The sequence below is a fragment of the Schistocerca piceifrons genome, chromosome 8 (assembly GCF_021461385.2).
Source record: "Schistocerca piceifrons isolate TAMUIC-IGC-003096 chromosome 8, iqSchPice1.1, whole genome shotgun sequence".
Classification (NCBI taxonomy): domain Eukaryota; kingdom Metazoa; phylum Arthropoda; class Insecta; order Orthoptera; family Acrididae; genus Schistocerca; species Schistocerca piceifrons.
In genome coordinates, this window is record NC_060145.1 from 315,946,796 (window position 1) to 316,086,097 (window position 139,302).

Sequence of the window (139,302 nt, forward strand, 5' to 3'; positions counted from 1 at the left end):
GTGATGTAATGTTTGATTGGAGACTCATAAACACATAATGGTCATAGCGAAACCGATTATAAAGTGTATGATAATGAGTATCAACTTGTACAAAAGTTTGACAGCATTATGCTTTCAGACGTATTGAATTCTGTGACAAATAAAAGTTGATTATTCATTTCTTTTTATTGTCTTTATTGGTTTGAGTAATGACTCCAATGATCTGTAAAATTTCATTTGTCAACGTGATTGGAGTAAATGTAACAATTCAATTCCAAAGTAAGTGAGAAACACTGTGAATTAAAAGTTTCTTCACAGAACATTAGAAAATGAGACTCTTTGTATCTGTAATGCTTTATTTCACCAGTGACTCAAACCAGATAGTCAAAAATACATGTACATAATAAGAAAAAATCATTGGGCGCACTGAAGCTGAGATTTGGAGAACAGTAGCAACAGAACATCTCTGCGATATGTCGCAGCCGACTGTCAACCAGAGTATTTAACCATAAGCGCAGAAATTGTATGAATCGGAAGCTTGTTTTGGAAAGACCCGTGTTTGTACGCAGCACAAATTTTGTACATAGTTTACGAGGCGTACATTATTGTTTCCTGTTTTTGTTGTAATATTAATCTCTGATCCTGACAGAAAGTAGACGACTTGGATGATGTGGACCGCCCACACTTTGACAGAAGCGGATGCGTGAGCACAGCAACATATACCGCATATTTATATCAAGAATACTCACTGTTTGAACGATGTAAGTACATAGTAGGTCTAATTTCGCATATATTAACGTGATGTGTACCGTGACAATAAACTTCAATCATTTGTTTCAGGTTTACGCTGGGACTATCAAAGTTTTTGATTTTAATGTTAGTGGTTAGTAGTTTGGCACAAGATTATTACGAACTTCTAGGTGTAACAAAAAGCGCAAATGACAAAGAAATAAGAAAAGCCTTTAAAAAACTAGCTGTAAAAATGCACCCCGATAAAAACAAGGTGAGGATAAGCGACTGTCATTAAAATATATACCAATATGATTAGTTGTTGGTGACTTCAAACTTTCTTTTTCTGTTAGGGGGATCCAGATGCTCATGCGAATTTTGTGAAACTCACAAAAGCATATGAAGTTCTAAAAGACCAGGAGTCCCGAAAGAAATACGATCTGTTTGGAGAAGATGGTGTAAAAACAACCGGACAGCAAACATATCACTCCTGGAGTTATTACCGGGATAATTTTGGCATATATGACGACGACCCCCAGATTATAACACTGAACGGTGCCGATTTCGGTGAGTTACATTTTGGAATGCATTATGTTTGTTCAGTCAATGTAACGGCCCATTCAATGACAGGAACAGACAAACATAATAATAAATCTTTGAAAACCTAACAATACTTTGTTTAGAAGAAACAAACTTGGAGAGAGATAGGGAGAATGGCTATTGCTGACAACATAAGATTTGTCATATTTGTAAATATTGAGAGTACCCAGTTCGTAAATTAAATTGGAACTGTTATGTCCACTTTGGTTTGTGGTGTTTTGTTTTTAAAAATTTATTTTTCGCACTTTCTGTTAAAATAACCTTGTCCATAATTATTATATTGCTGCACATTTATTTATTTAGCCATCCATGGACATTTTAAAATGTATGGATGTTGTCAGTTGTGTACATTCATATATTTATACAGTTTGTTGTTACATGTAGTTAAACATTGTGATATATAAGTTATTTACAATCATTTTTGCTCCTTATCAAAATATTGTGAAACAAAAGCTATTTACAATCATTTTGTACTAAGGAATTCACGTATAGTGTAAAAGCGGTGTTCCTGCAAAAACAATTTAAGATTTTTCCTAAAGTGGTACATGTTATCTGCTTTTATTTTCTGCGGCAGTTTTATACAGTTTTACACCTTCATACAAGAGGCTAATTTGAGTCTTATGTTTATTCTTCCTGTCTAGGTGAAGGCAGTGACTTGTTCTTGTACTATAGTTATGAAAACTGCTATTTGTGCTATAATTTTCTATATTTTTCTTGATGTACACTATTGTTTGGAATATAAACCCAATGTGCCCCTGTGCCATTTTCTGTAACACTTCAGCATTTGTATCTCCAGTAGTGTTTGTGCAGGGGTCTGTTGCAATACTGAAGGGATGGTGATACTTTATTTTGTATTTAACTTTTGCGAAAAATTCACGTACACAGTAGTACATGGGAAAGTCCAAATGTAGAAATCTGTACAGGTTTCCAGTGGTACATTGAGAATGAAAAAGCATAATTTTGTTAATATATGGAACAGATAAGCATTAGATACTTGTTTCCATCATAGAGCTCTAAAGCGCAGACGTGTAATAAGTGCAGAGATAAATGTTAGATTAAGTCCCTTATAATAATAATAAATAATTAATAATAATAAAGCAACGCACTAAAAATTGTACACCACTTGTGTACGCAAAACAGAAATAATGTTTGTTGTTGTCATTGTGGTGGTGATCTGCTTACTGTTTTCATCTCTTGGGCTCACTCTATGGTTTTTACGCGTCACACTTCCCCCCATTAGTAAAAGGAACAATGGTTACACAATCTACCCATCTAATCTTCAGCATTCTTCTGTAGCACCACAATTAAAAAATCTTATGTTCTCTTCTTTTCTAAACTTTCATCATCCATGTTTCACTTCCGTACATGGCTACACTCCAGACGAACACGTAAACCTATATTTTAAATTATTAAAATTCTCAGAAATTTCTTCTTCAAATTGAGGCCAATTTTAGACACTAGCAGGCTTCTTGTGTTCAGAAATGCCATCTTTGCCTGTGCTTAACTGCTTTTGATGCTCTTGCTTACCTGTCATGTTATTTTGCTTCTGATGTAGCAAAATTCCTTAAATTCTTCTACTTTGTGGTTCTCAATTTTTGTGTTAAGTTTATTGCTAATCTTATTTTTGCTTCTCCTTGTTGTTTTCATCTTTTTTTCAATTTACCCTCAATCCATACTCTGCAGACTACTTGTTCCACTCAGTATGCCCTGTAATTCTTTTTCACTTTCGTTGAGAATAGCTATGTTATCAGTAAATCTTATCATTTGTATCCCTCCACCCCGAATGTTATTCCCATTTCTGAAATTCTTTTATATCTGTCATTTTGACTTAAATGTAGAGATTGAACAGTAGTGCTGGAAGACTGCATCTCTGTCTTCTCACACCCTTTTACTGCAAGCACTTCATTCTTGCTTTTCCATTCTTACTATTCCTTCTTGGTTCTTACACATGCTGTATATTTTTTCCCTATAGTTTGTGAGAATGTTTAATGTCCTGCATCATCATGCATTGTCGACCACTTTTTCCTGGGTAACAAATCATATGAACAAATAATTTTTCGTAAGTCTTGTATCCATTATCAAGCTAGACATCATAAATGCCTCTTCTAAAGCCAAAGCGATAGCCATCAAGCATATCCTCAGTCTTCTTTTCCCTTTTTGTATACGTTATTCTTGTCGGCATGCTGTAGGCATGAGCCGTTAAGCTCAGTGTTTGATAGTTCTCACACTTATATGCCTTTACCACTTTCAGAATGGTGTGGACAATATTTTTCTAAAAGTCTGGTGGTATGTTTTCAGACTAATAGACTCTTGAATACTTGTTTGTGTGGCGTTTTCCGCAATGATTTTTAAAATTTTGAAGGAATTTTGTGTATGATTTTTGCCTTATTTGATTGCAAGTCTTTCAAAGCTCTGTTAAACTCTGACTTTAATATTGAATTCTCTGTTTTCCTTGGCTTCCATGCACTTCGTATATATTTAATTCCTAATTGACGTACCTTGCTGTATTGTCTTCTTTTACTGAACATTCTTCTTTCTTTAATTGTTCTTCTGCTGTATGTGGTTTCTTTGAAGTGACTTTCGGTAAAAGTTTGGAATAGGGCCAGTGACGAACTTTTGTGTTTCATCTAGGAATGTCGTCAGCACTTGTTGGAGGTATGATGGAAACAAAAGAATGTGTATCAGCTGTTTCTGTTACCTGCCAATGAAAGAGGAACAGGCAGATGACATGTTTCAAAGTAATACATTCGGAAGAAAGGGTGAAACATTGCTGTAAATGAAGGTTATAAATTTAGCTGCTCCTTTTTTGAGTCGTAGCTGCTCAAACTGTACTGGTATCTGCAAACCAAGAACTGAATCACAACTCATATGTTTGAAAAAGCAGGGAAATATTTCTCTCTTCTGCATTGCTACGCAGTCAATCTGTGCAGAGACACTGAGTAATTGGGTCAATGTTTTTAATTAAATCATGGGAGAAGGTAGGTGGATCACTGTACTTTTAGTTAAATCATGGGAGAAGGTAGATGGATCAATGTTTATTAATATATTGAACACGTGACTCTATTATTAAATAAAATTGAACCACTTACCTTCTCCCATGGTTCAGTTAAAAAACATTGATCTACTTGCCCGGTGTGCTCGTGCAGATTGATTGCATAGTCATTTCACCACCACATTTGATACATTTTCATATATCTCTAATTAATTCATGAGTGCCAATGGACAACATCACTATGCAGAACTAAATCACTTAAATAAGTCCACTTTATAGCACTCACTGCCATGATCACAAAATATTTCTCGTAAAACTCGCTCATACACTGAAAAACAGCAAACAAGACAAAGGTTTCAATTACATCACTAAAAATACATTGTCTGTCTTCTCACCTGTCATTATTTCTGTCAATGAATCATCCAACTGCATTACAAGAACTGACAACATATGAACAGTATATAAGCGCCGACGTGACTGCTGCTGGCTCTGATCCAGACTTTAGCTGTGACCTACCTCGCATCTATGTTTGTCTGTCTAACTTCATTGATTGTCCTGATTAAAGGTGTCCATTTGTGTTTAACTGAAATGTCTATTGTGATACTCATTATCGCACTAACTACACCTGTAGAGAATGTCGCACACACCTCATTGTTCCTCACTTCTGTCTGCATTGATACTCGATTTCGAAATCTGTGCCTTACCTTGATGTAATTCAGCTGGAATCTTCCTGTATCTCCTGGTCTTTTCCTAGTATACCTCATTCTTTTGTGATTTTAGAACAGTGTTTTAGCTATTAGTAGGTGAAATTTATTACAGAACTCAATTAGTCTTTCTCCTCATTGATTCCTACCACCTATCACATTTTCTCTTGTAACCCTGGCTTCTGTTCTTTCTGCAACAACTGTGTTCCAGCTACCCATGGTTATTAGATTTTCATCTGCCTTAACATACCAAATTACAAGTTCAATATCCTCGTATACTTTTTCTCTCTCTTTGTCTTCTGCATGTGACACAGGCTTATGTATCTGAAGTATTCGTGTTGGAATTGGTATGCACTACTTTCCTATTCATGATGAGTCCTACACCCATTCTATCATTTTCTGCTGCTTTTGATATTATCCTATATTCGTCTGATCAGAAATCCTAAAACTTCACTGACTGCCACTACATTTAGATTGAGCTTGTGCATTTCAGTTTCCATTTTCTAGCTTCTGTACCACTTTGATTTCTGACTTTTCGTGCTCCAATTTGTACAATGTGACTCTTGTGTTGGTTATGTAATCTTTTTGTCATGATTTCCTCCCCCTTGCCATCCCCTCCTGGAGATCAGAATGGAGGACTAATCTGGAATCATTCGCTAATAGAGAGATCATCGTGATACTCTTCAAGTTTCAAGCCACATGTCATGTGGATATCCATTGTGTGTCTTCAATGGAGTGGTTTCCATTGCTTCCTTCACCCCCGTGCCATTGACTATTGTTAATTCTTCCATTTTTAGGACTGTTTCCAATCCCAGGGGTAAGAAAATACCTCAAACATATGTTTGATACACTACCACTCTGTCCTTCCTCGCAACTCCAGTTCCCAAGTGCTATCATTCATCATCAGAGATGAGAGCTCTGCTTGCAGCTCATTCCAATGATACACAGTCAAATACTAGAGTCAAGAGACAAGCGTGAGACAGTGCTCATTTCCTTTTATATTCTGGCACAGAGAAATACCAATTGTCCTTCGTTGTGACTCATGCAACTAAACACCTCGTTGGCATTAGGAGATGAAACTTGTTCCTCTGTGTATTCTACTATTACTTGTTGACTACTTGTAGAGACAGCTATAGAACTTGTTCTTTATTAATAGGCAGAAAACTCAAGGTAATAACTTTTGCTGGATGCTTAGTGGAAAATCAGTTGCCTCGCTCGACATACTTCACTGCAGGATCATCGAACTGTCACTTTATAGTGATGGCTCCTAATGATTCGGCTGCTTCCCGGTGTAGTGACTGTGACTGCTGAGACTGCCCCCGACTGCTTTTTTTGAGGGTTGGAACTTTAATAATGGCAACTATTTGTTTACAGTTCGTACAAAATATATACATGTTTCAGAGTAGTCACCAGTATTGTGTATAATCCGTTGCCAGTGATGTGGAAGTCGTAGGATACTCTTAGCAGTGCCAGTTGTGTTGATAGTTTGAGTGGCGCTGTCTATTGCTTGATGAATTTGTAGCAGTTCAGAAGCGAATGCCATGAAGTGTTTCCTACAGTTTAGAAATGGAGTTGAACTTACAAGGGTTTAAGTCAGGGGTTATAGCACTTTAGCAGCCCCATCAGTCAAACAAATCAGTAACAGCTTGCACTGTACATGTTTGAGCATTGTCCTGCAGAATGATGGCCAGGTCCTGCAGAAAGTGTCATCACTTTTGTGCCTATGCTGTTCATTTTTGGAACACAACCTACAACCTGCTTAGCTTAAAATGGGCTAACAGGACTCTGCCCCAAATTGCAAATGGAAGCTATTTTAATCTACCTATCTGTCTATAAAAAAGACAGTAAATTGGAATTAGCCATTGTGTTTCCAACATAAAATGCATGGGAAAACTGTAGAAGACATTGTCAGCCTCTGCCTTACATATTAATTGTTGTCAGTGTGTGATTTCTGGAGATATCATTCCACTATTGACAATGTGGGCCTATTTGAGGTAATTATAATATGGACTCTGGTGTGGGAAGTATCTAACAGGCACTTTCTTTTATCTGGAGAAATCTCTATACTGTTTTACAAATGATATTCCACAGATATTATCCAAAGTCCTTACTTTCTCCCTACTTTAGGTAAGATATTGGCCATGTCCTTTGTGATTACATTGATCATGTATCCCACAGTGTTTCTTTCAAAGTATGATGCTACTACAGAAAATGTACACCAGGTGCAGATGACATTAAACAGAGTGGAGGAGCTGGTATTGAAAACTACCATCTGGGAACTATTAACTTGGCTTGTGGACTCCCCAGATCTGATTTCTAGCAGTCAGCAGACTTCATGCTGTAGTGATTTGCTGATGTATGTTTCCAATTGTGCAGCGTACTATTAGCTATTGTTGAATGCATTGTTGTCTACTTGGTTGGTGAGCTGTACTGTTGCTGTCTGTGTGTGTGTGTGTTTTTTTTTATTTTTTTTTTAAAAAAAAGAGTGGTGATGCAGATGCTATCCCATTATAGGCGTTACATTCTACTCCAGTTCAGAAAAGGAAAATGGTTATCAGGAGGATGTGGACGCTCGAAACACAGGTTTATATTACCTGCACTCAATAATTACAGTAGGCCTACATGGAAGCAGAGCTTGTTACCCCTTCAGGAGGCAAAATTGTAGTACTACTGATACACACATAAAAGTAGTTGTTGTAAGCGTGTAAGTGCCATATAGTATATTGTATGTTCTGGTACATGACCCTGAATGAACGACACAGTAAATAAAATGGCTCTTTCTAAACTTATTGCACAGATACTCATTCCTTCTTTGTGGGAACTTCAATGCATTTAATATGCTAGACAACTTTGCCACCATGTACTCAACAGCTGAAGCTGTTGAGAGCCTTGGGCCTAGAGAAGCTGTATGGCCCCTGAACGTGGGGTAGAACATGCAACAGCATTTCTGTAGGGTCGTTCTCCAACAGAGATTTTTTTTTTTTTTGCCCCCCCCCCCCCCCCCCCCCCCCCCCCCCCCCGACATTTTGCACTCTCAGTACTGGGCAGAGTTAGTGATATTCAGACAAGTGGTATTTTCATTTCTTAAAAGTGTTTTATGAATGATCTAACATTTTTACTTTGCTTTCTTCAGCTACTGACCCCTGTTAAAATCATTATGTTTCATAAACAGTATTAGAGAGTAACCATGTAACCCACATCACTATTTTGTCCATATTACTATTTTTGAGAGAGTCATATTCTATATATGAAGTTACTAAAAATATCCTTGAAAATATTGGCACACACTGAAGTGACAAAAGTCATGGGATAATAGGCAGATAGATAATGGTAGTATTGCATACACAAGATACAAAAGAGCAGTGCATTGGCGGCGCTATCATTTGTACCCAGGTGATTCATGTGAAAAGGTTTCTGACATGATTATGGCCACACGACAGGAATTAGCATGCTTTTGATGTGCAGTGATAGTTGGAGCTAGATGCACGGGACATTCCATTTCGGAAATTCTTAGGGAATTCAATATTCCAAATCCACAGTGTCATGAGTATGCCAAGAATATCAAATGTCAAGCATTACCTCTCACCACAGGAAATGCAGTCGCCAAGAGCCTCCCCTTAATGACCGAGAGCAGCGGTGTTTGCATCAAGTTTCAGTGCTAACAGACAAGCAAAACTGTATTGAATAACCACAGAAATCAATGTGGGGTATACGATGAACATATCCATTTGGACAGTGTAGTGCAATTCGGCATTAATGGGGTATGGCAACAGATGAACAATGTGAATGCCTTTGCTAACAGCATGACATTGCCTGCAGTGAGTCTCCTGGGCTCATGACCATGTCAGTTGTACCCTAGATGACAGGAAAACCATGTCTTGGTCGGATGAGTCCCGATTTCAGTTGGTAAGAGCTGATGGTAGGTTTCGAGTGTAGCACCAAGGTGCTGTGGAAGCTGGCGGTGGCTGCCTACTGGTGTGGGTTGTGTTTACATGGGCTAGATTGGGCCTTCACCAGCTGAACTGTTCATTGACAGGGAATATTTGTTTGCCTACTTGCAAACTATTTGCAGCCATTCCAGGACTTCAAATTCCCAAACAACTATGGAATTTATATGGATAACAATGCACCATGTCACCAGACCAAACTTGTTCATATTTAGTTTAAAGAACATTCTGGACAATTCGAGCAAACGATTTGGCTACTAATCAAACATTTGTGGGACATAACTGAGAGGTCAGTTCTTGCACAAAATCCTGCACCAGCAACACTTCGCAATTATGGTTGGCTATAAAGACAGCATGGGTCTTCTAACGAATTGTTGAGTCCAAGTCACACTGAGTTGCTGCACTACACCAGGCAAAAGGAGGTACGACACAGTATTAGGAGGTATTCCATGACTTTTGTCACCTCATCATATTTCTACAGGGTGACACAGAAACATGGGAACATTTCCACAATCCAATAAAACTAGAAGTGATGAAGGAAAGTAATTGCATTGATAGTAATTGAAACCTTCCAAATTTGCCATTTATGAAACATTGATGGCATTTATCATTTTTAAAAAAATTATGTCCTTTAGATGGTGTCCTGTACGAATGAATTTGTGAACTCTGCTGGTGAGATTCCTCATTGACTGCTGCAACATCGCAGCTGGATACTGTGAATTGCATCCCAGACTCTCTGTTTTAACTCATCCAGAGTTCTTGATCGAGTCGTGTAGACTTTGCTCTTGAGGTAGCCCCACGAGAAAAAATCACAAACAGATAAACCTGACACTCAAGGGGGCCAGGGAATGTTACCGAATCGTGAGATCACATAATTGCCAAACAATTCTCGCACATATGCCATTGATTGCTGTGCAGTGTGTGATGTCGCTCTGTCCCGTTGAAACCAGGCTTCTTGAATGTTTCGAAAGTTGTTCAGTGCAGGTGTAACGAAGTTCGTAACATCTCCACGTAACGATAGACATTGACAGTTATTTTGTTTCCCAGTTCATTTGCGAAAAAGTGCAGTCCGATAATCACATGTTATGAAACACCACACCACGCCATACTGTCACTTTAATAGCATGTAAAGGGCACTGATGAACGTTATTGGGATTTGTTTGCCCAGTTATGGTAGTTCTGTTTATTCACATAACCTGTGAGATGCAAATGTGCCTCATCTGACATCCACAACTTGTTTATAAATTCATGGTCATTGTTTATTTTTGTTACCATTTGTTAACAGAATCCTAATCGTAACCAGTAATTGTTGTCCTTAAATTGTTGCACCATCTGTAGTTTGTACAGACGAAATTTTAAATAGAGGTGAGTTCTGCGAACACTCTCCTGTGACATTCCAACCACTGCTACTTGCTTATGAATTGAATGCCGTGTGCTCCGTAAGACATTGCATTGCGTACAACAACAATGTTCGCTGGAGAATTCACACATCTTGGTCATCCTGTTGGTTTCTTTTTGAGGGCAGAGCCAATCTTTTCAAAGTTTTTAATCTAACATATTATCATGTGTTTTGACGGAACACCTTCATGACTTCCTAAATCATAAAAACGTCAAAACTCCCTCTGTGCTGCTACCAAACTATCATTTTTTTATAATACATTTTTATGGCTAACACATCCTCTTGTCCATTCCAATCATCCATGATTACTGAAATGGCGGAAACTAACTTTCAGAATTCATAGTGCTGCCTCCTGCCTATGGCTGCCACTATTTATTTCACACATTCTTGTTATTCTGTGTCACCTTGTATAATGTGGTTCTTACATAGAATAATGTAGTTTCCTTGCATATTAGAGCTTGAAACAATATTTTCTTACTTAAAATGTGTAAGATTGTCAACAAAACGCAGATATGAAATTATTTGAGAAAACTATTTGTCTCATTACTTGGGGACAGAAATTGAATGCCATCACAGAGTTAGTATTCCAGTGATTGCAATTGCCACCAATCTTGAAGTGAAGTGTAACTGTGGAAAAGGACTTCCTGAAAAATATTTTAAGGGGACCTAGACCTCATGGCCTGTAGTTTTACTAGTGTTTTGAAGTTTAGCAACTCAAAAACTTTAATAGATACTGGAATGAAACTTTAACCACATAGTATGTCGTGACCTCTGTGTGAAAAAAATTTAAAAACTGGAATACATAGTGGAATGAATTTTAACTTTTATCTTATGTACTGAATTACTTGTAATTTTTATTCTAGGTGGAAACAGTAAACCGGGATATGTAGCAATTTGTTGTTTTCCGTACTTTAAAAAGGGAGGAAGGAAGGAAGATTGGGTTTAATGTCCTGTCAACATTGAGGAGATGGAGCATGAGATTGGATTGTGTCAAGGATAGGGAAGGAAATCAGCTTTGCCCTTTCAGAGGAACCATCCCATCATTTGCCTGGAACTGTTTAGGCAAATCATAGAAAATCTAAACGTGGATGGCCAGAAGAGAGTTTGAACCATCATCCTCCCAAATGTGAATCCAGTGTGCTAATCACCGCGCCACCTCGTTCGTTGTATTAAAAAAATTAGAAGTCCACTTTTTCTCCTAATAGTTTAAGGACATATGAAAGGCTCCAGTTTAAAATATTCAATAAATTGTTGACTAATATAGATCACTGTGTTGGCAAGCATTATAATTTTTTTTTTTTTTTGTAGCTTTAGAATTGGATGAGATAATGATACCTAAGTATGCAAAAACATTGATTATGGGAAACTGAAGCTGAAGATTTGCATGTCATTTTCCTGTCAGTGATAACATATCAAAACATTGCAACTCCATAATCTTGTTGATGCTGAGTACCTTTATCATTTTTTTCTAGTTTCCTTTATTTCCCTTGTTATTCTGGCCTCCTTTGTTATACTTTCAGCAGCTTTACCAGCTTCCACTTGTTGTAGCCCACTTTTCATGTTGTCCTCAATTTGTATGTCTAATCTGCCCGTTGTTTTTAATTTACTTGTTACTCCACCACTAAAACATATTATGGTGTCCATCACACCAAAATGAAAAGCTGACATGCCAACAAAAAGAGTTTTTGACAAGCATTCCCTATTCCAATTATTGAAACATGCATTCAGATTTTGTATTTTGCCATGTAAAATTTTTTTCCAGGAATTTAGAATCTGAAAGATCATTGTAGACTGTCTTTAGTTCTACTGTAACATTTTCTTGTATGGAGTGTACATGTGTGTGTTTTTGTCCATTCCTTCACACCTATGATACATGTGGCATGAAGTGTTTCCTTTTGGGTAGAGTCTGTGCAGTGGATCGTCCCCAGTGGCTAGTGTGTGAAACAGAATTGCTTAAATTGCTTTTCTCATCAGACTGACATTTTTGCTGTTTCTTCCTATGGCTAGGCTGCAACATTCTGTTTGGTTTTCTATTTCTAGTTTGGTGAGTGTGCCTTGTCCACCAATTGTTTTATCATCAGAGAGATTCTTTCCTGTCATGTTGTTGTAAAAGTTTCCTGTGTTAACCTGAATTCTCTTCTGCATATACCTTATACATTTCATTCCATTTTTTAAATTTCTATTTCACCGTATGCTTTAGCAGCCACAACACTACTGAAACCTTTAGAGTCACCATCACCAATGTGTGACTGAATCGCACACTATGTATAGCAATTGCTCTACAAAAAGTAGAGACTGCCTCCTTGCGTTCTGTACCACCACTGAAATAATCAAATTTTTTGTCACACTTATTTTCATTTTCCATGTTGGCACAACCTTGGGAGTGTTTTGTCAGACATTCGTAGTCCAGCACCTTGCCTGTGTCTACAGAGGTAAATGTGACAATTCCATTGTGCGATGCATGGCCTCTCTTCTGCCAGGAATCGTCCAGTACAGCAAATGTATCGGTAGACTGACAAATATCTAGGTTCTTTTGCTGCACTCTGCATAGATGCTTCACTGACTTCTGTTAGGGCATTATGTAAACGTTTATAATACCTCTCAAATTTGACAGATGGTGTTGGTGGTGAAGATCCATCATGGCACAGAATAACTGGACTTCACTTTGCATTGAGATGACAAAAGTCATTGGATAGCAATATACGCATATACAAATGGTACCAGTATTGCATACATAAGGTATAAAAGAGCAGTGCATTGCCAGATCTGTCATGTGTACTTAATGATTCACGCGAAAAGGTTTCTGATGTGATTATGACAGCACGACAGGAATTAAACTTTTAATGTAGAATTATAGTTGGAATTAGATGCATTATTATAGAATCCAAGATTCATAGTGTCAAAAATGTGACTAGAATACCAAATTCGAGCATTACCTCTCAACTACAGACAACACTGTGGCCAAAGGCCTTGACTTAATGACCACGAGCAGCAGCATTTGTGTAGTGTTGTCAGTGCCAATAGACAAGCAGCATTGCATGAAATAACTGCAGAAATCAGTGTGGGATGTGTGACAAACGTATTCATTAGGACACTGTGATGAAATTTGGTGTCAGTGGGCTGTGGCAGCAGACGACCGACATGAGTGCCTTTGTTGACAGATGAAGTCACCTGCATTGTCTCTCTTGGGCCCATGATGATATTGATTGGATCCTAGATGACTGTGAAACCATAACATGGTCAGATGCATCCCGAATTCAGCTGGTAAGAGCTGATGGTAGGGTTAGAGTGGGGCACAGACCCTACAAGGCCAGGAACCCAAGTTGTCAATAAGGCACTGTGTTGTCAATAAGGCACTGTGCAATCTAGTGGTCACTCCATAACGGTGCGGGCTGTGTTTACATGGAATGGACTGAGTCGCCAGGTGCGGTGATTATGTTCAACTGCAGTCATATTCCCAAACAACGATGTCATGTTACCAAGCCACAACTGTTTGCAATTGGTTTGAAAAACATTCTGGACAGTTCGAGCAAATAATCTGGTCACCTAGATTGCCTGACATGAATTCCATTGAACATTCATCGGACTTAATCAGGAGGTCAATTTGTGCATGACATCCTGCACTGGCAACACTTTCACAATTATGGAAGGCTGTAGAAGCAGTATGCCTCAATATTTCTGCAGGGGACGTCCAACAACTTGTTGAGTCCACGCCATGTTGAGTTGCTGCAGTACTCCAGGAAAAAGGAAGTCCAGCACAATATGAGGAGGTATCTCATGACTTTTGTCACCTTAGTGTGTTTTGCGCATGTTACAGGAGGTATCATTGTACATTTTGTTACTTTACACACTTGACATTCCACTATAACCTCTTCTCTTACTTGTTTTCTCATAAAATGTAAGGGATATTTCACTGTTAGAGTATTTACATTTAGCAACAGAAAAAAGTCATTTTGAAAGCTTGCATTTACTAATTAAAATTTAACCATTATTATCACTGTTTACAACACCAACTTTACATTTCCGGTAGGATTTTTCAACTTTTGTTTTAAAGCACAGCCTGGCAAACTTGTAGGCCTCACCTCAGTTCAGTGTGGCATAACAATTTCTTCATTTTTTCAATTTTCAATACCACATTTGTGTTGATAGTCATAAAATTTATGAGTGCAATTAAACTTCTTCATTTCTGGCATTGTACAATGTAAAATGGTTAAAATATTCAGTCGCAACAAGTAGTTTTCAACATGAGCACAAGTGAGACACACAAGTAAAATAATCTACTTTTATCAATGAAAGATGGGTTGAAATAAATCCTTGCTCATAGTACAGTAAATATGTTCTTCAAGATTATTACACAAACGAGCTGCTGTAGAAATGCATATAAACTTACTGGCTTGGGTAGCTCAGGCGGTAGAGCACTTGCCCGCAAAAGATGGAGATCCCGAGTTCAAGTCTCAGTCTGGCACACAGTTTTAATCTTCCAGGAAGTTTCATATCAGTGCACACTCTGCTGCAGAGTGAAAATTTCATTCTGGAATGCATTTAAACGCGAAAATGAAAAGGTACTATACATAAAGTATATATTTTTAGAAATGTGAAGAAACACCAAATGTTATTAAATTAAAAAAAAAAATCCATTTTTTGGATCCTCGTAACCTCCAGGTCCCCATTAGTTAGTGTCAAGAAACTCAGTATTGAATGAAGTTTCAGTACATTTTAGGCTTGTTTGTTATACATAATGAATTATTTTTACCTTCAGTTTTCTAATATTTTTTGGTTAGAAAAACATTATTACATTTCTACTAGACTCACAGGAACAATGTTCATGGGGTCTTTCTTTGCATTGTGTTTATAGATGAATGTCGTAGTTGCACTCTAAACACTAACGTCCCCAACTGCAAAAGACTGTGTGTACAGACATTCATCATTGTCTCCAGCATCATATGATGAATTGCTTTCATTCAGTGAAAAGAATAAAATAATTTTCAATACTACAGCTTTAGCAAAGCCTAACAGAAATACTTATTCAGAATATTTTCTAAATAGTAGTAATGCTGTATTTTCAAACACATCACTTTCTCTCGAATCAAAGCTCGATTTTCCAGTGTCGTGTTGAATTTAAGTACCAAAATGTCACACTTCTGCAATACCAGTGGCATGAAGTCTCTCCTCACACTACATGTGAATGCAAGAAAGTCCTTATTGGTACCCAAGGCCATCAAAACAGGAAACTATGGATTATATTGAATACATACAGGTTGTAAAAGTACTCAGGCTTTGTACTGAGAATATTTAACCACTTAGGCAACTCCACAGGATCCTCCATGGGAATAATTGTTCAGAAATTCTTTGCAGGCACAAGAGTTACTTTACGCCTCCAGAACACTGTGCATGTTTCTTTTTTTCTTTTTTTTTTTTCAAAAAGTGTGCTGGAGATCAGATCAGACAAGGCTGGGGTTGTAGGGTTGAGGAAGAAGTGTCTGGATTAAGATCTTCACAAGAAATCCTTGCATTTGGTTGTCATTTGGTCAGATGGGTTGTTGTGATAGAACTAAATATCACAGGGCCACACCTTTTGTTCATTAATTCTAGATTACTTCAAAATGTTTAGAAAACCAGCCTCCAACATATCTCTGCAGTTTTTGTTTACCATCTTAAAGTGCAACTCTGGTGATGTAGCAAAGGCCACTCCATTTTTCACTCGCACCCTTTGGTCTTTATTGTTATGTTCCATTTAGGCCTGCATTAGATCACATAGTTCTTAATTGTGGCAAGCTTGCCACTCACTATTCAGACATCCTGGGTCCTTTCACTCTAGTCTCTGGACACATTTACCTCTGTTATGGACCAGAGAGAATATGAAGTTCTGTTGATCATTCTGCACTGATCTGTTGTGAATGTTGTGGTCACTTAGTAGTTGATCAGTTTCTTTCCTAACCAGTCATGTCCATTTGACATAAGTCGCTTTCCCTCCATAGACAGAACTGAAGATAGTTGATTTGAGTCTTCAGTTATCCATCCTGACCATATAGCTCTAGAAAATTAACCTCCTCTTTTCCTATTGCTGCTGTAAGGCACTCAGTGGGTCAGTGGAGTTCCTTGTTGTGTCTGATCTTGCATACATCATCGTGTTTGATAAAACCGATGACCTTTCTTACATTCTTTCTGTCTTTTGCTTGTATTTTCCAGATTTGTACCTTTCTAACCATATTCGTGCATTCTGATTCGCAGACTATGTAAGATCTTGGTATGGTACTGTAGTGTCAGAGTTTTGTTTTGAGGGAAAGGGATTTAGGGCTTTAAATGTTACTAGAGAATCATATGCATTCTCCAGTTTGATGCATCTATTGTTCATGTCGAGATCTGCATTGATTTTTGGGGTTATTCATTCTCTGAGGGATCTGAAGGAGTTAATCTCTATTAAAGTGTTACCCAGTGAGCTCACGTTGTGTTTCTCTGAAGTTTGACATGTACTCTATCTTGTTGATGACAATCTTCAAGCAAACTTTAGCTTCTGCGTGGTTGATGGAGGAGAGTTGGTAGGTAGCTTTTTCTGTAGTGGGTGCCGGAAGTGTCATGTCATCTGCGAATGTTAGGCAATTGGCTACTAATTTGTCTTTATTGTCAATTCTCAATCCAAATTATCCTTAAAGTGTCTTAATCTATTCATGAATAACTTTGTCCAACAGGTTTTGTCAGTTCTGGATTCTAATTCATCTATAAGTGTCTTTGTATATTCATGTACATCTTTTGCAGGTAGTTGAAGAGAATTGGGGACAGGCCATCTCCCTGTCTAACACCAGTTCTGATTTCAAAGTTCATTGACAGTTCTCCTCTGAATTTTACTTTGGATGTCATACAGACAAGTGCCACTTTCACAAGTTGTCTAAGCCCAGTTTGATCAGTATCTGGAAGAGGGAGTGTCTAAGAGTTGTAGACCTTTTGGAAATTGACTAAGGTTGCTGCATAAGGTGAGGCTGTTTTAGTGTGTGAGGATGGTTTTAAAGTTCAGTGTCTGTTCTACATATACTGGGTGCTCCTTGATCCCTATGCAGGAGTGCAGTTGATCCTCCATTCTTGTGAGCAGCGTCATGGGAAAGATCTTGCAGGTCACTTAATAGGATGGAGATTCCCCTGTAGTTTTCTAGGTCTTACCATTCTGCCTTCATGTTGTGGAGTAGGCGGGTGATAGCAGAGGCACAGTAATTTGGAAGCATTTCTGTCTCTGATACCTCAACTATGGTGTTGTGAATGCTCTGGATTGATTGACTGATTATTATGTTGAAGTGTGTTTACAGTGTTGGCTGTTTTTGTGCGACATGTAGATGTTGCACTTACAGTGTCAGATATTACTATATTGCAGTAAGAACAGCTGGAATGCAGATTTATTTACAAAACAAACACAAGAGGAAACAGAATCTTATTGGCTATATGCATGTAACTTGTGATTGGCCATCATAACTTGTCATGATTCATCATGCCATTTCCAACTTCTACACATCACGCAAAGAGTGCCGACACATTTTTAACCTTCTTGCATTGTATGGCAAGGGTTTGTACATGACTGCTCTGTCTCTGATTCAAATTAGTACAGTCTCACTTTGTCAAAAGTTGTGAGGCTGAATAATAAATTTTGACCCATGTTGGAACTTTAATGTCCAGCCATTTGCTCTATGGTTCAACTATTTATTAAAATAGCATGCCAATATAGGAAAATAGCGGTATTTACAGTGCATAAAAGAGTTGACAGACTTACAAAATTCTTGTTACTCTCAAAGGAAATAATGTTTAAAAAGTGCTATAAAAGCCAGAAATGTTATTGAGATATGTTGTTCGAAGGCATATACACATGCTATATGTTAATAAAACATGGAAATTGATGTGGTTTGCAGAGTATTTGTCATTGTGGCACGTGGGTAAGAGGCAAGTTCCACGATGCACAATTAATTTTAACAATCAGAAAGCTTAAACTGGACCAGCAAATGACACTTTGTTTAATTTTGCTCTTTGATGATGTAAAATAAGTTATTTTTCTAATTTTGTAGCAGAAATCAGAAAATTGCCCATGAAAGTGAGAGCAAATTCCCATTACAGCCCTAGCTGTTACACTTGGGTGGAGAAATATTTTGAAGTGATAGAGTTGTGTGTGATTGGCTTCTTATATGTGTGGCAAATAACATTAAAATTGTGTTATTTAGGTGGCAGAAAAATGTACTGTTACTAACAGAAGCCACATAAAAAAATAATTGTTCTGTTTATCATGTATCCTTAATCAATATAAATGTATTACAGAGTTCTGGTATGTGTGTAATACATTCTTATGCTACTGTTGAAAATCTTCCTGTAGCAAATGTTCACTTCCTGCATTGTGTGTTTTCTTAAATAAAGAACTTACCCTTTTTCTCAATTTTTAATTTTATTATACACTGAAGAGCCAAGGAGACTGGTACAGTTGCCTAACATCTTTTAGAGCCCCCTTGAGCACGCAGAACTGCCGCAACACGACATGGCATGGACTCGACTAATGTCTGAAGTAGTGCTGGAGGGAATTGACACCATGAATCCTGCAGGGCTGTCCATAAATCCCTAACAATATGAGGGGGTAGAGATCTCTGCTGAACAGCACATTGCAAGGCATCAGAGATAAGCTCAATAATGTTCATGTCTGGGGAGTTTGTTGGCCGGGGGGGGAAGTGTTTAAACCCGGAAGTGTGTTCCTGGAGCCACTCTGTACCAATTGTGGGCATGTTGCATTGACCTGCTGGAATTGCCCATGTCTTACGGAATACACAATGGACATGAATGGATACCGGTGATCAGACAGGATGCTTAAGCACATGTCACCTGTCAGAATCATATTTAGACATGCCCCACACCATTACAGAGCCTCCATCAACTTGAACAGTCCCCTGCTGACAATCAGGGTCCATAGATTCATGAGGTTGTCTCCATACCCATACACATCCATCTGCTCAATACAATTTGAAACGAGACTCATCCGACCAGGCAACTTGTTTCCTGTCTTCAACAGTCCAGTGTTGGTGTTGATGGGCCCAGATGAGTCGTAAAGCTTTGTGTCGGGCAGTCATTAAGGGTACAGAAGTGGGTATTTGGCTCAGTCATTCAAATGACAGTTGATGATGTTTTGTTGAATGGTTCACACGCTGGCTCTTGTTGATGGCCCAGCATTGAAATCTACAGCAGTTGACAGAAGGGCTGCACTTCTGTCACGTTGAACGATTCTCTTCAGTCTTTGCTGGTCCCGTTCTTGCAGGATCTTTTTTCTGGCTGCAGTGATGTCAGAGATTTGATGTTTTACTGGATTCCTGATATTCGTGGTACACTAATGAAGTAGTCATATGGAAGAATCCACACTTTGTCCCATCGCTCATGTGCTGACTATAACACCATGTTCACCCTCACTTAAATCTTGATACCATGCCATTGTAGCAGCAGTAACCAATCTAACCACTGCACTACACACTTGTCTTATATAGGCATTGCCAAACACAGCACTGTATTCTGCTTGTTTACATATCTCTGTATTTGAATATGCATGCTTTTACCAGTTTTTGTGGTGCTTCAATGTATTTTTAGATAGTGTTATGTTTATTCAGTACGGCCTAGAAGTATATTTTGTGTGACATGACTGCTCTTGTATTAACTAACAAACAGAAAAAACTAACAAATGAACACCATCCGAGCAGGTCGTGAAGCCCCAATGGTACCGACTGGCCATTGTGTCATCCTCAGCAGTTAGGCATTACTGGATGCAGATATGGAAGGGAATGTGGTCAGCACATCACTCTCCCAACAGTTGTCAGTTTTGTGACCGGTGTTGCTATGTCTCAATCAAATAGCTTCTCAATTGCGCTCACATGGGCAGAGTGCATCACGCCTGCCAACAGCACTTAGCAGACACAGATGATGACCCACCCAAGTGGTAGCCAAGCCTGACAGGAACTGGTGTTACTACTGCAGCCAGGCCATTGGCTACTAATAAACTGAAGCTTTCTTAACACAATTTCCTTGTATAAAAAACATCAGTGTCATTCACTCAGAAATGCTGAACATACAATGTAATGTATGTTGTGAAAATATGGTTTCACCATTCACACAAATACTGGAATATTTGCATTAGTGACTGCTGCTTTGGACAGCATCTCAATTGTCCATGAAGTTTTTGGTACCAGAATTTTAATTGTCTCTTAAGTAACATTCACACCTTGGCTGTTTCGGAAAGAATGCACTAAATTTCACTGAACCAACATTCTTGATGCCTAGTGTCTAAACCGAGCGAGGTGGCGCGGTGGTTAAACACTGGACTCGCATTCGGGAGGACGACAATTCAATCCCGCGTCCGGCCATCCTGATTTAGGTTTTCCGTGATTTCCCTGAATCGCTCCAGGCAAATGCCGGGATGGTTCCTTTCAAAGGGCATGGCCGACTTCCTCCCCGTCCTTCCCTAATCCGATGAGACCAATGACCTCGCTGTCTGGTCTCCTTCCCCAAAAACAACAACAACCTAGTGTCTAAATTATATTGTAATGTGCAAAGAAAAAAATTACTTTCTGTACACCTGAAGGCCGAGTTGAGTCCTCCAACACAGTGGTAAGATGTGGATTGTACGCTCCCTAAATCACAATCATCCCTAGCATGTACAACTCTAAGCACCGTGCCTGCCGTATCTACCATATATATTTTTTGGGATATTCCAGCCAACAAAGCCATATGACATTTACATTTACCTCTGCTTTAACCCAACAAACTATCCTAACCAGCTGACCGAACAATGTGGCCCATTTTTAAGGCACTGCACTTGTGTTCAGGAGGCACAGGATTCAGACTCTTGACTTTCACGATTTAGATTTTACATTGTTTTCCTTAACCAATGTAGTTGAATGGTGGGACGATTCCTTTGCAAATGGTGTGTCATATTTCCTTCTCTAGCCTTGTCCAATCCTAGTTTTGTTTCTCTTATGCTGCCCTTATATATATTTCTTTCTTTCAGCCTTCCCTTCTGTACTACCTTTTGCTTGCTTCTTCTGCTGAATTTTTACAATTTCTCCTTTCATCAGTTACATTCAGTATCTTGTATGTCATACAAGCATTTCCACCGGGCCTTGTCTTTGTGCTATTTGATCCACTGCTGCCTTCATAATTTTGTCTTGTAAACCTAACCATTCATCTTATATTGTGTTCATTTCCACTACTTCAGTCAGGTGTTGCCCAGTGCTCATTTCAAAACTCTAAATAAGTGTTAGCAATGGTTAAATTGTCTCCTGTGCAAAATTCTACCAGACTGCTCCCCTTTTCATTTCTACCAAAAGTCTTCATTCTCCTACTGTTAATCCTCCTCACCCTTCTCACTTTATAAATTTCAGTCCCCCATAACAATTTTTGTCTCCATTAGTGCTATGGATAATTTCTTCTATTTCATTATACATACTTTCATTCTCTTCATTATTTTCAGTGCTACTAGGCATATTATCTAGCACTTCAGTTTTCTGATATAATTTTTTGGTTAGAAAACATTATTACATTCCTACTGCACTCACAGGAACAATGTTTGAGGAACCTTTCTTTGCATTGTGTTTATAGACGAATGTCGTAGTTGCACTCTAAACACTAACTTCCCCAACTGCAAAAGACTTTGTGTACAGACATTCACCATTGTCTTGAGCATCATATGATGAATTGCTTTCATTCAGTGAAACCTTCTGTGGTTCTTTCAAATTATACAGATCCCATCTCCTATTATTCTGTACTTTCTTCAGTTTTAGTCTGCAAGTCATAAAAAATAAATTACAGTCAGCCAGGACAGCTCCACAGGAAATGTTTTGCAGTTTAAAATCTGTGGGAGACACTTTCACCTCTGAAATGTTTTACCCAGGAAGATGCCGTCATTCTTCAATCCTACGGTAGAGCTGCTGGTCCTTGGAGAAATGTAATGGCTGTAGTTTCTCTTTGTTTTAAGCCAGTCACAGTACCTGTATAGTAGGACCATGTTGGCTGTTGCTTCAAGGCCAGCTCAATAATCTAGATTATTGTCCGTAAAACTATTGAAAATGCTGCTGCTGCTCTTCAGGTATCGTTTGTTAATTTGTGTCATTGAGCCACATATGGCATCAAAGTATGGGAAGGAATTGAGGGTCATCTGACTATATTAAAAACAACATAATATGTCCTGTACATTGGTCTTGGGACACACTATAAATTACACACACAATCAATGTCTAGAACAACTGCAGTTGAAAAGTTGTAAGTCATAATATCTTATACATTTAATGTAACTTCTCTAAAACATTTACTTACTGAAGTACATTGACTGCAATGTCTTAATTAACAGGTGTAATGTGCAGTTCTCTATCTCATCTCTTGCCAAAGCCTAAGTGATTTCATGGTAGCAAACAGTACATCAGATAAGGAATTGTTTGTGTACTTACTGTAATTTTTGCAATATTTAACAAATAACTGGTGAAAATAAGAATTGTTAAACATTATTGTTTCACTTTTGAAATCTGGTGATGCAGCATCATGGTTGACATTGGTCTTGCGTTGACAAGGAACAGGCTTTGAGAAATTGAACAGCTGATGTGGTATCTTGTCCTTGTCCTGTCTACGCTTATGCTACAATCTAATGACTTTGTTCTCGACAGAAAATTTAATCCAGCACTCCCTTTCTATGTTTAAAATGCTTTTCCTTAAACTTCCCAGCCATGCCCTCTAACTTTTGTGTGCGTTAGAGAGTATGGGCTTTCATATTTTGCATTTATATTCTTCTAAAGTGCATAAACGTCTTTATATATGGACACATAATGACCTTAATGTAAACCACTGATGTAGGTTCATTTATGGCAGTTTTCTTAATAAAATTACACTGCCAAGATTATTTTGTCAACGGTGTTGCAAATATCTCTTTCTGCAAACAATGGATTCGTGGTCAGTTTGTTGTGCTGTATGTGTTTGATCTGAATGTCAGGTGGCTGGACTACAATCGGGTACAACCTATTTATACGCTCTTCATTACTTGTTTATTGTAATTTGTTGTCAGTCCTCATGCTGAATCTGTAGTCCATCAAAGAGTTTACTTTGAACGGGCAACACTTCAAATGAAATTTCAAACCATTATTTATCTTGCTGCCATATTGCCAAGTAAAATTGTCAAGTTAGTTAGTGTTGTTAGTGTTGAACATTCTTATTGTCAAGTTAGTTAGTGTTGTTAGTGTTGAACATTCTTATTGTCGTATCTGAAACCCAACTGTCCCCATTGATATTTATCAATGCTTGTAAGTAGCCAATGGTCTGGGTTTCATTGTAATTCCATATACAGTAACTTGTTGAAGTTTTAATGCTTGTCTACATAAAGTGACCTTCCTTTTTTATGAAACTTCCTAATTGTGTCAAGGTCCTTACCTTTAAAAGAAAACAAAAGTAAGTTTCACATACTGTAAATGTAGTAGTGATTTTGCTTGAAAAACACTGATTTTTCCCCTGTGCCCATCTATGTAGTTTGCTATTAATGTGAGTAAAACGTTATTGTACTCTTTTAAAGATCTCTTTCAACAATTTTTTTAATATGACCAAAAAAGATCAACATTTTCCATGAAGGAAGCAATTTGTTTGAATTTTTACTTCACTTATTAACTTCATGAAATACAATTTTCTCGTGTTCTTCATCTGGAAAACTTTTCTCTGTTCTTTGCAGAGGAAAGTGTTCTTGGGTCAGATGCTCTCTGGTTCATAAACTTCTACTCTCCGATGTGCTCCCATTGTCATACTTTGGCTCCTGTGTGGCGTCGGCTGGCACAAGAACTTGAGGGTGTTGTTCGGTTTGGTGCTGTCAACTGTGAAGAGGAATGGGTTCTTTGTCGTCAAGAACAGATTCATTCATATCCTTCACTGTTCCTGTACCCAATGGTGAGCAGACAAAAATAACATGGGAATTGGTTTTATACTGTTTTTTGGAATTTGTTAGTGTGTGTCATTCTTGCGTGTGATAAATCTGTTGCCAATATGTTGTTACAAACAAAATGATACCTTTTGACAGTGTTAAATATATATATTCAATTGGATAACTGCATAGCATTATTATGAAAAATTACTTTCTTGAAAATCCATGGACTTAGTAAATTAATCTCTCTTACGTACTCTGAAAGCAGTTGTAATTTTGTATAGTTTTATGCAATTTATAGTTCATATAACTTGTATAGACACAACGTTTGACTGTAGAATTGAGTATACAGTTCAGAGTATCCATGTTTACACCATTTGGAGAAGAGAGGTTTTCTTTTTGGTGTTAAAGTGATAGAGAGATGACAGCTTTTTTACTGGAAAGATATGAATTACTGTAGAAATAACTCTCATGTTTGGAGAATCATCTATCATATTTAATTGGTCATGAAAATCAAATAAGACAGGCTACATAAAATGCTTTTATTCATAAAAAATGTACAGTCAATGAAGTTTTTGTCACTTCCTTTAAAGGATAACCCCATTTGAATGGAAAAATATTCTTGATGACACACGGTTCGAGTTGTTCCAGAATGTTTCCGCAAGTTTTGTTGCTGATTGTGCACATAATTTCGACAACTCCTTATCATATTGCTTATGTAATTGTTCACGTGTTATATAGGGCAGCGTGTACCACAAGTTAGGCAGCTGTGGAGGCTAACAATGTATGTTAAAGGTCCCAGTCCAGCACACAGTTTTAATCTGCCACAAAGCTTCAATGTATGTTTTAAATCTTACAAGTATTTTCATAACTTTTAGAAATCACAAATTTTCAGGACTGACTGTATGGGGTTTGTAATCTGTGTTGGCCTATGAGAAATTATTTTATATTTTTCAGTCTGAATTAAAAACATGGCATATAAGCAGTTCACTTTTATATATAATTATTGAGTAATTTGCATAAGAGTCATGGTGACTAGACTTCCTTCAGTTGGGAAATTGGAGTATTTTTGTGGAGGACAATCAGTCGAGTCACTATGAGATTACTATATATATTGAACAGATGTCATTGTGCAATGGCGCAAGGTACTTTGTGTAACACTGCCATTTCTCCCTTTTCCTGTTCATCACAAATGGTTGAAGAATGATTGCACGTAAACCTCCATGTGAACTCGAAACTCCTTTAATTTTTGTTCTATACAAAAAGATATCCAAAACTGCTTTAGTAATATCTGAATAATTAATACAGTTACCTTCCGGAGATTATCCAGAATTTCCTTCTACTGTGTGCAGCTTGTGTACTTTGTGTGAAAGTTTCAGTTATCTACATTAACATCTGTTCTCCTAACACCGAGAGAGGTGGAAGGAGTATATAGAGGGTCTATACAAGGGCGATGTACTTGGGGACAATATTATGGAAATGGAAGAGGATGTAGATGAAGATGAAATGGGAGATATGATTATGCGTGAAGAGTTTGACAGGGCACTGAAAGACCTAAGTCGAAACAAGACCCCGGAAGTAGACAACATTCCATTAGAACTAATGACAGCCTTGGCAGAGCCAGTCCTGACAAAACTCTTCCATCTGTTGAGCAAAATGTATGAGACAGTCGAAATACCCTCAGACTTCAAGAAGAATATAATGATTCCAATCCCAAAGAAAGCAGGCGTTGACAGATGTGAAAATTACTGAAGTATCAGTTTAATAAGTCATGGCTGCAAAATACTAATGCAAATTCCTCACAGACGAATGGAAAAACTGGTAGATGCTGACCTCGGGGAAGATCAGTTTGGATTCTGTAGAAATGTTGGAACACGTGAGGCAATACTGATCCTACTGCTTATCTTAGAAGCCAGATTAAGAAAAGGCAAACCTACGTTTCTAGCATTTGTAGACTTAGAGAAAGCTTTTGACAATGTTGACCGGAATACTCTCTTTCAAATTCTGAATGTGGCAGGGGTAAAATACAGGGAGCAAAAGGCTATTTACAGTTTGTACAGAAAGCAGATGGCAGTTATGAGAGTCGAGGGACATGAAAGGGAAGCAGTGGTTGGGAAATGAGTGAAACACGGTTGTAGCCTCTCCTCGATGTTATTCAACCTGTATATTGAGCAAGCAGTAAAGGAAACAAAAGAAAAATTTGGCGTAGGTATTAAAATCCATGGAGAAGAAATAAAAACCTTTAGGTTTGCCAATGACATTGTAATTCTGTCAGAGACAGTAAAGGACTTGGAAGAACAGTTGAACGGAATGCACAGTGTCTTCAAAGGAGGATATAAGATGAACATCAACAAAAGCAAAATGAGGATAATGGAATGTAGTCGAATTAACTCAGGTGATGCTGAGGGAATTGTTGTTGTTGTGGTCTTCAGTCCTGAGACTGGTTTGATGCAGCTCTCCATGCTACTCTATCCTGTGCAAGCTTCTTCATCTCCCAGTACCTACTGCAGCCTACATCCTTCTGAATCTGCTTAGTGTATTCATCTCTTGGTCTCGCTCTACGATTTTTACCCTCCACACTGCCCTCCAGTACTAAATTGGTGATCCCTTGATGCCTCAGAACATGTCCTACCAACCGGTCTCTTCTTCTAGTCAAGTTGTGCCACAAACTCCTCTTCTCCCCAATTCTATTCAACACCTCCTCATTAGTTATGTGATCTACCCATCTAACCTTCAGCATTCTTCTGTTGCACCACATTTCGAAAGCTTCTATTCTCTTCTTGTCTAAGCTATTTATCGTCCACGTTTCACTTCCATACATGGCTACACTCCATACAAATACTTTCAGAAATGACTTCCTGACACTTAAATCAATACTCGATGTTAACAAATTTCTCTTCTTCAGAAACGCTTTCCTTGCCATTGCCAGTCTACATTTTATATCCTCTCTACTTCGACCATCATCAGTTATTTTGCTCCCCAAATAGCAAAACTCCTTTACTACTTTTAAGTGTCTCATTTCCTAATCTAACTCCCTCAACATCACCCGACTTAATTCGACTACATTCCATTATCCTCGTTTTGCTTTTGTTGATGTTCATCTTATATCCTCCTTTCAAGACACTGTCCATTTCATTCAACTGCTCTTCCAAGTCCTTTGCTGTCTCTGACAGAATTAAAATGTCATCGGCGAACCTCAAAGTTTTTATTTCTTCTCCATGGATTTTAATACCTACCCCAAATTTTTCTTTTGTTTCCTTTACTGCTTGCTCAATATACAGTTTGAATAACACCGGGGAGAGGCTACAACCCTGTCTCACTCCCTTCCCGACCACTGCTTCCCTTTCATGTCCCTCGACTCTTATTTATAACTGCCATCTGCTTTCTGTACAAATTGTAAATAGCCTTTCGCTCCCTGTATTTTACCCCTGCCACTTTCAGAATTTGAAAGAGAGTATTCCAGTCAACATTGTCAAAAGTTTTCTCTTAAGTCTACAAATGCTAGAAACGTGGGTTTGCCATTCCTTAGTCTTTCTTCTAAGATAAGTCGTAGGGTCAGTATTGCCTCACGTGTTCCAACATTTCTACGGAATCCAAACTGATCTTCCCCGAGGTCGGCTTCTACCAATTTTTCCATTCGTCCGTAAACAATTCGTGTTAGTATTTTGCAGCTGTGACTTATTAAACTGATAGTTCAGTAATTTTCACATCTGTCAACACTTATAATTAGGAAATGAGACACTGGAAGTACTAAAGTAGTTTTGCTATTTGGGGAGCAAGGTAACTGATGATGGTCGAAGTAGAGAGGATATAAAATGTAGACCGGCAATGGCAAGGAAAGCATTTTTGAAGAAGAGAAATTTTTTTAACATCGAGTATAGATTTAAGTGTCAGGAAGTTGTTTCTGAAAGTATTTGTATGGAGTGTAGCCATGTATGGAAGTGAAACATGGACGATAAATAATCTAGACAAGAAGAGAATAGAAGCTTTTGAAATGTGGTGCTACAGAAGAATGCTGAAGATTAGTTGGGTAGATCACATAACTAATGAGGAGGTATTGCATAGAATTGGGGAGAAGAGGATTTTGTGACACAACTTAACTAGAAGAAGGGATCGGTTGGTAGGACATGTTCTGAGGCATCAAGGGATCACCAATTTAGTATTGGAGGACAGCGTGAAGGGTAAAAATCGTAGAGGGAGACCAAGAGATGAATACACAAAGCAGATTTAGAAAGATGTAGGCTGCAGTAGGTACTGGGAGATGAAGCAGCTTGTACAGGATAGAGTAGCATAGAGAGCTGCATCAAACCAGTCTCAGGACTGTAGACGACAACAACAACAACAACTTCTAACACCGAGGTAGCAGCCGAGTTAATATGTAAACAGCCTGTTAGAACATTGATTTCTAGCGATTTATGTGAGAGATGTTAATATTGTGAAAAGGCATATTTTTGATGATATGTATTATGGAATATTTTAAAGCCTGTATTATGGAATATTTTAAAGCCTGACATATGCTGAAGCAAAATCTTTTGAAGTGCCAATTGAAAATGGCCCAAAGGCCGAAATTGCAATTGTGAAATAAATAACTTCTATAGTCAACAGGTAATATGATGTCCTTTTAAAAAAATTTACATGACTTTGAACCCCAACCATGGGAAGTTAACTACTTTCAAGAATATTTTAATTTAAAGTTCTAAGTTTAATTTTTTTGTGTAATTGCCAATTTGCTATTGTAATTTTTCATTTATTTTATTAATTCTGGAGTTGTATTACCCTGCTATGTTAATTAGCAACACCAGTTATCTAAACATTCTTAAAATTGATTACTGAATAATGTTTTAGTTAGCTGAATCAAAGTTTGAAGATCAATGAATTTAATTTTTTGTGATCTTGTGTGTTTGGGCATCATTAAAGTTTTTAAATTATAGTAAAGAAAGTAATGTAAGTATGATAGAAATTGAACAAAAATACTGAAATCTGATACTTTACTCCAAACCATAGGGAATTTTTGAAATTTAGGCTTAAAAACAGTCCCCCAATCATATAAGTATAAGCTGATATCTTTAATGTGGGGGGTGATTAGGTATTTAAAAGATCAGAGTGTCATTAGAGTTATCTTCACTCATAATCACGTGATATTGCGCTAAAGTACAGGTTTAGTAATTTATGTGAGTATCAAAAATTGAAATGATTTCTTAAGTGTCAAATTTCAACCAGATATGTGTGTGAAACCTGAAAATAAGAATGAATAGTACCGCATTATATATCAAAGTTGGAAGAAATGTTGTTGATAACCATGTAGATTTCAGTGAATGAGTTAGCAAGTGTCAAAATGTGTGACATAAATGGTTGTATCTTTTGATTACATTGACTTGGAATTAACAGTCGGACAGTGAGATGGGGAGCAAAGTGATCCTGTAAGGATTCCGTTTTTATCTATTGAGGTACAGAGCCCTAAAAAGTGATACTTATGCATAATCTTTGTATAAAGTTCATTTGTGCTAGTTAAGTGGTAAAAAGGTAGAACACAGAACTCTTCATTAGATCTTGGTAGTTTCACTTTTGAATTGAAATAGAAGTTGTTGATTGACAGTTATCTGCAAAAATTTTGTGGGGAATTCTACAGTAACAGAGCTAGTTGTAGGAGTTATTTAGCTGAAGCATATGGATGTTATCAACTTTTTGTGGCTTGTGTTACACACACAAATTAGGAGCAGGAGTAAGCTGAGATACTCTCAATAAATTCTATAAATTATCCAGGCTTGTAAATCTTCCAACTATTTTTCTTAAATTACATTTAGTGATGTCAGTCGGTTGTTATCTCTAAACAAAGTTTCCCACCCATATTCAAACTAAGATAAATGGAGATTACATAACATCCCATGCAAAAAGTGTTGGGATCTTAAATGTGAACCAAAAAATAAAATCATGTTTCTACCCCACCTCCATCCTGTCTTTACCTCCATTGAGTAAAGCTGAAACTGTTTTTATAAGTGATTTCTTCATTGTCTCAGAGAGAAAGATATGTTGGTGATCGTGAGATGCCACAACTAAAAGAGTTTATACTGAAGAGACTGCAAGTCGAAATTATTAAGATTGATGGTGATACTTGGAAGATTTTGTCAAATCCAGATGACCAGTACCAGGGCATTCCGTGGGTTCTATTCTTGCTTGATGGAACATCAGACATTGAACAAGAGGAAGTAAGGCTCATAGTAGCTGCCATGTTGGTAAGTGTAGCTATACATTCCATCATTTTCATGTGACTTTAACAAAATCATTATTTTTGCTTAGTGATGATATGTGGTGTACAGTCAGTCATCATTTGTCTACTTAGTGTGATTTCGTGTTATGCATGCATACTATTCTGTGACTACAAAAGCCTTAAATTAAGTAGACCACTAAATTCTATTTAAGGTACTGAGATATGATAGCATTTGTAACATTTTTATTGCATAAAACAGAAAGCAGAGGGTCTCATTGACAGCCAGTGTTACAGGAAAAAAACTTGAATCACTGTGGGGCTACATAACATGTGGGACCCAATAATGTATAGTCCAAATCTTAACTGATGTAAATGATCTTAGAGCGACTTACAGTTTTGAACCATCCTATGTTTGCTAATCAAAGTTCCAAAGTCAACCTTACCATTGTAATGCACCTCTTTCTCCGGGGGACAAATATTAATTATTATCAGTAGTAGTAGATTAAGCTACAAATTATCATTTTAAACCTGTGTGGTCTCCCTGGTGCGCCTAGTCGACCACAAGTCCCCGTCACGCTGTTCACTCTAACAACAGAGTACATACAGGATTGAAGACATGGAGAAAGAAAGGTATCATCACAATTTGAATTTAGAGTAGTATAACTTTCTTACCTTTATTGGTCGTTGTTGCACGCTCGTGGTCTAGTGATGAATTTCGCCATCCGCTGCTTGTAAAATCAGTTTGAGGTCCAGGGTGTGTATTCTGCTGCATAAGAACTGACACACATTTAAACTTCCAACTTTTATTTTGTAAATGCTGATCGTGATGATATTCAATAATTTTCAATGTAACAGCTTTTCCAATACATCATTTCGTTCCCTCTATCCTTGACCTTCTCAAAGCAAGCATATTACAAGACATCTCAACACCAACTGGCCATTGTCTCTACACCCGCCAACAACCGGCTCCTTTTCACGGAGCTTACAAACTGTGCAGTACTGCCAACCTTGGTTGTGTATCGATATTTTACACATCGCACGTATACATATATGAAAAACGTAGTATGAAAAATGAAAAGTCTTTATAATATAGTTCTGTGGCAATATACCTCACAGTTGTCCTCATATTAACAGTTTTGTAATATTTCAGTTTTTGTTTACATAGTTAAAGTTCACTTGCTCCTTCAAGTTGATTGACGGCACCTCACACCTTGCCAGCCGGTGGTATCGGTATGTGGCAATTGGTTCCTGTAGAAATTTATAACCTCTAAGAACCTAAGCAGCTCTTGGTAGTTGTTGAGAGGTGGGAGGAGGTGAATCTCTTCAGTTTTCTCAGAGGTAGGACATAACCCAGACACCTCAACGTGGTGTCCACAAAGTTCACACGGGGTTGCTGAAGTTGGCAGTTGTCACGCAGGTGGTTGTTATGGTCTTGCTCATTTTGCGAAAAGAAAAACAACTTCGCCTGTTATGATAGGTGACTGTTGTATGACAGAGCCCTAATTGGCATTCAGGGTACTAGAGGGGGTGGGGGAGGTCACAACCTGGTCATTCTGGCCATCGTTGGGTAGTTCATGGCAGTGTGGAACCTCGGGGCAGCTCGGTCAAGATCGTACAAAATCGTTTTTGGTGCAGGTATACTGGGCACTGACCGCAACGTTGTGCTGTTGATTGTTAATTAGAATGCAGTGTTGTGATTATGCATGTGTTCTATCTGTGAGTTTAAACTCCGGAGGTGCTTCCTCGTGCACTATAATTGCTGTTCTGGATGTTCTCTGTCAATTTTAGGAGCCAAAGTGGCCTTAGCGTAGAATCAGGCAGTACCGTTGGATCACTTACAACTCGCAGGCAGCACCAGAGTGAAGACGGTGTGCTTTTGCTCAACATAGTCTCATTGATGATGAGCTGTAGCTGCTGTTCAGTTATTGTAGCAGCTGTTCAGTTGTTGTAGCAGTAGTGCCTTGGCAGTTTCGCATTTGTGAGAAACTGGAACATCTGAGAGCAAGTTGCTAATAAGGCTTGCACTGTCTTCTAGGTGGCTAAGAAGAATGGCAAACTTCTCGTTGTCTCCAATGATGCCACTAGCTTACGTCAAACACTTGGTGAGGGCAAACCACATCATAGGAGAATTCGTGCAGTCGAGGGCAAACCACATCACGGGAGAATTCGTGCAGAACAACTATAGTTTCAGACGGTGGTGGATGGTATGATGGCCATCAGTGGTTTGGTTGTAAGGCACCATCATGAGGTGGGCAGGGCATGGTGTGGCAGGTGTGGAAGTGTCGATGCCCAAGACAGGCAGGAAATGTGACACAACGTAGGGAGGCGCATGACGAGCCAATTCCTGTCATGGTGCGGGTGGTATCGACGTCACATGGCAATGTGTGTATAGAACTCTGGTGGCTGTTCAAAGAACGGCTGCGCATTTTGAGGGAAGTTCCAGGTCCGATGCAGTAGGTATGACTTTCCTAATGTTAGATGTCTGAGGCAGTGGAAAATATAGATGAGAGTGCGCTTGAGGTCAAGGCACCGTAAATTAGAAGGTAAGTGTGGTCCTTTTATTATCCAGCGACACAGTCAGTGGGTTGTATGAATAAAAATGAGAACATTCTCCAGAGTTGATACTCAGAGCAAAAGAACATTCTCAAAGAAAGTTTCAGTTTCGTATGAACAAAAACTAGGAAGCATAATCTCTGACCCAGGAGTACTTTCTCTCTACCTCCTCCCCTTACTGAGTAAGTTCTCAGCAAAGAGATTAAAATCTAACATATTTGGTTCTTAGTTTGTTTCGTTTGCGTGTGTTTTGTGATACCGAAAGTTTTTCTCACGTTATTTCTGTGCCAAAATGGAAGATTCAGAATTAGCCTTGTGAACATTATTAAAGATTATCCAGTAATCATCGGTATGTTGTGCAAAACAAAACAGGCTATTATCACATTGGGGATTTTTGTTTGGGCAAGCCTTATTTTATTTTGCAGAATTTGGAAATGCCTTTTTACCTGTCCAAAGCACCATTCAATTATCACCCTTTCCTTAGAGTGAAGTCTGTTGTACGCCCTCTCATTGGGTGTTTCGAGATTTTGAAATGGTGTCATTAACCACGTTGCAATGCCATATCCTTCATCTCCTAAAATTAGGGCGTTGCACTGGTTCTCTCACAATATACGACACACATTTGAGTTTCTCCATATCCTAGCATCATGTACAGACCCAGGCCATGAAGCATCAACACTTGTAAACATTTCACTGTTATCACATGTCCCTGCACGTTTATAGGTTCATTAATGTTTCTTGAAATCGGATCGACAACTGTGTTTTTCTGTTAACCTGTTGCAGAACATATGAAAACGTTAGTGATACTGTAGTCTGGTGCATTCCCAAGTCTTCTCCTACACCAATCCGAAAGCCTGGATCCGATAAATAGCACAAAAATGTTTTCATTTTGCATTCATTGGAAAGGGTGCCTCCTCCTCTTTCGTGATTTTCCGGAAGAAAGTAATTTGCCAGCCAATTAATGTTTTCACTGTTAAATCTATACAAACTTCTACGGTTCCTTTCTTCTGTGTTCTTGCGTACTACGTATATCTTTTTTTGCCTTTCAAAAAAGATAAATTCTGCCATTTTCACTAAAAACACTTGGTAACGCTTAACTACAACACAACTTACTCAGCTCGAAGTATGGTACGGAGTTCACTCACAAAAACAGAGAATGTTCTCCGCTTGTGAGAAACTTCTCTGGTTTCATTCATACGAAATAGGAGAATATTCTGTGCTTTGAGCAACTTCCCCCACCCTTCAACCCACACTGAGAACATACTCAGGTGAAGTATATTCTCAGACTGGCTTTATTCATGCCAATCAGGGAACTGTCTTCAAACTTCTGAGTGTAAAATATATTCTCCGTTTTAATCATATTACTCAGTATCTCGTGGAGTTCATGTGGACATGCACTCATTCATGACGCGACCGACATGGCCGTGAAGTCACTAGAACTGGAAGGCAGTGATATCTGGCCTTGCCGAGGTGAGCTCATGAAAAACATGTTCTCAGAGTCCATAGTTAGTTTTGGTGCTGGGTGTGGGTAATGCACATGCGAAACATGGTGCTGAAACGGAAGCCAGTCGGTTGTGATGCCTGGCATGGTTGGTGCAACTGGGATATGAGGACATCATAGTCTGACTTGTGGAATTCGCGTTTAGTCACAATGGTTAGAACTGGATTTGGAAAATCGGAATGCATTGGTACTAAAAGATGATGCAAATTTTGATCCTGCGGTCTGCTGGCAGGTGGGTGATGAAGCAGAGTGATGGAATAATGTGGTGCAGGCCATTGTTGATAAATTGTAATGGCACTTTGGAAGGTGTCTGCACAGTTCAGGTCATTAAAGCAAGTGTCATAACACTCATAATAACTAGCACTGGAACACACAATGTTTTGTCCTATGTGCAAAGGTCGAAGTCACAGAGATTAACGTTTGTTATGGAGGCTGGCAGCCATTGTTTATTATGATTCTCTGCATCACTTTTGTCTAAAGTACCAGCAAGAGATTGAGTTGATGTCAAAAATATGTTAAACCTGTAATGTTTATTGTGAAGTCACTTGGTAAATTTGACATAGTTCACTACTTGACATAGACGGCGATGTGAAGTTTTGTCTGATGATGAGGAGGTTGCTCGGAAGATGTGATGAAAAATGAAGGCATTGTTGCTGTGTCATTTTGCATTGTAGTGCCGTCCAAGCCTTGGTGGATATTTAGTGATTTTGTGCGTGGAATGTTTGTGGCATTCACGAGCACTTGTTGAGATATGTTGTCAGTATTGCTGAATAAATAGTGATGTTGTACCATCTGTAATGGCAGCAGTCTTGACGGCGTAACTGATACAGCAGATTTTTGAGTTAACGGCAAAATCGTGGTGTGACGCAGAAATTTGGGGTCACCGCTATGGGGGAATATTGTACCTCCGGGGGTATTGTACCAGAAGTGTGATAGCAGAATAGTGGCATGCCATAGAAATATGATTTCCTCACTATTTATTACGTAGCACTATGTACATAACACCTGTAATTGTTACAAGCTTACACATCATACTAACTTTCCTTGCCTTCTTGGGCAGTCCTTTTCTCCAGTTAGAGATGTTATGCCACTACAACGTAAATACAAGATTGTTGGTTCATTCTGCATATTTTTACTCCCTGTTGTCTTATGGAATTCTCTGCTAGGCCAACACACCGTAACTAAATGAAGTATATATTCAGCACAAGCTAGAAGAATGAAAATTATGTAAATTGAATATTCACTCATCTTATACAAGGTGTTCGGAAATTCCTGTTAACAACTTCCAGGATTTGTAGAGGGGGGTGAGTACATAATATTTGGAATAGGAACCATGTGGAAATGTACCGTCTCTGTGCTGTAGCTGTTTGAAGACATGTTTGCTAGATAGGTCTTCAACAGGATAGTCGTGGTGGGGACTGGTTATGTTGAATCAGATGATGTCATTCGATGTCCATTCTACCTCTCTGACATGGTTCGAGCCTCATTCATCTGTCAGTGCGTGTTAGCATGTGATTCAGTACACATTTGCAGAATACACCAACATGATCCTGCCGAATGGTGAAGTTCACAGTAATGGAAGAGCTGCATGTTGCCTTTATCAAGATCGTTCTCAACATCTGACTCCATCACATACTCTTTTCCCCTCACAGTCAGCAGGAGTGCCTGTGGTACTCCAAGGAGATGCCGCACACCCAAGTTACAAAGGGTGTTCAAAAAGTTTTCCACAGTTGTCTCTAATTTTTTTATTTTTTGCAGGAGGAGAATGTAATCTTTTGTGAACATACTTGGAACATTTCGCTATACATTGAGCCTACTCAATGTAGCCTCCACCAGCTGTGACACATTTGGCCCAAAGTTCTTTCCAAGATGTAAAGGCACTTCGGTAAAATTCTGGGCATTGACTTTTACACCATCACTTGACCCAGGAAATAAGGTCTTTCTCACTATCAAATGTTTTACTGTGCAGGTGGGCCTTCAGACAAACAAAGAGGTAAAAATCAGACGGAGCAAAGTCTGGGCTGTAGGGAGAATGAGAAACAATTTTCCAACCCATTTTCCTGATTTTCTCCTGCGTCATAAGGGTTGTATGGGGTTTGGCATTCCCATGGTGTAGTCTGATGAGCTGACCCTGAAGCTGTGGCCTGTGGGCCTTGATGGCTCATCCCAACTTGTCCAATGACAAACAGTAATGGTCCTGGTCAATTGTGGAGTCATGTTCCAAAAAGTCAATGAAAATGACACCACACTGATCCCAGATGGAGCAAACCATCACCTTTCAGCCTGCTGTTCGTGAAAGTCTTGGTTTCTTCTTCCAATAGGAAACCCGATGATATAGGTTTGTTTTACAAAAATTATTGATGTAGGGACGTAAATGGTGTGGCAAAGTGTGTCTGTGTCAGACTAAAACTCATCAATCCATCCTAGGATTTTTTGTCACTATCACTCATTTCGTCTCTGGCAATAACTTATTAATGTCAAGTTGTGGAATGGTTCAGAGTCCACATTAAACTGTAGCTTCCCCTCTATATTGAGTAAGTCAGTTCAAATGTTGTAGAAAGATAAGCACTGTATTATTTAGACTAACCTTTGAGGTTGAAGAGAACTTTAATTTACTAAGAGGCAAATGACAGCTTTTAATACAATAATGTAACTGAGGAAGCAAAAGCTTCTTTCATATCAGTATTTTTCCATCTTAGGTTAAATTTATTTGGCACCAGCAAAAATATTTTTAAACAGGAGAGTGATAATCTATTGTTAATACCATGTAGAAGTTGAGCTTTTAAAGAGTTGTTTGTCTTTAGTTAATGTACATTCTGGGTCTTTGGACATCTTTGAAAGTTCTTGATAACATCTATGGAACGCAATGAATGATGTGAGAAATGCAGGGTGTATCAAAAAGAATCATCCATATACAATGAATTTTGTTTTTTGATGAACAGGAAACTCAAAAAGTATTCAGTATACCCCCTTGAGATGCACAGCATATATCAGTGCGGTATTAAAATTGTTCCCAAACTGCAGGGAGCATGCTTGAGTTACAGCTTCCACAGCTGCTGTTAAGCAATGTCTCAGTTCATTCATTGTTGTTGGTAATGGAGGCACAGAAACAGTCTTTTTTATAAACCCCCACAAGAAATAATCACATACAGTTAGGTCCGGTCACCAAGGAGGCCAGTAATGTAATGCTGAATCATTTGGTCCAGTGCGACCAATCCATCATTCAGTAATCCTTTGATTTAAAAATTCCTGCCCTTCCAAATGCCAGTGTGGTGTGGTGCCCCATCCTGTTGGTAAATGAATTCGTTCAAATCAGTCTCCAACTGTGTGAAAAGACAGTTCTCAACTTATCGAGATATGCGCTTCCTGTAACAGTGTTCTCAGCAAAGGAGAATGAAACTACACAAAACGCATTAAATTTTAGAGAGTTCCTCTCTTGTTGTACAACTTCATGTGGTTGTTCCATACCCCATATTCTCACATTATGATTATTCACCTTTCTATTTAAAAATGGTATATTGCCTCGTCACTAAACATTAAGCATGGAAGAACACTGTCTTCCTCGATATTGCCAAAAACGAAATTACAGAACTCTACACCTTGTTGTTTGTCAGTTTCATGAAGAGCTTGCAGCAGCTGAATTTTGTATGGGTTCATGTGTAAATGTTAACGCAACATACACCAGACAGACATTGGGGGCATGTTGATCTGTCGAACTGCATGGCAAATGGATTTCTGTGGACTCCTTGTGAAATATGGAGGATGCATTCAACTTCTGCATCAGACACTTGGGGACAATCCTGTGATTTGCCTTTACACAAATAACTTGTTTCTCGGAATTGTTCATGCCATCATCTAATGGTTTGTGCTGTAAGAGGAATGACACCATACCTAGTACAAGAGTCTTACTGAACAGTTATTACTCCCCCACAATGCACAAAACGTAGACCGCAGAACACTTTCTGTTGTCCCAACATAATTTTTACTAGAACCAAAGTGGGTACACACTGTTGCTACCTATCATGAACCATGTGAAGCTCGAGAGTTTGCTCTTTCCAACAGTACGTTGTTAATGCACAGGGTTGCCACAAATTCTGGTAATCAGGAATTTTAAACGTGTCAAGGAAATCTGGAAAAAAAAAAAAAAAAAAAAAAAAAAAAAAAAAAAAAAAAAAAAAGACTGGAAAAATCTCGTTTTTGTCTCAGTAGGTGAAATCATTTGTTTACTGTGATGTCATGCATCATCGCTGGCTGGGGGCAGCTGAGTTCGTGCACCGCTTCCCTACTCCCTCATTCTTACTGCTTCTTGCCTTTTTACCACTCCCCTCAGCCTGTAGTCTGTGCTGCCAACACTTCGTGCTGCTAGCCTAGCAGCTGCCAATGAGACTCACGGAGGTGTGAGGAGTTGTTTGTTTGGATCTGATTCTCGGAGACTGTTGGCACAGCAGTCGGAGACAGGTAATGTGTGCATGAGTTGTGTCTGAGTGATTGTGTGAATGTGTTTGTGCTCTCATTTTCTGACAAAGACTGTGGCCAAAAATTTAGTTGTGAGAGTGTGATTGTCTTTTCCGTGTGCCTGTCTGCAGCTCAGCAATCATCTAGACCATGAGTTTCTACCTATCCTCATTAGTATTGATTCTCAGGGTATTTGCGCAAAGTTATCTGTTGTGTCGATTAATCATCACAATTTACATTAGATCAGAATCAATTCAATTTTTGTTCCATAGACCCAAAAAATGAGATGATTTTCATGGGTGTGGAAAATGTCAAAAAATATAACATAAAAAAGTATAAAACATTTGAATATAATACTTAATGCCGTGATCACTTGTCAGGAGATTGTCAAAATAGGTGAATACATTACAGTAAACTGTAACTGCTAATATTTGAAGAATTAATACAATTAATAAAATGTTGTCGTGCTCTTTTAATAAATTTATTATACACAAAATATCTAATCTTGACTGTTGTGACCGGGTGCTGTCAAAACTGAAATCTAACGGGCATTTTTACTTACCGTATTTACTTGAATCTAAGCCGCACTCTAATCTAAGCCGCACCTGAAAAATGAGACTCGAAATCAAGGAAAAAAAATTTTCCTGAATGTAAGCCGCACCTGAAGTTTGAGACTTGAAATCCAAGGGGAGAGAAAAGTTTCAGGCCCCACCTTCAAATCGAAACAAAGTTGGTCCATTGTAATATGAGAAACAATTTAGGTCGGATGAATGACGATACAGCTACAGTAGTTTGGTTCGAGTCATAAGTTTAGCAGTTAAGCTTTACCAGGTAGCCATTGCTATGCGTCAGGCGCTCCGTCCATATTTATACGGGTACCCTTCCTTTTTCACTTGATTGCTGCTCACGGCATGGCTTGCTTTTGTGCACACTACTGCCGCTTACAATTAAAAAAAAAAAGAGAGAGAGAGGAATCGTCTCATTGGCGAAACAATGGCAAGAACTGCTATTTGTTGTTACTTACACTACAGCTGTCTTTGATAATGATCAACAAGAATCAAATAATAGACTGCGTATGATAGAAGATGTTCTGAACGAGAGTTTAGCGAAAATTTTTCTCCGTTTGAAAATCTTTGCAGATGCCTCTTTAGTACCTTACACTCTGCACAGAAATTAGTCATCTTAGATTTAAAAATCTAGTCAACTGCTGTGCTTCATTTCTGACTGTATCACTATTAGGCATAAGAATAATACGAATATAAACATGATATGATATGTATATTCTTCCGCGTTTGCTGTTGTCTCACTCTAGTTCCATAGTGTATTAGACGGACAGGATTTAAATGAGATAGCAGCAAACATGAAAGAATACGTGGAAAAATGTTTCTATTCGTATTATTCTTGTGGCGAAGAGAATACTGCATGTGATTCACAATTCATAAAAGTTTCTATTAGCAACCATCTCTTCTCACAGGTAGGAAAAAATTCAGAACGTAGAGTTGGCCATATTGACAAACATCCCAAACAGTCTTGTGAGTCGGATTTTCGTAGGACATTCAAATGCTGCTACATTCGAAGATGAACAATACGGAATTTGTATTTACTTCGTTGGATAATGTATAAAAATGCAATGGTTGAAACTCAGGGCAGAGAAAAAAAGCTCGTCTTCCACCTTTGTTTTAAAATTTATTTACTGACGCAGATGGTTTTGCACCAATATTTATCTTTGTGCCTGCAAAGCATGCCTGTGTAGTGCTACATATATTCGATGGCAGAAGTTAGTTGTGTCGCCACCTACCAACATTTTTCAGACCTTCCGCTTACTTTGCACTCGATTCTAAGCCGCAGGCAGTTTTTTGGATTACAAAAACCGGAAAAAAAGTGCGGCTTAGATTAGAGTAAATACGGTAAGCTGGTCTTACAGTCTCTGTTAAGATATTCATCTATATAGCGGAAGGAGTTACCTATCAAAAAATCTTCCAAACTTTGTTTAAACTGTGCTTTATCTGAAACCAGGTTTTTAATGGTTGCTGGCAGTTTATTGAAAATGTATGGTCCTGAATATTGGACCCCTTTTTGGACCAAGGCAAGTGATTTTAGGTCTTCATGTAGATTTTTCTTATTCCTAGTATTGATACTATGTGTTGAGCTATTGGTTGTAAATAGAGATATGTTACTTGCAACACATTTCATTAAGGAATAAATATACTGAGAAGCAGTGGGTAGAATACAAAGTTCCTTGAACAGATTTCTACATGATGCTCTTGAATTTACGCCACAAATGATTCTTGTTACATGCTTTTGCATGCTAAAAACTTTTGCTCGGTTTGACTAGTCACCTCAGAATATGATCCTGTATGACATAATAGAATGAAAGTAAGCAAAGTATGCAAGATTTTTTATATTTATATCCCCTACACCTAACATCATTCTCATTGCAAATACAGACTTTTTTAGGCACTTCAAATTCTGTGGTATGCCTTTCCCAACTGAATTTATTATCAAGTTGTAATCCCAGAAATTTAACACTGTCAGCCTCTTCGATCTGCATGTCTTCACATGTTATAATGCTGAAAGGAAATCTCTTACCAGTTCTGAACTGCATATTGTGAGTCTTTTCAAAGTTTAATGATAGTGAATTAACTTTAAACCATTTATTAATGTCACTGAAAAATTGATTAGCAGCTGTTTCTTAATCTGTACTTGACTTGCTACTTATTTCAATGTTTGTATCATCTGCAAACAAAACAAACTTAGCATCTGGCAATGTGACCAACGAGACGTAATTAATCTACACAAGAAGAAGTAACAGACCCAAGATGGTACTTTGAGGAACACTACATGTAATTAATTTCCTGTCAGATGAAGACTGACTGCTTACTGCACAGTTATTTCACAGTGACACCCTTTGTTTCCTTTTAGATAAGACTCAAACCGTTTTGCAGCACTGTCGGTGACACCATAATATTTAATTTACTTAGGAGTTGCTGTGGTTCAACAGTCAAAGGCTTTTGACAGGTCACAGAAAATGTCAGTATTCTCTGATTTATTATCTAATGAATTAAGTACATTTTCAGTGTAAATGTAAACAGCTTTCTCTATATCAAAACCATTAAGAAACCCAGACTGTGACTTGGGCAATATATTATTTGCAGTCAGATGCTTAAGGAGACACTTGAACACAACCTTTCCAAATATTTTTGAAAAAGCTGGCAAAAGTGAAATTGATCAATAGTTTTATGGTATCTCTTTATCCCCCTTCCTGTAGAGAGGCTTAACTTAAGCATATTTTAGCCAGTCTGGAAATGTTCCACTGATAAGAGATTGATTACACAAATAACTTAAGATAAACAACTCGCATGAGCACTCTTTGATTAACTTTGTTGATATGTTATCATACCCACTAGAATATTTAGATTTTAAGGATTTTATGATGGATGCTACTTGTTTGGGAGACATGAGTGTTGTTTCCATTTTACTGAAGTTCTTTTTAAAGACTGGTCTGATACTCCATTGCACTGTTTACTGAACCTGATAACCCCAAGCTTCAGTAACAGAAATAAGGTACTTGTTTAAGAGGTTTTCGGAAGGATGACGGTTCAATCCCGCGTCCAGCCATCCTGATTTATGTTTTCCATGATTTCCCTAAATCGCTCCAGGCAAATGCCGGGATGGTTCCTTTGAAAGGGCACGGCCGACTTCCTTTCCCATCCTTCCCTAATCCTATGAGACCGATAACCTCACTGTTTGGTCTCTTCCCACAAACAACCAACCAATCAACACAGCATGCACTTGTTACCAATGCCTCATTTATTTTTAGAGCTGTCTGTCCCTCTTCCCTTTTGGCCCCACTTTGTCTCTGTCTGCACTGTATCCCATACAGATTTTTTTTATTATTTTGTTGCCTGATGTGATTAACTTTTTCTCATAATAAAGCTGCTTCGTTTTCTGGTTTACTTGCTTCAATATTTTGCAGTATTCTTCGTAATGCATCACAATGCTAACATCAGAGCTGTTCCTAGATAGTAGATACAGTCTCCTTTTTGTCCCATGTGATATCCTTATTTCTTGTGTAGTCCATGATTTATTTTTTGACTTCTGTGTGATTTGAGCTACCTTTAGAGAAAAACAGTTTTCAAAAGTAGAAGTAGCTTTATTAATGGATGCTTTGTATTTTCCATTTGAGTCAGAAGTATTGTAAACATCTTTGCAGTCAATGTCTTCATGCAGTTTCCTGAATTTCACAGTTTTTGACTGATTTATTACCCCCCTGTACTCAGATTTAATAGATTTTTTTATCCTGACAAGTTTCAACATTTAACACAAGATGTGACATGTCGTGATCAGATAGCCCATTTGCTATTGGTTTTGTGATATGACTCTTTTCGCTTAATTTGTCTACAAAGATATTATCAACAGCAGTCTCAGAGCATTTACATATTATGGTTGCATAGTTCACAGTACAAACTAAATTGAATGACAGAGTTACTGATTGCAATAATTTTTCACCAATGGAGCTTTTCATTTTTTTTTTTTTTTTTTTTTTTTTACTGTGAGATGGAACAACAGAGCCTCCAGATTCTTTATGAAGAAGTTAAAATTTCCTGAAGGTGATATGTATGTGCTTACTATTACAAACAACTTATTTTGAAATACACTACTGATGCACAGGCTTCTAACTGCTGCTGTGAGCAAAATTTATTAACATCAATATTCTTGAAATCAAAACAGTTTCTGACAAATGTGGAAACTCCTCCTTTTTCCATATTGTCTCTACAGAAGGAAGAAGCTAACTTGAATCCTGTAACATTTAACATATCTATCACTTGATGTTCAGAGAGGCAGATTATATCAGTTGGTTTGCTGAACTCTAATTCTTCAACACAAATAAGCAACTCATAAAGCTTATCCCTTAGTCCTCAGATATTCTGATGCAATAAGGATAACTGATTTTGTACACTTGCTGAATTAAAACTGGATGAATGTAATTGTCCTGTCAATTTTTGGGTATCTCTAGTTTCAGTCAGAGGCTGTCTGCATGAATGATGTTCATTAAAATTTGCTTTCTGACTGCCTTTTTTATCAGTGTGAATGTCATGTTCAGCCTGTCTCTGAACATCTTTAGTTTCTGCCCTCCCTACCCCAAAAAACTGCTGTTCTGTCCCTTGTAAAAACTTGTGATAGTGCCCACATTAAGTTATTTACTATTAGCCAAGACAGTCTTCCCCTTCCCTTTCCTGTTGAGGTGAAGGCCATATAGTCCTACCTACAAATAGTCAACAGAAACCACACCGATATGAGACCCCATACATGATCCAAGCAACCTTTCCACTTCTAAATTGACTCTCCTAACAGAAGAGTTTAAATGTGGACCATCACGGTGCCTCAAGATACAAGGCCAACAACAGTAAGTTTCATTGATGAAGCTATCTTTACCAGGTCACTCTAAATTGAATAATTAGGGCTCCTGTCTTATGCTGTCCCCCCCCCCCCCCCCCCTCCCTCCATCCCCACCCACCCACTATTACCTACCACAGTGTCTTCCTTTGTGAAGTCTTTGCAAAGTGAACCTACATTCTCTAGAATCTGAACCAGACTTGCACTAGGTTTAAAAAAACTTGAGTTGTGGTAACCTGACCCTAGTTCATCCTGCAACAATTGGCCAACACCTCTACCATGTGAACTATTTAATGGCAAAAATTTCTTCTTCACAAATTTTCTGGCTTCTTACTTTTCAAACACTTTCTGAAAGTTTGTTGTGTCCTATTTACTCCTACATCTGTTTGTGGCTCATCAGTTTCCAACTGTGACAACAGATCAAATCTGTTTTCGACATTCACAACAACACTGTCTGAGAAAGTTCTATTTTTACTTCTTCTATAACCTGTTGTCACTTCCCACCTCTTTTTTCCCTTCTCCCCTCTTAACTAGCCTCATTTCATCAGCATGGTGTCTGTGACATGTGAATAGCTGGTCACACAAATAAATTTCTGTAACAGGCCAAAACAGCAGCCCATTTCTGAGGGTATCTCTAACAGATTGGGCCTCTCTAACAGATTGGGCCTACCCATCTGAAGCCCATCGTTTCTTACTAATGTACAAGTGCTGGCCGTCGTATCTAGTCTCAAAGATCTGCCCGCAAACCCGGTCTGTTTGTGTGTGGCGTAATGCGGCAGATTTTTGCAGTTTATCCATGGACCCAGGACTCTGGTGCTTCTTGGCACGTCATAGGCTGTGGGTGATGGATTTCAGGAATTGTGATTACATCACTGCAAGTACATTGTACAGTGTGGCGTTTTGTAGACATTTTATTTATTCTAGTACATTTTGGCACTTCGAAAGTAGTTCATATATTATAAAGTATGGGCGATAAGAAGAAGAAAATTGTGGCAGTCACAGGCAGTCTGTGTGCTATGTTCTCACATATTTCTTGAAAGAAAAACCACACAATACCTGTGAAATAATACATAACACAATGAATAATATCTGATAGTAACAAACATAGTAGAACCAATGTTTTATTGGTGGTCACCTATAGTGTTCATTTATACAACTCTTTCCTGCCTTATACACTTCTTTCAAGAGACCTACTTTTTTCTGAGGTTGTTTCGAAGGTATTTTAAATCTGTCTTGTGACTCCAACAAGTGCATATTCTTCTCACCAAATGTGTTTTGTTTTATTGAAATAAAATAACATCAGTAATCTTAAAGAAGCGCACATACCATCTGGCTTGCTTTCTCCATCTAAAAACAGTTCATTACAAAAGATGCGGATTTTTAGTACTTAAGATTTTTGCTCACGTGTTTACAAAATACAGAAGTCCTTACATTTTTTTGACAACTTATGTCTTTACATACTCTTGAGATCTTAAAATTTATCAGGGAAAAATGCTAAAACTTGTCTGGAAATCGGAGATATCAGGGAATTTCACTTGGAGAAACTTGTGGCAACCCTAATATCTCAAACAACTTGGTTTTTTAAAATCAGGTAATATTTTTTTATACACCCTGTATATTAGGAAGGAGATAAGAAACACTTTAATCATTTTCTTACCATCTTGAAGCATGGTATTAGTTTTTGACCATTTATTCTGGAGAGTTCAAACTCACTAATCATTCACACTGTGTGCTTCTGCAGTTAACTAACTGTAATTGTTTTATTACTTAATTAAAATAAACCTTGACTGAGTGTTATGAAGGTTCTGCAAATATTTCCTGAATAAGGAGCTTAAAATTTCAGCATTCCAGCACATTCATAAATATCGCATTCATAAATATTGTAAGAGTTAGTTTCCCATTTCCTATCTCCTGCATAATATTTCACACTCTTGACCGCTTTTTTCATTTCACTACCATCCATTTCTCCCTCCCTGTGTGTGTTCGATTTTTTTGTTCTTGTACCCGGTGTCTGGGAAGTAAGGATATATTTGAATTTTGCACCGTTTTGTCATATGATGATTGGCAGCCGTGGTTTTTTCATATTTGTTATCTGTGATGCTTCCCAGTAGTAGCCTGATAGCTTTTGTGTGTTGTGCATTGTTCTTTGATGTTTATTTTCATCATGGAGCAGATGACAACTGAGCGTATCCAAATGCTAAAAAGTTATTACAAAAACAATGGAAGTCCCATGGCAACCACTTGTGAATTGTGTGTGACACTTGGACGAATGCTGCTCCAACCGAATCATCATTTTGGAAGTTAATGCAGAAGTTTGAGGTCATGGGCTCTGTTTCAAATATTAAGAAAATGGGACAGGCTCATTCTGTTCAATCTCTCCTCTCTCTCTCTCTCTCTCTTTCTCTCTCTCTCTCTCTCTCTCTCTCTCTCTCTCTCTCTCTCTCTCTCACACACACACACACACACACACACACACACACAAAATGCTGTTGTGTGTGACAATGTAACTGTAAGCCCCAGAAAATTGGTTCACCAACAAGCTGAAAAATTGAATTTATCACCAAGTCACTGCATGAAATCCTTTCAAAAGATCTGAACATGCATGCTTTTGAGATTCAACATACACAAGAGTTGAACCTTGCAGATAATGGAAGAGAGACATCGATTTGCTCAACTCACAACTATGTGGTGTGGGTTCTGGGCAGGAGGAGTGAGTGGCCCATACTTTATTGAAAATGATGAGGCAGCTGCCAGCACTGTGAATGGAAACCATTTACCAAAACATACTTTTTGATTGGTTTTACCCTCTTATTGGTGAAAATGATTTTTGGTTTCAACAATGTGGTGCAACATATCACACTTCATGTGAAACAGTTGCTCTACTGAATGAAAAGTTTCCTCAAAAAATTATCTCTTTGCATGGCAAAAGGAATGGCCTGCCAAGCTCTTGTGATCTTATGCCTTGTGACTTTTTTTGTGGGCGATTTGTGGAATCAAAAGCAGTACATGAACAAACTGCAAACAATACACCAATTGAAGGATGAAATTAAAAGGATTACTAATGGCATCCCACTAGGTGTTTGTGAATGTGTCATCAAGAACTTCAATTAATGCATCGCATCAAGAACTTCAATTAACACGTTGCATGTAGAATGTCAAACACATTGCTCGTTGCTGTGTGCCCTTGGGTGATCGTATGGAGGATATCATTTTTCAAACATAAATGGGAGATGTTACTTAATGTGTTTGTAAAAAATTTAAATTTTCAATACTTTCAATGAAATTTGTGTGTTCTATAGCACTTTAATATTCATCCCTACTTTCTGTACACCCTTTATAACCCTTTAGAATCTCTCTCTCTCTCTCTCTCTCTCTCTCTCTCTCTCTCTCTCTCTCTCTCTCGCACACACTCTTGCTCACATACATGCGCGCGCGCGCGTACACACACACACACACACACACACACACACACACACACACACACACACACACAGTGGTGTATCCACATATGTACTAAGAGTTTTAAATTCTATTTGTAGAGTAAGATGTGACATTAAGCTATAAATTACTTGTGTATAAATGAGAATATTATACATGAGTATTACTTATAGAATGTGTATTTCGTAGGAAGGCTTGGCTCTTGTTGGAGAGGTGAACTGTGTGGTGAGTCATGCATTGTGCCAGGAAGTTTCTGGTGGCCGAACACATCCTATTGGCTTAATTATCTTTTGGAAGAACAAAGACTCATTGTACCCGCTTGACACAGTGACTTCAGCAAAAGATATTACTGAACAGGTGCTTTCATTTCTCCCACATGCCACAGAATTTGATGCTGAGACATTTGAGGTGAGTAGTTTTTAAATCCCTGGTATGTAATGCAAAATTTGTGCAATATTAAGTGCTTAATACTGAGTCAATCCATATAAAATCAACAGATTTTTTAAAACTTTTGCCATGATGCTCCAGATTTTTTTTCTCTCTTCACCGTAGCCATATAGTTAACAAATGCTGCAAACTGTAACAGCCATTGACCATGCCAATGCATTCATTTTTGCTTTTGAAGTATGAAAAAATTGTGAAATTTTCCAAGTGTTTTGAGGAATAAATTTCAGTATTGCTCCAAAAGCATTGACACTATGGAGTTCACTCTGGTATCATTTTAAAGCTCTTGAACTGTGCTTTGATATAATATCAAAACAACGTTACTGAGAGATCAATTTAAACTTTGAAAAATAAAATATTTTTTCTAAATTTGAAAAATTCTCATTATCATTTGTTTGCTCTTGATAAAATTTGAAGATAGAGAAAGGTGGGTTGAAAGGAGAATTAATTTTCAAATATGAGGGTATTTCGGAAAGTAAAGATACACCGTACACCAGAGAAACAGAAGAGTTTTGGCGAGCAAGTTGGCAGTACTGGTGTTAATCTTGAACCGTTAGCTTTCTTCTCGCGGTCGTTTAGCAGTTGAACATTGCTTCTGGTTGGAGTAGGTCGTGTTTAAAATGGCTGCGCCAATTCAGAATCCCGCCAAATGCGAAATGCTCTCCGTCATAAGTTTTCTTCATGCAAAAGGTCAGTGACCAGCGGATATTCAAAAAGAAATTGTTTCTGTTTATGGGAACATTGTGAATCGACAAAATGTAACGAAATGGTGTTGTCATTTCTCTGAAGGTACGACCAATGTTCATGACAAACAAAGAACAGGTCGGCCATCTGTGATCTCTGATGCCCTTCTTTGGAGAACGGAGGAAGCAATTCGTGCGAATAGGTGTCTCACATTAAAAGAATTGCATCAGATCATACCGGACGTGTAAATGACAACTCTTTATGATGTTGTGACTGTCAAGTTAGGGTACAGGAAATTGTGTGCGCGCTGGGTTCCAAAACTGTTAACGGAACCATTCATCAATTGTTGAAATAGCTGGAGTCGGTCAAAACTCCATGAGTCTAAATTGAAAGCTAAAGACAAAGTCACAGAAAATTAAAAATAATATTAGCTTTTGTAATCAAGCATTTATTCATCTGATGAGAGAGAAAAGTGATTGAAGAAAGTGAAACTAATGAGAGACAAATTGAGGAAGTTTCCAAAAACTAAGTTGAAAGAGATGCAGTGACGCAGACATAATTTCACTTTAGATTTGTCTGTTGCCCTGCTCTATCAAGTCGTACTTGCACTGGGGCCCATTTGACTTTTAACTAATCTCAAATTGGTTTCACTTTCTCTTTTGCAGGATAACATACTTCTGTTTCTAGAAGGTACTGTATCTATTTTGTGGCACTCTGTGTGTGTGTCTGTCATTATTGCTATAAGCTGATTAAGAAATTAAAAAAATTGACTGTACTTCCAACGAGTCAGCTATTTTATTTGTTGTAATTCATAATGTTGAATAATTTTTGCTGGATATAGTAATATAGGAATACTGGAACACTTCTAATTATCATGTTTGTCATCCTGTTTTGCAACAACTAAAAATACATTTAGAACTCAAAGTTTGAGAATATTATAAACATATATGAAAAAGGTTTCTGTGCACATAATGCAACAAGTCATTCCAGTAACTGCTTTTCACAGCCCTGATTATTTCCATGACTATCAGAGTAACTTGAACATGTAGTTGTGTGTTTGAGTTTTGTGTCACTCTGTGGTAGGATGATGAACCTTCATTTAAGCAATTTTGTACTTAACTGCATTTGTACTTATTTCCAGTGTGGTTACCTCAGATTTACATTAAAAGCAGGTTTCATAGTTAATGATTACAGATAAAATCCTGTTTGTTGACTGGCTTGTGTGTCATGCAGACAGTCACAATAACCATTGTTCTCGTCTCAAATATTGTCATGTAGGTATCGTAAATGTAATTTGAAACTATTAAATTCTACCTTCCAAGAATTTTTAATACATTTTGTTTGCAGGTTAAAAATTTGTGTCTTCTTTTGATAAAATTTAAAATGACTGAAATGAGTTAATATTCTTACCAAAGAACAACAATTTTTTTTCAACAGGATATGCGTACGCAACTCCGTTTAGATCCAGAGGCACCATTCTGGTTGGTACACTTTTATGCAGGGGTCGAAGATGTAAAGCAGTCATTAGACTTGAAAAGATTGCCCGCGCTTGTTGGGGACATAAAACTTGGCAGGTTCCACTGTGGAAGGGCTGTAGACGCTTGCCGTGCACTACCAGTGTCTCGATATCCACTGTTTGCACTGTTCAAGCCTGGCGGTGGTCATGAAGTGCATCATGGTCGTGAGACAGCATACGATATAGCAACATTTGCCAGACACAGTCGTGCAGCTCCCTACATGCGATCGATAACGCCCGAAGAGTTCCTTCAGCAGACTCAAGGTACACAACACCTAGGAAGTAGAGTTTAAGTGGTATGCTAAACACTTAAACAATGAGGATATGTGTAAGAGTATTTAAATTTAGCTTCAGCTCTTGACTTTTCCATTTTGTGAGTCATGTTCTAGTTGCTCGTCATTGAGTACCCTGTACTCTGATAAGGTATGCTCTCTGGTCATGAGTAACAGAAATTTTAAGACTTTGCACAAATATTGTGTGTGTGTGTGTGTGTGTGTGTGTGTGTGTTTGGGGATGCGCACGTTTGACGTAAAAAAACTATACCACAGTATCAGACACTCGTTTTTTGTCTACGTTGTACATATTGCAGCTTGATAACAGGGGCGACTGACAACTCATACTCAACCCAGAGAACAATTATTGTTTGTTTGGTATGAAGCTTGGAATATTTTTTCTTGTTTGTGAGTAAAATCATGAGGCCCCTGCGGGTTCGGGGGTAAGAATAGGCCTGCGGTATTCCTGCCTGTCATAAGAGGCGACTAAAAGGAGTCTTAATCGTTTCGGCCTTCTGTGATGGTCCCCTCTTGGGTTTGACCTACTTTTTTTTCCAAATTTCCATTGTTAGTGCGTGCCATTTGGGGAAAGATGCCTTACATGATGTTTTCTATTGGTCCATCATGCACCACCATCTTGCATGTTACCTATTGTCGTGTGGCGGGATTTACACCCAACGTCTTCTGGGTTGCCTCCTTTTCGCCTTGTGCGCAATCCCATTCTTAGCGCCCACAACAACTGTGGACCCTTTCAACACCTAAAATCCAGCACGGTAGCCAGTCCGTTGTGGTGGGGTCGTCATGTACCCTCTTGGTGGTAACCCCCTGACCACGCAGGGATCGCACTACAGATGCCAGAGCTGTTTCCTCCCCATGCATGCCAAGGAGTATGTGCCCATCTTGTCTGGGGCACGGGGACTCCGGGCAACGGGATATCGGCCAGGTACCCGTTGCTTTGGCTGGGTGGCACCCTTGGGGAGAGCCCTCGTTCGGAGTAGGTGGCATCTGGGTGGATGTGGCGCAATGAAGCGCAATAAATCACACCAAGCTGGTGGTCGCACGGCCACCCGCGTCTCTAAGCGAGGTAGAGTAGACTTTGATGGTGCGCAATATGACCCTCAGTCGTTCCCCTCGTTGGCTGCGCCATGGGAGGGACGCCGATCTAGTGCCAAGCGGGAGCCTTACGTACCGCCATACCTTGTCTGCAGCAGGACTGATGGTGACTCCTCTCTGTTTTTTGTGGAACACCTGGAGGATAAGTTTGGGGAAGTGGCGGGGTTGTCTAAAATGAGGAATGGGTCCATCCTCCTCAAGACGTCCTCCCAAGCCCAGTCACGAGCGTTGCTCTTGTGTGATAAGCTGGGTGACGTCCCTGTTACCGTCACTCCCCACAGTAGCTTAAATATGGTCCAGGGGATTATTTACCATCGTGACCTCTTGTTGCAATCCGATGACGAGCTGAGAGCCGACTTAGAACGACGTGGTGTACATTTTGTCCGTTGTGTACATAGAGGACCCAGGACTAACAGGGTGGCCACCGGTGCCTTTATCTTGGCCTTTGAGGGTGATGTCTTGCCCGAGAAGGTCAAGGTGATGGTTTACCGTTGCGACGTCAAGCCATACGTCCCTCCCCCGATGCGGTGCTTCCAGTGCTGGAAGTTTGGGCACATGTCCTCCCGTTGCCCATCCAGCGCTTCATGTCGAGATTGCGGACGCCCCTCTCATCCCGATTCTCCATGTGTGCCTCCGCCTGTATGTGTCAACTGTGGGGAGCACCACTCTCCATGCTCGCCGGATTGCCCCGTTCTTCATATGGAGCGGAAGATAATGGAATTTAAGACCCTGGACCGGTTTACTTATCGAGAGGCAAAACTGAAATATGAAAGGTTGTATCCTGCTTCCGTTCGAACATCTTATGCTGCAGCCACGTTATCGTCGCCCACGTGAGCGACGGTTGTCACCTCATCTGTGCCGCCTTCAGTGGGCCCTCGGGGCCGTGCATCTCTGTCTGCCCCCCTCGTGTCTGGGGGCAAGCCTTCCTCTGTTGCCCCCTTAGCAGTTGGGGGCAAACCCTCTTCTGTCGCTCCCCCCACGCTTACTTCGGGAGCGACATCTCCTCCAAAACCGGGGGGCTCGATCCCTCCCCCTCCTTCTCCTCCGGCGTTGCCTCTGCCGGTTCCTCTCTCACGGAAGGGGTCCCTCAGGGCTCTCCCTTCCTCCATTTCTTCTCCTACCCAGCCGGATGTCAGCCAGTGGCTGAAGGTTCCGCCACCTGCTGGTCGTAGGGCTTCTGCGTCGTCGTCAGCCTCCGACGCTCCTTCAGAGAAGCTCTCACAGCCCTCTCACCCTAAGGGCCGACGTGAGAAGAAGGAACGGAATGTGTCCAAGAAGAAGGACGTTCCGGCGGTTTCAGTACGAGGTGGAGATCCTTGCCTCTGCCGCGGATCTCGCCCTCACGGAACCCTTGGGGGCCTTTCCTATGGACTCAGCTGACTCTCCCCCGGTGGTGGCAGTTGGCTCTGAGGCGCTGTCTGCCTCTTAGTCGCATTCATGCCCTCCCAGTCCCTTCTTGCTTCCATTCTCCAGTGGAATTGCGGCGGTTATTTCCGCCACCTGCCTGAGCTCCAGATGCTTCTGAGTGTTTCCCCTGTTCTCTGCATTGCTCTGCAGGAAACTTGGTTTCCGGCAATGCGGACCCCCGCCCCTCGCGGTTATCAGGGATACTATAAGAACCGCGCTGCCTGTCAACGAGCGTCAGGTGGGGTTTGCCTCTTTGTTCACCACTCTGTCTGTAGCTCACCAGTACCCCTTCTGACGCCTTTAGAGGCAGTCGCTGCCAGGGTTGAGCTCTCGCCGGCTATTACTGTTTGCTCTGTTTACATTCCTCCGGATGGGGAGCTCCCCCGCCATGTCTTGGCTGCGCTGCTGGCTCAACTCCCGCCACCTTTGCTGCTTCTGGGCGATTTCAGTGCCCACAACCCTCTCTGGGGTGGGACTGTCTCTGATGACCGCGGTCGGGCCGTGGAGCATGTGTTGGCTCAGCTCAACCTTAGCCTCTTGAACACCGGTGCTCCCACGCATTTCAGTGTGGCCCATGGCTCGTTCTCGGCCATCGATCTCTCTCTTTGCAGCCCTGGACTTGTCCCATCCCTCCACTGGAGAGTGCATCCTGACCTGTGTGGTAGTGACCATTTTCCCATCTATTTGTCACTGCCCCAGTGTCATTCTTCTGGGCGCCTGCCCCGCTGGGCTCTCCACAGGGCTGACTGGCCGGCTTTTACTTCTGCTGCAACCATTGAGTCTCCCCCACAGGGTGACATTGACGAGGTGGTCCGTGTATTAACCATGTCCATCATTTCAGCGGCCGAGGCTGCCATCCCCCGTTCTTCTGGCATCCCTCGGAGGAAGGCTGTACCCTGGTGGTCGCTGGAGATTGCTGAGGCTATTTGCGACCGTCGGCGGGCTCTCCAGCGTCATAGGCGGCACCCGTCTCTCGAGACCCTCATCGCCTTTAAGAGGCTCCGTGCCTTGGCCCGTCGTCTTATTGCACGGCGTAAGCAGGAGTGCTGGGAGAGGTATGTCTCATCCTTGGGCTCTCATGTCTCCCACTCGCTCATGTGGTCCTGGATCCAGCGGATTTATGGATACCAGACCCCTATGGGTGTCCCTGGGCTCTCCTTGGAGGGCGCTGTCTGCACGGACGCTGCCGCCATTGCTGAACAGCTTGCCGCGCACTTTGCTAAGAGCTCTGCGTCTGCATCTTATCCCCCCGCCTTTCGCTCTCTAAAGGAGCGAGCCGAGCGGACGCCGTTCTCATTCCACACGCTTCGTTCTGAAAAATACAATGCTCCTTTCAGCGAGAGGGAATTCCTCGCTGCCCTCGGCGATTGCCCTGATACAGCACCAGGACCAGACTGCATCCACGCGCAGATGCTGAAGCATCTCTCCAGGGACTGCCAGAGACACATTCTCGCGATATTTAACCACATTTGGAGCGAAGGTGTGTTCCCGTCGCAATGGCGAGAGGGTGTTATTGTCCCTATCTTGAAGCCTGGTGCGGACCCACTGGCGGTGGACAGCTCTCGTCCCATTACCCTCACCAACGTTTTGTGCAAATTGCTCGAACGTATGGTGGGGCAGCGTTTGTGTTGGATTCTTGAGTCGCGCGGTCTCCTCGCTCCATCCCAGGGTGGCTTCCGTCGGGGCCGGTCTGCTGCGGACAATTTGGTGCGGCTGGAATCTGCTATTCGTATGGCCTTTGCCCGGCGTCAGCATCTCGTTGCTGTATTTTTTGATCTGCGGAAGGCGTATGACACCACATGGAGGCATCACATCCTTGCCACGTTGCATGCGTGGGGTCTTCGTGGTCGGCTCCCGGCTTTTCTTCAAACCTTTCTATTGCGCCGCTCTTTCTGGGTGCAAGTCGGTGCCGCCTCTAGTTCATCTTATACACAGGAAAATGGGGTCCCGCAGGGCTCGGTGTTGAGCGTCTTCTTATTTCTAGTGGCCATTAATGGTCTGGCTGCAGCCGTGGGGTCGTCGGTGTCTCCTTCTTTGTATGCTGACGACTTCTGCATCTCCTTTAGCTCCACGACTACGGGAGTCGCCGAACGCAGGCTGCAAGTAGCCGTTCGCAAGGCAGCATCATGGGCTCTGACTCATGGTTTTCAGTTCTCTGCAGCCAAGACTCGAGTTATGCACTACTGCAGGCGTCGGACGGTCCACCCTCATCCTGAACTTTACCTCGACGGCCACCTGCCTGAAGTGGTGGACACTTGTCGCTTCTTAGGACTCGTGTTCGATGCCTGGCTCACATGGGTTCCTAATATTACTCAGCTGAAGCAAAAATGCTGGCGGCACCTCAACGCCCTCCGCTGCCTCAGCCACACATCTTGGGGTGCGGATCGCTGCACGCTGTTGCGATTGACAGAGCCCTTGTCCAGTCCAGGCTTGATTATGGGAGCCTGGCCTATGGGTCTGCATCACCCTCAGTGTTGAAGTTGTTAGACCCCATACACCACTGTGGGGTTCGGCTTGCCACTGGTGCTTTTCGTACGAGCCCCGTGGATAGTCTACTGGTGGAGGCCGGGGTTCCCCCGCTGTGGATTCACCGCCATCGACTGCTCGCCGACTATGCTGTCCACGTGCATTGCTCGCCGAGCCATCCCAATCGTTGCCTGCTTTTCCCTGCCATGGTCCTCCATCTGCCCGAACGGCGACCTCGGTCTGGGCTTCTCATAGCTGTCCGCGTCCAGTCCCTGCTGTCGGAACTGGGGTCATTCCCTCTTCTGCCTCCTTTCCGGGTCCGTGCACCTACGCCTCCTTGGTGTTTGCCCCAGCCGTCCGTCCGTCTGGACTTGGCACAGGGTCCCAAGGACTCGGTTCCACCTGTGGCCCTCCGTCGCCGTTTTCTTGCGCTCCTCGCCTCATTTTCGGACTGTGAGACTGTCTACACTGATGGTTCCCTGGTTGATGGTCGCACTTCCTACGCTTTTGCTCACGCTGCCCATGTTGAGCAGCGCTCTTTGCCGGCTGGCTGCAGTATTTTTATTGCAGAGCTGGTGGCCATATTGCGCGCTCTTGAGCATATGCGTTTCTGCTCAGGTACGTCCATCATCATCTGTAGTGACTCCCTGAGCAGCCTCCAGGCCATCGACCGCTGCTATCCCTCTTCTCCTCTGGTGTCCTCTATTCAGGAGTCTGTTTCCGCCATTGCCCGTTCTGATCGTTCGGTGGTCTTGGTTTGGACGCCAGGTCATGTTGGCATCCCGGGGAACGAACGTGTTGACAGGCTGGCCAAAGGGGCGATCGACGCCCCAGCTTTGGAGATCGGTGTCCCGGCTCGCGATCAGCAGCTGGTGTTGCGCCGTAAGGTGCTTGGGATGTGGTCTGCTGAGTGGCGAGGCATGACAGCCCCAAATAAACTGCGGGCTGTCAAGGAGACGACCAATGTGTGGTGCTCGTCCCTGCGGGCTTCTCGCAGGGACTCTGTCATCCTGTGTCGGCTCCGCATCGGCCATACCTACCTGACGCATGGCCATCTTTTGCGTCAGGAGGATCCCCCCCTGTGTCGGTGTGGGTCCCGGCTGACGGTCGCCCACCTCTTGTTAGGGTGTCCCCGACTGCGCACCCTCCGGCAGTCTTTTAATCTCCCGGGCACTTTGCCTTTGGTTTTATGTGACAATGCCTCCATGGCTGACGACGTTTTACATTTTATGCGTGGCAGTCCTTTTTATGGTTCCATTTAGAGAGGTCCTGCACCTTTCCCTTTCTGTGTCTCTTGTCCTCGTGTCTCTCATATTTGGTTGCAGATTTTAGTGTGTAGTCGGTTGGTTGACTCTTTCCCTTTTTTTTTTTTTTTTGTTCTTGTGGTCAGTCAACCAGTTTCCAGCCATCTTCTTTTCTTCTGTTTCTTTCTGTCTGGTGTTCGTCTGTACTCTTCTTGTCTGCAGTGTTCATTGCTGCTTCTGTGTTCTTTTCGTGCCTGGGGGGGGAGTCTCCTTCCCCTTGGGGTTTTACCTGCTCCGCGGATTTATGTCTCGCCTGTTTTTTTGGAATGGGGGACTGATGACCTTCGCTGTTTAGTCCCCGTTAACCATCCCAACAACCACCACTAAAATCATGACTCTGTGTAAAGTCTCACACATACCCACAGCAGGACTGCACATTAAAAAAGATACATTATTTCTTTTTTACTTTATTTGTAAATTTTGATTGGGTATATTGCTTGGTGGCATTAGTGTTATGATAGTATATCAAAAAACACAGCGACATTTCTAATAAATAAACTGAGGTTTTTATTTTTATTTGTTTTTATTTTTTATTCTTATACACTTGAATACAGTTGTGGTTGAGATGGGTTTGAAACTGAAGGAAGATGTACTCCTTTCATTACAAATCACAACTGCAACTGGCAACACAGTGCCCATGAAATGCAGGTATCTTGGTTTCATTTCTGACTTGGCACATAGTTTTAACATGTCAGATATAATCCACTTAGAGTAGAAACAATTTCATCTCAGTCAAGATGTTTTTATCATAATTTTAACATTGAAAAAGAGACAGTGTCTCTGGAAAAGTAAAGATGACTAACAATTTCCCCAAACTATTCTTCACATTGAAAGAGGGATAATGCATATAATAATACTATAGTCCAATCTACAAACAGCAGAGATTCGCACAGTTCGAGTCTTGGGTAGGGACGACATTGTTAATTGGTCCAAGCAACAACTGCGCTACATGCATACATACGCTTTGTGCTTGATGCATGTGTGTATCTTGCAAATTATGTCTCACTTGCTTGTGTAGAAATTATCATTTATCACCACCATCAGTAATATTGCACAACAAATGGAATAAAAATTCGTGCTGCAATCACATTTAATGTTCTCTTTGGTTACGACACTGTTAGCTGCAACAGGCAGAAGATGTACTTTATTAGTGTTGTACGTTTTAACAATATTGACTGAGATAAACTCATGCTGCAATGTTCTTCTTAGACATGCCAGTGTAGAAGTTGGCACAGAAACAGCTAAGAGAAAAATCCATGCAATTTGCATGTTTGTTTATATATAAAAGCCAACTTCAGAATTTTCCTTTGCATGGGGAGACCGCATATAAAGATTCGTGCGGTGACTTGAAATTCTAGACTCACATATTTACTGTCCGTGCCACTTTGGCATAATCTATCATTAACTGTATCAATATTCATTTGTGTTGTGATATATTGTGAAATTTTGAACATTTGCGAGTGCCGCAGTAAACTTCTGTTGTCATCATCAGTTGCAAACATAAAGTTATTTGTGCTCTTTTAAAATTTTTAGAGCAGTAGGCCCATGCTCATTCAAAACAAACTGTTCTCTGATTTCATTGTATAACTACATGAAAAATAGATTGTTTCTGAGAATTTTCAGACACTTATAAAACTGTATTTTTATTAGTTACCAATACAAGTATTTTGGATACGTATCTTATTTCGTAGCAAATCAGTGTTTTTGGTTCACAGTTACTGCCAAAGAACAGATCATCCCTAAATTTCATTGTATATCAATGCAAATAAACAAGTATTTGAGAATTTTCAGAAGCTACCATTGTCCTCTGCATTTTCTGAATGGTAGTAAATCGGTGTTTGTTATTTAGTTACTGCAGCAGATATTCTGACATATTGTGTTACATCTAGTTTTCCCTTAAAGAGGAGTAGCGCTGTATATTACCTACATTTATCATATAATAACTCTGTTTTTATGTTTGCTAAGAACTATAATTAACCTCAAATAGTTTTACGAAGCTAGTAATTTTTAGCACAGGTTTTTTTGTTACCTTAATAGAAACCTCGTTTTGTGTATTTGCGCTAATTCTGATAGGGAAGTAGGAACCTTGTAACTCAACAGATTAAAAGATAATCAGTGGACTTAATTTAAAGTTATTTGTTCACTGTCCTGTAATACATTGCACCAGCTAAAATGCAGCCCCACTGAGAATGCTATTCCCAAACACAGAATTCATTCTTTCCTTCAGTCCCTATACCAGTTCCAAACTGAACAATTCATTGCCCTCACCCACCTAATCCATCACCTACACATCAACTCAGCCAATGAACACACCCGTCAACTCCTATCCTTAATAAAAGTCCTCAATCTTTCATCTCCCGCATCCACACCGACTGTTCAAAGCATCCTCCTACAGGCCAAGCGCAAATTAGAACAGCATGCCACCCTCCACCTCAAAAAATTATCCAATCTCCTGGTTTCCCACCTCCGGAAAGGCAACTCACTCTCCCTTCACAACCTTTCCAGCAAACCTCAACCTCCTCTCATTGCACACAAACCCAGTCTCTCCCATCTACTCAATCTCCCACTTCCAGCGCCACTCCCTCCAAAACCTCAAAATTCCAATCAACGCAATCTGGAACCACAACACCCCAATTCAGTAGTTAACCTTTCCTCCAAACCTCTCTCCCAATCCGAAACCTCTGTCCTATCCAAAGGCCTCACCTTCAGCCCCACTCCCAGATTCAACCAAACAGCCCTCGTCAAAGATTTACTGTCCTACACTCGTACTCTCTGCTGGAAATATCACTTTGCCACGAAGAAAAATGATCCTAATCCTACTCTTAATGATCCACTCCCAAAGACACTATCCAAATTGAACCCTGCCTGGAACAGTTCCGTCCTCCGTCACAACGGGACCCACCTCCTCTTCCTCAAAATCACCCTCTCCAAACCTTCCAGGAATTTCTGACTTCCAGCCTTGCTTCTCAATCCTTCTTAAAAAACCTTAATCCTACTCCCAACATCACCACTGCTGAAGCCCAGGCTATCCGTGATCTGAAGGCTGACCGATCCATCGTCATTCTTCCGGCGGACAAGGGTTCCACGACCATGGTACTTGATCGTCGGGAGTATGTTGCTGAGGGACTGCGTCAGCTTTCAGACAACACCACATACAAAGTTTGCCAAGGTAATCCCATTCCTGATGTCCAAGGAATCCTCAGAACCTTAGGCCCCCTGCAAAACCTTTCACCTGACTCCATCAACCTTCTGACCCCACCGACACCCCGCACCCTTACCTTCTACCTTCTTCCTAAAATTCACAAACCCAATCATCCCGGCCGCCCCATTGTAGCTGGTTACCAAGCCCCCACAGAACGTATCTCTGCCTACGTATATCAACACCTTCAACCCATTACATGCAGTCTCCCATCCTTCATCAAAGACACCAACCACTTTCTCGAACGCCTGGAATCCTTACCCAATCTATTACCCCCGGAAACCATCCTTGTAACCATTGATGCCACTTCCTTATACACAAATATTCCGCACATCCAGGGCCTCGCTGCGATGGAGCACTTCCTTTCACGCCGATCACCTGCCACCCTACCTAAAACCTCTTTCCTCATTACCTTAGCCAGCTTCATCCTGACCCACAACTTCTTCACTTTTGAAGGCCAGACATACCAACAATTAAAGGGAACAGCCGTGGGTACCAGGATGGGCCCCTTGTATGCCAACCTATTCATGGGTCGCTTAGAGGAAGCCTTCTTGGTTACCCAGGCTGCCAACCCAGAGTTTGGTACAGATTTATTGATGACATCTTCATGATCTGGACTCACAGTGAAGAAGAACTCCAGAATTTCCTCTCCAACCTCAACTCCTTTGGTTCCATCAGATTCACCTGGTCCTACTCCAAATCCCATGCCACTTTCCTTGACGTTGACCTCCATCTGTCCAATGGCCAGCTTCACACGTCCGTCCACATTAAACCCACCAACAAGCAACAGTACCTCCATTATGACAGCTGCCACCCATTCCACATCAAACGGTCCCTTCCCTACAGCCTAGGTCTTCGTGGCAAATGAATCTGCTCCAGTCCGGAATCCCTAAACCATTACACCAACAACCTGAAAACAGCTTTCACATCCCGCAACTACCCTCCCGACCTGGTACAGAAGCAAATAACCAGAGCCACTTCCTCGTCTCCTCAAACCCAGAACCTCCCACAGAAGAAACCCAAAAGTGCCCCACTTGTTACAGGATACTTTCCAGGACTGGATCAGATTCTGAATGTGGCTCTCGAGCAGGGATACGACTTCCTCAAATCTTGCCCTGAAATGAGATCCATCCTTCATGAAATCCTCCCCACTCCACCAAGAGTGTCTTTCCGCCGTCCACCTAACCTTCGTAACCTCTTAGTTCATCCCTATGAAATCCCCAAACCACCTTCCCTACCCTCTGGCTCCTACCCTTGTAACCGTCCCCGGTGTAAAACCTGTCCCATGCACCCTCCCACCACCACCTACTCCAGTCCTGTAACCCGGAAGGTGTATACGATCAAAGGCAGAGCCACGTGTGAAAGCACCCACGTGATATACCAACTGACCTGCCTACACTGTGACGCATTCTATGTGGGAATGACCAGCAACAAACTGTCCATTCGCATGGATGGACACAGGCAGACAGTGTTTGTTGGTAATGAGGATCACCCTGTGGCTAAACATGCCTTGGTGCACGGCCAGCACATCTTGGCACAGTGTTACACCGTCCGGGTTATCTGGATACTTCCCACTAACACCAACCTGTCAGAACTCCAGAGATGGGAACTTTCCCTTCAGTATATCCTCTCTTCTCGTTATCCGCCAGGCCTCAACCTCCGCTGATTTAAAGTTGCCGCCGCTCATACCTCACCTGTCTTTCAACAACATCTTTGCCTCTTTACTTCCGCCTCGACTGACATCTCTGCCCAAACTCTTTGCCTTTATAAATGTCTGCTTGTGTCTGTGTATGTGTGGATGGATATTTGTGTGTGTGCGAGTGTATACCTGTCCTTTTTTCCCCCTAAGGTAAGTCTTTCCGCTCCCGGGATTGGAATGACTCCTTACCGTCTCCCTTAAAACCCACATCCTTTCGTCTTTCCCTCTCCTTCCCTCTTTCCTGACGAAGCAACCATTGGCTGCGAAAGCTAGAATTTTGTGTGTATGTATGTGTTTGTTTGTGTTTCTATCGACCGGCCAGCGCTTTCGTAGGTAAGTCGCATCATCTTTGTTTTTAAATATATTTTTCCCACATGGAATGTTTCCCTCTATTATGTATATAAAAAACTGCGGTCCCTGGCAGCTGAAGTGAGCTGGCCTCAGCTGCCAGAGACTGCATTCGTGTGTGTGCGTGCATGCGTGCGTGTGTGTGTGTGTCGTCTATTTTCGACAAAGGTCTTGTCAGCTGGAAGCTTATTTTCCAACAATCTTCCTGTTGTGCCTATCTGCGACTCAGCATCCCCATTATATGGCGAGTAGCAACTTTCCTTTTCATAATATTGTTGTATTCTTCTTTAGTCCTTCTTAGTTAATGTCCAAGATTCACTTCCTTGTGTTAGAATATGGATAGCAACTCCTTTGAAAAGTTTTAGCATTGTGTCTTTCCTTGTGTTTTCGCCAAATATTCTGTGTATTAGGCCAAATGTCACATGGAACTTATTTAATTTATATAGGTTAATACCATCTTTTGTGACTCCAGTAACAGTTTGGTGAATAAGACATATTACAGATGCAGAAGATGGAGTTAACCTATAATAGCTGTATAAATGTGACTATAGGAAAAGAAGACTGCATGAAACTATTTTATTAGTGACAGTCCTTCTGTCACCACCTAACAGCTGAAAATGTGACACCTGTTCATTTTATTGTTCATCTTGTACAATTTTGGAGTGTACTGGAAATTTCCCTTTGAAAACTCTTACTGTAAATTATTTACTGGAATTTTTAGATATGGTGATTATTACATATTTGATTTGGATGATGTATTGCAAACTGTAGATCATTTTCTAAGACCCGGACAATTATTTGGTTATTGGCAAAGAACAGAGTATAGAGTATTTATGTGTGTGTCTACTAATATTAATCTGAAATACGAAACTTCCTGTCGGATTAAAACTGTGTGCTGGACCGAGACTCGAACTCGGGACCTTTGCCTTTCGTGCGCAAGTGCTCTACCATCTGAGCTACCCAAGCACAACACAGGCCCCATTCTCACAGCTTCATTTCTGCCAGTACCTGGTCTCATTCTGGAAATCTGAAATATCATTTAACTTCCCATTTCCATTGTCTAACAACATCGTCTAAATAAATACTGAATATACAGTTGTAAGTGAAAGACTACCTCCTTGTTGCACTTCTCAGTTGACCTTTATTGCTCTTTCGCTGTACTTATAATTTCTGTGTGCTGATACAAAGTCTTCATGTCTTGTGTTAAAAGTCTCAGAGTGACTCTTTTCCCGATGACATTCTGAAGCTTACTCCTTTTCATGCTATCAAAAGCCTTTTCATAATCTATGAATGTGACAAGAGTTGCCATGTTGTATTATTGCCTTTTTCCATTGTCTTACAGTAGCAGCAGTATCACAACAAGATCATCCCTTTCCAAAGTCATTTTGTTCCTCCATTAGAAGGAAGTCAACAATGTTCTCCATTCTGTTGTTAATAATTATTGAATAGAGTTTGTAAGAAGCATTTAGAAGGCTTATTCCTCTATAGTTCTCACAGACATTTATTCTTCCTTTATACAGGGTTATTACAAATGATTGAAGTGATTTCATAGCTCTAAAATAGCTTTATTATTTGAGATATTTTCACAATGCTTTGCACACACATACAAAAACTCAACAAGTTTTTTTAGGCATTCACAAATGTTCGATATGTGCCCCTTTAGTGATTCGGCAGACATCAAGCCGATAATCAAGTTACTCCCACACTCGGCGCAGCATGTCCCCATCAATGAGTTCGAAAGCATCGTTGATGCGAGCTCGCAGTTCTGGCACGTTTCTTGGTAGAGGAGGTTTAAACACTGAATCTTTCACATAACCCCACAGAAAGAAATCACATGGGGTTCAGTCGGGAGAGCGTGGAGGTCTTGACATGAATTGTTGATCATGATCTCCGCCACGACTGATCCATCGGTTTTCCAATCTCCTGTTTAAGAAATACTTCTGCTTTAGCCTTTTCCGTAAGATTTTCCAAACCGTCGGCTGTGGTACGTTTAGCTCCCTGCTTGTTTTATTCGTCAACTTCCGCGGCTACGCGTGAAACTTACCCGCACGCGTTCAACCGTTTCTTCGCTCACTGCAGGCCGACCCGTTGATTTCCCCTTACAGAGGCATCCAGAAGCTTTAAACTGCACATACCATCGCCGAATGGAGTTAGCAGTTGGTCGATCTTTGTTGAACTTTGTCCCGAAGTGTCGTTGCACTGTTATGGCTGACTGATGTGAGTGCATTTCAAGCACGACATACTCTTTCTCGGCTCCTGTTGCCATTTTGTCTCACTGCGCTCTCGAGCGCTCTGGCGGCAGAAACCTGAAGTGCGGCTTCAGTCGAACAAAACTTTGAGTTTTTCTACGTATCTGTAGTGTGTCGTGACCATATGTCAATGAATGGAGCTACAGTGAATTTATGAAATCGCTTCAATCATTTGTAATAGCCCTGTATATAGGGAAGTACGATCTTTGCTATCATCCACAATTCAGGTACCATCCTCATTTTCCACCATTCATTTGAGAGGTGTAAGACCCTCTTTTGTAACATTTATTTCTCCGAAGGTAGGGAGTTCCACATTGATTCCATCAGATCCTGCAGCTTTCCTGTTTTCATCTGTTTCAGAGCTTCCTATATCTCATCAAGTGTGATGTCATCATCTTGATGACCAGGTTGGATCACTCCATCCTCAGAATAGATATGATGTTGTATAACTTCTGTGTTGGTAATTAATAACTGGAATTGGCCACAACTGTCAAATTATATAAGATTAGCCATCCAGAGACATTAATGGCAGTATAACCCCACACATCTGTGAACAATCCAGTTACCAAACTGAGTTTCATGGGAAAAATCCTAAGGACACTTATCAAAACTCATGTTTGATTGATTCTTGAATGGTGGTCATCGTCTTTGGACATTACCAAGTTGTATTTATGGAAGACAGAGAAAACTGAAGGAATTGCTGTCTGGTTCTCATGGCTTTTTAATTTTATATAGTGTATATTCCAAGAAAAGTATAAAAAAAATATTTATTTTTTTCCGACATACTGTACATCGTGCATTATCGTCACAATTGTGAAATTAGAAATAATGTGGAGGTGAACTAACAGTCTTTTCTCTCACTTGCCATCAGTAAACAAAGTTGTAACTGTGAAAAATGGTAGTGATAGACTAAGGTATCCCTCACCACAGTATTCATCTTACAGAATACAGTTATAAATGCACATTGGTACTGCAGCTCAAAATAACATGCATGTGTTATAAAGAAATTCATGTATAAGGTAGAGCAACATGGTTATATTTATAATAACCTTAACATTTGTTTTATTTTTATTTTTCTACAAATAAATAAATTTGTGACTGCACTTATGTTTAGTCATATTATCATTTTACAGAAGGTGGTTCCTTTTTTGTCGACTTCTTTGCACCATGGTGTCCACCTTGCTTACGCTTGCTGCCAGAGCTCCGAAAGGCTAGTGGTACATTGGGTGGCAGTGTAACTTTTGCAACTCTGGATTGCTCTCAGCACGCAGCTTTTTGCCGTCAACAGTCCGTACGCTCCTATCCGACTACAGTGTTGTACAACCATACTGGCACGCATCCACATTTCTTCCATGGGAGGACAGCAAGTGATCTGGTTGACTTCATAAGAGATGTGCTGCATCCAGTAGGTAAGTCTATCTTGTCCTGTTTCATTCACTCATCTGGAGTTTTACTGTGGTGTACTGATGTGTAGACTAGTTGATACTTTTTCTTAGCAGATGAAATTTATAATCATAGTGTATTTAAGAAAGGTTTTGCTTAGCAGTTGCATGAATAAGTACATCTGAAATTTAGGTCGCTATGATGCTTGTTGAGTGTCTAGGCAAATGACTGCTGCAATTCACGTAAATAAATTGTAATGTATCGACAATCTTAAACTCAAAGGTTGGTTTGACCGTCATAATACTTACTACCCATGGCCTTTTATGTTGTGGTTTGCCTTCTCCATAAATTAGAACTTTCTCACCCAGTCTGTTTTAGGATGACAAACCCGCAGTTTAGTAGTAAATCTGAACTACAGTGCAAATGTACTTTTTTTGGCACAAAGTATTAACATGTAAAAATTTGTAGCAGCAAGTAATGGGAACTCTGTGTTGGAATACCAACAATATAAGCAAAATATAGTTACTCACCATAAAGATGACGTGTTCAGTTGCAGGCAGCCACAATGTAAAGACAGTTATGCACTTAACTTTCAGTCTAAGCGTTCTTCAGAAAAGAAAATGCGAACACACACACACACACACACACACACACACACACACACACACACACATTCACACACATTCACACAACCAAGCACACACCTCACACTCACATAATCATCGCCTCTGGCAGCTTGGACTGGTATGCAACTGTCACGTGGAGTGGAATCAACAATCTGGAAGGAGCAAGAAAAGGGAAAGGATAGCAGGGTATGGGGTAGGGGGAGAGAAGAGCACTGTCTGGCATAGGGTACAGTGACTAGACTGCTAACAGGTGCAGAATCTGGAGGCTGCGGGAGAGAAAGATGGGGAGGGGTGAGAGGGCAGAAGCATGGAGTGAAAAAGGAGAGGAGCAGGGGATGGGAAAGATGGGGATGGGTGGTCCATTGGCAGAGGGGTACACACAAAGAGAGTGAAAGGATGAGAATAGGGAGGAGGTGAAAGTATACAAGGTATGGAAACCGTTGGGTGGAAGGTGTGTGGACAGTTGATTACCATAGGTTGAGGCCAGGATAATTTTGGAAGCAGAGAATGTGTTGTAAGGATAACTCCCATCTGTGCAGTTTAGAAAAGCTGGTGGTGGAGGGAAGGATCCAGATGGCTCGAGTAGTGAAGCAGCCACTTAAATCAAGTGTATTATGTTCACCTGCATGTTGTGCCACAGGCTTGTCTACTTTACTCTTGGCCACAGTTTGTTGTGGCCATTCATCCTGGTGGACAGCTGATTGGTAGGAATACCAATATAAAAAGCTGTGCAGTGATTGCAGCAGAGCTGGTATGTGACATGGATGCTTTCACAGGTGGCTCAGCCTCTGACAGGGTAGGATAAGCCTGTGACAGGACTGGAATAAGAAGTTCTGGGTGGGTGGATTGGGCAGGTATTGTACCTGTATCTTCCACAGGGATGTGATCCCTGTGGCAAGGGGCTACTATTGGGAGTAGCATAGGCATGGACTATGATGTGGAGACTGGGTGGGTGACAGAACACCACTTTACGAGGGATAGGAAGAATCTTAGGTAGGATGTCCCTCATCTCATGGCATGATGGCATGATGATAGGTAATCGAAGCACTGACGAAGGAGGTGATTCAGTTGTTCCAGTCAGAGGTGGTATTGGGTATCGAAGGGGCCCTCCTTTGTGGTTGGTTCTTTGGGAATGGTGGGAGGACTGGGGTTGTGAGGGAAAATGGCATGAGAGATCTGTCTGGGGACTAGTTTTGTGCCTGTCTGTGAAGCCCTTGGTGAGATACCCACAGTCAGCATACTTTGCAAAAGTGTTCTTGTCATTGCAGATACACCATCCCCAGGTGGCAAGGCTCTAACAGAGGGATTTTTTGGTGTGAAATGGATGACAGATGTTGAAATGCAGGTACTTCTGGGGTTGGTGAGTTTAATGTGGACAAAGGTGTGGATGGAGCCATGAGAGAGAAAGTGGTCAACGTCCAGAAAGATGGCACGCTGGTTTGAAGTGTCCTGTTGGCACCAGTGGTGAAGCAGTCATTGCAGAGGACTGTGTTGTATTGAGTAGTGTGTCCCACCACTAGGCAGGATACTCTGCTCTTGGCCACAGTTTTTTGGCAGTAGCCATTCAATTGTTTGGACAGCCTATGGGTGGTCATGCCCACAAAAATGGCTGTGCAAAATTTGCGTTGGAGGTGGTATGTGATGCAACTGCTTCCAGAGAGATTCCAACTTCTGATAGGATAGAATTTGTCTGTGATGAATCTTGAATAAGATGTGCTGGTAGGAGCATTGGACAGGGCTTGCACCCAGGTCTTCCACAAGGAATGAGACTCATAGGGAAAGGGGTTGGGAGTAGGTGGTGCATAAAGATAGACAATGATATTCTATAGACTGGGTGGGCAACAGAATATCACTTTGGAAATTATGGAAGAATTGTGAGTGGAATGTTTCTTATTTCTGGGCATGACGATAAATACACTCCTGGAAATGGAAAAAAGAACACATTGACACCGGTGTGTCAGACCCACCATACTTGCTCCAGACACTGCGAGAGGGCTGTACAAGCAATGATCACACGCACGGCACAGCGGACACACCAGGAACCGCGGTGTTGGCTGTCGAATGGCGCTAGCTGCGCAGCATTTGTGCACCGCCGCCGTCAGTGTCAGCCAGTTTGCCGTGGCATACGGAGCTCCATCGCAGTCTTTAACACTGGTAGCATGCCGCGACAGGGTGGACGTGAACCGTATGTGCAGTTGACGGACTTTGAGCGAGGGCGTATAGTGGGCATGCGGGAGGCCGGGTGGACGTACCGCCGAATTGCTCAACACGTGGGGCGTGAGGTCTCCACAGTACATCGATGTTGTCGCCAGTGGTCGGCGGAAGGTGCACGTGCCCGTCGACCTGGGACCGGACCGCAGCGACGCACAGATGCACGCCAAGACCGTAGGATCCTACGCAGTGCCGTAGGGGACCGCACCGCCACTTCCCAGCAAATTAGGGACACTGTTGCTCCTGGGGTATCGGCGAGGACCATTCGCAACCGTCTCCATGAAGCTGGGCTACGGTCCCGCACACCGTTAGGCCTTCTTCCGCTCACGCCCCAACATCGTGCAGCCCGCCTCCAGTGGTGTCGCGACAGGCGTGAATGGAGGGACGAATGGAGACGTGTCGTCTTCAGCGATGAGAGTCGCTTCTGCCTTGGTGCCAATGATGGTCGTATGCGTGTTTGGCGCCGTGCAGGTGAGCGCCACAATCAGGACTGCATACGACTGAGGCACACAGGGCCAACACCCGGCATCATGGTGTGGGGAGCGATCTCCTACACTGGCCGTACACCACTGGTGATCGTCGAGGGGACACTGAATAGTGCACGGTACATCCAAACCGTCATCGAACCCATCGTTCTACCATTCCTAGACCGGCAAGGGAACTTGCTGTTCCAACAGGACAATGCACGTCCGCATGTATCCCGTGCCACCCAACGTGCTCTAGAAGGTGTAAGTCAACTACCCTGGCCAGCAAGATCTCCGGATCTGTCCCCCATTGAGCATGTTTGGGACTGGATGAAGCGTCGTCTCACGCGGTCTGCACGTCCAGCACGAACGCTGGTCCAACTGAGGCGCCAGGTGGAAATGGCATGGCAAGCCGTTCCACAGGACTACATCCAGCATCTCTACGATCGTCTCCATGGGAGAACAGCAACCTGCATTGCTGCGAAAGGTGGATATACACTGTACTAGTGCCGACATTGTGCATGCTCTGTTGCCTGTGTTTATGTGCGTGTGGTTCTGTCAGTGTGATCATGTGATGTATCTGACCCCAGGAATGTGTCAATAAAGTTTCCCCTTCCTGGGACAATGAATTCACGGTGCTATTATTTCAATTTCCAGGAGTGTAGTTTAAGCCCTGATGTAGGATAGAGTTCAGTTGTTCTAGTCCATGGCAGTGCTGGATAATGTGCAAGGGCACTCTTTTGCAGCTAGTACAAGGTAGTGGCCAGAGTATTAGGTATGTTCGGATATGGCGTAATACTGAGGAATGTCGTACTAAAGGATGATGATGGCAGTGGAAATCAATTATTACATCAACTTCGTCAAATTACTAGTGTATTAGGAAATGAGTATCTCAGTGGACAAAACCTGAAATACTGATTGCCATCAAATTTCAGATGTTACTTATTGGCTTGTTAATGTTATAAGTAGAGCAGAAGAGAGGAATTATCTGTTGTGGAGAAATTGCAGGTAATGTTGAGAGTAGGTGTAGACCATGTACATCATGTGTCCTATTTGTAACGTAGTTCTAAAAAAAAACATAATGCTATATTACTACATGACAATCCTTGAATGTCATGTGTATTTGTCTTTCTGATGTTTTCTAGTTCATTGTATCACAGAATTTAGCTTGGGTCTGTGGTATACTTCATAATCCAGTTATGGTGGTCACCCTGGTGTCCTAAAGTTTAATTGGGAAAATAGGAAAGAATAGAGGTGAACTATTACTTTAAATGCCTTTTAAAGTTCTATAATGAAAGTGCTGGTGGAAATAAAGCTGTGAGGGTAAGTCATGAGTTTTGCTTGGAAAACTCAGTTGATAGATTACTTGCCCATAAAAGGCAAAGGTCCCAGGTTCGAATACCAGTCCGGCACACAATTTTAATCTGACAGGAAGTTTCAGATCAGCGCGCACACACACACACACACACACACACACACACACACACACACACACACACACACACACACACACCAGAGAAAATATTCCCCATATATCCTTGTTTTGAATAGGCACAACATTCAAAGACAAGAAATGGAAAAGCATTCGATCTGTATTGTTTCTGTTTTATTTTAACTTTATTTACGTTGAGATTATAGTCTATTGGTAAAATTTACAATATAAGCTAAAAGTATAGCATTTGAATATGCAAAAAATGGAAAGGCCAGATTGGAATATACAGTGTTGTGAAAAGAATAGATTCCTATTCACTGTAAGATAATCCTTTGAACAGCAGCCAGGCACAATGAAAATAATGTTACACATTGAGCCTTCAGTCAGAGTCTTCTTCAGAACAGAAAATGCACACACATTCACACGAGCAAGCACATCTCATGCACACATGACTGCTTTCTCCCGCTACTGTATTCAGAAGCTGTGTACGAGGTAGCAGGAATGCTTAATTTGGTGAAAGGCTTTCAAAATGGGGAATTGCTAGGGGAAACGGCTATTTCATGTCAGCTAACACCTCTGCAGAAAATGAAATTATTTGAGGAGTGGCCAATCGTGACAGTGTTGCCCAACACACTAAATTTTAGCAAAGTGTTGCAACTTGCAGGGTGTGAATTTAGCCTTTTCTTAGCTTTTATTGTTGGCCTTGATAGTCTGCAGAGCCTGTCAGGCTCTGGCTTTTTCTCTGACTATGACACATAAATAGAAAGAGCTGTGCTACATTGAAAACTTCATCCAAATATGCATTGCCATGAGCTGTGTTGGTGTAGCTGTTGGCTTCATTGGTTGGCATGATGTAGGTCACCAGTTGAAACCTCATCACCAGCAGTTATTTCTCATTTAATATTTATCATTTCTGGAAGGTTCTCAAGATTTCTTATGTTTGTAATGTGTGTATGTTCTGGAATATTCAATGTTTGTGTAAATAGTTGCAGTCTCTGCCCAGTAGTTCGGTTCTGTTTTGGCTGTACATTGGTATCCATAATAAATGGGCTGTCAGTGTTGTATTTCATTGATCACCGTGCTTTCGGATTTGGGCTTGATCTGCATATATGACAGTTTTTTGTGGAGATGCCTGGTACTTCAGAAACATTTACATCACTGTGGCTCCAACTGGGCAACATGCAAGTTGTCACATACATGGACAGGAACCAAAATACAAGCAGTACACTGTTCCTTTGGTCCTTGTACCCAGGTGGCCAGTGGATTCCAAAACAGCAGTAAGTCAGCTGTACATCAGCCACCCATCAGTGTTTCCTGGAGATGTTGGTCACGACCTAACAGAATGGCTGAAAGGATTCGACTAAGTCGCTAGAGAACAAAGAAGAGAAGATCAGTAGCAGCGATAAATTTAAGGCCAAACTGAAAAAAAAAAAAAAAAAAAAAAAACTTTTTGCAACAATTGGCGGCAAGTCGGAAGAATAATTGAAGGACAAGGATCAGTGTCTTGGAGAAACAACAAAAGTCTACAGACAGAATGTTTTGGCCCTATTCCAAATTTTTAATTCAAATATAACAGAAGCTAACAAAATCTCACACTTGATGAAAGAGGTCACAGCAGAAGTGTCTTGGAGAAACAACAAAAGTCTACAGACAGAATGTTTTGGCCCTATTCCAAATTTTTAATTCAAATATAACAGAAGCTGACAAAATCTCACACTTGATGAAAGAGGTCACAGCAGACATGTAAAAGAATGTCACAAGAGTGGTAAAGAATGTCACAACAAATGAGAAATTCATTGAGTGGTTCCAACACAGGAAGGAAATGCGACAGAAAAGAGTCTGACAAAAGAGGTTTGACTGACTCCTGAATGTGGTTCTTACAACAGTTGTAGAGGATCACCATGAACTTGTGTCTTGTACACCAGGCTGTTAGAGAAGAGGCACAGCATTTTATGGCACCCAGAACTGTCAGACAAAGCGAGCAAGTGATAGCAGCCGTGAATGTCAATCCTGTACATTGGGAGGTAATAGAAAATGTTGACGAAGAGGTGTATCCACATTTAGCACCAATCTCCACCACCAGTCAAATGCACCTGCAAGAATGGTCTTGGCCATTTCAGCATTAAGCTATGACTGTCAAATGACAACCTAGTACATGTCCAACACAGGTAAGACCAGTTCCTCTGCCAGGTATAATGCCATGCACAGGACAGACATTTGGAGGGCAGAGCACTACACACCGTTATAATTCCACTGTGGGTGCCCTGGACATGTTGTACGCTACCATAGGGAGAGAAAACAACTAGTTCACCACAAGATGTCAACCAGTGTAGCAATTGTATTCTTGCCAGTTAATTGCAGATGATTGTAGTCAACCTGTAGAGTGAAGTCGTTCATAATCTGGATGAGGTCACTTCCCAACTTGCCATAGCCGTTCCCCATTGTCATACAGAGGTACCAGCCACTCTCCTAGCTGCTGCAAATAGGAAATATGTCCAACCCACAGGAACATGCGTAGCAAGAATAACTATAAATGACAAAACACAGACCTTTGAATTTTGTGGTTTTATCAGACTGTACTCGTGATGATGTGATGTAGGACTTCTTGCAGACAGCACAAGCAGTCATAGACTGTGGAAGATCAAAGCTCCAGATTGACAAAGCTATTTAAACAAGCACATGTAGAAGAGATTGCTCTCGTCGGTTGTTTTCCATCGAAGACAGTTATTCCACCATCATCAATGAGACAAGTTCTAGTCATCAGTCTAGATGCGTAGTTAAACTGTGAAGCTTTTGTCGATTGCAAAAAGTTTATCAGGGTCACAAAAGAAATCTACATTTCAGTGACTAATCAAGGGGGTTGTATGTGCTCAAGGATGACTTTGGATCACTAATTGTCATGAGCAGCCACAACTTATCCCTGAAGGTATGTGTTTAGGGACAATCAAACCAGTCCAGGAGGGGCAGCTTAATACTGTCAACAAAGAACTGTACTTTACTACCACTACAGATAACACAGCGGAGGAAGCTACTATTGAATTGCCAATAGGATCAAAGCTGACTGAGAAACAATGTTGGAAAATGTTAGCTGTTCTGTGCCAATTTCTGGATGATTTGAATTCTGGAGTGGAGAAAGGACAGACCAAGTGACCCATGCTGAAATACTTGATCAGCATAGGTATCATGTGCCAATTAACCATCTGTTATATGGAGTATTGCTGGTTGAGTGACTTGTAGTCCAAGAGGAAGTGGGAAGATGCTGCAAGATGATGTCACTGAGAAGATGCTGCCAGATGATGTCACTGAACCTTCAGTGTGTTTCTGGTACTCTCAAGTGGTCTTACAAAGGAGAAGGATGACACATGGTGTTTCTGTATTGATTATCAATGACTGAGAAAAACCCCAAAAAAGAAAGATATCGATCCCTTAGTGTGGATTGACTGCAACAGACTGCTTGAGAGGATCAAAATGTTTGTCAATGCTGGACATGGAGACAGATTACTGGCAAACACAATGTTGATGAAACTGGTAGGAAAAAACTGCATCCCTAATTCCTGATGGCTTCTGAGAGCTCAAAGTTATGTCATTTGGACTATTTAACATTTTGGCCACTTTCAAGCACATGATGCACAACCTGCTAGACACCATAAATGGACCCTGCTAGACACCATAAATGGACAACATGTCTTTGCTATCTGGATGACATTGTTTTCTATTAATAATAATAATAATAATAATAATAATAATAATAATAATAATAATGAAGAATGACTAAGCCATCTGACAACAGCATTGAGGTGTGTTCAGACTGCATTACTCTGACTGAATCCGATAAGCGTGTCTTCGCCTCCCAAGAAATAAAAATAATAGGCCACCTATTAAGTGTTGATGGCACCCATCCTGATCTAGAGAACCATAGGAGCAGTCACAGGGTTTCCAATCCTCAGCATGTTCGTAATGTGCTCATACTGTTGACAATTCATAAAGGACTCTCCCGTGCAAGAGCTACTGCAGACACAATATTTTCCTGGAACAAGAGGTAAGAAAGATATTTCTTTGTCCTTAATGAGGCGCTAACATCTTTTCCAGTCCTAGCATCGTGACGAGAATGCTGAGATAGAACTTCACACTGAGGCTAGCAGTGATTGAATAGATGCAGGTGTAGTACAAATCCAGGAAGGTTGTAGCTTATGATTCCTGCATACTTGACAAGTCTGAGGGAAATTACTCTTCAACCAAGAAAGAGTTCCATGCAGTTGTTTAGGTTATCAACAAGTTCCGGCTGTATTTGTTTACAAACCACTCACCAATGTGACCAATAATCATTGTCTGTACTTGCAGACTAGCCTGTAAGATCCGTCAAGTCAGATGATGAGATGAGGACCAAAGCTTCAGGAATATGACATTTTAGTGGGATCCAAAAACAGACGCAAACCAAACGATGTTGACTGCCTTTCAAGGAATCCTGACATTGCTGCTGAACAGAGGAGACATCCAGAATTGCTGAAAACTATAGAAGCCTTGGAGGCCAAAGAAGAATTCTAATTAATAAATGGAATGTTTTATAAAAGGAACTATGATCCAATGTGGTGGAAATGGTTGTTTGTCATCCAAGCTCATCTATGGTCAGCTATCATGAAGTTTTCCCACAATGCTCCAGTATGGTTATCTGGGATTCGTGAAGACTGTGGATAGAATCAGACACAGGTATCACTGGCCAAGTCTATCAGTCCAGTACATGATATGTGAACCACTATAAGAAATGTCAGTGATAGAAGCATGTGCCACAATTATCTGTGGGGCATCTGATACCGATTCTGCCTGCAGCAGCACCATTACATTTATCAGTCTCTTTGGGAAGCTCCCTGTGTCAACAATTGGAAATCCTTATATTATACGTAGTTCCCATTGAATGCCTCACCTCTGTGCTTTCACCAAAACTGTGCCAAATGTCAAAGCTCTGCAAGTTGCAAGGTTTCTTTAGAAGATGCCAATTTGAAACACGGATCACCCTGTATGCTGGTTTCTTGTTGCAGAAAAAGCTTTCCAGTAGTGTCTAGTATAAGAGTTAATTTTACATTTTGACAGTTGACACGGGATAACAGCTATCACCACGAACAAATGGCCTCACACTATCCTTTAATAAGACACTGGCAGATATGCTCACATTGTACATTATCTTTGAACATATTGGGATACAGTACTTCCCATCATGACATTTGCAAAGAGCACATTGAAAACACAACAGGTCTCACACAATTCTTTCTGCTACACAGTTGCAAGGCCAAAACAACAATAGATAGACTGTTCCTGTTTCCCATGACATTACTGATAATGACTGTGTGACACACTTTTTAGCATAACTGAAGAAGGAGACAGCTGACTTGCCTACAGACTCTGGATGGTCAGGAGAAAGACCAAAATCACTATAATGCCAAGCACTAGTCAGTGATGTGCAGCCAGGGAGACTCTGTACAGATTTTTATGCCTATGCAGAAAATGGGACTATCAAAAAAGTTAGTAAAGCTCTACTTTGGGCCATCTCATACCCTTTGTCACTTGTTGGACTTCACATATGAAGCCAACAGTTGTGACCCTTCATCCATAAGACAAAAAGTGCACAGATAATGTCAATGTCTTCTGTATGAAGCCTTGCTACAGTCCTGAGGTGCAGATAAACAATAGTAGCTTCTTGTTCAAGGAAGCTGAAGCCCTGCTTGACAATAATGAAGTGTCAGTGGGAGGAGCTACCTTTGATGTTCATCATAGTGAAGGTGATGTGACAACATGACCAGAATGCAAGGATCCATCAGTGCCCCCGTACAGAGGACCACTGACAAGATCTAGATCTAGGGTGCTGTAGTTGGCTCCAATGACAGCTTCTGGAACAGAAGGAAAGGGAACAAATTCCATGAGCTGCACTGCATGTAATATATATAATGGTAAACATTGCTGGCTGGCATGCTGCAGGTCACAATTTCAAACTTGAAACCACCCATAATAATTATTTGTAATTTAGTATTTATCATTTCAGGAATGTTTGTATATGCTGGAATGTTTGAGTTTCGTATAGATAACTGCACTCTCCATCCATTTCAGTTCTGTTCTATTTATACGATGATGTTTGTAATAAAAGTGCTTTCAGTGCTCTCTCTCTTTTGGATTTGGACTTGAGTGTGGTTACAGCGTGACATTATGACATCCAAATTGAATTAAAAACATATGTATATTGGTTTCTCAAGTATGTATCAAACCAGTGACATAAAGGCCTTCTGTCAATGCTCAGGATCAACCAGCAAGTGAATCTTCTCACAGCTTAATGTCCATTGTTCACATACATTTATTCTTAAGAACTGTATGTATCTTCAAGGCCTTCTGGCAATTCATGAAACTTCTATTTTTGCATCCAAGCAGGCATTTCCTCTCACAAAGGTCCTGCAATCACCACCTCATGTTGGATGTGCATTGTCCCACGACATGACTTGCAACATGTAAATAAAAATAACTTCACACACTACCTACACTCACATTAGTTGCATTATTCATTGATAAAAAGACATAGGTAGGCCGTATGCATGTCACTCCTATGCAGTGCTATGTATAACCACAAGCCATAGTAGACCTACACACTACTGAATTAAAGGAAGAGTGGGAAGCTGACAGAGTGACTGGCATCATTTTCCAGAAAAAAAAAAAAAAATCAGCGAAGAACTCCAAAGAGCTGAATTTTTCCTTTTCTTGTTTTCTTTTAAAAAAGAAAAGCGAAAACTCTGTTCTTCTTGGCCATATTAAAACAGTGTTTTGTCACTTGAGTTATTTTCTACACACCAAACCCTTCAAGTGCTTAAAATGCAGTCATTTCAGATGTATTATGCCAGCATTTAAGGATAGGGAAACATGCAGAAGTTGTGCCAAGCTACCCATGAAACTGGTATGGCAGGTACATTACTGCCCGTGTATGTTAATTTTGGTTTGAGCCATGCTGCCTGGAGCCAAGATAGTGGTGTTTACTTGGTGTATAAATAGATCCAGTAAATTAAAGTGACCAAGTATGGTACAGTGAAATATGTATAAGACACAACAGGTGCATATTTATGCAACATTACGATGTATGGATGCTAAAAGAGAGCTCTGGTTTGTTCAAGCTACTAACTAAATGACAAACTCACCTCCACATGAAATCTTCTGTATTTTTTGACAGAATCGTAATATTTTACAACCTTGGTTACAATTTGTGGTGAATAGATCTTTCATGATGTGTAGCTCTCAGTAGGTCACCACATGTACATATATTGACATGACATTTTAGAGCAGAAGGCAGAACTCCTCTACATCTTCAATTATTAGGCCATTTACATTGTCAACTGTGCCCTTCCATGATCTCCAAGGCACTGACAAGCCGTGATGCCCAAAGATCAAGAGCATTCCATCACAGCAGGTGGAGAGGTTTATTTGCTGTCATGTCTTGTTGATGTCTGGAGCCGACGTCTTTTACACTCCATCTGTACATGTAACAAAGCAGATTGCACACAATGGGATGTTCCACACTTATTAACTACAGTTAGAAAGTTCTCACGTAGTGATGATAATTTTGTCATTAACACATACATAGTGGGGAAATAGCCACTGGTGTAAACTTATCAGAGTAAGCAGTATGCATTCATCACAATGGCTAGCTCCATGGAATAAATTGGGCTTTCACTACTATTATATCAACAATATGCTTGTCTCTGGACAGAGAAGTGGTGGGGACGGGATTCTACAAGGGAAGGGAGAGAGAAGTACTGCAAGACTTGTAGAAATAGAATGTAATGCATTGGAACACAACTGAGAGGATTAATTTGTGTGTGTGTGTGTGTGTGTGTGTGTGTGTGTGTGTGTGTGTGTACTGATGGAAAGAAAGTATCTGATTGTAAAATGCCCCATTTCGGCAAGTTCTTGTCAGCCAAAAAGTAAGATGCTGATCATTGCTTTTTTAATCACTATAGCTAACAACAAATTTATGGAGCTTCATCTATACTCCGCAAACCACTGTGAAATGCATGGCAGAGGGTACTTCCCAGTTTTCCATTTATAAGGGTTGCTTCTCTTTGCATTCATGTATGTATTTCAGGAAGAATGATTGCTTTAACACCCCTGTGCATACTATAATTGATCTAATCTTGTGTTCATTTGTATGTAGTTGTGGAACTGACAGAGAAGAACTTTGAGTCTACAGTTGCCAGTAAACCAGTCGACCATATGTGGCTTGTTGACTATTTTGCTCCATGGTGTGGTCCTTGCCAGCAACTTTCTCCCCAATGGAGAAAGCTCGCCAAGGTAGGCTACAAACTTTTGCTTTTTCATTACTGAAATGCTAGTAAATGAAAAGAAAACTTTTCTGCACTTAGTTGCACATTTTCATTTTAGGAATTGAAATGTGCATCACTTTAAGTGCATTTAGTAATTAATTTTTACTGTATTCTAGTAGCAATTTAAGAGATTGTTTCATCCACTGTCCTTTTAAGCTTTGCATTTCAACAATGTAAGAAAAAGCTAGATTGCTACTTTACTGTAAAGGTGACATGTTAGATTGCAGACAGGCACAATTAATACACATAAACATCAGCTTTCAGCCACAGTCTTCGCCAGAAAGAGAAATAGGAAAAAAACCACCACCACCACACACACACACACACACACACACACACACACACACTCACTCATTCACACAAGCAAGCATTACATAAAATGAAGCAGCAATCTGGAGGGGCAGGGAAGGGGAGAGATAGTAGTGTAGAGGTGATGGGAGAGGGGAGCGATGTGTGGCAGAGTTAGCAGCCACCAGACTGCTCACAGACCTCACCTCTGTGACAGCCCACAACCCATTTTCTATATGCTCCCTAAAATCCACAAACCCAACAACCCTGGATGCTCATTGTGGCTTGTTATTGCGCCTCCACTGAAAGAATTTGAGCCCTCATCGGCCAACACCTCCAACCAGTTACCCAGGATCTAGTCCCACATCAAAGATACCAGCCACTTCCTTCACCAACTCTCCATCATCCCCACCCCTTTACCTCCTGATTCCCTACTTGTCACTGTTAATGCTACCTCCCAATACACCAACATCCCACTGCCTCATTCCCCATACATCTTACTTACTAAGTCACAACTACTTCTGTTTTGAAGGAAAGGTCCGCAGCACAGCCATAGCACTGTCGTATGCCAACCTGTTTATGGACCATCTAGGTGCCAAACCTCTCCCAAAATGGCAAACCCCTAGTCTGGTTTAGGTTAATTGATGATATCTACATGATCTGGACTTAGGGATAAAACATCCTACCTTCAGTCCTTTACAACTTCAACACTGTCTCACATCTTCTGCACCTGGTCCACCTCAACCCATCATGCCCCCTTCCTGGAAATTGACCACATCGTCTCTGATGGCTCCGTCCACACCTTTGTCCACATTAAACACACCAACCACCATAAGTACCAGCATTTTGACATCTGTCATCCATTTCACACACACACACACACACACACACACACACACACACACACACACACAAAGAAAATCCCTCCATCACAGCCTTTCCACCAGGGGATGGTGTATCTGCAGTGACAAGAACTCCCTTGCACAGTATGCTGATTGTGAGGATCTCACTAAGGGCTTCACAGACAAGCACTATCCCCCAGACCTAGTCCGCAGACAAATGTCTTGTGCCATTTTCCCTAATGCCCCCCAGTCCTCCCACTAGTCCCAAGAACCAACCACAAAGTAGTGCCTTCTTCATTGCCCAGTACCACTCTGGACTGGAGCAACTGAACCACGTCCTTCGCCAGGGTTTTGATTATCTCTTATCATGCTCTGAAATGAGGGACTCCAGATCTTTCCCTCATCTACTAGAGTGGTGTTCCATTATCCACCCAATCTCCACAACATCCTAGTCCATTCCTAAGCCACTCCCAATCCCTATCGCTTGTCACAGGGATCAACTGTGGAAGACTCACGTGCAAGACCTGCCCAGTCCACCCACCCAACACTTCCTGTCACAGGCTTATCCTACCCCACCAGAGGCTGGGCCACCTGTGAAAGCAGCCATGTCACATACCAGCTCTGCTGCAATCATTGCACAGCTTTTTATTTTGGTATGCCTACCAACCAGCTGTCCACCAGGATGAACGATCACCACCAAACTGTGATGTGTACTACAATAAGCAGCCAAACGTATCATGGTTGATTTCAATGGCTGCTTCATTCCCCCCAGGGGGCTCACAACTCTTTTGTATGTACGTACTTGGCTACCATGGGACACCTTTGTTTCTGTGCTGCAAGCTTGTGCTTCCACTTTTGCTCTCCCCCTCTTCCTCTCCATAAGATGGTTTTTTTGGTGCAGACCCTGCTTGGACCTGGTTGACGATTTGGGACTCAAGTTTCCATTTCTGGCTTTTTCTACAACCTTTCAATAAATAAATACATAGCTTTCATTGTTGGGTTTGACCTCCCACAATTTTCAAAATTCTCGAGACTTGTAGATTGTGCAGGAAAGGTTGCCTAATGCCATGTATGCTCCATCTTCATGCCTTTTCATCTTTGTATCCTTCCCTTTAATAAGGTAATGCACCCAAAATCCAGCATGGTAACCTTCTTGTTGAAGGGAATGGGGGTTGTCAAGTACATGCATGGTGGTAGCCCCCCCTGACCATGCAGGGATTACACCTTTGGTGTGTGAGCTGAAAACTCCCCATGTATGTCAAGGAGTATGTGCCCGTTGTGATGGGGACAAGTGAACTCCATGCAGTGGGTTGCTGGCCAGGTAGCCATTGCTGAGGCTTGGTGGTGTCCATAGGAAGAGTCCCCATTTTGGAGCAGGTGGCACCTTGTAGGATGAGCTGCAAATGAAGTAGATGAAGTTATCTCCTGCTGGTGGCCATACAGTCCCAGTGGGCTATGTGGAAGGAAAGTGAGGGGGATGTAGGGCTAAGCAGCAAGCAGAGAAATACTTCCTTCAATATGTGGTTTGTACAAGGACTGATGGTGATTTCTTCTTAGCCACAAGGCCTTTCTCTTTGTGGATAACATAGAAGACAAGGTCAGGGAAGTGGCAGTCATCTCTGAAATGTAAAGTGGTTCAGTTTAGATCAAAACAGCATCCACTGCCCAGTCACGGACACTGATCGCTTGTAACAAATTGGGTGATGTACTGGTGACTATTACTCCCCATAATAGCCTAATATGGTGCAGGGCATCCTTTTCCATCGAGACCTGGTCTTGTAATCTGATGATGACGTACGCACCAACTTGGAGCAACAAGGAGTACACTTCATCTGTTTTGTGCATAAGGGGTCCAACGATAATAGCGTTGCTACTGCTGCCTTCATCTTGGCCTTTGAGGGCAATTCATTTCCGATGCAATGTGAATCCATATCTTCCATCCCCTCCCGGCAGTGCTTCAGGTGTTTGAAATTTGGGCTCGCCTTCGCATTGCAATGTACATGACCACTGCATGTAAATCCTCCTTGTGCACCTCCATCCATCTGTTCCCTGTGGAAATCGCCATTCTCCCTGCTTGCCAGATTACACTATTTTCCAGAAAAAGAAGAAAATACAAGAATATAAGATTCATCATCATCATCTTACCTGAAACTGATTCAGAGGAGCTATCACAATCATCCAAATCCTCTAAGGAGAGGAAAGGTAAGAAGTAGTTCTCCAAGAAGGAGATTCTGGTAACCCCCACACCACCAGATCTCTCCTGTTCCTCTCCGGTGGCTAAGGCGGAGATTCAGGTGGCCCCTGAGGCCCTAGGTCACTACATAACAGAACCCAGTACCTATATGTTTTGGTGCCACAACCTCTCAACCAATGGCAGCAGGTGATCCTACGGCATAACCGACCTCCATGGTTCCATCACGGCCTCATAGTAAATCAATAACATTATTCTCCAGTGGAATTTTAGTGGTTTCTCTTCTGCCACATCATCTTTCAAGCACACCACTTGCCTTCTGCATTGCCCCTCAGGAGACTTGGATTCCTACAACATGGACCCCTGCCCTTCGTGGATACCGTAGATATTATAAGAATTGTGTTACATATGACACGGTGTCAGGCAGAGTTTGCAGTATATGTTTTGGACACTCTATGTAGTGAATTTGTGCCTCTTAATACATCTTTGGAGGCTGTGGATTTTTGGATAAGTGCATTTCAGGATATTACCATCTGCCATCTCCTGGTGGTGAAGTGTCTCAGAACATATTGTTTGCGTTGGTTTCTAGCTCTCCCCACATTTCCTAATCTTGGGCGATTTCAGTGCCCCTAACCCTTTATGGGGTGCAACCATGGTCACTGGTCATGGTTGAGACCTCAAAAACATTCTGGCACAATTTGACCTTTGCCTCTTGAATACTGGTACCCACACACACTTCACCGTGGTGCACAGAACTTTCTTGGCCATTGACGTTTCCGTCTCCATCCGTTGTCTTCCCCCATCATCCACTGTAGATTACGCAATGATCTGTGTGGTAGTGACCCCAATCTTCATGTCCCTCCCTCAGTGTCAAACCCCAGGATGCCTGCTCAGGTGGGTGCTCAGCAGTGTTGACTAGAGTGTTTTTGGCTCTGATGGCAAACTTGTTTCCCCACCCAGTTCCTCAGGCCCATTATGACGGAAGACAGTAGCGTGATGGTCATTAGAAATCACAGAGGCCACTGGAGCTCGTAGGGGGGCTCTCCAGTGCCATAAGCAGCACCCATTGATGGAGCACCTCTTTGCCTTTAAGTGGCTCCATGCCTGGATCCATTACCTAATAAAACAATGGAAGCAAGAATTCTGGGAATGTTACAGACCACAAACCTCTCCTTTGCAGGTTTGGGCAAGGATAAGACGTCTCTGTGGATACCAGACATCTACTACCGGTATACCTGGTATTACCTTGAATGATGCTAGCTACACTGACATAGACACCATCACTGAATTTTTTGCACAGCATTATGCTCGAGCCTCTACATCTGAGAATTATCAACCTACTTTTCACGCCATAAAACAGTGGGTGGAGTGAAAGCAATTATCTTTAACTACACGCCATCTTTAGCCATATGATGCTCCATTGGGTGCTTCATTGGATTGAAGAGTTCCTAGATAACAGAACGCAGCATGTCATTCTCAATGGAGAGAAGTCTTCCGAAGTAAGAGTGATTTCAGGTGTGCCGCAGGGGAGTGTCATAGGACCATTGCTATTCACAATATACATAAATGACCTTGTGGATGACATCGGAAGTTCACTGAGGCTTTTTGCAGATGATGCTGTGGTGCATCGAGAGGTTGTAACAATGGAAAATTGTACTGAAATGCAGGAGGATCTGCAGCGAATTGACGCGTGGTGCAGGGATTGGCAATTGAATCTCAATGGAGACAAGTGTAATGTGCTACGAATACATAGAAACAAAGATCCCTTACCATTTAGCTACAAAATAGCAGGTCAGCAACTGGAAGCAGTTAATTCCATAAATTATCTGGGAGTACGCATTAGGAGTGATTTAAAATGGAATGGTCATATAAAGTTGATCGTCGGTAAAGCAGATGCCAGACTGAGATTCATTGGAAGAATCCTAAGGAAATGCAATCCGAAAACAAAGGAAGTAGGTTACAGTACGTTTGTTCGCCCACTGCTTGAATATTGCTCAGCAGTGTGGGATCCGTACCAGATAGGGTTGGTAGAAGAGATAGAGAAGATCCAACGGAGAGCAGCGCGCTTCGTTACAGGATCATTTAGTAATCGCGAAAGCGTTACAGAGATGATAGATAAACTCCAGTGGAAGACTCTGCAGGAGAGACGCTCAGTAGCTCGGTACGGGCTTTTGTTAAAGTTTCAGGGAACATACCTTCACCGAAGAGTCAAGCAGTATATTGCTCCCTCCTACGTATATCTCGCGAAGACACCATGAGGATAAAATCAGAGAGATTAGAGCCCACACAGAAGCATACCGACAATCCTTCTTTTCACGAACAATACGAGACTGGAATAGAAGGGAGAACCGAAAGAGGTACTCAGGGTACCCTCCGTCACACACCGTCAGGTGGCTTGTGGAGTATGGATGTAGATGTAGATGTAGATGTAGATTCAGTGACTGGGAATTCATCAATGTTCTAGCCAACTGCCTTGATACAGCCACAGGGATGGACTGTGTCCACAACCAAATGATCAAGCAGTTATTGGTGGATTGTCAGCGTCATATTATTGCCATCTTTAACTGCATCTGGAGTGAGGGCAAGTTCCCATTACAGTGGCGAGAAAGCACTGTCCCAGTATTGAAACCAGGTAAGCAACCTCTAGAGATGGATAGTTATCACCGAATTACTCTCACCAATGTTCTCTGTAAGTTGCTCGAATGCACAGTGAACTGGTGGCTGTGTTGACTCCTCGAGTCTTGGGACCTTCTGGCTCTACCCCAGGGTGGCTATTGCCAAGGCCGTTCCACTACTAATAATTCGGTTTACCTGGAGTCTGCCATCCGAACAACTTTCGCTCAATGTCAACACCTTATAGCCATCTTCTTTGACCTGAAAAAGGCTTATGATGACATCACATCCTCACTGTGTTACACGAGCAGGGTCTCTGGGGTTTGCTCCTGATTTTTATCCAGAACTTCTTGTCACACTGTACTTCCTGGGTCTGAGTTGGTGCTTCCCACAGTACCCCTCGATATCCAAGAGAATAAGGTCCCGCTGGGTTCTGTACTGAGTGTCTCTCCCTTTCTAGTAGCCATCAATGATTTAGCAGCAGCTGTGTGGTCCTCAATATCATCCTCCTTGTATGCTGATGACTTTTACCTCTATTGCTTCTCTAGTGCAGGTGTCACTGAGCGTCAACTGCAAGGCACTGTATAAAAGGTGCAAGCATGGCCCCTCACCCATCGCTTTCAATTTTCAGCTGCCAAGACACCCATCATGCACTTATGTTGACACTGTACCATTCACACACAACCAGAACTTTACCTCGACAACCAACTACTCAATGTGGTGCAGACTTGTCACTTTTTAGGACTTCTCTTTGAAGTTCAATTGACATGGATTCCACTTCTTCACTAGCTTAAGTGAAAGTGCAGCCTGCACAATAATAGACTTCATTGCCTGAGTAATACCAGCTGGGGTACAGATCGCACTACCTTTCTGCAATTCTACAAAGCCTTGATACAGTCCCATCTTGATTGCTGGAATCTAGCATACAGTTTGGTATTGCCCTCAGCATTGCAGATACTGGATCTGATACACTACTGTGGGGTTTGACTCGTGACAGGAGCCTTTCGAACTAATTCTGTGAACAGCTGACTCATGAAGGCTGGGGTCCCTCCATTGTGGATCAGGTGCCAATAACAGCTTGTCAATTATGCTACTCATGTTCGCAATGCTCCTAAGCACCCAAACTACTGTCTCCTCTTTCAAACACAGAAATCCGTCTCCTGCAAGGGTGACGCTGATCAGGTATTACAATTGCAATCTGCATCCAGTCTGTCCTCTCTGAACTCCAGTTGTTTCCTGTGCCACCTCTCCTCCGGGCCCATTCACATAATCTTCCATGTTGTGTACCTCGGTCAGAGCTTCTTCTTGACCTTTTGCAAGGTCTGAAAGACTCAGTTCATCCCAAGACCCTCCGCTACCAATTTTTATCTGTTCTTGGCGCATCCTAGGGTTCAGAAGTGATCTATACTGATGGCTCAATAGTTGTTGGTCACATAGGCTTTGTTTATACTCATATGGGACATACTGAACTGCACCCATTGCTCGATGGTTGCAGTGTTTTCTCATTGCTGGATGGCTGCAGTGTTTTCACTGCCGAGTTGGTAGCAATGTCTCGTGCTCTTGAGCATATCTGTTCTGAACCAGTGAGTCATTTCTCATCTGCAGCGAGTCCTTGAGCAGTTTGCCAGCTCTTGGCCCATGTTACCCTACCATCCCTTGTTCATGGCTATCCAGGATTCCCTGTATGCCCTTGGACAATGTGGACACTCAGTGACATTCATCAGGACCCCAGGCCACATTGGGACCTGGGAATGAACTCGTTTATAGCTTGACCAAACTGGCCACCAGTAAGCTGACTCTTGGACAGGTATCGTGAAAACAGACCTCCATTCGGTATTACAGCATGAAGTTATAGGTATCTGGAATATGGAATGGCTCACTGTGACTTCATCAAATTAACTACGGGCGATTCTTGCAAGGACTCTACCATCCTGTGCTGGCTCCATATTGGCCGTATTTGGCTGACTCATGGTCGTCTCCTCCATCACGAAAACCCACCCCACTGTCGTTCCCATTTGATGGTGGTTCATGTTTTGCTTAACTGTCCCAGCCTAGTTGCCCTGTGGCAGACTCTTTATCTCCCTGACTTGTTAGCCCTGGTGTTAAGAGACAGTGCCTTAGAGCTGACTTAGTTTTATTTTATTCATGAAGATGGCTTTTACCACTTGTTAAAGGAGAGCCACTGAACCTTATCAGCCCATTAAGGGGTTGGCAGGACACTCTGGCACCGGACTGTGGCTGTCTGGGTTTGGTGATCCAACCTGGCTCTCACCCTACCTGCTGTTTTACTCTTCTTCCCCTATCTCACTTGGTCTGTTCAACTTGTTCATCTTTTGTCTAGCTGCACTTCTTTTCCCCTGTCCATGCTGCTAGAGTGGGGTTGCTCTGGTAAGTGATGGGACTGTGTGGGGGTGGGGGATATATGTCCACTCATTGCACACTGCTTTGTGGGGGGGGGGGGGGTGGGGGTGGGGTGACTGCTCTCTAGGTGAGGCATCTTGCCTGCCTTTCTTCCTGTGCCCTCCTTTCTTCTTTTCTGTCCATCGTCTAGCTGTCATTCACCTGTGGTAGGCTTCAGGGATTTCTTCCCCTGGATTTTGTGTGGTAGGCCATCTTTGATGTACAACCATGTGGACCTGTCTGTTCGAGGGAAAAAGGACTGATGACCTAGTAGTTTGGTCCCTTTAATTGTCCAGCCAACCAATCAACCAACTCCTTTAATACCTGAGTCATCCAGATCCACCCCTCCAGCATCAGATGGGAAAACATTCTCCTCTCCCGAAACTATCCCAACCTCAATCTGTGGTAATCAGCTGTCCCCCCACACACTCCACCCAATAGTTTCCATCCCCTCTGTCCTTTTACCTCCTCCCTATTCTTACCTTCCGTCCTCTTTCTGGGTCACCCTATGTCAATGTACCTGCCCATCTTTCCCCCACTCCCCTCCTTTTTCGAGCTGTCCCTCCTCTTGCATCCTCCCCAAACATCCCTACCCCACAGCCTCCCAGCCCTGGTGCAGTCTAGTCCCGGGACACTCTGCCAAACAGCACTCTTATCTCCCCCCACCCATACAACACTATCCCTTTCCCTTCCCCTTCTCCGACTTAGGTACCACAAAAAGACTTTCACTATTATAGCTTTCGGCCAACAAGACACACACACACACACACACACACACACACACACGACTGCAGTCTCAGGCAACTGAAACCACACTGCAAGCAGCAGCACTAGAGCATGATGGAAGTGGTGATTGGGGGGGGGGGGGGGGGAGGATGAGGCTGGGGTGGGGAGGGGAGGGATAGTATGATGGGGATGGCGGACAGTGAAGTGCTGCCGGTTAGACGGAGAGTAGGGGAGAGGTGGAGAGGGGTGAGGCAGTAGTGGAGAAGGAGAGATGTAAAAAAACTGGGTGTGGTGGTAGAATGACGGCTGTGTAGTGCTGGAATGGGAGCAGGGGAGGGGCTAGATGAGTGAGGACAGTGACTAACAAAGATTGAGGCTGGGAGGGTTACAGGATGTAGGATGTGTTACAGGGAAAGTTCCCACATGAGCAATTCAGAAAAGCTGGCGTTGGTGGGAAGGATCCATATGACACAGGCTGTGAATGAAGAATATCGTGTTTGGCAGCGTGTTCATCAACAGGATGGTCCGCTTGTTTCTTGGCCACAGTTTGTTGGTGGCCATTCATGTGGACAGACAGCTTGTTGGTTGTAATGCTTATGCAGCACAGTGGTTGCAGCTTAGTTTGTAAACCACATGACTGGTTTCACAGGTAGCCCTGCCTTTGATGGGTTAGATGGTGATAGTGACCGGACTGGAGTAGGCAGTGGTGAGAGGATTTATGGGACAGGTCTTGCATCTAGTTTTATTACAGGGGTATGAGCTACGGGGTAAGGGATTGTGAGCAGGAGTGTGTAAGGATGGGCAAGTATATTATGTAGGTTCGGTGGACGGTGGAATACCACTGTGGGAGGGTTGGGGAAGATAGTGAGCAGGACATTTCTCATTTCAGGACATGACGAGAGGTAATCGAAACCCTGGCAGAGAATGTAATTCACTTGCTTCAGTCCTGTCTGGTACTAAGTTATGAGAGGAATGTTATTAGTTTCAGTTTTCTGATTTTATTTTATTTCCAGGTTATTGGCAATTGAGCATTAAAGAAATTGTTCAATTCCATGTTATTAGGTATTTTCATTTGTTTGCCAAGTTTCGAGTGCGTGTTTTCATCTTGTGGCATGTATAGAATTATGGCTTAATAAAGAACCAAACATGAGATAATACAGTTATGGTACTGCAAGGAAGCTGGCTTTCCGAAAACCACACTGAAAAGCTTTAACAGAAGTTTTCATATCTACATTCCATGAAACACAATGTCTGTCAGTCAGAAGACCTCTTTCAACACTTGTCTGGTACCTCCTCTAGGCTTCATCTTATTTCTTAATTTGTGTTGTTTACGTCTTAAATTTACAGAATGTCATTTTTCTGTAAATTCTAGACTGACAGCACGCCCTGTTGTATCATTGTAACACCCCACAAGGCTTAATATTTGCTCCTGAAGTAGAATATGAACTATCAGTTGTACAGTTTGTCAGCTTCACAAGTAACCTTGTTAAATTTATACAGTCATGAAAAGCTTATTGCTCTTAATTATGAATGTTTCCTATTTATGTGTTCGTGTTGCTGTTGACTGAATACAGCTTGTCTCTTATGTCCTGAATATCTGCTACCCCCATGAACCATGGACCTTGCCATTGGTGGAGAGGCTTGCGTGCCTCAGCGATACAGATGGCCGGTACCGTAGGTGCAACCACAACGGAGGGGTATCTGTTGAGAGGCCAGACAAACGTGTGGTTCCTGAAGAGGGGCAGCAGCCTTTTCAGTACTTGCAAGGGCAACAGTCTGGATGATTGACTGATCTGGCCTTGTAACAATAACCAAAACGGCCTTGCTGTGCTGGTACTGCGAACGGCTGAAAGCAAGGGGAAATTACAGCTGTAATTTTTCCCAAGGGCATGCAGCTTTACTGTATGATTACATGATGATGGCGTCCTCTTGGGTATAATATTCCGGAGGTAAAATAGTCCCCCATTCGGATCTCCAGGCGGGGACTACTCAAGAGGAAGTCGTTATCAGGAGAAAGAAAACTGGTGTTCTATGGATCGGAGCGTGGAATGTCAGATCCCTTAATCGGACAGGTAGGTTAGAAAATTTAAAAAGGGAAATGGATAGGTTGAAGTTAGATATAGTGGGAATTAGTGTAGTTCGGTGGCAGGAGGAACAACTTTTGGTCAGGGTTATAAATACAAAATCAAATAGGAGTAATGCAGGAGTGGGTTTAATAATTAACAAAAAAAAATAGGAGTGCGGGTAAGCTGCTACAAACAGCATAGTGAATGCATTATTGTGGACAAGATAGACATGAAGCCCACGCCTACTACAGTAGTACAAGTTTATATGCCAACTAGCTCTGGAGATGATGAAGAAATTGATGATATGTATGATGAATAAAAGAAATTATTCAGGTAGTGAAGGGAGACGAAAATTTAATAGTCATGGGTGACTGGAATTCGAGAGTAGGAAAAGGGAGAGAAGGAAACATAGTGGGTGAATATGGATTGGGGAAGAGAAATGAAAGAGGAAGCCGCCTGGTAGAATTTTACACAGAGCATAACTTAATCATAGCTAACACTTAGTTCAAGAATCATAAAAGAAGGTTGTATACATGGAACGAAACCCAGGAAAAAACATGTTTCGGAAAGATCTCTGATGTCCACTGTCATGCACACTGCACATTTTCATATTAAAGAATAAATACGAATTCCATGAAACATAGTAAGTTAGTTTCCGAAGCACTGAAATCGAGACTGTGATCCATTTTTCTCAGACAGTCATAGCTCACATCACGTAATCTCACCAGCAAATGACAGCAGATGTTGTTGTTGTTGTTGTTGTTGTTGTTGTTGTTGTCTTCAGTCCCGAGACTGGTTTGATGCAGCTCTCCATGCTACTCTATCCTGTGCAAGCTTCTTCATCTCTCAGTACTTATTGCAACCTACATCCTTCTGAATCTGCTTAGTGTATTCATCTCATTGTCTCCCTCTACGATTTTTACCCTCCACGCTGCCCTCCAATGCTAAATTTGTGATCCCTTGATGCCTAAGAACATGTCCTACCAACCGCTCCCTTCTTCTTGTCAAGCTGTGCCACAAATACTTTCAGAAACGACTTCCTGACACTTAAATCTATACTCGATGTTAACAAATTTCTCTTCTTCAGAAACGCTTTCCTTGCCATTGCCAGTCTACATTTTATATACTCTCTACTTCGACCATCATCAGTTATTTTGCTCCCCAAATAGCAAAACTCCTTTATTACTTTAAGTGTCTCATTTCCTAATATAATTCCCTCAGCATCACCCGAATTAATTCGACTACATTCCATTATCCTCATTTTGCTTTTGTTGATGTTAATCTTATATTCTCCTTTCAAGACACTGTCCATTCCGTTCAACTGCTCTTCCACGTTCTTTGCTGTCTCTGACAGAATTACAACGTCATCGGCGAACCTCAATGTTTTTATTTCTTCTCCATGGATTTTAATACCTACACCTAATTTTTCTTTTGTTTCCTTTACTGCTTGCTCAATATACAGGTTGAATAACATCGGGGACAGGCTACAACCCTGTCTCACTCCCTTCCCAACCACTGCTTCCCTTTCATGTCCCTCGACTCTTATAACTGCCATCTGGTTTCTGTACAAATTGTAAATAGCCTTTCGCTCCCTGTATTTTACCCCTGCCACCTTTAGAATTTGAAAGAGAGTATTCCTGTCAACATTGTCAAAAGCTTTCTCTAAGTCTACAAATGTTAGTAATGTAGGTTTGCCTTTCCTTAATCTATTTTCTAAGATAAGTCGTAGGGTCAGTACTGCCTCACATGTTCCAACATTTCTGCGGAATCCAAACTGATCTTCACCGAGGTCGGCTTCTACCAGTTTCTCCATTCATCTGTAAAGAATTCGCGTTAGTATTTTGCAGATGTGACTTATTAAACTGATAGTTCGGCAATTTTCACATCTGTCAACACCTGCTTTCTTTGGGATTGGAATTATTATATTCTTCTTGAAGTCTGAGGGTATTTCACCTGTCTCATACATCTTGCTCACCAGATGTTAGAGTTTTGTCAGGACTCGCTCTCCCAAGGCCGTCAGTAGTTCCAATGAAATTTTGTCTACTCCCGGGGCCTTGTTTTGACTCAGGTCTTTCAGTGCTCTGTCAAACTCTTCATGCAGTATCGTATCTCCCATTTCATCTACATCTACATCCTCTTCCATTTCCATAATATTGTCGTCAAGTACATCGCCCTTGTATAGACCCTCTATACACTCCTCCCACTTTTCTGCTTTCCCTTCTTTGCTTAGAACTGGGTTTCCATCTGAGCTCTTGATATTCATACAAGTGGCTCTCTTTTCTCCAAAGGTCTCTTTAATTTTACTGTAGGCAGTATCTATCTTACCCCTAGTGAGATAAGCCTCTACATCCTTACATTTGTCCTCTAGCCATCCCTGCTTAGCCATTTTGCACTTCCTGTCGATCCCATTTTTGAGACGTTTGTATTCCCTTTTGCCTGCTTCATTTACTGCGTTTTTATATTTTCTCCTTTCATCAATTAAATTCAATATTTCTTCTGTTACCCAAGGATTCCTACTAGCCCTCGTCTTTTTATCTACTTGATCCTCTGTTGCCTTCACTACTTCATCCCTCAGAGCTACCCATTCTTCTTCTGCAGTATTTCTTTCCCCCATTCCTGTCAATTGCTCCCTTATGCTCTCCCTGAAACTCTGTACAACCTCTGGTTTAGTCAGTTTATCCAGGTCCCATCTCCTTAACTTCCCACCTTTTTGCAGTGTCTTCAGTTTTAATCTACAGTTCATAACCAATAGATTGTGGTCAGAGTCCACATCTACCCTGGAAATGTCTTACAATTTAATCCAGAATTCGAATCGAGAACAGCTGCCAACATGAGTAATGTAGAAGTAAGTATCCTCAGAGTAGTGAAGCAACTTAAATCACTTAAAGAAAGCAAGTCCTCTGGTTCAGACTGTATACCAATTAGGTTCCTTTCGGAGTATGCTGATGCGTTAGCTCCATACTTAACAATCATATACAACCGTTGCTCGACGAAAGATCCATACCAAAAGACTGGAAAGTTGCACAGGTCACACCAATATTCAAGAAAGGTAGTAGGAGTAATCCACTAAATTACAGGCCCATATCGTTAATGTCAATATGCAGCAGGATTTTGGAACATATATTGTGTTCGAACATTATGAATTACCTGGAAGAAAACGGTCTATTGACACACAGTCAACATAGGTTTAGAAAACATCATTCCTGTGAAACACAACTAGCTCTTTATTCACATGAAGTGTTGAGTGCTGTTGACAAGGAATTTCAGATAGATTCCATATTTCTGGATTTCCGGAAGGCTTTTAACACTGTACCACACAAGCGGCATGTAGTGAAATTGTGTGCGCATGGAATATCGTCTGTTATATGACTGGATTTGTGATTTCCTGTCAGAGGGGTCACAGTTCGTAGTAACTGACGGAAAGTCATCGAGTAAAACAGAAGTGATTTCTGACATTCTCCAAGGTAGTGTTATAGTTCCTTTGCTGTTCCTTATCTATATAAACGATTTGGGAGACAATCTGAGCAGCAGTCGTCGGTTGTTTGCAGATGACGCTGTCGTTTATCGACTAATGAAGTCATCAGAAGATCAAAACAAATGGCAAAATGATTTAGAACAGATATCTGAATGGTGCAAAAAGTGGCAGTTGACCCTAAATAATGAAAAGTGTGAGGTCATCCACATGAATGCTAAAAGGAACTCGATAAACTTCGGTTACACGATTGATCAGTCTAATCTAAAAGCTGTAAGTTCGACTAAATACCAAGGTATTGCAATTACGAGCAACGTAAATTGGGAAGAACACATAGAAAATGTTGTGAGGGAGACTAACCAAAGACTGCATTTTATTGGCAGGACACTTAGAAAATGTAACAGACCTACTAAGGAGACTGCCTACACTACGCTTGTCCGTCGTCTTTTAGAATACTGCTGCGTGGTGTGGGATCCTTTCCAGATAGGACTGACGGAGTACATCGAAAAAGTTCAAAGAAAGGCAGCACATTTTGTATTATCATGAAATATGGGAGAGAGTGTCACAGAAATGATACAGGATTTGGGATGGACATCATGAAAAGAAAAGCTTGTTTCGTTGTGACAGAATCTTCTCCCGGAATTCTTATCACCAACTTTCTCCTCTGAATGCGAAAATATTTTGTTGACACCAACCTACATAGGGAGTAACGATCACCACAATAAAATAAGGGAAATCAGAACTCGTACGGAAAGATATAGGTGTTCATTCTTTCCGCACACTATATGAGATTGGAATAATATAGAAATGTGAAGGTGGTTCGATAAACCCTCTGCCAGGCACTTAAATGTGATTTGAAGAGGATCCATGTAGATATAGATGTATATGCAAGAAGTGCTTAAGCCATACTTGGTGCTACGAATGGTTCACATATATTAAAAATGGCTAGACAGAAGTTAAAGATCACAATTTTTCAGGACGCCCTTTGATGTCTACTGACAACACTCACGTCAGGAACGTCAATGAAATTGTGTGTACGAATTGAAGACTGCTGTCTGAGAGAATCTAACATTTCAGTTGGATCATGCCATGAAATACTGTGAGAAGCAAATGGCCTGAAATGTGGCAAGACAATTCACGGCTCTTGCATCACAATAATGCACCCAAAAATACATCCCTGTTCGTTTGTGACTGTTGCACAAAAAACAAAATCCCTGAACTGTCTCATCCTCTGTACTTTCCAGAGCTGGCCTTGTGGACTTTTTTATTTCCAAAGCTGAAAAACCCGTTGAAAGGACGAAGATTTGCAACGATAGATGAGATAAAAGAAAATTTGCAGATGATGCTTCGCATGATCCAGCAAGAGGTGTACCAAGACTGGTTCCGGAAGTGGAAATGGCTTTGGGACCAGTTTATCAATTGTGAAGGAGAGTATTTCAAAGTAGATCATGCACAATAAATAAAAGGAAAGCACAGAAAAATTTTGTGGCCAAAGTTCCATAACTTTTTGGACAGACTTTGTATACAGAGTGTCCCAGGAGGAATGGTCAATGTTCAGTGATGTGGCAGGAACAATCATTCGATGCAAAAAAGGGCAGTAAACATGCACTCTAAAATGCTTATCTTAAGTCCTGTGAGCACTTCTTTGTCTTCACCACTGTGAATCACATTGCTTCTACGGAACAAGTGCTCACAGTTCTTAAGAAATGTTGTTAGAGCCCATGTCTACTAGACTTTTTTGCTTTGAATGACCATTTCTGTTGTATCACTGATTGTTGACCATTCTTCCTGGAACATCCTGTGTAACTGACCCAGCGCAAAAGAGATAAGTTGTAAAACACTTGTTTGACCAATTATTGAGTACTGTTCATCAGTCTGGGTCCCTTAATGACTTGTATTAATGAAAAAGAGTGAAAAAGATTCAAAGAATAGCTGTACAGTTAGTTATTGGTTTATTTAGTATGTGTGATAGTGTGATGTAAATGCTCAGTGAACTGCAGGTTAAGATTTTATGAGGAAGATATTAGGCATCACAGAGACCTTTCACAAAATTCCAAGACCTCATGTTGCAAAATTAGTCAGTAAACATATTATTTCCTCCAACATCTATCTCATGTATTCACCAAGACGATAAAGTAAGAGAAATTTTAAGTCATAAAGTAGGATATGGACAGTCTTTTTTCCAGTTACCATTTGTGAATGATATAGGAAGGAGAAGAAAAAAATACTGGGGTAATATGTGACTTGCAGAATACATGTGTAGGTATGAAGAACGACTAACATAAGTAAACAAATTTGATTGTCTACAGAAGTGTGATTCTGTTTTGTTTAAAGGTATGTTTTGTAACCTTTATAACTGTATTTACTGAATACATCCTTGTTTCTACATTATGGACAAACATCTAAATGTATAGGCCCAATTTGATACAATGCTGCACATGCATTGCAAAAATCATTAGAATTTGTCCTAAAAGATGTATTCGTATGACTAGATTTATCACTTTCCACAGATAGAATTCTTGTATTCTTTGTTTAGGGTACACTTCGGTAAAGCAGATTGACAATTTAAAACTGTGTGACAGACCTGAGCTGGAATGAGAGTACCTGTCTTTTGTGGGCAGCATTCTTATGAACTGAGTGTCAGGAACAAATTGACAGCATCAATTTGAGGCAGTTCATATAAAATTCTACTAAAGTGCTCACATGTGTGACTATATTTAAGGAACATTGTCCACTGTATCCATTTTCAGTGATTCTATTCAGGTAGTGTTGTTGGAGTACCTCAGTCTAATTTATAATGGAAAAAAAAAGTTTCAAATGTGAAATTTCTTTGATAAAAGTCTCTCAGGCTTCTAGCCATGAGAGGTGGTTTCAAACCCATGAAATTTCTTTGTTTGTGACATTCTAAGAAATAAAGTGATTTGTTATACAGTCATCCAGAACTATATTTCAAAGTGGAGTGAACTATATGAATATTCTCTCTCTTTCAGCTTTTGTCTGACCAACGAAACATTCATATTGGAGAAGTCAACTGTGAGCGTGAGCCATCATTGTGTGTGCAACAGGGTGTCAGAACTTATCCAACAATTAGATTATACCCTTTTGGTAGTGTTGGACTTGCCACATTTGCGTAAGTAGTTGTTCAGTAAATGTTAATTGATAATTGTTTAAAATAATACCTAATATTGATAAGTACTATGCCAAGAACTGTCACAAATACCAGACTCATTGGGTTGTCAGCAGACCAGTAATAAAATTGGAGCCTCCAGGTATAGATCTTCCCAGTATGGGAACCTCCAATTAACTTATGTCTTTGTCTAAATGCAACTTATTTGATATTATCTGTTCAACAGTCATTGCTTCACATCTTCGTTGACCTGTTGTTGCTTTCAAATGGCATCACTTACCATGTAATACCTCACCAGGTTCTGAAGGAGAAATAGTTCATAAGTATTATATATCCACACATGTGCCAGTAAAATTTAATTTGTCTGCTCTCTCTCTCTCTCTCTCTCTCTCTCTCTCTCTCTCTCTCTCTCTCTCTCTCTTCCCCCCCCCCCCCCCCTCCCTCTTGCAAGACACACCTAACACATACTTTAAATTACAAGGCTATTTTGTGGCAGGCTTTCCTGACCATCAGGAGTCAAAATCCCAGTACTGTCTTTAGATAGAATGAAAGCCAAAGAAATCTGACACTAGCCTTTGCAGCTGTTAGCTTCATCATCAGGAGAATGGAGGGATGGATCTTGAAAGGAGGGGATGGTCACTCTGACACCAAGATGTTGAGGAACCAATGTGAAGTGAGGGAAAACAAATTTTTAACATTCCCCAATCAATCCATCCTCTTTCCCTGAGGAATGAACAAATAGTTCTGAAAGTTATGAATAGTTTTTTCGCTTGTAAATGTGTCTGTCAACGTTATTGAAGTTTTGTGTTTTAAAGATAAGTACTGACCAACTGTTATGGTTCTATGTAATTATAAAATGTGTTTTTAAGCTAAAAAGCCTGTGTTTTGATATAGTCCCCTTGAAGGTTCATGATTTTTTCCAACATTTTTCCAGTGAGTAAATTTCATACCTGTAGTGCACTCACTTCCCCGAAAAGTCTTCAAAACAACCATCAGCAGTAAACATAACTTTTCCATTGGATCTTTTCCAGTGACAGATTGTATTTAGATTTTGAAATGAATGAAAGTTAGAAGGATTAATCTGCTGAAAAAGACAAATGTTCAAAAAATTACTGTGGTGCCTTTCATTGTCCTGATGAAAGATAGTTTTATTTTTGTTTTTTAATTTTTTATTTTCATTATTTAGGTCTCTTCTTACATATTTTTTCATCTACAGATTCTGTGGAATCACCTATCTCTATTATTGTTTTGCCCTTTGCAAGAAAATAAGTAAACACAATTCCTTTTGCATTCCAAAAATAAAAGTGTGTGTGTCAGTGTGGGATATGAACCCAGGAGCTTTGCTTTTCATGTTTGGAAGATTATGGAATTGCCATTCTTGAGTACTTGCTTACAAAAGGCAAAGTTCAGAGATCTGAGTCCCACTCCAGCACACAGTTTCAATCTGCCAGGAAGTTCCATCTGCACTCTCTGCTGCAGAGTGAAAATTCATTATGGAATTGCCATCCTTCCCAGCTGTTGAATTGTGCAAATCCACCCACAGCTTTGATTGCAGTTTTATTTTTGGCATGAAATGATGAACCCACAACTCATATACAGTGATTCATTTGTACTCAAAATTAGTTGTATTCTCTCTAAAGTGAAATGAAATTTAGTTTTTATGCTTGCTGTTGGGTGGCATTCAACAAATGCACCATCTGATTCCCACAGAGCTGTCTTAATAGTTATTTCTCTGTGTAAAATGTGCCCTAATCAGGTGTCGGGTATTTCCTACACATTTCATTGCTGATCTTCCAATGACATGTTATGCACTTTTTTAAAGTTTACTTTTTTGTTTTGGTTTTGACTTTCCTATACAGAAAATGATTTCCAAGAGAACTATGACCATATTGAATTCAGCCACCCTTTTTTCAGCTATAGGAAATGGGCAAGAAGTTTTTTTTAAAAAAACACAGTATTCCAGTATGTGAATTTGAACAAAACACACATTACACCAATGCTTTAAAAAATCAAACAAACATTGGCATTCAAAGTACATTATTGTGCAATGTATACCAACATAACAGAAACTAAATTTTAATGATATCAACACCATTTGTCAGCTAGACCTCATAACTTCATAGAATCCACGGCACATAAATAAAATGCAAAGTGTCCTATTGTGGTGACTACAAGTCATATTAGAGGGCTTCAGATAGTGTTGTTTCATGTCTTTGAGCTATTCAAGTGGTGCTAATTTTTTTCTGGCATGTCTGTAACCGTATAGTCATGAACTGCAGAACGCAGACATCAGCATATTCCATTGCAGGAACTGAGATCTTCACCTACACATCAACTCAGCCAATGAACACACCCGTCAACTCCTATCCTTAATAAAAGTCCTCAATCTTTCCTCTCCCACATCCACACCGGCTATTCAGAGCATCCTCCTACAGGCCAACCGCAAATTAGAACAGCATGCCACCCTTCACCTCAAAAAACTATCCAATCTCCTGGTTTCCCACCTCCGGAAAGGCAACTCACTCACCCTTCACAACCTTTCCAGCAAACCTCAACCACCTCTCATTGCACACAAACCCAGTCTCTCCCATCTACTCAGTCTCCCACTTCCAGCTCCACTCCCTCCAAAGCCTCAAAATTCCAATCAACACAATCTGGCACCACAACACCCTAATTCAGTAGTTAACCTTTCCTCCAAACCTCTCTCCCAATCCGAAACCTCTGTCCTATCCAAAGGCCTCACCTTCAGCCCCACTCCCAGATTCAACCAAACAGCCCTCGTCAAAGATTTACTGTCCTACACTCGTACTCTCTGCTGGAAGTATCACTTTGCCACGAAGAAAAATGATCCTAATCCTACCCCTAATGATCCAACTCCCCAAGACACTATCCAAATTGAACCCTGCCTGGAACAGTTCCGTCCTCCATCACAGGCGGGACCCACCTCCTCTTCCTCAAAATCACCCTCTCCAAACCTTCCAGGAATTTCTGACTTCCAGCCTTGCCTCTCAATCCTTCTTAAAAAACCTTAACCGTACTCCCAACATCACCACTGCTGAAGCCCAGGCTATCCGTGATCTGAAGGCTGACCGGTCCATCGTCATTCTTCCGGCGGACAAGGGTTCCACGACCGTGGTACTTGATCGTCGGGAGTATGTGGCTGAGGGACTGCGTCAGCTTTCAGACAACACCACATACAAAGTTTGCCAAGGTAATCCCATTCCTGTTGTCCAGGCAGAGCTTCAAGGAATCCTCAGAACCTTAGACCCCCTACAAAACCTTTCACCTCACTCCATCAACCTCCTGACCCCACCGACACCCTGCACCCCTACCTTCTACCTTCTTCCTAAAATTCACAAACCCAATCATCCCGGCCGTCCCATTGTAGCTGGTTACCAAGCCCCCACAGAACGTATCTCTGCCTACGTATATCAACACCTTCAACCCATTACGTGCAGTCTCCCATCCTTCATCAAAGACACCAACCACTTTCTCGAACGCCTGGAATCCTTACCCAATCCGTTACCCCCAGAAACCATCCTTGTAACCATTGATGCCACTTCCTTATACACAAATATCCCGCACGTCCAGGGCCTCGCTGCGATGGAGCACTTCCTTTCACGCCGATCACCTGCCAACCTACTTAAAACCTCTTTCCTCATTACCTTAGCCAGCTTCATCCTGACCCACAACTTCTTCACTTTTGAAGGCCAGACATACCAACAATTAAAGGGAACAGCCATGGGTACCAGGATGGCCCCTTCGTACGCCAACCTATTCATGGGTCGCTTAGAGGAAGCCTTCTTGGTTACCCAGGCCTGCCAACCCAAAGTTTGGTACAGATTTATTGATGACATCTTCATGATCTGGACTCACAGTGAAGAAGAACTCCAGAATTTCCTCTCCAACCTCAACTCCTTTGGTTCCATCAGATTCACCTGGTCCTACTCCAAATCCCATTCCACTTTCCTTGATGTTGACCTCCACCTGTCCAATGGCCAGCTTCACACGTCTGTCCACATCAAACCCACCAACAAGCAACAGTACCTCCATTACGACAGCTGCCACCCATTCCACATCAAACGGTCCCTTCCCTACAGCCTAGGTCTTCGTGGCAAACGAATCTGCTCCAGTCCGGAATCCCTGAAGCATTACACCAACAACCTGACAACAGCTTTCGAATCCCGCAACTACCCTCCCGACCTGGTACAGAAGCAAATAACCAGAGCCACTTCCTCATCCTCTCAAACCCAGAACCTCCCACAGAAGAACCACAAAAGTGCCTCACTTGTGACAGGATACTTTCCGGGACTGGATCAGATTCTGAATGTGGCTCTCCAGCAGGGATACGACTTCCTCAAATTCTGCCCTGAAATGAGATCCATCCTTCATGAAATCCTCCCCACTCCACCAAGAGTGTCTTTCCGCCGTCCACCTAACCTTCGTAACCTCTTAGTTCATCCCTATGAAATCCCCAAACCACCTTCCCTACCCTCTGGCTCCTACCCTTGTAACTGCCCCCAGTGTAAAACCTGTCCCATGCACCCTCCCACCACCACCTACTCTAGTCCTGTAACCCGGAAGGTGTACACGATCAAAGGCAGAGCCACGTGTGAAAGCACCCACGTGATATACCAACTGACCTGCCTACACTGTGACGCATTCTATGTGGGAATGACCAGCAACAAACTGTCCATTCACATGAATGGACACAGGCAGACAGTGTTTGTTGGTAATGAGGATCACCTTGTGGCTAAACATGCCTTGGTGCATGGCCAGCACATCTTGGCACAGTGTTACACCGTCCGGGTTATCTGGATACTTCCCACTAACACCAACCTATCCGAACTCCGGAGATGGGAACTTGCTCTTCAATATATCCTCTCGTCCCGTTATCCACCAGGCCTCAGTCTCCGCTAATTTCAAGTTGCCGCCACTCATACCTCACCTGTCATTCAACAACATTTTTGCCTCTGCACTTCTGCCTCGACTGACATCTCTGCCCAAACTCTTTGTCTTTAAATATGTCTGCTGGTGTCTGTATATGTGTGGATGGATATGTGTGTGTGTGCGCGAGTGTATACCCGTCCTTTTTTTCCCCCTAAGGTAAGTCTTTCCGCTTCCGGGATTGGAATGACTCCGTACCCTCTCCCTTAAAACCCACTTCCTTTCGTCTTTCCCTCTCCTTCCCTCGTTCCTGATGAGGCAACAGTTTGTTGCGAAAGGTTGAATTTTGTGTGTATGTATGTGTCTGTTTGTGTTTCTATCGACTTGCCAGCGCTTTCGTATGGTAAGTCACATCATCTTTGTTTTTTTTATATATATATATATATATATATATATATATATATATATATATATATATATATATATATATATATAAAAAAAAATGATATCAATATAATAGAGGGAAACATTCCCCACAGGGAAAAATATATCTAAAAACAAGTATTACCAGTGGCCCGAGTACGCGTTTTCGCGATTGCGTAACGCCTTCAAGGCCACGCGCAGGTTTGGACGTGCCGGACAGGCTTGGACATGTTCCAGACGGTTGCAACACAATTAGTAGGGGCAGGTATAAAAGACGTAGCGACGTCTATCTAGTTACAGTGGACTCAGGTTCCGTTGGTGGTAAACAGCATTTCATTGACACTGTCTTGTCTATTCGGAACGTTTTGGAATATTGTGTCGCAGAAGAACTCTTCGCGAAAGGTAACAGGACTCATATTCATGCATATTTGAAATTAGCGGAAAGTAAATTGTTGGTGGAAGTACGGTCCGGTATAGAATTTATGTTTGGTTCTATAGATGGTGTTTTTGATGTACAGACCTACGCCTGGCCTTCCTGGTACCTAACAATCAACAACGTATCGACGACTTGGCTCTGACATTTTATGGGAATAAAATTAACTATTCAGCTGCTGTAATTGTTCTTGAAGAGCTGTGGTTTTACAAACCCAATATATAGAGGGAAACATTCCCCACAGGGAAAAATATATCTAAAAACAAAGATGATGTGACTTACCAAACGAAAGTGCGGGCAGGTCGATAGACACACAAACAAACACAAACATACACACAAAATTCTAGCTTTCGCAACCAATGGTTGCCTCGTCAGGAAAGAGGGAAGGAGAAGGAAAGACAAAAGGATATGGGTTTTAAGGGAGAGGGTAAGGAGTCATTCCAATCCCGGGAGCGGAAAGACTTACCTTAGGGGGAAAAAAGGACAGGTATACACTGGCACACACACACACATATCCATCCACACATACACAGACACAAGCAGACATTTGTAAAGGCCTATATATATATATACACACACACTGTTTCCTGAAATGTACAAGGACGTTTTGGAGTTTATAACAGTGTTTTCTTGGCAGTCTCCTTTTGCTTGGTTAGTTGGACATTACAAACTTATTATTGATCTTATTATATTGTTTATTATTATTATTATTATTATTATTACTTCCACATGTGTGATGCAATTGTTTCGTTATTTTTATGTTCTGATTGTATATTCTGTGAAACTACAAAGGTACTCTATAGGTTTACTACTTTCAACGAAACAAAGCGAAAGCAGATTGTCAAGAGGACATTGCTGTAATCTCCAAACACTTTGACACTCCTTCCACCTTTCTGTTTTCCCTTCTTTGCTTAGAACTGGGTTCCCATCTGAGCTCTTGATATTCATACAAGATGTTCTCTTTTCTCCAAAGGTCTCTTTAATTTTCCTGTAGGCACTATCTATCTTACCCCTAGTGAGATAAGGCTCTACATCCTTACATTTTTCCTCTAGACATCCCTGCTTAGCCATTTCGCACTTCCTGTCGATCTCATTTCTGAGGGTCTATACAAGGGCGATGTACTTGAGGGCAATGTTATAGAAATGGAAGAGGTAGATGAAGATGAAATGGGAGATATGATACTGCGTGAAGAGTTTGACAGAGCACTGAAAGACCTAAGTCGAAACAAGGCCCTGGGAGTAGACAACATTCCATCAGAACTACTGACAGCCTCGGGAGAGCCAGTACTGACAAAACTCTACCATCTGGTGAGCAAAATGTATGAAACAGGCGAAATACCCTCAGACTTCAAGAAGAATATAATAATTCCAATCCCAAACAAAGCAGGCATTGACAGATGTGAAAATTACCGAACTGTCAGTTTAATAAGTCACGGCTGCAAATTAGTAATGCGATTTCTTTACAGACGAATGGAAAAACTGGTAGAAGCCGACCTCAGGGAAGATCAGTTTGGATTCCGTAGAAATATGGGAACACGTGAGGCAATACTGACCCTACAACTTATTTTAGAAGCTAGATTAAGAAAAGGCAAACCACATTTCTAGCATTTGTAGACTTACAGAAAGCTTTTGACAATGTTGACTGGAATACTCTTTCAAATTCTAAGGGTGGCAGGGGTAAAATACTGGGAGCGAAAGGCTGTTTACAATTTGTACAGAAACCAGATGGCAGTTATAAGAGTCGAGGGGGCATGAAAGGGAAGCAGTGGTTGGGATGGGAGTGAGACAGGGTTGTAGCCTCTCCCCGATGTTATTCAATCTGTATATTGAGCAAGCAGTAAAGGAAACAAAAGAAAAATTAGGTGTAGGTATTAAAATCCATGGAGAAGAAATAAAAACTTTGAGGTTCGCCGATGACATTGTAATTCTGTCAGAGACAGCAAAGGACTTGGAAGAGCAGTTGAACAGAATGGACAGTGTCTTGAAAGAAGAATATAAGATTAACATCAACAAAAGCAAAACGAGGATAATGGAATGTAGTCGAATTAAGTCGGGTGATGTTGAGGGAGTTAGATTAGGAAATGAGACACTTAAAAGTAGTAAAGGTGTTTTGCTATTTGGGGAGCAAAATAACTGATGATGGTCGAAGTAGAGAGGATATAAAATGTAGACTGGCAATGGCAAGGAAAGCGTTTCTGAAGAAGAGAAATTTGTTAACATCGAGTATAGATTTAAGTGTCAGGAAGTCGCCTCTGAAAGTAATTGTATGGAGTGTAGCCATGTATGGAAGTGAAACATGGATGATAAATAGTTTGGACAAGAAGAGAATAGAAGCTTTTGAAATGTGATGCCACAGAAGAATGCTGAAGATTAGGGGTAGATCACATAACTAATGATGAGGTATTGAATAGAATTGGGGAGAAGAGGAGGTTGTGACACAACTTGACAAGAAGAAGGGACCGGTTGGTAGGACATGTTCTGAGGCATCAAGGGATCACAAATTTAGCTTTGGAGGGCAGCGTGGAGGGTAAAAATCATAGAGGGAGACAATGAGATGAATACACTAAGCAGATTCAGAAGGATGTAGGTTGCAGTGAGTACTGAGAGATGAAGAAGCTTGCACAGGATAGAGTAGCATGGAGAGCTGCATCAAACCAGTCTCAGGACTGAAGACAACAACAACATTTATATAGTGCATAAATACATCACTGACTTGCCCCTTGATGTAAATAGGTTGAAAGGCAGTCACACTGAATAATTTCAGACTCCCATCACAGTGTTTTGAGGAGAGTTGGGAAGCATTTAATGTTTGTTAGTAAGTGTGTGAAACTGAATTCAGCATTAGGCAAATTAATGATGTCCTACTGTTTCACTAGACAGTGTTTCAGAAAATTCTTCCTTCATGAGGCTCAAGATCAGAGCCAGATTTTATAGAATTTTTTGGTGTGGTCAGTATTCTTAGTTTTCCAGTACTGTACGTAACTTTTTCAGTGCCATTGGCATAGACAATTTGAAACCAATGCCTGAACTGCAGGGCGATGCCATAGATGTATGTGATAAAGCTACAGTCGACATGATAGCCAGTTTTGGTTACATTTTCAGTAGTAGAGCTTGGAAACTCAGTGAACTCTTCCCCACTGGTATCTTGATCAGTTGATATGAGTTTCATAATTGTTAGACAGTAAACATTTTGCAAACATGAATGCCATTTTCACATACTACTGATGGTATTTGCCACCTTCCCCCTATCAAAAGTTGATTGGGAGAACTGGGACCTATTTTGTTAACCATTAACTATTTGTAGCACATTTCAGTTTTAGTTTAATGTGTCATGAAGCAGTTATTTCTTTTTACATGTGTTCTGGTTGATTTCAGTCATTAACACCTGAACTGAAATCTAATTTGGTGCAAATATTAAGAATGATTATGAAGTCATTACTGTATATTTCCCATTTATATATCTTCTATATTGAGGTATCCAGAAACATCTTCCTTGGTGTTCTGTCAGCAGTGTTGTTTTGTGATTTTTAAGATGAAAGAATTTATTAGTGGGACTGCATTGCAATGGTCTCTAATAAACATATGCCTTCGTAGTAATAGAATCGATGTCAGTATTTTTCATTTTTGGTGCAATATTTCCAGAGTAATGCCAATTATTTTGTTAAGATTTCAATATATGCAGCATTGGGAAGCTTCTAGAACTAGACCTTTTGCCACTAACAATCTAATTGATGGCTGTTAACACTGATATATTTGTTGTTTTTTTTAAAGGTCCTGTAGAGTGGCAAGAGAGAGTGTGAAATGACCATGTTTGCTACATTTATTTGCAGGATGTATTCAGGATATCATCGTGATGCACGTTCCTTGCGACAGTGGGTATACAACTTTTTGCCATCTTCTGTGGAATCACTAACCCCCGGCTTGTTTGAGGCCAGAGTTCTCAGAGACACAGGTGAAATGTGGCTTGTCGATTTCTATGCTCCATGGTGTGGCCATTGTGTCAGCTTTTCGCCAGAATTCCAGTTAGTTGCACAGGTATGCGTCTGAATTGGAATGTAGAATCTCTTTTTCTCTGTGTTGAATAAGTCTATATCTTTAGGAGTGAAATAAATAACGTATCATTCTTCTGTGTTATAAATTCTCTTTTAAGTGTGTGTGGAATGACTCCGTGTTCCAGAAACTCGAAGGGCGTGTGCGATGTGCAAAAGTCGATTGCGAAAAATATCGCAACCTTTGTGTGCAGCAGCAAGTGAATGCATATCCTACAGTGATATTCTACCCGGGCAGACGTGAAATTTCCAGCCAGTCAGCAGAGCAGATAATTCGTCGTGTTGAGGAGTTCATTGCAGACTTGCAAAGAGATGATAAATATAATAGACATGATGAATTTTAAACTTAGCAAAAAGTAACAATTAACATAATACATAAAAAGAAAGGCCCAAAAGTAAGGCAGATGCACTGCATTCAGCAACTGTTCCAACCATCTTGGCTTGATGTTACCATATAAGCTTTCCAGTATTGTGGCACAACACAGTAATGAAGACACAAACGCTGTTTACTACAGTGTTCAAGTATACTATGTATCATACTTTTGTATGAACGTGTTATGTCATCAGCTTGCTATAGGCAGAAAAAGAATCTAATGTGATTGAATTATTATTATTATTATTATTATTATTATTATTATTAGATCTTTGATACTGAGATCTGCAGTCTGTGATACTATTACTCATATTGCAACAAACTATTTTGTACATTAGTGTTACTATGGTAATTAACAGAGTAAGTGGTTTCAAGGTGTTGTACTTCACACTGTACATCACATACTAGTTTTCATGCTTAATAATAAGCTTTTTCAAGAACCACAAAGTTGCTGTAAAGTTAATATAATAGATTCCCTGAAATGCAAACATGTGATATTCTGTGTTGATTACAGTTCCTTAAGAGTGATTCTTGTCTTTTCTGTACTAATTTTTGTGAAAATTTTTATAAGTATCACACAAGTTTTATCTGAATATTATTTATACTTGTTTGCTGTGTTTCCATTATTTCACCAGACAGAGGGAACAGATTTCAGTAGTTTAATTTCCAAAAAATAGGTATATGGAGGGTGATGTACTTTACTACATTTTCATTCAGTACAGCATTCAATGATCTGCTGCTCATTCTGTTAGCAGTTGTAATATTTTTTTGTCGAATATTCCATTATTTATAAAGCAGAGACAACCTGTGTAGTGAAATTAGCAATTGTTTAGTGAAATTAGCAATTTTACCCGTACCTACAGAATGTATTCACCATATCAAATTTTTGGGAGTTAGTTTATCATTATTTTACTGATATTGGATTTAAATGTAATTTCACAGGTATAACAGAAGTATTATTGTGTGTGAATCTCATTCCCTATGTTTTGTGGTATAACTCTGTTAACCTGTTGCTGTCTAGTTGGTGCCATGGTTGAAAAAATGGCAGTCACTATTCTGTGTCATTGAAATAATCATTCTTTGTGATTTGGGCTCTGGAAATATTTCATATTTCTCATAGCTCTCACCTACTGGGCTTCCAAGCTTTTCTGGATGAAAACTGATATTGTCATTTAGAGTTTGAATGTGATAAAAATACACATTCTCACTACTATAAACAATATCCAGCTGAAGTAAAGCTCTTCATTGAGTTTTTCTGGCATGTTCTTGAACTTTTCCTTCGTCTGTTTAAGAAATTGATAAAATTAGGCATGTCAAGTCATTACCACCATTAGTTGAATTTCCACTATTGTTTAGGACACACAATTTTTCATTTAATCATTCACACTTCATATTTCGTAAAGACCATCATGAAGGAGAGCCCTTGGGAGTATTTAATACATTAAGTTTTATTAGTGTATTCCCTCATGTGTCTTAACATTATTTCCGAATCGAACCTGAAGTGACAAAAAATATGAAGTTAAACATCTTTGAAAAAAATAATGAATGTTTATCTAGGGAAAAACAAGAAAAAATCCTGTAACTTAATAATTTCTCATTTGTCGTCAAGAAAAATATTTAAATTTAATTTCGCTGACCATTTAGCAAGTTATGAGACTAAATTGGTAATATGAATTAATCTTTTAAGAATCCAATAATGAATGTTGTTTTGAAATGTCTGTATAATTGTATTTGAAATTACACTATTGTACATTAGATATTTCAATATTTGTTGTATTTAAGCCATTGAATAATTATTGTGGCAAGGAAATCTCAAATTCTAAAATAGCTCTCTATCTATTTCACATAAGTTGTAAAGTGTTTCACACTTTCAAGTCAATCTGTAAAAACTGATTAATCAGTATTGCTTTGTATTTCATTATACAAAATAGCCATTACAGTTCATTGCCAAACTGAGATCTGCTGTGAGGAATATTAGAGGGACATATAATACTTCCAGGAGTTGTTTCCATATCATCATGTATGATACCACCTGTACAGTATTGTTCTCACATACTTAAAAATTGGACTGTAATGTCTGAAAAATTATTTTAGTATAATGATGATTTTTATTGGTCTTTAATGTTATAATTTATTTTCACAAGGAAATCAATTTAATTCTGCTTAATATCGTGGGGCCCGCTCATTCTTTCCCATCATTTTTTCACTAATATTCGTGTAGTTGTCTGTGTAATAGGGACGTAAAGGGATACAGTTTCCTGTGATGAGTTGGACATTCTATTCAAGACTGATTATGCTGCAAATACAATTGACTTGGAAGGGCTATCTTGCCCTCCACTTTGTATGTATAGTATTATTTGAACATGTGTTTAAATTTTGCAGTTGCTGCTATTTGTTGAAAGGTGGTGATGGCTTCACTTCAGTGCTCTAGAGCCATACAGTCCTAAGCACAAAATATTTATGACCTGATACTAAGGGCCATTGACCATACAGGGTGTACTTGAAGGTGCTCACCTTTTTTTTATACAGTTACATGACACACATTCTGTATTATTGGCACTTGTGTAAAATGATATAGCTGTGCTACTTTTCTGTGTTTACTGCGTATCATAATTTTATGTCTGTTAAGTATACCCAATATCTTTTTAACTTATTTTTATTTATTTGTTCTACATAACTGTAAATTTTGATGTTTAGAAGTTAGTAGCAGTTGGAAATCACATTACACTTACATTTAACTTAGTTATTTTGGTTAAATAATAAATTGATAATTAATTATTTGTGAAGTTGGCAGGAAAGGAGAAAAAGGGGTGGGAGTGGGAGGAGGGGGTCATTGCTAAGCATTGTAAACTGGTTTTGGCTGTTGTGTTCTTGGTAAGTCACCATTCAGTCTTACTGTTGTTTTTAAAGACAATTATCACAGTGTATTGGTAAAGTATGTAAACCAGACTTGTTTGTGTGTTTGGCTGTCATTATTATAGACCTATTACCTGCAGTTTGTTTAGGAGAAAGGTGGTGGGGGGGGGGGGGGCATAACGGTGAAACATCTTGAGAATCAGACAGATTGTTATAACTATACTAATGTAATAGTCCTGTGGAAGTTTCAGACAAATGGTTATAGCTATACTAATGTAATAGTTCTGTGAAAGTTTTGTGGTATGGATGATGGTATGTTTGATGACTGTTTGACACCTGAAACTATTCTCTCCGTTGAAGTTAAAATGTGTAATGTTTTTGATGAGTTCAGTGTCTTATTCTGATGAATGGTTCACAGTAAAGTTTAAAAGATAATGTGTCCTCACCATTTTCCTCTTTGTTGTTTATTTTAATGTTTTGATTGATGAAAATTTAGCATCTGAGAATAATGTATTTCCTCTTCACCATCTGTCTTAATAATGTATCTAATTGGTGAGCTAAGGTCAACTGTCTTATTTCTTTCAGCGCACAAATACATTTTTTGTGACTGCCATTTGCTACGTGTCCACATCTAGTGAGGTCGTGGTAATACACTAACAACCAGTCTGCCTTGAAAATGATGAACAGAGTAATAAAATCTGTCTCTATTCTTTGAGGTGTTTCGACTGTGTACAACTTATCATTCAGTCACAACACATCAACGAATGAGCTAAGTATGGATATGTACGCTATTTATGAAGGAAGCTGTACTTGTAACTGATCATTGCATAGCCAGCCAACTTGTGGATATGGTTAAAAAGATGCAGCAACACAATACAGCAATCTTATTTAGATCATAACATAAATAATTTCAGAGTAAAGGAGATAATTCACTGAATAGTATAAGCATTGAGTTATTGACAGGCATACAAAAAATAACAAAAACTTTTTCTTTTGTATGTGCCTGTTAACAACTCAACGCTTTCTTCTATTATTAGGTCAGTTGTCCCCTTTACATCGAAATTATTTACATTCCACCAGTACTTCCTTTATCATATTTAGGTCACAACAATAATGTGAGGTAGTGATAATGTTGAAAAGTACTGTTGTAAAGAAATGTTCATGGAATTAATTACTTAAAAGCTATTATGAGATATGCTAATCTATGATTAATTCATGTTTTGTAAGTGCTGTGTACTTTCTGTGTGGTGAACAAATTTTTTTTTTTGTATTAGGTTAATGTTCCTTTGCTATTTTCCTCTTTGGGAGAGGAAATGGGTAGAGATTATGAATCTCATCATTAATGGAAGCTGGAACTTTTCATTCCGATGCACTTACGTGGATCGACGGATTGTATGTTTAATGTGCATAAAGGTACATTGACACATTCACAGTTATGAATATTTGTTACATTTTCCATATTGTAACTGTTCCAGTTGTCTGTTCAGTGCAGTAATAATTTTCTTATACGGTCCCAAACAAATAGAGCTGTAAAAGAAAATATGTATATATTTTAAAAACGAAGTAATAAATGATTTTAAGTATAAAGCTGTTACTGGTTATCATTATTGGGTACTTTCAAATTTTTCATATATGTGGCTGTCATTTTCTCACAAGAAGCTCACATACAGTGTGCAATCTATTGACACTTGGTTACAGTTAACAAGACATAATGACCTATTTATTCCTTTCTGTTCTTGTTTCAGAAAGTGACTGAATGAATCACCACCATTTTTGCCATAGCATAATTGGCAGGTACTGATGACTGTTCACTAAGAGAGCAGTTCAATTATTTACGTGTTTCGTGGCTCATAATTGCCACCTCTTGCTATGATGTGGAGCAAGTCATTTTTGTGGTCATAAAACACTTTCTCAGTGAGAAATATGACAATGTGGAAGTTTCCAGAATGAGATTTCCACTCTGCAGCGATGCACATATATGAAACTTCCTGGCAAATTAAAACTGTGTGCCGGACCGAGACTCGAACTCGGGACCTTTGCCTTTCGCGGGCAAGTGCTCTACCAAGATACTGGCAGAAATAAAGCTGTGAGGACAGGGCGTGAGTCGTACTTGGGTAGTTCAGATGGTAGAGCACTTGTCTGCGAAAGGCAAAGGTCCCGAGTTCGAGTCTCGCTCCGGCACACAGTTTTAATCTGCCAGGAAGTTTCTATGTAGAAGTTGTCTAGAAGAGAAAATTTCATTGTGTGTTTGAAGTTAACTTCATTATTTATTACATTCTTTACATCACAGGGTAGGTGTCAAAGATTTTTATGGCTGAATACCTCACTCTACTCTGTCACACTAAGGCTGAGTGGTGGACAGTGTAAGTCATTTCTCTTCGTAGTAGTGTACGAGGTATGTCCACAAAGTGAGTTCCATTTGGTTATATAAAACAAATGTGTACAGATACAGAAACAATGTTGTGCAAAAATCTACAACTGTTAAAGTACATTTCTACATAGCTTCCAAAACTTTGTAGGCACTTGTCATAGCGTGGCACAAGTTTTGTATGCCTTCTTCATAGCAGATTGCCGCCTTTGTATTCAACCATGTGGTAACGTGTTCTTTCAGTTCGTCATCGTGATTTCATGAATTAGTGATTGTGAGATTTGCGGAACTTCCATAGCAAGGGCACTAAGTGTAAAATTAACGGTAATGCTTAATCTTCTCTTCAATTTTGGGAACCAGTTCATCAGTAACCACAGACGGGCGTCCACTTTGTTCTTCATCGCGCACTTGATCACGTCCTTCATTGAACAGTCTGACCCATCTTCTAACCATTGAATTGCTCATAGCATTATGTCCGTAAACCTTGCAGATTTGCTGATGAATTTCCTTTGGTTTAACTTTCTTTGCATTTAGAAAACGAATCACAGATCTGATTTCACACGAGGTAGCATTTTCAATTATGGCTGACATTATAAGAAGAACTACAAAGCACACGTTGGCAGCAGCGATCTGAAAATGGCATACATGTCTTCTTCTTGAGTCAGAGTAACTGCCGCGCATGCTCGGCACTGCGATCGTAGCACTGCCGCAGATAGAAATAGAAACAGAACTTACTTTGCCGACGACCCTCGTATTTATGAATGTTACTGATGATTATGAACTGTGACTGATTGTTGACACTAAACTTCACTGGAAAATAAGTGCTTTCTGAGGTGGCTTATGGTATCCCAATTGTTGAAAGAAGTCCTAGAGTGGACACCACATATTATCCTTATTATTAATTTCTGTGTAACAAACACTTTTTTTTCCTGCAGAATAGGATGCCTTGCAACACTAGTGCATCAAAATTGGAGAAAAGTAAGTCAACATTTTTAATATTTTCATCTCCAAAATTGATACTACCTGTAATGCAACAGTTATGGAACTTACACATTTAATATGATCTGTGTGGCATCCAGTTCAAGTTCTTATCAATATAGAAGTTGAAGACACTAGAAAATTGTGTAAAGTTTACTGATTTAAATTCATGCATTATTTCTAACGGTGTGGTCAGGCCTTTTGCAGTACAAAATAGCATGTATTGTTATTTATTTAATTTTATTTAAGTGCAGTGTAAGTACATTTGCAGAGAACCAGGCCCCCTCTCCCACAAAGAAAAATTTAAGTTGCATTTTCAAGTTTTGAAATTTTGTCATTAGGCGTAGTTACAATAACTGCATCATGAGCACAAATAACTACACATGCAGGTATTATTCTACATTCTGAAGATGCTGTTTCATTTTGTACACTCTTTAAGTTTCTTAATATGGCACTGTGCACAATTTCAGTTAGGATGAACATCAGGACTGGGAAGATCTCAGATGCAACAATATTTGAGCATCTCTAGGATAATATTGTGAATTGCACAATGAAATGCTTTTGACAAGTTGCAAGAAATACCAACTTCCAATTTAAATTTTGTGTACTCTGATTAATTAATTAAAAAAGACTTTGTCTGTGAATAGACCCTCTTGAAATCCAAATTGAGACTGAGTATTGTACAGTCTTGGACATAAAAACTGGCCGCCGGCCGGCCGCCATAGAGACTAAGTCCGAGTCGTTCACTTAAGGTGGCCAATAAAACTGACCGCCCCTGACAACTCTAAGTCCGGCCATCTGCACAATCTGGCAACACTGTAAGATGCGGAAGTGTTAGGAGGAAGTGTTGTCTACTTCCGAGATCTTGTTGGGTTGTGTGAGCCCGTGGTCTAGTGGTAATCGTCGTGCATCCTAAACTTATAGTCGCCTGTTCGCGTCCAACTGCATCCTTTTATTTATTTTTTACCACATTTTGGTCTAAAGTTATGAGTCTGATTGAACATCGAAGATAATTCGCTTGACATTCTACCCACCAGCAATATCCAGTATTCCAGAAACAATTCCGCAAGACAGCTCGTGGCTGCATCACGATCATAACAGCTTACGCTCGAGCGTATCCTCGCGCTGCAGCGGCTACCGGCCACCGGCCAGACGCCACCTGCCGCCTGAAATCCGGCGCCGCCCATGTGAACGCGGCGCGACGCTGTCAGTGTATGTATCAACTGTCATTTCGGAATTTGAAGTTCTAGTTATCATTTTGCAGTTAAGCATTGGATTTTGCATACTTGAAAATCATGAACTACAGTTAAGCAGTGTAAAATTGACTCGCAAGTGGAAAAAGGTGTAACATCTGCAACAACACAACGTTGACTTTTGGTTTAACTGAGGGGTGAATGTAGAGGAGGCAGCTAGAAAGATTTGAACTGTGTGTCGAGTGAGTGCTTTTGGGAAAAATATGCCAGAAACAACGATCTTTCAACAAAGATCGTTCTGGCATGAATGATTTTCCGCATAAGGAAGTCTCGACTACTGGTATATGTGATAGATTACCATTATACCATCATGCGACATTTGCATTCAGCAGGCAAAGTTCAGAAGTCTGGTGTAGGAGTACTGCATGCTCTAATACGAAACAATAAAAATCAACAGTGTGACTATTATTGAACGTCATCAGGTCGCTCATTGAGCATTCCTATGCAGTAATGTTACTGGTGACGTGTTATGATGCCTTTATCGTTAGCTTCCTAAGAAGAAATGAAAGGCTGAGCCCCACCTAAAGACGTAAACTCGAGCAAAGAGTAATGTGAACATAATATTTTACATCTGATAGCTCCAAAAGTGTGTTTTGGGCTACGAATTCTGCCCCAAGGGGTGTGTGCAACACAGCTGGAATTTGTTGCCAACAACTGAGACACCTTTCGGTCGCAGTGCAAGAAAATCGAGCAACAAAACTACATCACTGTGCTACTGTATGATAACGCACTCTGTTGATTTGAGAAACAAAACTATCCAGGAGATTGATAGGAAAGTCGTCTCTCAGGCACTTGTATTGATAGGGAAGTCCTTCTCTCAAGCACTTGTCACTCTCGTAATATACTCGTAAAATTTTACCATTCCCGCTCTTGATCGATCAACCGTCAAGGCAGTTCATTAATAGACGAAAATACTCTTAAAACTACACTGGTTTAATTACATCGTTAGAACCAGTAGGTTTCTATGGGCGTAGAATTTGTTAACAACTTTAGCATTGTCAGAGTGTTTTAGATATTGCGAAAGAAAATTCTGCTGCTGATTAATTTCTCTTTGATGATTACTGTTGCGTTTAGTAAACTAATGGAAAATGCAATGAAAATATTCACTGTACTAATAAAAGTTAAATTCAGCTTATTACAGAAACATCACGACGGCAGTCTATATTAATAAAGCATTATGTTCAAAAATGGTTCAAATGGCTCTGAGCAATATGGGACTTCAACTTCTGAGGTCATCAGTCCCATAGAACTTAGAACTAGTTAAACCTAACGAACCTAAGGACATCACACACATCCATGCTCGAGGCGGGATTCGAACCTGCGACTGTAGTGGTCGCGCGGTTGCAGACTGAGACCATCTCCATAATGCGACAAATGTCGGCTTGTAGAAACTGTAGCGCACATCTTCTTATGTGAAAATAGAGTCAGAATTTGGAAATGAACTAGGAAGAAATTAGCACTATCAACAGAACCGCAGAGTCATATACCGATAACTGAAGCTTTACCACCCGACTGGAAATGTTACCCGTCCGCAAAGAATAACAGTTATTCGTGGCTTCTGGGACAGTTTGTGTTTTACGTCGTAACAAACAAAACTTAGAAGTGCACATGTTTTATATTGCAGAAGAACATTTTAAGCTGAAGAAAAATAACAAATATAAGGAATGGTTTCAAATTTCTTTTATCTATTGCTTTATGTGGGCCACAAAAAGGTGGGCATTTTTTTTATTAGAAGCAGAATACTATTCTTTCACTTTTTTTATTCCCAGAATATTCTTGTAAGTTGGTTCTAAAATCAGAACTGTTCTAATTTGGCAAAACCCATCCGGCTCTGAAATTTTTTCCATTTGTTGAAAAATATATGGCTTCCTTACAGTGCATAATAACTTAAATTGTGAATATATTTCTGAATGAATGTTTGTTATGTATTTTTCCGTCACCCTTTCCACATATATGTTCTACAAGGAACGCACGCCATTTGAGGCGACAATCTGTAATTTACTTTATCTTAATTACTACTTCAATTTTGTTCTACAATTTAAAGGAATATTTGGGTGCAAACATGGAATACATGGGAATAATGCAGCTGCTCAGTGACAGGTATGGGGGAGGCATTGTGGCCAGGCCTCGGATCTTTGACCCCTGCCGTCTTTGCCTCCGCCTACCTGGTGCTGAAAGTCTTCTCAAACCTTAAAAAAAAAGTAGTGCAGTGGAAAGCACGTCTGTCTAGTAAGCAGTAGATCCAGGTTCGAAGCCCAGTCGGTCACAAATTTTCATCTGTCGTCGTTTCTGTATTTCAATGCAATGTGACAGTGTGGACGTCGGTCCTTCGATGTTTAAGATGCAACTGTTTTTTGAGGCAATAGAGGTGATTTGCCAACATTTGTCTTGCCATCAATGTAATGGGACTTCAGCGGCATCCAACCCTTAGTTATTGCTTTGTGCCGGCACTAAACCATGTCATATATATGTGAATCAGATTGTAGTTCTCATTTAGTCAAATAACGAATGGTCAGTATACAAGTATGCCAGGCGGGGTGACCGAGCGATTCTAGGCGCTACAGTCTGAAACCGTGCGGCCGCCACAGTCGCAAGTTTCGATTCCTGTCTTGGGCATGGATGTTTCTGATGTCCTTAGGTTAGTTAGGTTTAAGTAATTCTAAGTTCTAGCACACTGATGACCTCAGAAGTTAAGTCCCATAGTGCTCAGAGCCATTTGAACTATTTTTGAAGTATACAAGTATTTACGAACAGTAGAAGCAGGATTGCAGCAAACTAATCACTTAACCAAGTGCAACATAGAGTACCTGTGTAATGAGTCATTCCAGCTGCATAGCTGAGGGTAGTATTTGTTAAGCAATTCATTGCAGAGTTAATGTAATACCTGCATGACGATCTCTGTAGTCATACTGTATCATTAGCAGCCCGCGAATGCAGCACTATGTTTGTTAAATCGGATTACTCAAGCTGAGGCTAAATAAAGAGAAGCGACGACGCCACAACACTATCTTTACTTAAGTAGGTAGTCAGCGGTAAATTATGTGCGCCACCTTTAACATTACATTAAGCAGTTTGACAGCATAACACCAGCACAACTACTGACAACCTAAACCATTACCATCACGCAGTTGTGCCGCGCAGTGATTACAAGTTGCTGATGTTTGTCAAGAATAGCGGAAAGCGCCTCTGAATCTCCATTTGCATTAGGACTAGGAGGGAGAGAGTCCTAAATAACAGTAATAGGTCACCCAGTGAAGACAAGAGTCCACGTATTGTCTCTAGTTCTTGCAGTTTGATATTAATGCAGTTCCCGGTGGTTTCACACTAACGGGTTCATGTGGCTATCGGAATTATGGGAACTATAAAAGTGTGATTGCTAGAACGCTCAACTACCTTAATAACACCTCATTCTGGATTGAATACGAATGGGAAAGCGACATTAATTTGACGTTTCCATCCATCTCCTGACGTCTTACTGAATCAAGTCTGAAGAGCATGCACAGTTGTGTTGCCTGCCGCAAGGATTCTGTGAAGTGAAGTGTTGTGGCAGCTGGCAGTCGTTCCTGAATACAAACGTGTGCAAATATCCTCACTGCTCTAGGGGAACTCGTCTTTGTTGCATTTTTTCCATACCATAATTAGCACAATAACACAAGGCTTATTCTGCTGAAGAAATTGATGCCCACAAGTCCTTAAATAAGAATCTCCTAGCGGGAGTAATGCATGAAAGGAAACAGACTGTTGTACAAAAGAATGGACAGTTCCCTGCCTTTTGCGTTCCGATAGCGCCTACGATAAGAATCTGGTGTCTTATTATGCTTCAGAACCCTAAACTGTTTCTTTTTTTATTTCATACTAAAACAAAAGTTATGATATGAGAAGAGGAAATGACTTATATGCTTCTCAGGAACTTTAGTTTTTCATGTTTATTTTCTGACTTCATACTAAAACAAGGGCGTTAATATGAGAAGAGGAAACGAAATATACGCTTCCAAGACATAATATTTCCTTGTGTGGTACTACTGCATACATGAAAGGCCTGCAGTTAATTTTTGTATGTTGGATAAATTTTGATATCGCCTCACATTCCTTTGTGAGAAGGTTCCTATTTTCTTGGGATTCAAATAGAGTGGACATTTCATCACTGGTTAATATTCTGATGACTAATGACATGATACCCGTTGCAATTGCTCCATGGCACATGTGAGTAGAGTCTCGTGTTGGTTACTATAAGAACACGCAGACAGTGATATCCGCTGACTGCAGTCAGCGCCAAGGTGATTCCTTTCTGTTTATGGTGAAGCGTCTGCTGCAGTGTCCACGCTCAGCCAACATAAACAAATTGTGGCGGCATTGGGCTCTGCTAATCGCTGCACTTGTCGCGATCCTTGACAACAAGAGCGCGCTGTCTCTGCTAACGATACTATGGAGTTAATACATCTTACTTAACGTAACTTCCCATCGCATTAAAATACTTTACAGTCATATTTGATGCAATATTTATTGATGATTGTCTGTCTAATGTTAATAGTATTAATTCAGATTGTGCGTGAACACGAAAACACACACACACACACACACACACACACACACACACACACAAAGTCAGTGATTCCAGTGAGGGTGACAACTACTGTGTGTTGAACAACACATGCACCAGTCAATTCCTCAGTTGGTGTCGAGTGGATGAGATTGTTCAGTAAGGAGGAGACTGAAAGTGAGCGGACTTGTATGCTAAAGAGCTGCGACAAAGTAAACCTTGACTTATCAGAAACTGTCCACGTGGGTTTTGTGGACAAGTATACTTTTAGTAACCAACCCACCCATGATCATTACGTACGATTTCTCGAAGGCGTAGAGGCATTGATTTCATTAAGTCGTCGACAGTGTAGCGTGATGGTTTACTTCCCACCATACGTTTTCTATGTTCGCCCAAAGGTCGCTTGCATTTGTAGGTCCACATGGCAATGACCTTGTTACCTCTGCCCACATATTCTCTATCTGGTTGATGTTCGATGATCGTGGAACAAACGGCAACAGTTTTATCCTCTCTTGGCCCTGAAACCAATCTCATACTGCTCAGCTATGATGGATGGGGCTCTGCTCCTGTAAATAAACTGTTATCTCGTTAGTTCATATATTTACATTTAAATAACTTATTTGTAATAAGCACATTGGATTATTATTTTCCACAGTGTTTAAGAATTCAGGCACTGTCATAGATAAGTGATATAGATTCAACAGTCCGATTAAGAATGTGGTTTACTCAGCCTATGATATGATGAGAGTCGTAGTCTGATATCCACATTAAGACTGACTGGCTGAATCCGATTAGATAGATCTGGTATTGAAATTAAATTACAGAAATCGGATAATTTGAACGTGTGTATTGCAACAATGCTGCGCACATAAATTCCTATGGTGGAGTAACAGGTAGCAACTGTCTAAGAAAAAGTGAGAAGTATGTCTACTAGCAGCAATGTTATGTAATTGTAACCTATATTTATGTGATGGAAACACTGAATCGAACAATACACATCTATTTCAGTGGTGGGAAGATACACCATATCGGATTTGCTGATGACATAATGACAATAATAATAATCCCGTGTGATGGATAGGGGAAACACTCCCCCATATGGGTGGTACTGAGGAAATCAAATACTTGGGGTTAACCAAATACTAACACAATCCTGAACGGCTACTCAATCCGTTGAACCAAAACTCCAGACACGTCTGAGTGAAAATCACCGCTGCTCTGGTCACCGTCTGTTAGCTCAATGAACTCGGCTGAAAATATTTGCTTCCAAAGCCTTCAACACCCTCTGGTCCTGTCCGGTCCTGGAATTGCCCAAGCCAAACCAATCAAACACAAGCAAACATGAATTGTGCAAGCAAAGTCAACTTTACCCCAGGTGGTACACAACCCGCCTGTCGACAGGCAGTAGTTGGATTTTCGGATTCTGGGGAGTCCAGGTTAGCACGGCAGAGAATATCGAAGGTCTCTGGTAAATTTCCATACAAGCAGAAAAACATGCATTTGAAAACTAAACATTGATACAAATATGAAAACTAAATAATCTCACATACGAAATCGACCGACATACATTCTCATCCTTGCTCTTCAAGAACCACGACTAACTGACAATGAAACCTCGAATTGCGGAAACCATTGCATCTTCAACAGCAAAATACAACAAAAGGCAGCGAAAGGCGTACCAATCTTTGGCATTGCAGTTTTCGAACACAGATCTATCATCAACTCTGTCAAAGAAATCACACCCATCAACAATCGACTTATAACTATACTCATTCAGAGCCCCAGTAAAAAACACACACTCATCAGTGCACATGCCTCCACCAACATCGAAAATAAGAAAAACACCGAAAATAGGGAAAAATTATGGAACGCACTTGAAAATACTATGAGCAGAATTCACCAAGATGACGTGAAACTACTAATGGGAGACTTCAACTCTCTATTTCGGACAGAAAAAAACTGTAGAAAAATAATTGGTACAAATTCAACACACCGAAACGCTTAGCCCAAAGGCACACATCTGACTGACATTTGCCAACAATTCAACCTCAAAAGGATGTCTTCCCATTTTAGGAAAAAATCCGTTCTCTGGTAACATGCTTGGCTACCAGGTGCAAGCTGCTTTCGTTCGCCTTTTGAGACTCGCTGAAAGCCAGATTTTTAATTCTTTTGTAGCAGAGCTACAAGCAGGCAGATACAAACGCAATAAGGGAATCGTAAGACAACGCACGAGAAAATTCGTCTTGCTACTTTCAGTAGCCCTTAGTGCCAGAGCAAAAACCTTACAGTACTGCCAATTTCATAATGTCACTTTAGTTTTTTGCCGACATATTTTTTGTTGTTTGAATACTTAATTTTATCTATGAATTGAAACATTTTCACAATACTTGCGAGTGATATAGGAAGTGAAGTAAATACAGATTTTTTTGAAGTCAAAAGTCGGTAATATCCTACTTATTCGTGTTAAAATAGGCTCAATCGTCTTACAGACACTTAATGCTTCGCTACAGTCTGCAACCGCGCGACCACTATGGTTGCAGGTTCGAATCCTGCCTCGAGCATGGATGTGTGTGATGTCCTTAGGTTGGTTATGTTTAACTAGTTCTAAGTTCTATGGGACTGATGACATCAGAAGTTAAGTCCCATATTGCTCAGAGCCATTTGAACCATTTTTGAACATAATGCTTTATTAATATAGACTGCCGTCGTGGTGTTTCTGTAATAAGCTGAATTTAACTTTTATTAGTACAGTGAATATTTTCATTGCATTTTCCATTAGTTTACTAAACACAACAGTAATCATCAAAGAGAAATTAATCAGCAGCAGAATTTTCTTTCGCAATATCTAAAACACTCTGACAACGCTAAAGTTGTTAACAAATTCTACGCCCATAGAAACCTTCTGGTTCTAACGATGTAATTAAACCAGTGTAGTTTTAAGAGCTTTTCGTCTATTAATGAATTGCCTTGACGGTTGATCGATCAAGAGCGGGAATGGTAAAATTTTACAAATATATTACGAGAGTGACAAGTGCTTGAGAGGAGGACTGCCCTATCAATACAAGTGCCTGAGAGACGACTTTCCTATCAATCTCCTGGATAGTTTTGTTTCTCAAATCAACAGAGTGCGTTATCATGCAGTAGCACAGGTGATATAATTTTGTTGCTCGATTTTCTTGCACTGCGACCGAAAGGTGTCTCAGTTGTTGGCAACAAATTCCAGCTGTGTTGCACACACCCCTTGGGGCAGAATTCGTAGCCCAAAATACACTTTTGGAGCTATCAGATGTAAAATATTATGTTCACATTACTCTTTGCTCGGGTTTATGTCTTTAGGTGGGGCTCAGCCTTTCATTTCTTCTTAGGAAGCTAACGATAAAGGCATCATAACACGTCACCAGTAACATTACTGCATAGGAATGCTCAATGAGCAACCTGATGACGTTCAATAATAGTCACACTGTTGATTTTTATTGTTTCGTATTAGAGCATGCAGTACTCCTACACCAGACTTCTGAACTTTGCCTGCTGAATGCAAATGTCGCATGATGGTATAATGGTAATCTATCACATATACCAGTAGTCGAGACTTCCTTATGTGGAAAATCATTCATGCCAGAACGATCTTTGTTGAAACAAGAATATCTTTTTCTGGCGTATTTTTCCCAAAAGCACTCGCTCGACACACAGTTCAAATCTTTCTATCTGCCTCCTCTACAGTCACCCCTCAGTTATACCAAAAGTCAACGTTGTGTTGTTGCAGATGTTACACCTTTTTCCACTTGCGAGTCAATTTTACACTGCTTAACTGTAATTCATGATTTTCAAGTATGCAAAATCCAATGCTTAACTGCAAAATGATAACTAGAACTTCAAATTCCGAAATGACAGTTGATACATACACTGACAGCATCTCGCCGCGTTCACATGGGTGGCGCCGGATTTCAGGCGGCAGGTGGCGTCTGGCCGGTGGCCGGTAGCCGCTGCAGCGCGAGGATACGCTCGAGCGTAAGCTGTTATGATCGTGACGCAGCCACGAGCTGTCTTGCGGAATTGTTTCTGGAATACTGGGTATTGCTGGTGGGTAGAATGTCAAGCGAATTATCTTCGATGTTCAGTCAGACTTATAACTTTAGACCAAAATGTGGTAAAAAATAAATAAAAGGATGCAGTTGGACGCGAACAGGCGACTATAAGTTTAGGATGCACGATGATTACCACTAGACCACGGGCTCACACAACCCGACAAGATCTCGGAAGTAGACAACACTTCCTCCTAACACATCCGCATCTTACAGTGTTGCCAAATTGTGCAGATGGCCGGACTTAGAGTTGTCATGGGCGGTCTGTTTTATTGGTCACCTTAAGTGAACAACTCGGACTTAGTCTCTGTGGCGGCCGGCCGGCGGCCAATTTTTATGTCTAAGACTGTACATACGTAATTTTTTTCCAGTACCTTTGAGGATGTGGTATGCAGTGAGATTAGTTGGTAATTATTGATATGTCTTATTACCTTTATCACAATGAGGTCTGATAATAGCATTCATCAGTCAGTTTAAAAATATTCACTGTGATAATGATATATTGCATTTGTTACTGAAAACATTGCATATATGTAAAGTTTCAGTTTTACTGATTTACTTGAGATATTATCAACACCACAAGAGTTTTTCTTTCTGAAGGAGTTAATTATGTTTTTATTTTCTTTAACAGTATTATGAAAAGGATAGTTTCTACATACCATATAGCGGAGATGCTGAGTCGCAGATAGGCACAACAGGAAGACCGTTGGAAAATGAGCTTCCACGCAACTCAAGACACACATGACCACAGTCTCTGGCAGTTGAAGTCTGGCGTGTGTGCAAGTGTATGATTGTGTGTTGTCAACCAAGGGCTTGTTGCCTGAAAGCTGACTTTCTGAAAGTCTTTTTGTTGTGTCTATCTGCGACCCAGCTTGTGCACTATATGGTGAGTAGCAACTGTACTTTTTGTAATATTGTTACATTCCATCCTGGATTTTCCGTTGTTTTTTATTTTCTGTAGTTGAGTGTGGGTAATTGTGATTTATCTATATGTATGTGTCACTGTTTCTAGCATTTGTTCTGTTGCTTTACTCCTTGAATTGTCTGTGCTAATCTTTGAATGCTGTCATTTATTAATGGCTGTTTTCTTTAATGACAAGATGCTCACATCTCTTAACTGGTTTCCTGGTTTGCCCATATAGATTTAATTTAGTATATGAATTATTAATTTTAGATGGACAGAACAGTGCTTCTTGTACTATGAAATCTGTCTCACTTCCCTGTTTCTCCTAATTGTTTCATACCATTTCCTTGTCCTTGGGCTTCATATTTTGATTCCTTTTGTAATCCAGGACTTCACTGATGATTCATTTATTAAACAAAGTACTGCATACTACAATGTAGTCCATTAAAATAAAATCATTAAAACAATGCTTGGTGTACTGACCAGAAAGATAGAAAAACACACACACATCCATAATTATTGTCTGTAGAAGAAATATGGGGGAGACAAATTGTAAGAACATTAACTACAGTTTAGAAACGACATCATTTTCTGAAAAACCATTTAAATTAAGCATTTCTTTTCTGTTAACTCTAAATTTTTCTCAATAATTTCATGTTATTTGCAGTACAGACATATACAGTTTTGTAATCAAAGTGTGTATTAGTATTCACTTATTTTACTGAACTTCCGCTTACCCAAAGTTTATCCGTACCATTTTAACTATGACATCTTGTCACAAATTCCATGTTCTCTTGGACCAGTTGTAAATATCTGGTCCCATCAAAATAAGTGTTACCAATTCTATGATCAATGGGTAAGGAAGAGTGCAGCTCTTTGGTTGCAAACTGTTTGACTACAGAGCATACAATGCTGTATTAAGTCAAAGCAGCTAATAGAGTATGTTGTGAAGTAGCAAAAAACTTCTGGTATTAGTAAAAATCCTGCCTGGAACAAAACTGCAGCAACTAAAGTAGGGAATTGATATTGGGCACTTGCTACTTCATACTTTGTCTTCATATTTCCTCTTGGAGTCTCCTGAGTGTGGTGGCACAGTGGTTAGCTCACTGGACTTGCATTCTGGATGACGACAGTTCAAATCCGTGTCCGGCCATCCAGATTTTGATTTTCTGTGATTACTGTAAATTGCTCCATGCAAATGCTGGGATGGTTCCTTTGAAAGGGCACAGACAATTTCTTTCCTCATCCTTGACATAATCCAAGCTTGAGCTCCGTCTCTAATGATTTCGATGTCGACAGGACATTAAACCCAAAATATATTTTTTCTTCTTCTCACACTTTCAATAAAAAACTACAAATTAAAAAATTAAAGAATACTTATTACTTGTAACATTTTGTGTAAGTATTTTGAAATTTTTTCCTTATCTCATTAGGACATCTTTTTTTGTGCTAATTAATTTTCGTAAATAGTTAGTATGAAAAAGCATGTGAGCTTTTCTTGATTGTTCTTTTTAATGGGCATTAGACCTCCAGTTTGTTGTTACAGAAAAATTGGTTTAAAATTTGTTTTTAATGTCAACAATACTTTATCTACACTGAAGCACCAAAGAAACTGGTGTAGGCATGAGTATTCAAATACAGAGATATGTAAACAGGCAGAATACGGCACTGCAGTCAGCAATGCCTGTATAAGACAACAAGTGTCTGGCATGGTTGTTAGATCGGTTACTGCTGCTACAATGGCAGGTTATGAAGATTTAAGTGAGTTTGAACATGGTGTTATAGTCTGCACACAAGCAATGGGACAAAGCATCTTCGAGGTAGTGATGAATAGTGGATCTTCCCATACGACCATTTTATAAGTGTACTGTGAATATCAGGAATCTGGTAAAATGTCAGATCTCTGACATTGCTGCAGCCGGAGAAAGATCCTGTAAGAATGGGACTAATGATAACTGAAGAGAATCGTTCAACATGACAGAAGTGCAACCTTTCTGCAGGTTGATGCAGATATCAATGCTGGGCCATCAACAAATGTCAACCTGCTACCATTCAACGAAACATCATCAATATAGGCTTTCAGAGCCGAAGGTCCACTCGTGTACCCTTGATGACTGCACAACACAAAGTTGTACACCTTGCCTGGGCCCGTCAACACCAACATTGGACTGTTGATCATGTTGCCTAGTCAGGCGAGTCTCGTTTCAAATTGTATTGAGCGGATGGACATGTACGGGTATGGCGACAACCACATGCATGTCAACGGGGGACTGTTCCAGCTGGTGGAGGCTCTGTAATGGTGTGGGGTGTATGCAGTTGGAGTGATACGGGTCCCCTGATACAATTAGATATGACTCTGACAGGTGACACGTACGTAAGCTTCCTGTCTGATCACCTGCATCCATTCATTTCCATTGTGCATTTCGACAGACTTGGGCAATTGTAGCAGGACAATGCAACACCCCACATGTCCAGTCCAGAATTGCTACAGAGTGGCTCCAGGAACATTCTTCTGGGTTTAAACACTTCCGCTGGTCACCAAACTCCCCAGACATTAACATTATTGAGCATATCTAGGATGCCTTGCAACGTGCTGTTCAGAAGAGACGTCCATCCCCTCATACTCTTACGGATTTATGGACAGCCTTGCAGGGTTTATGGTGTGAGTTCTCTTTAGACATTAGTTGAGTCCATGCCACATCATGTGGCAGTACCTGTGTGCTCGCCGGACCTACATGATATTAGGCAGGTATACCAGCTTCTTTAGATCTTCAGTGTACATCTACAGGACTACTCTGCAGTTCACAATTAAGTGCCTGGATAGGGTTCATTGAACTGCCTTCAAACTATTGCAATACCCTTCAAACTATTTCAATGCCATTCCACTCTCAAACAGTGCACGGGAAAAATTAACAGTTGAATCTTTCTGTGCGAGCTCTGATTTCTTCTATTTTATTATGATGATCATTTCTCCCTATACAGCTGGGCGTCAACAGAATATTTTTGCATTCAGAGGAGAAAGTTGGTGACTGAAATTTCATAAGAAGATCCTGCTGCAACAAATAAAGCCTTTGCTTTAATTATTGCCACCACAGTTCGTGTACCATATTTGTGGAACTCTCTCCCCTATTTCACATTAATACAAAATGAGCTGCCCTTCTTCCAACTTTTTCGATGTCCTCCGTCAATCCTGTCTTACGCGGATCCCACACTGTGCAGCAGTACTCCAGAAGAGGACAGACAAGTGTAGTACAGGTAGTTTCTTTAGTACACCCTTTACATTTTCTAAATTTTCTGCCCATAAACCTTAGTCTTTGGTTTGCTTTCCCCATAACATTAGCTATGTGATCATTCCAATTGAAGTTATTCGTAATTGTAATCCCCTAAGTTTCTATATGAATTCACAGCCATTAGATTTGTGTGATTTATCACGTAATTGAAATTTAGCAGATTTCTTTTGGTACTCATGTGGATGATTTACACTTTTCATTATTTAGAGACAACTGCCACTTTTTGCACCATACATATATCTTGTCTAAATCATTTTGCAGTTGGCTTTGATCATCTTATGACTTTACATGTAAATGACAGCATCATTGTTTAAGATGGCTACTCAGATTGTCTCCAAAATCGTTAATATAAATTGGGCAGAGCAGAGGGCCTATAACACTTCCTTGGAAAATGCCATATATTACTTCTGTTTTCTGTCTAAAATGAGTAATTCTTATTAAAACTATTTATAGTACTTTTGCTTTTACACATTGAACTTTGAGTACTGCTATCAGTGGCCTAAAAAATATAGTTTGTGACATTTCCGAAGTTCAGTTATCTTTTGTATGCTCCTCTACACTCAAAGGTATCCTGTTTATTAACAGTGTATGAACTACAGCTGATATTGACTGACTCTTCTTAAGAGCCCACTAGAGCAATTAATTAAATATAAGACCCCACTGGAGCAGTGAGCTAAAAATTTAATTTTACTTTCTTTCTATAATTTGTTTTTAAACTTTGTAGTTGGCATGATGGTTTTGGTCTTGTTATTCTCCAGAGATCTCGTCATTAAGTAACATTTTGATGAATATGTGCTTTGTTATGAGTGTACCAAAGGCAGAGTAATTTGATTTGATATCATCTGTGATATTTGTGTCTTGTGAAGCTCCCCAGTTCTTTTTAACCATTTCATTTGGATTAATAATGTTGAGTAGTTTTTTCATCTGTTTATTTTTGTCCATTTTAAAAATGTGGCAATGGGATTTCAAGCACCACTTGTGCATAGTGCATAGTGTCAGTTAAACTTGGTATTAAGGTGAAGAGTTCATCCAACATCCATCTCCTTGTGAAGTACAGTATTTTTAAAAAAAATTTCCACTCTTGATTTTCAGTGTCTGCAACTTTAGAGTCACTGTCAACAGCTGTGATCTGTGACCATATATGCTTTAAGTAAAATAACTGTCTAGGAAAGTCATAATTTCATGCAATATGAATTTTTTGTACTGGTTTCACATGATTCTTTTTTGCATTTTGAAGTTTGAGGACTCTTTCTTAGTCAGTGGTTCCCAGCCTTTAGGAGACCATTACCCCTGAGCACAATTAGATGTTAGCTATTTACTCCCCCTCTCCTCCCGCGACCATAATTAACATTAGCACCTAACCAAACTTTGGTATGAAAAAGAACTTTCTTTGGACACTCATTTTTAAAATGACGAAAGATAAATGATATTTAGTGTTTGTAGGCATTTTATTAAACAATGGACTAATAAGTCAATGAGAAAATTGATACTGCTTATTTTTAAGACCTATTTCTTTTGTAGAATGAGTAGCTGACAAACCCAACATTGCTCTTTGACTCATTTTGACAATTTCCCACTATAAACAAAGCCTTATATATACTTGTGCTGTAGACTCAGTGTGAGATGCTCCTGGACATTTTTTTGTATGTAGGTTGCAGCTGTTTCACATGCCTACAACACGATTTCATAAATGTCTCTCTGGCAATGCCTCTTCATAGCTCTATACATTGTTATTGTTTTCACCTACAGCAGTTTGCACTTTGCAGTTGAAATATGTTAAAAATGCTGCTAGGTGTCAGGGATTTGCTTAAGCTGACTCGACTGTAGGAGAGTCTTAATAGTAGAAAACAACTGTATTACAACTTCATGCATGATGGTACAGTTCCTCATACATGTCAATGTTTATGACATCATATCTTCTAACCTACATGTCATACGATGATATACACTACTGGCCATTAAAATTGCTACACCGAGAAGAAATGCAGATGATAAACGGGTATTCATTGGACAAATATATTATACTAGAACTGACATGTGATTACATTTTCACGCAATTTGGGTGCGTAGATCCTGAGAAATCAGTACCTAGAACAACCACCTCTGGCCATAATAACGGCCTTGATATGCCTGGGCATTGAGTCAAACAGAGCTTGGATGGCATGTACAGGTACAGCTGCCCATGTAGCTTCAACACGATACCACAGTTCATCAAGAGTAGTGACTGACGTATTGTGACGAGCCTGTTGCTTGGCCACCATTGACCAGACGTTTTCAATTGGTGAGAGATCTAGAGAATATGCTGGTCAGGGTAGCAGTCGAACATTTTCTGTGTCCAGACAGGCAGGACCTGCAACATGCGATCATGCATTATCCTGCTGAAATGTAGGATTTTGCAGGGATCGAATGAAGGGTAGAGCCATGGGTTGTAACACATCTGAAATGTAACATCCACAGTTCAAAGTGCCGTCAATGCGAACAAGAGGTGACCAAAACATGTAACTAATGGCACCCCATACCATCACGCCGGGTGACACGCCAGTATGGCGATGGCGAATACACGCTTCCATTGTTCGTTCACTGCGATGTCACCAAACACGGATGTGACCATCATGATGCTGTAAACAGAACCTGGATTCATCCAAAAAAATGACATTTTGCCATTCGTGCACCCAGATTTGTCATTGAGTACACCATCCAGGTGCTCCTGTCTGTGATGCAGTGTCAAGGGTAACCACAGCCATGGTCTCCGAGCTGATAGTCCATGCTGCTGCAAACGTCGTCGAACTGTTCGTGCAGATGGTTGTTGTCTTGCAAACGTCCCCATCTGTTGACTCAGGGATCGAGACGTGGCTGCACAATCTGTTACAGCCATGCGGATAAGATGCCTGTCATCTCGACTGCTAGTGATACGAGGCCGTTGGGATCCAACACGGTGTTCCGTATTACCCTCCTGAACCCACCGATCCCGTATTCTGCTAACAGTCATTGGATCTCGACCAACGCGAGTAGCAATGTCGTGATACGATAAATCACAATTGTGATAGGCTACAATCCGACCCTTATCAAAGTCGTAAACATGATGGTACGCATTTGTCCTCCTTACACGAGGCATCACAACAACGTTTCACCAGGCAACGCCGGTCAACTGCTGTTCATGTATGAGAAATCGGTTGGAAACTTTCCTCATGTCAGCACGTTGTAGGTGTTGCCACTGGTGCCAACCTTGTGTGAATGCTCTGGAGAGCTAATCATTTGCATATCACAGCATCATCTTCCTGTTGGTTAAATTTTGTGTCTGTAGCACGTCATCTTCATGGTATAGCAATTTTAATGGCCAGTAGTGTAACTTTGTAGCTCCGTTCGGTGGCATATGTGGATACTGCCTGCAAAATGTGTTGTGAAGAGAGTTAGTAACAAAGAAAATTATGTGTGGTACAATGACATAGTTTTCATGGCACATTTAGGGGCATACATGGATACTGTCTACAAAATTTATTGGGTATAGAGTTAGTAGCACCAAAGTAATACATTTAAATGTCATGCATGATGTGGCAGTTTTTCATACGTCTTATTGTTTATGGTGTATAACTCCTGAACTATGTTAGGTAGGTGGTTCTACCCAAACACTGACTGTTGTGTGACAGTAACGGATATGTGTACCACGTTTGTTTGAAATCGCTCCAGTGATTTCGGAGATGTGGAACATATATACATGTTGTTGTTGTTGTTGTGGTCTTCAGTCCTGAGACTGGTGTGATTCAGCTCTCCGTGCTACTCTATCCTGTGCAAGCTTCTTCACCTCCCAGTACTTAGTGCAACCTACATCCTTCTGAATCTGCTTAGTGTATTCATCTCTTGGTCTCCCTCTACGATTTTTACTCTCCACGCTGCCCTCCAATGCTAAATTTGTGATCCCCTGATACCTCAGAACATGTCCTACCAACCAGTCCCTTCTTCTTGTCAAGCTGTGCCACAAACTCCTCTTCTATCCAACTCTATTCAATACCTCCTCATTAGTTATGTGATCTACCCATCTAATCTTCAGCATTCTTCTGTAGCACCACATTTTGAAAGCTTCTATTCTCTTCTTGTCCAAAGTACTTATCGTTCATGTTTCACTTCCATACATGGCTACACTCCCTACAAATACTTTCAGAAACGACTTCCTGACATTTAAATCTATACTCCATGTTAACAAATTTTTCTTCTTCAGAAACGCTTTCCTTGCCATTGCCAGTCTACATTTTATATCCTCTCTACTTCGACTATCATCAGTTATTTTGCTCCCCAAATAGCAAAACTCCTTTACTACTTTAAGTGTCTCATTTCCTAATCTAATTCCCTCAGCATCACCAGACTTAATTAGACTACATTCCATTATCCTCATTTTGCTTTTGTTGATGTTAATCTTATATTCTCCTTTCAAGACACTGTCCATTCCGTTCAACTGCTCTTCCAAGTCCTTTGCTGTCTCTGACGGAATTACAATGTCATCGGCGAACCTCAAAGTTTTTATTTCTTCTCCATGGATTTTAATACCTATACCAAATTTTTCTTTTGTTTCCTTTACTGCTTGCTCAATATACAGATTGAATAACATCGGGGAGAGGCTACAACCCTGTCTCACTCCCTTCCCGACCACTGCTCCCCTTTCATGTCCCTCGACTCTTATTTATAACTGCCATCTGGTTTCTGTACAAATTGCAAATAGCCTTTTGCTCCCTGTATTTTACCCCTGCCACCTTTAGAATTTGAAAGAGAGTATTCCAGTCAACATTGTCAAAAGCTTTCTCTAAGTCTACAAATGCTAGAAACGTAGGTTTGCCTTTCCTTAATCTTTCTTCTAAGATAAGTCGTAAGGTCAGTATTGCCTCACGTGTTCCAGTGTTTCTACGGAATCCAAACTGATCTTCCCCGAGGTTGGCTTCTACTACTTTTTCCATTCGTCTGTAAAGAACTCGTGTTAGTATTTTGCAGCTGTACATATAGTTTTATAATACATATGGATGAAACAGTTCTGCACACACTACCATTTCTTTTTATTGTCATCTAGCATACATATTGTTTATGAATCAACAATACTCATAAATGGAGACACTTTTGCATGTGGTTAGGCATACTCTTTACAATACTGTCCAGGTAAGCCTGTGGGATATTGCTCCATTCCTGCACAGCAGCCTCTATGTGGTCTCTGGTGGGACAGGACGATTCCTAACCACTAGTTTTAGTATTGACAACACATTTTCAGTGCAGTTGAGATCTGGAGAATATGGGAGCCATTCCATCCAATCATTTGTATGCTCCATCCCAAAACATAAGTGAAGTATCCTGATAAGAATGGCAGTCTATGATACATTTGGGATGTAAATGTTGTCCCTGTTACATCCACACCAAATATCAGTACCGTCAGGATGGAGAATGATATGGGTCTCATCGCAAAAGATGCGCGTTGTATCCTGTTACTACCTAGCCCACAAAGACTGATTTCCTGCTGATGTGACATGAGCCCCTCCCCGAACCCAGTTCAGAGGAGGAGCATTGAGAGGCTTTCTGGCACTTACTTCCTGCTCATGGAGCCTATTTCATAACATTTGTGTTGACACCTGCACTCCTGCAGCTGTTAGGAGGTGCCACTGTTGATGTGTTGCATTGTGTTGAGTGGTTGTTTTTTCCTTTCACTGCCAGCATTGTGATGGTATTCAACTGGCCCTGTCTCTAGAAACTTGTCAAATTCCAGAGACATTACTTTGACTCCCAGCAACATTTGCTGTGACGTCTGCCTCCCACGTTGGCTGTCCCCTTAGAGTGACAATACAGAGCCTCTGGTTGTGTGTTATTGTTGTCTGAACCATCTTGATGCAACACAACTCTTGTGATGATACACAGCACAAGTACTGCACTGCTTCCAGGAGGTAAGAACTGCATTACAAACAAACCAATTTAGTGATATCATAATGTGTTTCTGGATTGCAACATTCAGCTTTAAAGTTTCAGCAAGAGGTAACATTTGTTTTGACCACTATAGTTTTGTGCTATCAACTAATTCATTTATTACTGTGAAGTGAATAATCAACAAATTTTTCGTCTGTTGTGAGAACTATTTAGAACTAGGAGAAGACATGTAAGCATATGTGATGTACATGTCCCAGTTTTGGTGTCATAATTGTAAGTTGTGTAGCATGTGTGTATTGGGTGGATTACATGAGAAAGATGATGTGCATACATTCATTGCACAACCTCTAAGCTCCACCACATCATGTCACGCATTAATGCTAGTATTTGAAAGTAATGTAATTAATAGTAACTTTAGTAATCAGTATAACAGTCTTACAGAATAATGACAATGGAAATGATCTTCTGAAAATTAAATTAGTTTCATGACTGAAAGATAGCTGAACCCTTTGTTTTTACTCCTTGGGGAATTACATTTCACCCCTCAGGGGTAAGTACATCTGGTTGGGAAACACTGTTTACACTGCTGTTCAACAGTGGTGCCTAGTGTCTTCAAGGTATAAGGAGGACGAATACCAGGAAAAGCATCCTATATTCCATCTTCAGTGGAACTTTCCCACTGTTGTGCTGTAAATCACAAATGTAACTGAAGCTGTGCCTCTGATGTTCTCTTTATATAATTTTTTTGCAGCATATTTAGTTTCTTCTTCATTCTTAGTAATAAGTGGTAAATAATAAGTGATGGCGAAACATATAATGTTGATTTTTCTTCCAGAATATTTACTTTAGATAAAACTTTACTTGATCTAAAACGAAGTTAAACACAATTAGTGGAGGAAATCATCTCCTTTTTCAACACTTGTACATATCTCACAAGACTCAGAGTGGAGTTTTACTTTTGACATTCTGATAATTTGGCAGAAGAGTTCTCTGGTCTTCTTATCTATTCAGAACTCTTCTGTTGTATCAAAAACAGTCTGTCCTCAGTCACAAGTCTTCTTAAAGTACAAAAAGGTGACAACTGGGCTAGTCTACCAACAGATTCTTAATATCGTCTTTGGGTTCCATATCTGTTTTGCAAAAGAACTACTCATCTTAAATTCTAATTGGTAAGTCACCAATGAGATGTTCAGTCTATTAGTATTAATATAATCAGTTTCAGACAGCTTTAAAATTTTGTGTATTCACAACTAGCAAAGAGACATGTCTCTATAATTCAGGTGTCTCTATTCCGCTTTCGTATGCTGTGGGTGTGTCAGTACACTTTTCAGTTTTGTGGGATTGTTCCAGTTTGCCCAAATCTCTGTAGAACATACATGTATTCTCCTGTAGTGTTTATCTTCTTCTACCTTCCACACCTCTGCAGTAATTCCATCTTGACTTTGATGTTTGATTTGATTATCTCTGCTGTTTCCTGTATTGCTGGGAGCCCTGAATGTGGATTTGTCATGTATATTTCAGAGGACATCACTACTTTGATGGGTCAAAGTTGAGTAGCTCTCAAAAGTAGACATCCAGAATTTCTCTTTAGTGTTCTTTTTCTATGATGGAAACTTACAGTATCCAATCAAAAGTATCTAGACATCGCTGTAATAGATAATTGAGCACTAGATGTCATGAGGGGCGGACCCATAATTAAAAAGCAGGCAAGGACGATTGGGTTGTCATAGAGAAGCAGTAATAACACAATGGGTCAGTCAGGAAAGCTCAGTGACTCTGAATGAGGACTAGTCGTTAGATTTCATCTGAATAATAATTCTAAATCTAGAATGAGATTTTCACTCTGCAGCGGAGTGTGCGCTGATATGAAACTTCCTGGCAGATTAAAACTGTGTGCCTGACCGAGACTCGAACTCGGGACCTTTGCCTTTCGCGGGCAAGTGCTATACTGGCAGAAATAAAGCTGTGAGTACCGGGCATGAGTCATGCTTCGGTAGCTCAGATGGTAGAGCACTTGCCCACGAAAGGCAAAGGTCCCGAGTTCGAGTCTTGGTCGGGCACACAGTTTTAATCTGCCAGGAAGTTTCAATTCTAAATCTGCCTAAAGTGACTGATAATGATGATGTGACTGTGAAGGGGAAATGTGAAGAAACAATTACAGCTAAACCAAAACCAGGTGGACCTCATGTACTCATGCAGAGGATGGTTGAAAAAAATTGGATGGAATCAGTGGAAGGAATTACTACTGAGTCTCAGAGTGATACAGCAGTATAGATATCACAAATGACTGTGAGTAGAGAGCTAAAAAGAAGAGGGTGCAATGGTAGAGCAGTTCTTCATAAGCCAGACATTTGTCATCAGTACTAAGCGTTGCTTGGGGTGGTATGAAGAACAATGATAATGTACTTTTGATGTCTGGAAATGAGTGATTTGGAGTGATGAATCATGTTATACCTTGTGGCAAATCTGATCAAAGGGTTTGGGTTTGGCGAACACTTGGAAAACTTTACCTGCCAGCATGTTTAGTGCCAATAGTGAAGTTTGAAGGAGGTGGTGTTACTGTATGGAAGTGTTTTTGTGTTTATGGTGTGGTCCCCTTATTGCGCTTGAAAAAATGTTAAATTACAAAGAATATAACCACATTTTATGGGATAGTGTTCAGTAGAGGAACAGTTCAGAGGAATGATTTATTGTATCAGCATGACAATGCATCCTGTCATAAAGTAGCATCTGTAAGGCTATAGTTCATGAACAAAAACTTTTCTGAAATGGACTAGCTTGTCAGGAGTTCTGACCTGACCCCAACAGAACACCTTTTGGGTGAATTTGAATGTTGACTTTGCTCCAGACCCCAGTGTCCAACGTCACTACCTTCTCTGGTTCCTCCTTTTGAAAGAGAACAGACTGCAATTTCTCCATGGACATTCAGGTGGTACATTGAAAGTGTCTCCAGCAGAGGTCAAGCTGTCTTATAGACGAAGGGTGGGCAGACAGTATATAATGTCCATTAACAGGTATTCATATACTTTTTATCAGATAGTGTAGTGTTTGTAGCTGGTGACTGGATAGTTTCTCTAGGAAGGTCTCATAAAAATTTCTAGTGGTGTTGTTGAGAAAGTCCAGTTCTATTTCAGTGTATCTGGATGTTTCATAATGAGTTCATGTGTCCTTCCTTCTCCATTATTTTGGAGGTTATTGTTTGCATCGCTAAACATGCTTTCCAGAACCATTCCTTTGAATACATAATTTGACTCTGTCATCTATATACAGTGACGTAGTAGGGGCTGGCCAGGTGAGTGGCAGCCAGGGAGCCAACTCTCAGCAGGGTGCACTTTCGAAGTTATCATGTATTTATCGCTAGTTGTGTTCTGCTACATAAGTTTGCATTCTGTTGCGATCCAGCATATATGTCTACAGTAAGAGAAATTGATGTTCTGTTTGAGACATTGAGTGTCTACACATGGACCTCTGTTGTTTGTAGGAATGGTTTAACTGAGCTGGACCATCACTTTGATTTGTATTAGGTAACTGTCGGGATCAAAAAACTTTTCCATCCTTTTTTGCGTGGTGTTTTGGCTTGTAGGTATATTGTTCCTAGAAAAGACCATGATCTATTTGGAATTCCCTCAGTATGGGACTAGCTGATTTCCAAGTTTTATTTTTATGTGTAGGTCTTGCAGAAAGTGCAAACATAATTTCAAATCAAAGACTATAGGTTATAAAGTTGCTCAGCATTTTAATTCATTTTTACTGTACTGGATGATCAGCTTATCTCCCCCCCCCCCCCCACCCCCCACCCCCCATCTATGCATTAAAATCACCCAATATCATCTTATATTTTGGGACTTTGCTCTTTGAAGAGTTCCCAGAAATTATCCACTTTTTGTGGATTTTTCTTATTATTAATTATGCGAGTGTGGATGTTGTTCAGGACATATTTTTGTTGATTTCACAGAAAGTAGCTACATACATTCAGATGGAGAGTTGAAGATGCTTGATTTTTATTTTTTTATAATGTAAATGATTTTGTTGTTGTATAAAATTGTTTTGTATGAGTATTCATATTTTCGTTGATGCTTGTGGTGGTTGTATAATGCAATATAAGCAGCTGCACTGTACACAAAGTACCTAAAAAAGTACTTATTATATATTGGAAAAAGCCGTTATAGACTGTAGGTGAGATAATGACTAAACTCTTAAGATAACAGAAATTTCAATTGGAATTTTTTTAAAAAAAGGTGAGGATTGCAACTCTCACCACCAACTGATTAAGGTGCTACCTGACTGCTCCTTTACTGCCTCTTGAAATCTGCCTACCTCCTCATTGTCCTGTACTGCTTTCCCACTTACAGTTGTCACAAGCTCCCCCCCACATGCACTGATCTGGAAAACTATTCATGAACAGTTGCAGGTGTGTGTGTGTGTGTGTGTGTGTGTGTGTGTGTGTGTGTGTGTGTGTGTGTGTGTGTCACTCAACATACACATAATTCTTCTGCTCTATTTTGTCTGACTAGGCTGCATGGAATTTGTGCCATTTTCATTACCTTTCTGTTAATTCTCCATCAGTCAATATCAACCATTATTGGCTTTCAGTTACTTGCGGTACATTGTTTATGAAACATTATTATAGCCTGGAGGACAGTAGTAATCTGCACAAGCTCTACTGCTAGAAACTGGAACAAAGTAAATTCACATTGCTACATTGCTTTTGTAGATTCAGTCCAACTGCCATGTGCATTGAAACTAATTACAGTTACTTTGCTTCATACCTAGTATACTTACCTAAGAAAAGAAAATATTCTCTTTACTTTTAGTTTCTGGAAGAAACATCAACAGGAAAAAAAAGAAAAATCAGGACACAGTTTAGCAGAGATCCTGATGTATGACTGGAATGGTTCCATGAGATGAGTGGTGAAGATCGTGACAGTGATACTGCTGACTCAGAGAATGAGGGTTGTGTACATGAAAGTGGTCATGATTCAGTTATAGAACAAAAAGTGTCAGAAGAGATGAATTTTAATCACAGAAAGGAGTAACTCAATAGGGCATTTTTTTAGGAAAGCTGCAATAACTGAAAAGGGAAAAAACAAATGTATGACAGAATTGTACTTCTATTACACATTAATCTGGACTCAAAAAGGAAGCCCTTATATCAAAGACAGAAACAGATATTCTGCAGTTATTGTTGGATGAAACATGATAACTTACTGTTGCAACATCTAGTAATATCTATATCAATGATGTTTGTGATAACTTTTCTAGAGAAAGGAATGCTAAAGAAACAGATATAGAAATCAGAGCTTTCATTGTTTTGTTATATATGTGTGGATTTCTGAGATGTTCTAGAAATAATGATATATTGAAGTTTTAGGGTAACTCAGAGGCCAATGAGGGACTTTAATCATGTTATTCATGCATGAATGAAAACTGATTGTTCTCTCTTGAGATGTCTTGAGGTTTAATAACATCTTTGGTAGAGGTGTTCACAGAGAGATTGACAAGTTTGCTGCAAACAGAGAGAAACTGGAACTGTTTACAAGTAACTGCGAACAATATTTCTCACACAGTGTATATGTTACTGTATATGTCTATGAAATGTGCTATGTATATTTAGATATAAATAAATTATTCATATACACTGTTAAAAGTATCCAAATGCACCCTTCATAAGTAACCATGTCATGAATTACCACACAAGTGATGGAGGATTAATTGGAAAGGGGTGGGGGAGGCAGTAGTTGCTGGAAAGCTAGTGAAATTCTGCGTTGTTATATGCTTTTGACTGGTGTGCATTAATGCTACTGGTGAATGGCTGCATATAATAATTTATATTGAACCTAAGTGAGGAACTGCTATACTGAAGGCAGTGACCTCAAGGTATTTGAGTTTCTTGTTCACATTAAATGTAAATGTTCAGTGTAATGGGCATGAATACATTTCTAGTGGTACGAAGTGATGTTTTGTCAGAGAGCATGGACCGTTTTTAAGAATTTGCATGTAGAGTCAAGTGATTCCTCTTCAAGTCGACTGATTCTTCAGAATAAATGAAAATTTGGAAGGCTCGGAAAAGAATTTGGGATGGTGAGGGGGAGAGTATTTAGGATGTGCAGTCTAAGGGAAAATGGACTCAGATAAGAAGTAATACAGATATAATAAATTTTTTTGTCTTCTGAGGAAGAATAAAGCTGCAGGAATAACAAAAGATGTATAAAAAACAGCATTTAAATATATGCTAATTATTCAGATTACTAATTAAGTTCAACCAACTGTAGTGTCATGCAT

The 139,302-nt window shown here is 40.5% G+C and overlaps 1 protein-coding gene across 2 annotated transcripts; it reads left to right on the forward strand.

The window, feature by feature from the left end:
* The first annotated feature begins 402 nt into the window (after nucleotides 1-402).
* LOC124711462 (dnaJ homolog subfamily C member 10-like) lies at nucleotides 403-111,297 on the forward strand. Of its 2 annotated transcripts, XR_007005483.1 has the most exons (14): nucleotides 403-540; nucleotides 629-740; nucleotides 820-982; nucleotides 1,062-1,275; nucleotides 24,059-24,270; nucleotides 30,262-30,477; nucleotides 47,986-48,204; nucleotides 50,362-50,704; nucleotides 65,631-65,906; nucleotides 78,796-78,932; nucleotides 96,553-96,692; nucleotides 106,263-106,467; nucleotides 106,610-109,360; nucleotides 110,296-111,297. XR_007005483.1 is itself a non-coding variant. In XM_047241558.1 (13 exons), coding segments are annotated over exons 2-13 (2,343 nt in total). In that variant the 5' UTR covers nucleotides 403-540; nucleotides 629-738; the 3' UTR covers nucleotides 106,826-109,862. The 2 variants fall into 2 exon arrangements, 1 of the variants encoding a protein (XP_047097514.1); XM_047241558.1 differs by lacking the exon at nucleotides 110,296-111,297 and having other exon boundaries at nucleotides 106,610-109,862.
* Nucleotides 111,298-139,302: the final 28,005 nt, after the last annotated feature.

Coding starts and splice junctions, on each gene's coding strand:
- LOC124711462 (XM_047241558.1), top strand. Junction 1,276..24,058: donor ACTGAACGGTGCCGATTTCG/GTGAGTTACATT, acceptor TGTTCTTTGCAG/AGGAAAGTGTTCTTGGGTCA. Junction 96,693..106,262: donor GTTGGACTTGCCACATTTGC/GTAAGTAGTTGT, acceptor ATTTATTTGCAG/GATGTATTCAGGATATCATC.